Source organism: Myiozetetes cayanensis, unplaced genomic scaffold (assembly GCF_022539395.1).
Source record: "Myiozetetes cayanensis isolate MyiCay16 unplaced genomic scaffold, myiCay2020 scf38, whole genome shotgun sequence".
NCBI lineage: Eukaryota > Metazoa > Chordata > Aves > Passeriformes > Tyrannidae > Myiozetetes > Myiozetetes cayanensis.
The window spans coordinates 766,318-910,496 of NW_026087609.1; positions in this window are offsets into that span (position 1 = coordinate 766,318).

Below are 144,179 nucleotides of genomic sequence, written 5' to 3' on the forward strand. Positions count from 1 at the left end.
TCAATTAGCCAGACAGCTCTGACTCCCACAACAGCTCTGACACGTAGATGGCAAAGGTCTGTTTTCACACTGGAGAAGGAGAAGCTGCACTAACACCACCTGTGCAGTGCAGAACACAGTGACTTTCATTTCAAAACACATGTAAAGAAGCTTGAAACAATTAAAAAAAAAAAACATGTTTAAATTTTATATAAAAATAACATTTCTAAACACCTTTTCACTGCCTATAAGTAGAATATATGAAAAATACTCAGTAGTTAGGAAAAAAACTGCATTGAGCATCACATCCTGTACCCCCATTGTGGTAGTTCTGCTGCACTCCTAACAGTCCATTTCATAAAGGTATCCCTGGATTCAAGATCCACTGAGAAGCCAAATTAATGTCCCAGGATATTGGCAGTGGAGAGGTTATTTTTTTTAATAAAAGAGATAATTTAAGTAAGGATGCTTAAAGATTATAAAGTCCAGTTTCTCTAAACGTTGAAGTCTGGATATTCTGTGTTCTTTTCAAGTCACTGTAACATATCTGCATTGAGAAAAACCCCAGAAATCCCTTACTGTAGTTATCCCATGAATCAGAGCAGTGCCAGTACCCCTTTTCCCTCCCAGAGCACCTTCTCCACCCCTCCCCTCCCAGGTCCCTCCTAAGCCCCACAAGGTAAATGTCTTCTCTGCAGCAACTGAAAGCTACTGAATCCACATTGGTTTGGGAGGAGAACGTCATTATCCATGGTCCCAGGCTCTTCCATGAACAGGCTGCTACTGCCTTCTCTCTGTGCTGGGAATGTCACACTCGAGCCACCCTGCCCAGAATGACCCTGGGCATGGGCAGAGGTTGGAGAAACGTTTCCCAAGAACAAAAGAATCATCTTACTCGAAGCTCTTTCACTGAAAAGCCTATTTAGCAATTCCATGTGAAGCTGCTCTCCTCCTCCCAGTATTTGTTACCATTTTAGGACTAAAGGCATCAAGGGACTGCCTTAATTACCTGTCAGCTCTCAGGACTTGGATGTCCACCTGCACATGGCACTTCAAACCCCAAATGCGGTGCCACAGGACCTTTGGGTTTGATTTTTTAGGCTCACAAAGGAAAGCAGCATCAGTCTTTGTACCTTTCAAATATTATAACCTGATACACATTTGCTAGTTTTTCTGCCCCAAACATCTACCACAGTCCTAATTCTGAACCCATTTCAGAAAATGCTACATTTGTGTGGATCCTGTCTTTACATAATCCTCACCATGACTGTGCTTATACAAATAGAAGAAATTTGCCCCGTAGAGGTAAAATATGTCCCAAGTGTGGCAAGAGCAGTGACTATTTCTGTCTTTCACACAGGGCACAGCAATAACAAAGCCCACACTCCCTGTGCAGAACAATGGCTTCCTTTAATACAAGCCAGCTCTAGTTTTTAATAGGAAATTGTAATAGTTGTTAACCTCCAGGTCACCTTCCATACACAGAATCCATAAACTGCTTCTTAAAATAATAGAGTCATGCTTGAACAGGATGTGTGCTCAACACAGCAGTGCTAGGATATAAAATAACTGCTACTTACAACAGACTCTATTTCACCCCATTATTAATTGCAAATATTGAGTATTTCACTTTATGGCAACAAACCCCCAAACCTAAGTGATCATTTGAGAGCAGCATTACCTTGCAGATATTTGGAGGAAAATCTACTTACTGAATGAAAAAGATTTGCTTTTTCTTTTCTTTTTCTAACTGTTTCCCTCTCAGACATTATACGCAGGAAGCTGCAAAAAGGCACAGCGTGTGAATTATCTTGAAAAGAGGCTGTCGTCTTAGGTTTATGGAAATGGAATAAATCTCCAGCTTAAACAGGACTAGAATGATGACTTCCTTTATATTCTTTCAGCATAGCCTTAAGAGCAAACACAAATCATCTGGGTGATATTTCAAAATCAAACTGAAATACAGGGGTATATGTTGCAGTCATGATATAGTTGAGAGGCTTGTACTGTTCTCTGAAAATATCATTAACCAGGTTCAACAAGTGAGCAAAAAGCCAGTTAAATAAATTCAGGTTTCCCTCCCCGTAGTACCTGCTCAGCCAGACCATCACAGCAGGTATCAGAACTGCCATTTTCACACCCCAGGGCTTGAGGTGACCACAACTGAGCACTGTAGGCACAGCAAACAGGGTTCCAGATTCAGGAGTTGGCAGCTACTAAAGGGGCCCCTTTCTCACAGGGAACACTACATGAGGCACTTCTCAGAGCAGACACCAACACAAGCTGGGCCCAGTGAGGACTGCACCCAGGAAACCCCTGTGCATGGGTTTTTGTGACAGAACACATCAGTCCTACAAAGAACTGCCCCTTTAACAGGTCCCAGTCCCTAAAGGAACTAAAAATCTTCAAAAGAGGCTGAGTACTGAGCAAGTGGCAGCACTGAGGATCAGTGTGTTGTGCTGCTTTTCCAGAGAAAAAACAACTTACTGCAGTTTGGTGAGCACAAAGACTACAGAACAAATCTTTGGTTGGTCTATTGCTATTAGGAACACGTCTGGATCTTTAGGAAACTAAAAAGCTGTCAGTTGTAAAGACACACGGAATAAGATGTCTGCCAGCCAGTGATGCCTTCCTGTCCCCCAGGGACAGCACAGTCTCTGGACAGGCATCCTGTCACCAAACACTCCAGCAAGCAGGAGACAGCACAAATTTCCTCCCTGATGTCCCTTTTGTTGTCATACAAGCAAAACTTTTGGTCCCTGCAAAGTTGGAGTTGCTTCAAAATAAACACAAATAATATATCTGTGGTGAAAATAAAACAACTGACAAATATCTGCTCAATGAGCCCCATCCAGCAGTTCATAATTCCATATTAAGAGATGAAAACCACTCATCTCAAAGTACCGTTTCATAGTATGATCTCCTTCTGATAAAGATATAACCAAAAGTCCCCTGGTAAACTCAAAAGCTGCACCACCTCAAGGTATCCTACAGCAGTGGGATTGTACATACAGCACCAACTCTTAAAAATGCCATTTAGAGAATATTTTCAAGAGAACACTTCCTGCCACTTTAAAGATTACACATGGAAGCGTCTGCTCCAGTGATTTCCCATGCACAGAGAGTTTACATTGCTGGAGGTGATTTCCACTTTGAAGAACTTTTAAATCACAGAGGAGCTGTCCCTGACAAAGATTTTTACATCTTTGGGTAACTGCTTTCCCTTTGAGAGTTTTCTTGTTATTGTGTAATTCCCCTTTTGAAGATTTGCATATTGATGAAGAAGTGCCTTTGAAGATTTTCACATTGTTGGGATGGGAGCAGCCCTTTGACAAAGCTCCCATCGTGGTGGATCTACCTCCAGAACAGTGAATCAACAGGGTATTACCCTCCTCAAAAACAGCTTCATTTTGCCTTAATTCAGCGAGATAACCATTCTTTCTTAATGCACATAAACCTCTCACTTTGTAAAGCTTTGGGAAGGCAGATGGCAAAAAAACTCAGTTCTTTGTTTCTGGAAGTTCTAACAAGAATTACCAAATAGGAAACAGCTGAAAGAGTGTTAGAAATTTTTCTATGCCAAACAAGTAACCTGATGTCCTAATGGTGGGGGAGAGGAAATGTCTCATGTGAGAAGGACACCAGACCAGGGACCTGGTGGTGTTCTGTGGGCTGGGAATGGCAGAGTTTGAGCTCAGATCCTTCAGGACATCAGCACCAAACAGGTTTGTTTGCCTTACAGCAGCCAAGTGCTAGGTATAATTTGTGGTTTTGTTTTGGTTTTTTCCTTTAGACACCAGAATTTTACTCAGTCATAGCAACCCACTCTAACCCACCACATTTTAGCATAAATACGACAAAATAATTTAGCAAGCTTGACTTAGAAAACAAATTACACCCAAAATGCCATTCACAAGATTTTCCCATTTCCAATTAAGCCTGAGCATCCACTAGTACTTCCAACTAGAAGAACAGTCAGAAAAACCTTGTTTTTTCAATATTTCGTGATGCAGGTAACATTCTGCACAGGGCAGTTAAATCTTCTGGCTTGTTTTACATGCAAAAAAAATAGAACAGCTGCTTGTTGCTTTACACAGAACTTGTGTAAAGTTTTTTATATACCCTGGTGGAATTCTGGAGTCCTCATTTTAGAAAATGTTAACAGAATTCCCAAGAAAATGCGAAGTTCATTCTCCCTACAGTGTACATATTGCACCAGCCTGAAGTTGGTAATGCCTGAAATAAGTCAAAGTTGGCAACAGGAGAATCCTCTGAAGAACTCTCATGTATCTTGATGTCAGGACAAGCACAGTTGATGTCAGAGTCTCATTTTCAAAGCCTTCTGAAGAACAATCTGGATGTTTTCATTACCAGAAATTAGGCGCTTGCAGCCATTAGCTGTACTGGATAACGAGAGCCTGCAGAGTTTCTCTGTGCTTCCATATCTCCTAAAGTAGCAAAAAAAAAAAATATATCCACCACTGTCCTTTTGAGTGGGGAAAAAGGACAAAATCCCACTAATGCAGCAGTGCAGAGGAGAGGCAGTGTTGGAGGGGAAGTGGCTTCATTAAGAAAAGGAGGGATTGGAAGAGTTTGCTCTGTTGATTCAGTAGAAAATGAGGATTATGATTTCAGCTGCAGCAAATGTCCTGGGCAGGTTTTTTCATAGTGATTTTCCATAAATCACCACAGTTGTAAGTTAATTGCTATGAAAAATAACACTATTTTCCCCATGCATGGCTGTGAGATCACTTTGTTAGCACAGGCTTGGCTGTCAGGAATAATTTCTTGAAAGTCTCTGAAGGCTCCCCATTGCAAGACAAAAGAAGTCATTCTTATGGAGCAATGGAGGGCAAAAGAAGGTAGAGAAATGTGCATTAACAATCTCCATTCATTAACAGGAAGCTGTTAAAGGTTTGTTGCAGTGATTAATCATGTTAAGTAACTATTGACCAGCCACAATTAAATATTATTTAATGGCCTGTTCTAGAAAGCTCCAAGTAGATACTTCGTCTCTTCTCATAAGTAAGTTTCCTTGGGCTTATCCAATATATTTGACCTTTAAGCCTAAAACCTGAACTTTTTAGTACTGTCTCCCCAAGTGTATATCAATCAATGTAACTACCACTACCTGCAGACCCCACCCCATCACAACCTTGAAACTCTCTTTGAAGAGATGAACCCTTGTGAAGTTTCAGTCTTTGTCCCTCCAGCACCCTGAACTTCCAGCTTCCACCATTTCTCATCCAGATATTTCCAAATATTTCAAACTGAAACACCACATAACATTAGTTTTAATTGGTTTCCCACCACAGCTAAGATCCTTACTTAATTTCTAACAAAGGCAACTGAGTTAATAATAAAGCTTCAAAACAAGATAGAGCACAACAAGAACTGGAAATGTCCCACAGAGCTCCAGTTTCTCTTGCTTGGATCCCATCAAGTCAGTCAGAAGCAGATTTCTGGTTTCTAACCAAATGCCCCTTCTCCAAGTAAAAAATGAAAAAAAACCCCAACTTTAAAATAAATGTTATGTTTTATGCTTTAAATTCAGGCACATTTCCCCAGTGGAGGCTTTCCTGGGCAAGTTGAGGTTCTGTTGCAGCTCTATAGGCCATAGAACAAAACTTCCCAAAAAACAGGGAATCTGCCATCAACATGTCCTGACAATTCCTGTGCAGAGGGAGGTTAAAGCACCCAACCAGACCAATAAATAAATAAATAATCAAACAAAACCCCACACAAAACAAAGAGGTATCATTCAACCAATTTATATTCTACCTATTTCAGAGAAAGAAGAAAAGCACTCTACTACTTGTTCCCCTAAAAGCACCTAAACACTCCTTCTCACTCCTCAAATACAAAGTCATCCCTAGTGCAACATCTTACATAAATCATTGTTCACAGCAGTTATCCCTCACTTCAGACCCAACCAATCCTGCCAGAAATAGCTCTTCTCTCTAAACTTCCCTTGCATCACATGTAACATGCTGACCTCCAAGGACAGTAAGCACATCTCATCTCCCTAGAGATAAAGCACTACAGATACTTCCAGCATTAAATACTAGAGCCTTAAAAATGTACTAGTTTATGCTTTAAACATTAGTTCAGTGTTTCAATGGCAGTAATTGCAGCAGCTTCCCAAGTGATGCTCTCTCAGAGAGGAACAGAATGAGATCTTACAGCTCTTCATTGCTTTTAGTCCCCTTCAAGGCAGAAAGCACCACTCAGGTGAATGCCAGAGCCTGAAATATGGGAAACTGAGCTTCCCTCACTCAGCAAGGTTTGCAAATAGTACACATGGTTAAGATTCACCAGTTCCCTGGATCCAAAACAAACGTGGTGCTTTTAAAACGTGGGTTATGGTTTAAATAATGGCCAGTCTTCACGAGCGAAGATCCGGGGAAGGTCTTTCCACCTTCCAGCCTGCGCATTGGATTTTTTTAGGTGAGACACAGTGTGCGCGGAACTGAGCCCACCCTTTAATCCTGAGGTTCATCTGCCGGGGCCAACGAAGCTTGGACGGTGGCAGCAGGTCCTTAGGGCGTAGGTGGGTTGCCTTTAAGGGCTAACGAGCCCCACCTGCCCGGGAGTGGCCCTGACCGGGAATCGAACCCGGGTCTCCGCGGTGATAGCGCGGCGCCTTTACACCTAGACCGCGGAGACCCGGGTTCGATTCCCGGTCAGGGCCACTCCCGGGCAGGTGGGGCTCGTTAGCCCTTAAAGGCAACCCACCTACGTCCTAAGGACCTCGCTGCCACCGTCCAAGCTCGCTTGGCCCCGGCAGATGAACCTTAGGATTAAAGTAGGCTCAATTCACGCACTGTGTCTCACCTAAAAAAATCCAATGCGCAGGCTGGAAGGTGGAAAGACCTTCCCCGGATCTTCGCTCGTGAAGACTGGCCATTATTATGGTTTAAAGCTCCCAGGGGCTGTGACTGCTCTTTTAGGTGTTACCAGAACTTACAGGTTGCTTCACAATTAACAATAAATGTGCAAATACTGGGACAGATTTCAACTTTCCACAAAGGATGGACCTTCTTCAGGACAACAGGAAGGAATCTAATGCATCACTACAGCTGGGGGGGCTCAGCCTGGAGAAAAGGAGGCTCAGGGGGGACCTTCTGGCTCTGCAACTCCCTGACAGGAGGGGGGAGCTGGGGGAGGTCAGGCTCTGCTCCCAGGGAACAGGGACAGGAGGAGAGGAAATGGCCAGGGGAAGCTCAGGTTGGATATCAGGAGGAATTTCTTGCTGGAAAGGGTGGTCAGACAGTGGCAGGGGCTGCCCAGGCCAGGAGTGGAGTCCCCATCCCTGGAGCTATTTAAGATGTGTGGATGTGGCACTTGGGGACATAGTGGTGGCCTTGGCAGTTCTGGATTAATGAGTGGGTTAATTAAGACTCAGTGATCTAAAAGTCCTTTTCCAACCTAAACAATTCCATGATTCCCGAAGAAACGTCCTCACTGCCTCTGCATCCCTGCTATAGCCTACACAGAATATCCCTGCTAACAGCAGCATCCTCTGCACGAAGAGAAAGGAGGCAGCTGGATTGAGCTGTGCTATGGATGAGCAGCACAACAACCCCTCTCACTCCTCACTCACATCCCATCAGGTCATCTATACTGTAGATATCTATTTTCTTTCTAAGGTACAACTTGATGATGCCCCTGATACTTTCCAGCATGTTTGCACACACTTGTATGACAGCAGATGTAGTAGATGCATCAGTTCTGTGGTTTGGGTTAGGTATTGTCACAGACAATGTTTCAAATGAATGAAACCTGGAAACAGTTTTATGATTTGTTATCCTAGATATGCCTGGAAATGTTGTCACACCTCCCATAGCTTTCCTCCAATATTCAGCATTGTTTTGACAGAACCAAAACTTCATGTGCATTTTTCTTAGTTTTGAGTGAAACATTTGCCAGGAATGCTTTTTAGGGTCACAGTGGAACTTCCACAGGGATCCAAACTGAGCAACATTACAGGCAAAATACTCCACTGCAGGAAACAAAAAATTTCTCAGGTTTTTGTCTATTCTGGAAAAAACAACTGATCTGAGAGCACACAACATCCTATATTGTAAATGTAGATACTTGGCTACAAAATATTGACAAGTTTGTAGGTATGTTCAACACAAACACATTATTCATGAAATTAAAATATGTTTTGGCTCTTTTATTTCATTGAAGAAACCCAAACAAACTGTACAAAAGGCTTCAGTTCCAACAAATGTTCCAACCAGCAACTGAAATCATCATTGCAAGGCCTGGCCCTTAGCTCATGTTTTTTAAAAAAATTCTTTTGGTATAAATACATATTTCATTCTTTTCACCTTGCTTCCTTATCCTCTGGAAAATATAAGGAAGTATTTAAATACCCACCTCCTCTCCACACAATTACATATCAGGATAGTACAAACTTCCTCGAGTATTCACTATTTGCCTTTTACAGAGTTTACATACCAGTAAGAATTGAAAATATTTGAAGCTAAATTAGTTTTGTGCTGACAAGTCATATAAATTATGGGACTTCAATTTGAGTTTGTTTGGGTGATGGAGAATGGCATCTAACCTTTCAGCTCTGCTATTCCAAGACAGAATCATCCTGAAAGTACAGCCAGAGCAATGAATTGCCTCTCACACTGAGGAGCAGGTGACTTACATTGCTTGGGACTGAGGCACAGCCTAACAAACTATTACAGAATGGTATCTTTGATTTTAAATTAAATGTTAAGCATAGTTATACAGCGGTGAAGTACCTTCAGCTGCCTGGCAAAAGTGCAACATATTGCATGCAAAACGTAAGGAGATAAGATAGAAAAACCCAGCCAACCAGAAAGCCTGGGCTGCAGCAGGAATGAGCTCAGAACGGAGACAGACAAGCCTGGAGACTCCAATTTAATTCACTACCTGGCTGTCACACTCCAGGCTGATTCCAGGGAGCTGCACCAGCCCAGGACACAGAGAGGGCACCAGTTCAGGGGGGTTTGAATGGGAAAGGAAAGATTTATGAATGTAAGGAAGCGCCTTCAAATTTATGTTACTGAACAACTCATTGAAAACAAGCAAACAGGAAAGTTAATTTGCAGGCAACTCAGTTTTCCCCAGTCTGCTCCAACACCTAAAAGCTTTTAGGGGATGAGGTGCATTTAGCACAAAGCAAGAAAAGTCACAAGTGCCCTTGTCTACAGGTATGAACACCATCTTTAGAAGCCCAAAAAACATATTATGTGACTTCAGGAAGTCACTGGGAGACCATGCATGATGTCACCGAGGTGGCTCAATGCTGAAATCCCACCTGATATGAGACTGTACTGGGTGTCTGTTCCCAGGGGTCACTCGGGGGGCTGCAGGGCCCTCTGTGAGGAGGCAGTGGGGTTACCCTGTGTCAGACACTGCCAGTTCCATAACAGCCCCACCACAGGTCAGGAAAACCCCCCATAGCAGCAGGGAAGAAAACCAGGAAACTACCCTGAAAACAGGGAAAAAAGAGAAAACGTAGAAAGACATATCCAACAAAGAGAAGACACATTTTATAGAATGGCCTGGGTTGGAAGGATTTGAGAGATCATCTCATTCCAATCCCCTACCCTTCCACTATCCCAGGTTGCTCCAAGCCCATCCAACCTGGCCTTGGACACTCCCAGGGATGGGGCAGCCACAGCTTCTCTGGGCAACCTGTGCCAGGGCCTCCCCACTCTCACAGCCAGGAATTCCTTCCCAATATCCCATCTAACCCTGCCCTCTGTCAATGGGAAGCCATTCCCTGTGTCCTGTCACTCCATCCCTTGTCAATGGTCTCTCTCCATCTTTCTTGCAGGCCCCTTCAGGCTCTGCAAGGCCACAGTCAGGTCACCCCAAAGCTTCTCCTCTCCAGGCTGAACAATCCCAGCTCTCTCAGCCTTGCAGGCTTCAGGAGAGCCATGTTATCCACTGGATAGAAAACAGATTTTACAAGCTGGACCAAGCTGAGCTCCAGGTAGTGGTAATAAAGCACCTTATTAACAGTCCCTGTGTCTTGTCACCACTCCCCACCAAAACCGTGGTCTTTGTGTCCCGACTGAAAACTCTGCTTCAGATCCCACCAGTGCACAGGGGAACAGCTGTTTGGCTGCATTATGACATTTAGACTTTCCACCCTTTTTTTAATTCCTGTTGAAAGTATGTGCCAATAAGTGATCAGGAGCTTTAGATAATCAGTATTCCATTCCTGTGATGGTCTCGCTCTACAATTTGTGCTCTCTGAAGTTGTCACATGAAACATTTTATACATTTTATACAAAGATGAGTCATAATAGAAAGCAATACCACAAGAAATGTAAAAACCTGGGGTCATTCTCCAGTCCTGTGTCAGTGGGTGAAATGCAGGATTTAAAAAGCCCACAAATAAAAATGAGAATTTCATGCGGTTGTGACTGATCGACAGATTTCACAGTCTCGGGAGTCAGAGCAGTTTAAATTGTGAAGCATATGGCCTTTATAGCTTCCCTTAATTTGGGCCTTTTTACTATGAAAACATTTTAAACACCTGTCATTTTTAACTTATGAAGTTATTATCAGGCTCAGCTAACAACAGAATATTGCATATTACTGAAGTAATTAGTAACCAATTTTCTAAAAAGGCTGAATTTTTTAAGAACGTGACAATAAGTCCTTTCATCTTCAAAAGCTCTTTCAGGATCCAATATTGACAATTCCATTTCCAACAGTCACAGATGAAAACCTGCTGCAGTCTCACCTTTGCCTGACAAATCACTGCTAATGCCATGAGAATGCTCATCCAGATGCTGATCTGTTGCTTATTCAACCACTGTAGTTTCTGATTGGAGTCAAGTAGTTAAATATTTTTATCCTCAAGCTTGAGTTAGTTATCCATTTTCTGAAGGAAGGCTAATAACAAAGCTAATAACTCTGAGAACTCTCATTCCACTCACTCAACAGCAAACTGAGAAACACATTGCACTGCTCATCCTCCCTTCAGTGGGCAGAGTTTCCTGTTCACATCATATGATGACTTCATTACAATCACTCCTGATCTCTTCACCTTCAGTAAGACAGTTTGACTGGGTTACAGAAATTTGAGCAGTGGATTTGCCTCACTCTGTTTTATGGAATCAGGGCTTACATTTGTAGCCATAAATTATGGCCCATATAATTTTACTATATAACATACTGCTGTTGTGTAATTGAACTGCATGATTTACATCTATAAAAGTATATTTCTGACTCTTATAAAACATTTTAGAGCTACTATCACAAGTCTCAATGTTTCAGAAAATGCTCAAATTGGAAACTTTTCTGCAAACATCCCCTGAAATTGCCAAACCAGAAAGAACAATGTTGAGTTTCACTGAGGTTTGGATGCATCATGGTGCAGCCACCTGGACAGCATGGAGACACTCCAGGTAATCTCTGGAGACATGGATAAAAGTAATATGAGATTCAATGTAAATAACATGGAAGGAAGTTACTTTACCCAAGACTGAAAAGAGAGCTAAAGTCAACAGCATGTTGACTTCCTACTCACCAGAAGGTTTCTCTTCCCACTGTACACCAAGGAGAACAAGCTTGGAATAGATCCCAAACACTTTCTGAGAAACATTTAACTGAGGAACTACTTCTGACACAATGGGACCATATAATTGATGATTCAGAGATAAGAACAAGACTAATTATAGATATTTGTACCTGCTGTTTATATCTAAAAGCATTATTTTAATGTAATAAAAGTAGCAAAAGTATTAAAATCAAGCCAATACATATGAAAGTCAATCTGTGTTTATCCTTAAATACTGCAAGGTAACCCTTGTGAGGATCTTCTAATGACACACCATATTCTTCCTCTTGCCTATAGGAAAATTTTGGCCATCAAGTAACAGCAGGAGGTCAGTCTGAAGAGAACACAAAGCACTGTATAAATATTGCCGGATCAATACACTTTCAAATCATTATTGAAGCAATTGGGATATATTTAATGAAAGAAATTCATCCAGTCCCTTCAGGCAGGCTACTTGCTTCAAGAGGGAAGGAAATGATCAATTGTAAAAGAATATTAAATCAATTCTGCTCTGCTAAACAGGGAGAGCTGCACTGTTGGACTTGGGGTTTTTTTCAGGCTAATAATAAATTTGCTACTGGAAGATGCTAAAAAATAATTCTTCTAAAATGTTTGTCAGGGTTCCCAGTCATAGAAATCACAGAATGGCCTGGGTTGGAAGGACCTTAAAGCTCATCTCATCCCACCCTCTGCCATGGGCAGGGACACCTTCCACCAGCCCAGGCTGCTCCAAGCCCCGTCCAACCTGGCCTGGGACACTTCCAGAGAAGCCACAGCTTCTCTGGGCAACCTGTGCCAGGGCCTGCCCACCCTCCAGCCAAGAATTCCTTCCTAATATCCCATCTAACCCTGCCCTGTCAGTGGGAAGCCATTCCCCCTGTCCTGTCACTCCATCCCTTGTCAATGGTCTCTCTCCATCTTTCTTGCAGGCCCCCTCAGGCTCTGCAGTCAAGTTCAGGCTCAGTTGTCACACAGAGCTTTTTTTCACCCCTGTTATTATTCCTCAGTTTTTAATTCTCTGTAGTGTCATTCTTCAGCTGAGCCACTCCTGAACACACCAAGAGATTACAGAAAGTATCTCCATTTGCTCATTCTGTCCCCCAAAAGGGGGTGAAAATTTTAACAAACTGCTCTTAAAAACTGAAGTGCTGAGAAAGAAAATTTGGATTTATATAACAGCCTAACTACTTTTTTTTTCTTTTTTTTTAAAAAAAGTCAATATAATGATTTTCCTTGAAGCAAACAGAGCCCAGCCAGTTAGGGGATAAAGACTTTACCCTTTTTAAGTTAACACCATTCAACTGCTATCTCCCTAATAACTTCTGGCTATGGCACTGACTTCAAGATATATACACTTAATCCCACTTTATCCAGCAGGCTTGGCAGCTGGCATAATTTTGCAGGGAAATGCAGGAAGACACACTGTGGTAAACAAGATCAGTAACTTTTCCCTCCTTACAGGAGCCAATGACAGGGCACACTGCACTCAGACATTATTTACATGTCAAGCAAGGACTGAAGCTGTGATGACTCTGGATATGTTAATTGTCCTGTCAGTGAAGCACATCCCCACTGCACAGCCCCAGTGGAGTGAACACACATCCTGTCAGTCCAGCCTCTGATTATTTGATCTACTATGAACAAAAAAGTTTTAGAGGCTTGAAAATGAGAAATTTCAGAGAATGGCAAAAACATCAGCCATTGTTCAAGTCTAAAAATAGCCTAAATGTACAGTAAATTCATTATTTTTTCCTATAAATCTAGAGCGAGTTAAAGCTTTCAGTAAAGCTTTTCTGCACTCTCAAGATGAAATTTTACCCTGAGATGAGCTCAGTTAGTCAGAGCACAGTGCTGATAATGCCAAGGTTTGATCCCTGGATGGGCCAGCCACTTAAGTGCTGCACTCAATGATCCTTGTGGGTCCCTTCCAGCTCAGAATATCTTGTGATTCCACGTCCTGTCATTGAGATTGCAGTGACAGGTTCGTCCAAGGGGGCAAGAAAGTTGTTTTGTTGTAGGAACACGTTCACGAGGGTTCCCCCCACACTTTAATTGCAAAATCCCTTCCCACATGCAAACAAAGAAAGTCACAGCATTTATCCTGCTCCAGGGGTGCCATTTCCAGGCAGAAAGGAGAGAAAACCTCTTGCCCCAAGAATGGGAAAGTTTGGAAGCAAACACTCCAATTTGTTAAGGTCATGCTGGTGTATTGCCCATAGCAGAGGACACAACACAGAGGCACAAAAGAGGTTCCTAGAAAAAGGAGAGAGAGATGTGACAGTGAAATTAAGTGAGGATGTCATTATTCCACCATCTTCTGTTTAATATACTTCAAGATTAAGACCATAGTGGGAAGAAACTGGTGTTTGAAGGCCTTTTCCTAAAGAAAATCCCTTCTAGGAACTTGAGAGCAGCTTAAAACTGTGCTTACAGGTTTTAGAGCTCAATTGCTTGCATATAGGGACATCAAACATACAGAAGTCACTACTATTGACGAAGTAAATTTTTCAGTTATTTTATTATTGACCCATTGGTCAATTAAAACACCTTTATTCTGCATTTTCTGCGTGAAAATAAAAGCCACTTGAGAACCAGAAGTGTTTGGAAGCAAACAATTAGCAACAGCAAACTACTAAAATATCTGCAACCAAGTCTTGTTTCAAATCAAAAAGTTCTTTATGAGGCAGGTTTGAGGTTTTTGGGTTTGGTATTTGTTTCAGTTTGATTGCAAGAATACTTTTCCTCTTCCCAGTGCTGTCCTGCTCACCACCACAACACCAGGCCAGGCCACACTTCTGCTGAGCAGGTTAAGTTATTGTGAGGACTAATTACAATTTTCAGGCTGAAAATAGGTGTATTCTGCTTTCAGTAGGCAGTTGGCATTTCATTCTTTAGGGATGACATATCATTACAGTGTTACATCTAAAGGTTAAAATCCTTACACACTGCTGGAAATCTTAAGTAGTGTATTGAAAAGTCACTGTCATTATTTATAATGGCTTTCCCAGCTGCAGAGGGTGGTGGATGGCACAAATTAAATGTTTGCTTGAGAGAAAACCTTCTGTAATAATAACAAAGTAAACAACAAACTAGAGATGGTTAGCCAAGAATTAATTGAAGTGTGACCAGAAATGAGCCTGGAAGGCACAAACTCCTCTACTCAGAAGCCATTCTACGGAATATCTACAAGAGCAAGTTGGGAATTTCTCATTTCTGAGCAAAGTCCATGGAAAAAACATTTCATGCCATGCAAGCAGGCTGTATTCTATCAGCTCTACACCCTTCTTTTCTTAGGGGCCAAATTTAATTGCCTCATTTGCAGTCATTTGTAGCTTTGTCCTTCACAGGCTGCTGTGAAAGGAATGTGAGAACTGTTCTTCCATCTGACACGTAAACACAGACCCTGCTGCGGGATCGGGCCAAGAGAAAAGGGTACAGGAATGTGCAGCTTGTGGGTGACAACAGCAAGGAGCTGCTCTGGGCAAGGGAGGGCAGGACAGAGTCACTGTGGGCTGAACGGCCACAAATACACCTGACACGACAGAAAACAACACTCAGCGGCCAAGGAATGCCCTGCAACTGGGGCTGCTGCAGCACTGAAACAACGAAACCCTCACCATGGAAACCGTGGGCAAACAAGATCTCATCCTCACTCCCAAAATAGACTCAAATGGACCCCTCTTCAAACAGCTTCACACTGATGGACACAAGAAAAAAACTCCAAAACCCAAGGGTTGGTGTCTGTTATCCTCTAGTTCCTTATGTGCCACATGGCAAATGGAAGGTGATAATGATCTGGAGGGTCTTCAGACACTGAAAAGGAAATACAAGCCCAGTTGGACTGAACTTAGCATCTATTACTTCCACAGAGAGAACAACTGATTTAAATACCTCTCCATCTCTAAAAACATTCAAGGCATAATTTATTTGGTGATTGTTCCCCTCTCTGAGGGATGCAGTCTTAAAACTAGGATTTAAAGCAAACCAATCACCACCACCACCAATCTCCCCACATCAAATAAGACCAAAAACCAGTACTGTGGGGGGTATGGAAAAAGTTTTAATTATTTGCCTTAATATTGTGTTCTGATGTATCTTTTTTTTATTAACTGCTTAACATTTAAGTATCCTTTAAGTACTATAAAATGAGTGTTTCATTTTAGCAACAGGCTCTTTAGACCTTGGAAAAATCGCACATGTTCCAGGGAAACCTCCCGTGTGTTTTGACACACACTGAGCAGATCAAGTGATTCTGCCACTTGTTTACAGAACAAGTGACAATATTATTTCAAAGTTCTAGAGGAAGTGATAGACAACTGGTAGCCTCCAGGAAGCTCCCAGACTTGCAAGTGCTGCAGCATTTTGGCACCACACTCCAAGCTGTGGACAAGGCTGTCACCTCCCTGATGGCTCTGAGCCACTCCAGTCACAAATCAGACCTTCCATCACTGCTTTGAGATATAGAAATTCCATAATTTGAGATGTTTGACCTTTTTTTGTACCATCTTTACTCTTAAATCAGCTCTATTATGACTTTTCTGTGCTCTGTTCAGTGCAACACCACTGTGGCAGGAAGGTTGTGCTTGTTCATTCACCAGGCAGGGGGTTTGAAACTATGGTTAACACCACAAAGACCATGGAGCTCCTTGGAGAAACTTAACTCTTGGATTTCAGGCTCACTTTGGGGTTGGGGAGTGTGTGGGGCTTGAAAGGGAAAAAAAACAACCCAAAGTTTTTGAGCTTTTAAATTCCATTTCACAACCCAATAGCTCAGAATTTGAACCATGAAATAAAGTATTTTAAATATTTTGTTTTCAAAGTACAAAGGGAAAGAGAAAATAGCTGGAGCCCCACGAGAAGGCCTCCAAGTCAGATATAAGAAGCTGCCATTGAGAAAAAGATAGTACTGCTATACTGTTGTAAAGTATAATAATTGTTTACTTCTTGAAAGAGCAGGGGAGCATTTAGTAGAGCTGCAACAGCAATGCAATGGACTCGGGACATTTCAGACAATTCAGCTGCAATTGAGGCCCTCAATTCCACAAATATAAATACAACCCAAACCTCCACACAGCAGCCCTCTCTCACCTGGAGCACATGTGAAGCACGAGGACTTCTGAGCTCAATTGGAAAAATGTGAATTCGCAGAGTTTCTTTAAAGAGGGCAAAGATTTTTTTGTTTGTTTGTTTGTTTGATACGAGCCATTTTTGTCTCATTCTGTTCATTGAGAAAGGTGACAATTTAAAACAGACATTTGAGCCCATTTCCTTTGCCCCCCTGAAAGGTGAGAGAAGATGGTATTTGTTTTTCAGAAAGCTCACAGATACACTTGATTATATTTTTCATAATTTTAAATTTCTTTTTTTTAAACAAAGTAAAATTGAATTCTTCCTAGACTTCCTCATGTGCAAACCCACTGGCACATTAAGAACAGGAGCTGGGACAGCACACACTCCTCTCAGTGGGACATCTTTTCCCATTTTTGAGCCACATATATCTCTTTAGATCCCATGGATAAGAGTGCATTTTCCAAGGACTTTAGTGGAGCACTGGACAGATTTTGAAAATGCTCAGCAGTCAACAGCTCTTGTTTACAACCCTCAACAATGAATGAGCCCGCAGACATTACAAAAATACTTTGAAAAATTCTGGATCCTTATGCTGGGACCATTCTTTGTTCTTTCAGTTCTTTGGCATCTGAGCTGTCTCTTAGTACTGCTTTCTCCTTAGAAGCTTTTGTCGTGAAACTTCTGTCAGCTTGGAGTCATCTGTGAGCCAAGCAAGAGCAATTCAGGTTCACATATTGCAATTTTGTCACATCTTGATATTCTTTCACTGCTCAGTACATCCCTGACACTTCACAGATATTCACTGGCTTCTCCCCAGAATCGGCTCACGGACCCACCATGGAGCTGAAAAGCTGATGTATTTAGCAGATCATGACTGGTGTCACTGCCCCCAGGCAGGAAACATGGACAAAGAAATTCAGTCTGGTTGTGGTTGTGGTGTTGTTTTACAGGAAGCATGTTTCAGCTGAGCTCAGACATTAATTGGGGCAACACAACAGATGATGAGAAACAGGACGAGGCCAGGATAAAAGGCTTTGAGATATCAACAATCTCTCCCTTGGCCTTTAACAGACACCTGAGCCTCAAACTGCAACTGTATTTATGTCTTCCTTCTTTTGCTGCCCACATATTCCACATGCTCAGGAGTGGACCCAGATCCACACTGAGTTCTCCCAAAGCCTTTAAGGGTCACAGCATTGAAAAGAAAAGAACTTTCAAAAAAGTTCATAAATTGATAAACAAGGTAAATGTAAATGAAACCAATTAGGAAACACAACGAATAAAAAGAATTTCAGAGCTGAAAGGACATCTTTGCTCATACAAAGTTCCTAAGCTCTGGCAGGACATGGTGTGTCAAGTGACAAGGTGGGGAACAGGACAGGTTTTCTGTAGGTTGAAACAAACAGGTTTCAAAACATTACTAATGAGCTACACATACTCCTGAGACACGTTCATCAGGTTGAATTTAGACATGTCATGTAGATGGTATTCAAATGACCTTTCTCTTCAAAGCATCCTTTAAAGCAACAAGATAAAAATGTGTTGAGTTTTTTTAATCATTATTGGGTGCCACATGGAAAAGCAACAAAATCACAGCCAAATGATATTTAAAATATTCTGTTGTAACCACACAAATTAAGAAAACATTTGCAGCCATCAGTAGAGAATTTAATCTGAAAATACTTTAGATGTTTTTGTCTTCTACCTCCAGAGAAGCTATTGCATGCCAAGGAATTCTTTGCTTCAACGTTTCTTAACAGTTTAAAAGCAGTTGAGGAAATAAAAGTTTGTAAAAGCAATTTTAAAATTTTCAGAAAGTAATTTTCAAGCAGTGGCTAAAAGGGTATAGAAGAGTGTTTTTTAGAAATGTTCTTTTCTCTCAACTCGTCTGTCATTCTCTGAGGAACAGAGGGGAAAAGTGTAAAGCCAAAAATCAAAAGCATCAACCACCCAATGCAGAATTCAGCTGATTAAGAACATAAGAAGCCACAATCATTTTCTGAAACCTTTCCATTTCTTGGTTTTCTTTCATCCTTGGAAGCGAAATCCAGAACTTCTGAGGTTCAAATAATCCTGCCAAAACATCTCGAGCCAGCTCCGGGAGCTGCACATGTGCGTGGCAGAGCAGAAAGGGCACTGCAGCAGTTCTGGCAAACTGGGACTCAAAGTGTGTTTAGGCCACAAATCCCATTGCAATGTGTGCTTGAAGCCTCCAACAGCCAAGGAAGGCCTCCAGTCCCTCACAATTCCTTTCCTGCTGATCCTTTTGCAAGACTTTTCCATGTATAACACGTTCTCTCCCCTGCACTTGCAGGCATAACATCAGCAGCACAATATGCAGCTTAAATTAATTTCTATTATTACTGTTAAAAAGGAGATATCTCACCATGTTACCCAACTTCAGCTGTAAATTTTCCCTGTTTTGTGAAGATAGTAATATTGTTTGCTATCTTTTCTATTCTTTGCTCATCAAGAATGCATAGATCAAAGCTGGCTTATAATTATTTTTTGAAAATCACAGCACTCAAGGGAAGAGTTACTAAAGATCCCAGATCTCCCGCGTCAGCATTCAGTCTGCCACACTTGGACATCCCAGAGGAGGAATTACACATTTTAATATCCTTTTGGTTGTCGTGCAAAGAGCTCTTCCTCAGGACTTTATAACCTGAACACATAGCTTGCTGTACACTAGTCTGACCATGGATCTAGTGCCCTTCCCACATGGATCCCAGCTGTGGCCAGGATGGAGCTGCAGCTTGTGCACAGCCACTTCCCTCTCCCCTGCTGGTTCTGCAGCTCCCAGAAACATTACATGTGACAAACAGCTCACCACATGTTCCACAGTTCCTTTATCCATGAAAGGCACTGTTTTGGAGTAGATACAACAATTTACACTGGGAAGCACTTATGCAAACGTGTTCTCCTGTGGCTACATCAGTATTTAGGCTAGAAACAGGAAGAAAGACCCAGCAGGTGAAAATGGTTGGGCACCCAATAACAACACATCAGCTGCAGCTCAAATTCTCACCCCATTGTATCCCTACCTGTACTCAGAGATCCCTCTGCAATTTGCAACACCACAAGAAGGAAATTCATTTAGCAGGTGGAAGAGTTTAGCTCTAGAACTCATTAGCAGCAAAGCCAGGTCAGAGAGGGGCAGGGACACACAGGGAAGGTTCCTTCATCCCTCCCCTGTGGAACACATGTGCTTCCCAGAGACAGATACAGTGAAGTGCTGACAAGTCCTGGGGATGGACACCTCCAATCATGGAATGGTTTGGGTTGGAAGGACCTTAAAGCTCATCCAATCCCACCCCTGCCATGGGCAGGGACACCTTCCACCAGCCCAGGTCCCTCCAAGCCCCATCCAACCTGGCCTTGGACACTTCCAGGGATGGGGCAGCCACAGCTTCTCTGGGTAACCTGTGCCAGGGCCTGCCCACCCTCACAGGGAACAATTCCTTCCCACTATCCCACCTGACTCTGCCCTCTGGCAGCTGAAATCACTCCCCCTTGTCCTGCCCACTGATGTGACACCAGGAAAAAGCTGAATGCTTTTTACCTTAGCAGAGAGAAAATACGATCTTTTTCAGATAAAACACTGTAAGTTACATTTGCTGATGTGCAGACAAGCAAATGCTTTGAGAATCATTATATTTCACACTTCCAGAAAATCTCAGATCTCTTTAGGAATTGCAGTTTATTTTGGGGGAGACTGCAGTATGTGACATGCCATGTTCTGCTGAAGGTTTGTCTGTGTATGTGGAAAATCTGACCTTCTTCAGACTATCTAATCTCCATAAAGACTGCACAAGAGACTACTTCCCCTTTGTCAAGGGAACTCAACTCCCTGGTTTACCCCTACAGTGGAAAAATCCAGTTTAAAAACCAATCAAATATTTATTATATACACTGTGCAAAAAAATTTTATAATAGAAAATATTCAGCATTTATTAGTCTTCATTTTACATATTTACAAGCTATTTCATCAAAATGTTTGGTGAAAACTAAAGCCAAGTATTATAATAGATTGAAAATACATTTGTACTTATTTTCCCAGAAATTTTCCAAATAAAAGTCTTGATTTCAAGATAATTGTGTCCTTGCTGTGGTTTAGAAGTAAACGGAATATCAACAATAGTGGGTTAAGAGAGAGTTTAACAAAAAAAACTCATAAACTGAACACAGTGGGTATAATGGCAGAAGAGTAAACCCACAAAACTGGTTTTAATCCAGACTTAATTTGAAGATTGGCTTTGATCAAAGTTATTTTGGATTTCTTCTCACTAAATGCAAGGCAAGATTTCCAGTTTTTAATAAGTATGTATTTCAATTTAAAAATATTATAAAAATGGTAACAAAATTATACTAAAATATAATTAATTCTGATAAACCCACAAAATATAACATTTTCAAGCAAATTCTCACTTAAAAATTTGCATAAATTATGAAATATGTCTCTTTCGACATTTGTTTTGACCAGAATAAAAATTTAACCTTCATCCCTTTTTTGAAGGATTTTCCACATCTTTATGGGCCATAATCAAAGGTTCCACATTAACATTCATTAAAATGTGTATGTTTTGGTCAAATGGTTTTTCTTCCAAATAAAATTCAATATAATTTCTAAACAAGATCAGGTTCCAATGTTGGCACAACCAACCACTAATTCCCACCCACCCTGTGTTCCTACAACAAAGATTATGGAGAGCTGAAATAAGAAAAAAAGTAACCAGGAAGGAGGAGAATCTGGTTTTACCTGATAAAGAAAGACAACAATGAAAATTTATGGTAAGCTATTAAATAAAATGTTATGCAGGATCCTATAAAAAGCTCAGTAAGGGTCACTGCTTTTCATTCTCCTAACAACAACAATCTATTTTCTGCACCTGAATATATTTAAGATACTATTTTAAGCAGATTAGAGGAGGTGATGGGAGGAAGTAGCTCAAGAGTTTCTCAACAGTTGAAAAAGAGAAGTTGTATGACAAAGGTGTCACGAGGGAAATGGAAACAACCCTGTCCTGGGGCAGCAGGGAGGGGATTGTCCTGCTCTGCTCTGCCCTGGGGCGGCCTCACCTCAACATTGGGGCACTTTGGGGGGACACAATGGAAGGGAGAGATTGAGCCATTGGAGAGTGTCCAAAGGAGGGACACGGAGATGGGGAAGGGCCTGGATTTGGAGCCGTGTGAGGACACTGAGGGCACTTGGTGTGTTCAGCTGGAGCAGAGGAGACTGAGGGGAGACCTCCCTGCAGCTCCAACTGCCTGGGTAGGGGCAGAGGAGGGGCAGGACTGAGCTCTGCTCTGGGGGGACCAGGGACAGCCCCCAGGGAATGGCTGGAGCTGTGTCAGGGCAGGCTCAGGGTGGATCTCAGGGAAAGGTTCTTCCCCCAGAGGGTGGTTGGCACTGAACAGGCTCCCCAGGGCAGTGGGCACAGCCCCAAGGCTGCCAGAGCTGCAGGAGGGTTTGGATGATGCTCTGGGGCACAGGGGGTGACTCTTGGGGATGGGGCTGTGCAGGGTCAGGGGTTGGACTGATGATCCTTGTGGGTCCTTCCAGCTCAGCACATTCTGGGATTCTCAGTAAAACTGGATGTGTGCTTATGCAATGGCACCTCTGGACATCCTGAAGCTTCAAGGCAGGCATGGTTTTACACACCTTGCTGTGGGGTAAAATGACTCAGTGTCTGAGATCAGCCACTCCAAAGGCTTGGGTTTCTGCTCAAAGGGGCACAGCCAACAGGACATCCTGGAGTCCTGGCTCTCCCCTCTCACCCATCACAGTCAGCCCACAGCACTGTCCCAGGGTCAGGGCTTTATTCCAGCTTATCCACTGCTCACCTCCTCAAACACAGCCCTGGACAAGTTTCACAGCCCCAGTCTCACACGTTTCCAACCACACTACTGGTTTCTATCACCACTTTTTTTTCCAAGGGATGTAAAAATGGAAACTTGTTCTTTCATTAGCAATATCCAGCTCCCAAAAATTGCCTGTTTTCTTTTAAACTCGTAGTCCCACTTGTTCACCAACAGCTCCAAGTATATCTTCTGTGCAGAAAAACATTGCTAACAGTGTCTAGAAATAAATAAATCATAGCATGCTAAAGTTGAGAAATTCTCCCTAAAATGCATCAGAAATCCCTAGTGGAGGGAATCAAACAGTCTTCAGAGCGTCTGCTCATTTCCAACCTCTGCAAGTCATGCCAGCACCACTCCACAGCAGAGTTTTCTCCAGCTACTCAGTTTAACTTCTCTTAATAAATAAGATATCCTAGAGCACAGGATTCTGCAATTCCCAGGGGAAGAATAAAATGGGGGATGAGAAGAGAAAGAAAAGATCAGTTTCATGCAACACATTCTCTAAGTCTCATAACCTGGTTTTTATTTGCTAAAAATGGAAAGTTGAGGCTGCCTTTGAGACAGTTATAAAAATATAATGTATCAGTTTCCCTGGGCTCTCTTGTTCATTAAAGGTTGGGATTTTTTTCCCTTTCCTTTAAGACAACTGCCCTGCTGCAAAGGGCATTAGAAATCAGGATTGTATTTCAGCTGAAGACAGAGTGAGCAAAAAAGCTTTCCTAATTACATTGCTGATTACTTGAGCAGTTCTCCATTTGACAAAACAATTATACCAAAGAGAGGAGAATGTCTTCATTACACTGAAAAAAGGAGAAAGTGTGGGGTTTGTTCTGCTTTGAAATTTATGGACTATGAACTAGACATATAAACTTCTCCAACTCTAGAAGTCCAGAAAAGTTTTTTTCCTGTGCAAATATCTGTGCTACATAATTCATAACTTATGTTCTTTGCAGGATCTCCTTCACCTACCGGGGACAAACCTCAAACTGGAGCAGAAACACCATAGCCTCTGTTACTGGTTCCACTCCAGTGTATTTCTATTTATATTATGCAGAAGTCAGCAAAAAGTCAATGATCCTGCCACATCTGGCCATGCCAGAGGTGCAACACAGCTCAGTGTCACAGAAACACTTAAGCAGCGTAAAAGGAAAGGAAAAGAAAACCACCATAGCAAGTCCCAGCTGTAAAATCTAACTCCATAAAAAACTGCAGTGCTAACGCCAGGCTGGTGCTGATTGCCATCCAGGTAATAAGTCATCATCTTCCCAGCTTTAACCTTGAAAATAATCTCAATGTTCCTTCTCTGACCACCCTTTTAAACTCTGTTTTCCAGATGGGTGACTGGGGAAGGTTGGGAGTCAGCCCCTCCCTTTCCTGATGGCAGTGGGAAGCCTCAGCTGGTCTCAGTTCCAGAGCTAACTGGGTTCATCTGGTCAGCCAGGACCCCACTCTTGAACTGATCATCCCAGACACTTCCCCGTGTTTGGCTGCATTTGGGTTTGTTCCCAGGAACTGAGCATGAGACAAGAACCACCATCTTTTGAAAGAAAGAATATAAGAACTGGAAAATAGGGGAAATAGAGAATCCATCACGAGGTTAAAAGCAAGCAGCAGCTTCACAGAATGTGCTGAGCTGGAAGGGACCCACAGGGATCATCCAGTCCAACCCCTGACCCTGCACAAACCCATCCCCAAGAGTCACCCCCTGTGCCCCAGAGCATCATCCAAACCTTCCTGCAGCTCTGGCAGCCTTGGGGCTGTGCCCACTGCCCTGGGGAGCCTGTTCAGTGCCAACCACCCTCTGGGGGAAGAACCTTTCCCTGAGATCCACCCTGAGCCTGCCCTGACACAGCTCCAGCCATTCCCTGGGGGCTGTCCCTGGTGCCCCCAGAGCAGAGCTCAGTCCTGCTCTGCCCAGGAAGCTGTAGCTGCAGTGAGGTCTCCCTTCAGCCTCCCTGTAGCACTGGATGTGCTCCTCTGCTGCACAGGAACCACTGGCAGCCAGTTACCTTCAGGAGTAGGAGAGTTATCTGGTTTCATGGCACATAAGCTTCCCCTGCTTATTCCCAGCATAAGAAGTCCCTTTGCTCTGTGTCACATAGGCAGCTCCATAAGGACATGGACACATTTCCTTCTCCACATCTCCTACCACAGCCATGCTGGGAGACACCCACTTGCACTGCATGGGCACCCCAACCTCCAGCCCTGCAACCCTTCCTTGGGGAACTCCTTGCCTTTGGACACCTCACTGCAGCCAATTTACAATGCCAAGAAAACAGAAAAGAGAACTCAGATACTCTGAGTGACCCTCATCAATGAATTCTGACTCATAACCTTCTCCACGAACCAGTAGCGGCCACTACTTCAACTGATTACCCACCCAATCATACCACTCACATTTTTAACTACTATAATCTTTCCACACCAACTCATTTGATTATTTTAAGATTAAAAGCTCAACAATTGCTGCTATTTAGTGATTTCAATTATTAGTATTTTATGACCAATGATATATGAGTAGTGGGACTCAGGAACAATTAAACTTGCTCATTACAGAGCACCGTGAGCTTGTTTACTGTAACTGCTCTAAGTGATCTTTCCCTTCTGCTTTAAAGATAAAAAGACTCATTTACATCACCCCCAATGGTCCAATTTCAGCCCCAGTTTTTAAGGCTAACGTTTTGAGGAAGAAAGCACACACTGCACTAGTAGTCCTACAGCTCTGGTGATACGAATAACCTGCACATTTTTCTGTTCCAGGGGCATGTTTCTACCCTAATTGCTATCAACAGCACAAATAACAACCTTAACTTCAGTAAAGCACCATTTGGTCTATGTATATAAGAGAATAAAGAGCTCAAATTCTACTGTCCAACCCTCTTAAGTAGCTCAAAGCCCAAGTAGCTGAAAGTGCAAATATCTCAAGGTCTATAGCCAAGAAAATTCCTTGAGTTTCTCTCCATTCCCCAGCACTCATTATCTCTGGGACACCCTCTTAAAAACACAGATATAAGTGTGTGTATACTTAAATAAAATATACATATATTCTCACATCGTTATATCAAAGAGCAAAGACAGGCATGTTTATTTCTTGATATACAACAACTTATGACCAGCTCATCTGGAGGAATGCCTCCCTTCACAAACAGACCTCCCCATGAGCCCACACTACCTCCTCCCACAGTTTTTTAAAGGAATACCTGAGCCCTGTCCCACCCAGGTGAGGCTCCTGCTCCAGCAGCTGCTCCCACCCTGCCTTCCTTGGTGAGGTGCTGGGGGAAGGGATCACATCCATCTCGACTGATTTCACCAGATAAACTCAAAACCCAAGTTACACTCCTCGTGCCAAAACATTCCTACCTAGAAGTCTTCCAATATTCAGAAGATTCAAACTGAAGTTTCGGTGTTATCAGCCCAAATTGTGCAAGTAATTCCTTAGTTCTTGTGCAATACTCAAATTTCACAAACCAGCCAAGATCCACATATGTTCTCTCTACATGGAATTTTAACTGTTCCTTCTGCTTTGATCACCATCAATGCTCCACCTCTGTATGGACTGGGAGAAAGGGGCAGACTCTCCATTCCCTGAAATTAATCTAATTTTAATGAAGAGGAAGCTACACACATTTATGAGGATAAAAGAAGTATGGCTTGGTAGCCTTGTGGTTACTGTATCCTGTGCAATGTGAAACCTGAGCTTCCAGCTATATCATAAACAGCTTTTTTTGTACCCAGTGACATCCACCATAGGGCACACCACGGTTTTATAGCAATGAGGGTGTGGTGGAACCCTGCAAATTGCCTCCCAGCAAGCTGCCCTTCAGCTGCAGTCAGCACCATCCTCCTCCTTACATTAATTGCCTGAATTTCTGCACAGCAACAAAGCTTTGAGAGGTCTTCCCATGGAGACATCCTTCACTGCTGCACTAGGAGAGAGAATTGAATGCAAATACCCCATTCTCCAGAATGAAGATTGTAGCCTGTAGGATTTTACATAATATGGGGTAGCAGCACCATTTCTATGATACCATCACTTGATGGTTTGTTGGGGGATTTTTAAAAGACACATCCCTTCTAAAGAACTGCAGATACCTATTTTTATCCTGTCCTCTGGTGCCTAAATCTCCTTTAGATTCATCTTAAATCTTACCCAGTTCAGATCTCCATGTTCAGAGCATGGCAAGAATTCAGTGACTCCTCCTGGCCAAGTTCTAATCAGCTTGTTTGGGTTACACATTTGCAATATCTATCTCCACATATCCATGCATTTGGGAAGCAAAAAAACAGTCTTCTGCCTTGGAGAGCTTTCCACCAGCAAGGCCAAGAGTTCAGCCAAAACTGTAGGTGTCAACATCCATTATTCAGCTCAGTTCTTCCCTGTCAGAAATTGGTGTTAGAGGTCCACTTGCCACAAAGAGCTGAAACCAATAGGATGGAATCTGTTCCTTTTCAGAGGGCTGAACTCCAGTTTGTATGAAACTTCAGAACAGGCAAATTCTGAAAAAAATGGTAAAAATAAATGCTGACATTTCAGCATATTTAAAAGGACAGATTCTCCAGCCTCCTGTATTTGAGGAACTGTAGAGTTATAACACACTGTGCAATACTGAGGTAAACCCGGGGTAGTAAAATGAGTCTTTAAATCACATCTTGCTGTATGTCCATGTATAAAAATAGCCCTATCATCCCATGCTCATAAAGAAAACTTTACAAAAATGTAAGCAGCACTTCCTTTTCTCCTTTGCCTGTGTTAGGATGGCATATTATGATGGGCATACAAACTGAGAGTGAACATACAGTGGAGAGTAAGGACACAGGAACGTTCCTGTCTTTTTTCTTGTTTTTTATGTATTTTGCTGTACCGTTTTGTACCTTCCTGACTCCAAAACCTACCTACGTATTTTACAATGCTCCTTTTTACAATAAAATAAAACAGTTGAAATTTTGTGTTTACATGAACGAAAGGGATCTGGAGTTGGTTTAGAGAAATCTAAAATTTATAAATAAAAACTAAGATTTCTGCTTCTGAACTTGGCTCTTTAGAGCCAAGCAAATGGACTGCACAGATCTGCTCAGCTTTCAGCACTTACAACAATGATTTAAAATAAATGGCATTTCTTATGAGACAAAACATGAGCAAATGTTTCCAAAGTGAGTGTTTACAGTGGCCTGTTTTCAAATGAAAAGTTTTTTGCTTTACTTTTAACTCTCTCGAATATTTAGATAGTTTTCTAGTAAAGATATATAGCATATGAAATACAAGGCAATGCACCATGTAATTAAGATTGTAGTGGATTTCATTCAAATGAGCTACATAATTTAGGTATTCATATTCTAATAAGAGCCTAATTAGACATATTCTCACCCAAATGACAATAAATCTATTTTACTTTGTGGAAACTTGTTTGTGACTATTTTACAGTTGAACTGTATTGTTCATTTTCAGTTATTAATTTAATCTATTCTAAGCATATTTATTCCTATAAACCTTTTCTTTCCCCTGGTAAGTTTTTTTATTTATTACAGGGAAATATGATCTGAAGAAACATAGCTCACAGAGCCAAATCCTGATATGATAGTCATCATCATGAATTTCAAATTTACTTTCTGGGAGAGTTCGCTGCTGGATAATAGAGTCAGAAACTCCACAAAAATCTCCTGCCAATCCATCATGTAGGGAATGTATTCAGAAACTCCACATAGGAAGTAATAAAAAGCTGTAAGATAGGTGAAAAAATCTGTCTCCTAACAACATACCGATTTTAACATAACAAAAACTGCTTTTCCCAGAAAGATGATGTAAACAAGCACTAAACCCATGTATTTTTTTCAGGCACATGCCCCAGGGAGCTGTTCCCACTGCCACACCGTGCCAGGACCATCCCTGGCTGAGAGCTCCTCCGATAAATGAGAGGCCAGGCAGGAATTCCCACGCTGAATTATGGCTTTTCCTTTGTTCTACCCTTGCTTCATTGTCTTTCAGCACTGGGAAATGAAGTGCTGGGAATCTTTGGTGGCTTTCAGGACACAAGTGGGAGGCGAGAAGGTGGGATGATGAAGAATCAGTCACGGAATCAGAGAATCAGAGAATATGTTAAATTGGAAGGGACCCACAAGGACCATCAGTCCAACCCCTGGCCCTGCACAGGCCCAGCCCCAAGAGTCACCCCCTGTGCCCCAGAGCATCATCCCAACCCTCCTGCAGCTCTGGCAGCCTTGGGGCTGTGCCCACTGCCCTGGGGAGCCTGTTCAGTGCCAACCACCCTCTGGGGGAAGAACCTTTCCCTGAGATCCACCCTGAGCCTGCCCTGACACAGCTCCAGCCATTCCCTGGGGGCTGTCCCTGGTCCCCCCAGAGCAGAGCTCAGTCCTGCCCCTCCTCTGCCCCTGCCCAGGCAGTTGGAGCTGCAGGGAGGTCTCCCCTCAGTCTCCTCTGCTCCAGCTGAACACACCAAGTGCCCTCAGTGTCCTCACACGGCTCCAAATCCAGGCCCTTCCCCATCTCCGTGTCCCTCCTTTGGACACCCTCTAAGACCTTAATGCTGTTATGGTTGGTTTATGCACTCCCTGCTTGTCTCCGAACCGCTCAGGGCTCTGCCCAGCGGCTCCCTCGGCTCCCTGCACACCCGTTCTGGGACAGCACTGAAGGAGGTGTTTGGGCTCGGGATTTCTCAACTGCCCGCAGCGCTGCTGGACACTGCAGGGCCTGGTGAGTGGTAATACTGCAGTGCTCGTACATCCCATCCCCCTGTGATGAGCAATCTTGTTCCCATTAAAGAGTGCTCTAATCCCGGGCATTCCTGGCCCGCGGAGCCGCCTCCTCGCCGGCGCTCCCGTCTGGAGCCCCGAGCAGGAAACTCCTTACATGGCTCTGATCAGGGGCTCGGGTTTCAGCCTCCCCACTGGCGTGTGAATCACAGACAAACTTTTGAACTGCGTTTCTCGTCGCAGCTCACACCTGTTATTTATTGAGCCCTGGAAGACACCGCCTGGATTCACATGGAAGGAAAGCACTTCTGCTTTGAAGGCTCTGGTGTAATTTATATCGCTATTTCTGGCCGGTTCCTGAGGAACATGATACATGACTGAAGGATTTAAATAAGCTTGTTCCAATTTATATTATTTTCCATTATTAAGTGTGGCACAGAAGGAGTAGGATTTCCAACTCGATCTGCTGTGCCTCAGCCAGAAAAAGCCACGTCTCCTGTGCAAATGGATCCAGGCAGCACAGCAGCCCTGCCATGGTGAGGCACAGGCTGGGATGGGGCTGTAAGTGTTCCCAAAATACCTCATGGAAGCTATTAACATCTGTAAATTATGCTCCTGTTTCACTGACAGCAGCAGCTTTGGCTGAGGATCTCTCTGTGTCACTGTGAGCCCGAGAACTTTACATGCACATTGTATCTAGTATCTAATCCCTTCACAAAAACACATCAATCAGTAAAATGCGAGAGGGCTGAGTTCCCAGGGCAGAGTTTGTACAAAAATATACACAAAACAGCCTTCTGAACCTTTCAATTTTTTCAAGCTGCAGCTTTTTATTAAAAAAAAAAAAACCAAACCAAAACAAACAAACAAACAAAAAAAAAAACCTAGATGAGAACAAAGATGTTTCAAACATGAAAAATATACATTAGCTATGTTCTTGGAAACTGTTTCAAAAGGTGAATATTCAGGAGATAAAATTAACCAACACATGAAAACCCATATAGAACTTGGCACTGAAAATTTTGAAATACCTCTGAATATCTCCTTTGAGTACCTTTACACAAAACACTGGCCCTTCATTACCTCTGCGTGTGGAAATAGGTACTTTTTTTTCCCCTTTTTTTAAACAAAACCAAACCCAATGACTCAAACAACAGGCATTGTTGTTGATGAATATGCATCAGAAAATAGAGCAACAGGCATCATGAGAGATCTAATGAGCATTTTGGATCCAGGCTTCCAGTGTTTCCCCAGGGAGCAGCACAAAGGGAATCCCTGCAGTTGGACAAGACATCCCATTGACAAAGGCAGCCCTTCAGCAGGAGAATCTTGTGTTTACAGTGCACATAGGTCAGAGAGGCACATTTTTCTACTAGCTTTCTGCATTTTAAAGTGTCCTCCATTACCATTTAGGGAGGATTTCTCTACCTTGGAAATAATTAATTTTTATGCAATTTGACATGTGTGATCAGAGGAATCTCCATTATCGACTTTAGATACTGATATATTGTTACATTTCTGTAGAAGATAAACTGACAGAAACTAAGGCAATTACTTGTTAATTCTGCTTACACAAATCCCATGCCTGCTGAAACAATTAATCAGCAGTGAGGTTTCTCACATATGAATGAGGAAAGATGCAAAGTCTAGGGCATTCAATCTGGAGTCATATGCAGACTGCACATTTTAATTCTTTTAGTAATTGCTTTGTTGTGAAACTTTCCCTAGGAAAATACTTTATCAGTTACCTCTGCTATAATGTGGAATCAAATCCACTCAGCATTCTACTACTTTTTTTTGGTCTTTTGTCTGGACCAAGTTGTTTCCAATTTATTGCTGTATGTCATTTGCAACAGGATCCTTCAAGTTTCCTCTCTTAATTCATGACACCTGGATTTTGTTATTTTAAAGACAGCCAAGGACGCTGGGGCATTCACTCCACACATTGTAAAAACACTTTAAAAGGTGACACACAGATGCATATAAGCAGAGGCAAAAAGTCTAGTCTGTTCTTTGAAAATATGAGTTAAAAAGAGTTGTGAATATGATTCTGCTTCACATGGAAGGGGTTTGGCTTTTTAGTGTTTTTTCTTTGCTCTGTGGTGCCATGTCACAATTAACATGGCCAACATACATGTAGAGAAAACCATTTCAGCCAAATTCCTGGGGTCAGGGAGCGGTGAGGAGCCCACCAGGAAGGAGCTGGGAGCCATTCCTGGCCCTCATACTGTCAGAACCCACCTGAGAATGACACGTCTGGAATTTGAAAACCCATCGAATTCAGTGGGACTAAATTCTTCTAAATCCGTCAGTGATTTTAAGGTGAAGGTGTAAAAGGTTTAAAAGCATGTCAAGCAGATATTGGGATTGGTCATGTAACTGATTTTCCGTTTTTTACTTATTCATGTCAACGTCACAGAAGGAACACAAAGGATTTAGCTGAGCCTGTGCAAGGAAAGGCCAGTCCCTGGCCCAGAAAGAGCTGTTAGCTCAGGTATAAAAAACAGGCTTACTTTCCAATTTACACTGCATGTCATGTTTTCCTTTTAGGGCATTTTGAAGCTCATTTGAGCTCTTTTTAATTTGTTGGTATATAAAAATCAGTGGCAGGAAATCTATCTGTCTGGTAATGCCACCTGCTGTGCACCACTGTCACCCAGGCGAGATGCAACACCACTCCCTTGGAATTCAGAATATGACCCATGTCAAAGGACATGCAGTAACATCCTGGATGTGTGTCTGCTTTGTCTGACAACAATAAACCCAGAAGACTGTCATGGACAGACAGATTATTTTGAAAAATTGAAGGCATCTAATTACAGTGTCATAGACTTTGATGAATTATTACAACAAAATATTCGGTGGCAATAAATCACCCTTTGCTCACATACAACAAACTCTGCTGAACCTCAACAAGGAATTTGAAACACACCATTGTACAAAGCTCTGAGGTTACAGGGTGGACATTTTCAGGTATTCAGGTGGGGTTGGTCACACTCTCATTTTCTGTTACTCTACAAACCTTTTCCCCACCTTTGCAGTCCTTTGCCGACTTCACCCTCTTGCTGCAACCATCTTTTTGGCTGGGTCATATCAGCAGCAAACCCACAGCATTTAAAGGGCCTTTGTTTTCTTTTGTAATTTGTTTTCTTTTACCAGTAATTCCTAAAAAATTAGAACTAAATTCACTCGCTAATGGTAATGGATTTCCTAATGACAGAATTGTAGATTTCCTTGTGAAAGGAATGTGGATTTCTTTATGAAAATCCTCAGGAAAAACCTTGAAGAAGGAGAAGCGATGTAAATGATTCAAACATAAAGATTTGACAATTTGGCCTATTAATTTCTTTTTTTGCTTGGCCATGGTTTCACCCATTCCTGCTCCATTATTAAAACTCACTGCCAAGTTCTGAGAACCTTAATCTGATTTTATGAGCACTACAGCATCAATATAATATCCCTTGTGTTAATTCTCCCTTCAGTGGTCAGTCACCACCTAACACATATGGCCACTATTTTCACACTGGCAATATTTAAAATAGAGAGAATTTGAAGTCCTCCTTTAGGTATTTAAAGCTTGAAGGTGTATTGAACTTCCAACTTGATTAGTAGGGCCATGGACTGCAGTGAGTGACTGAAAATCAAACTGGCTGGTTTAGGGATCAAGTTTTACAAGTCAATTTTCAAAATACTGTTCTTCAGAGAGAGATACATTGGTATTAAAATGACAATTTGGGCAATAGCCAAAGCCTCAGCTATTCAAAGTTCCACAAAAATGTTAGTTTATGCAAATCTCCAATAGCTGCAGTGCAGGAATGCAAATTTATATTAGAGCCAAGAAATTAGAGAGATGACAAGGCTTGTGCAGTTGTTATGTTATTTAGGATGCTTCCTTTCAAATTCTGAGCAAGGTGTGAAACCACCTTCATCCTTAATATGGGCCCAGACTGGTGAAGGCTTTGAGGAGCAAAGATTAAAATTACTTTTAAAGGCATTTTACATACCCAAGTGATTTCCTATATGTCCCAATTGCTGCACAAAACCACTGTAAACACCCTTAAAAACTCCTTTAAAACATGTCCAGAGGAGGCACCAAGAGGATCAGAGGATGGAGCAGCTCTGCTGGGAGGAAAGGGGAGAGAGCTGGGATTGTTCAGCTGGAGAGGAGAAGCTTTGGGGTGACCTGACTGTGGCCTTGCAGAGCCTGAAGGGGCCTGCGAGAAAGATGGAGAGAGACCATTGACAAGGGATGGAGTGACAGGACAGGGGGAATGGCTTCCCACTGACAGAGGGCAGGGTGAGATGGGATATTGGGAAGGAATGCCTGGCTGTGAGGGAGGTGAGGCCCTGACACAGGTTTCCCAGAGAAGCTGTGGCTGCCCCTGGATCCCTGGAAGTGTCCAAGGCCAGGTTGGACGGGGTTTGGAGCAACCTGGGCTGGTGGAAGGTGTCCCTGCCCATGGCAGGGGGTGGAACGGGATGGGCTTTGAAGTCCCTTCCAAGCCAAACCATTCTGGAATGCTGTGATGATTCAAAATCAAATTCAGGTTTAAAAACTCATGCTCAAACCCACGGTGTATGAAAGAGGGAGGAGGCAGAGTGGACAGCAAGTTAAACACAGAGCCAAAGGGAAAAAAAAATCAACAACAATAAGACAATAGTTCTATGTTTAAAAATATTTGTTATTCAACAGATTGACACTTTCCAATGACAAAGAAATAAATATGGTCTCTGGAATGATGCTGAATCTGTGTGAGATGATGGCCCACATGGTATGTGACATATAAGCCTCATGATCTTGATTTAGCCAAGAATATGAAGAATATTTTTGAAGAATATTTATGCTTTTTTTTTTTTTTTTTTTTCGCAGAGCAGAAAGGTAAAACACACTGAGTTATTTTTCATTATGGGAATTGATAGTTCTGATGGGTGAGATAACACAAACAGCAGAGGTGCACATTGCAGACATTCTCTTCTGCAGACACAAAAATCTGTTTGTTTTGCCGTTTCATTTCCCAGAACCAAATATTTCAGAGATGTTTGTTTTGGTTTCTAAACAACTTACAAAACCCAGGCCATGAAGGTTTCCAAACAGAACCACAAAGTCTGTCAGTGATATTAATGTTTCATTTATTTTCCTAGTAAATAGTTATATTTTTGTCCTAGAACAACGTTTGGATACAATGGGTTTTTTGGTCCTTTTTTCTAATGTTTGTTTGATAACAGATACTTTCAGCATTAGAATAAGACACCATCCAAGAAAATACTCACCCTGCTCCAGAATCAGCCAAGATTATCAAAATACTTGCAGTCACTGGATGATAAATCTGCCTTTTGTCCAATACATTAAAAAAAATCAAATGTTTCCTATTCAGGGTCATTATGTAAACAAAGATCACGGAATCATGACATACAACACTAACCTGTCCAAACCTTTATCTCCTAAGGATTCTGAAGTGGGTTAGAGATCACACTGGACTCGGAGAGCAGACCTGTAAATGGTTGTTTGACTATCATTAGTTTGGTTGTCGTGATGTTAGACAACATCTTCCACTACCATTGCTAATTTTCATGGCTGTAACTCAGCAGAGAAAGTTGAAAGGATGTTAAACAGAGCAATGAGAAATCAAAATGAGTTGCTAAGTGTTGTGCAGTTTTGTGCACACTTTTTACAATAGAAAGCAGGAAAAACAGTTCTGAACTATACTTCCCACATAGGGCTGCTCATAGAAACAGTAGGAGAAAATTAACTTGTAAAAGCACAACCTTTGCATAGAAACTCACTGGTTATAATAAAACCTTCTCAAGAGAAGGATTTCCCAGTTTGTAACTCAGTGCCAAGTAAGAGAGTTCCTCCAGCTCTCAATAGTTCCAGGAAAATGTGGTGAGCAGCTCAAGGGAGGCACTGATGGATGGCTCCAGTCCTGGCTTGGGGCAGGGATCTGCACCCCAAGGATGTTCTCCTGGCAGCCTGGCCCTGTCTCCAGCTCTGCACCAACACTGCCAGCAGCACTCAGAGGTGCCAGGGGCACAACACTCCCAGCACCCAATCTCCTCCCACTACCATCAATCCTGGCTTGTTCTCCCTCTCAGGGCGGGTGTGAGACGTTTGCTTCATGCAGAAATACTTTCCACTGTGTTGCCTAAACCCAAGACACTGCACCAGGTCTTTAAAGTACATGTCATTAAAAGCTTTTAGTGCTATTCCCTTCTGGTTCTCAAGGATCCAAGACCAAGATAGGACTAATTTTGGGATACACAGGTACAGTTGTTTGAATGCAGCTCCACCTGAGTGCTGGAGTCAAACCAAAGAACACATATTATAGTAAAAAAAGAGAGTTCAATGTATTATTTTGTATGATTCTATAAAGAGATGTCCTGACTCCAATTTTTGCAATGTAGTCTGGATGGTCAGAAGAACCTCTCTGATGACATTGTGCTCCTACAGTGGTATTGAAAGGAGGGAAAATATATTTGTATTATATACATACTTACTAAATACATACTTACATGTTTAATATATACTTTTAAACCACAAAGAAAAGCAGCATCAATACACTGAGTAGATCTACAGAAACAACAGTGATGGATATTTACAGGGAAAAAAATGAGTTAAAGATTTTGGCACATAAATTCTCAGCAGAAAGGGTTTTAATACCTCAAATCCCTAAGTCACTCACAAGTGTAAGAGCTGAACCTTGAAGGGGACAAGTCATAAGAACATCCACACAGGCTGAAACCAAAGGATCATCTGCTCCATCATCCTGTCTGTAGCAAAAACAGGTACCTGGAGCTCTGTGCAGAAACAGAGGGGCACCCTGGGATATTTCCTCAGTATCCAACAATTTGTATTGTCACTTGAAAAAAGGTGTTTTCTCTGTCTTTAGTAAGTCTGAGTGGATTATCTCCCCTGAGCAACTCTTGAAGCAAAGGGAGCTTTCAGCATCCAGGACATCCTGTGGTTTGAAGCTCTTGCACAGCTTAATTACACATGGTGTGAACCGGTTGCTTGTTTGCTCTGATGTCTCTCCCAACCACTTTGTTCCTGTTTCCTGCCCACAACAAGCACTGCACAGTCAATCTGCTCAGTGTGCAATCCATGGGACACGTCCTTATCTGCCAGTTGTCTTTTCTCCAGGCTGAGGTGCCCCAGCCAACTTAACCATTCACAGTTTTTAAGCCACTCCTGCTTTTGAGCCTCTTTGTTGCCTTTTCCTGACCTTTTTCCACTGTGTGAGATCTTTTTTTGATGTGGTAGAGCCACACACAGCATTAAAGATGCTGATGCCTCACAGATTTATACAGTTGTATCCTGAGGATCCCCTGCTCTGTTTCCTATTCCTTTCTTAATACCAGATATGTGACCTCCTGTTTATCTATCGCTGTAAATTAACACTCTTTTAAGAACTGTATTTTTCTGTTCTGAATTTTCCTAAGTCTATCTTGGTACTGAGTGGTGTTGGGCAATGTTTTCACTTCATATGTGAAGTTTTACTCTGTTAATCATATTGTACTTATCTACATTTAATTTTGTGGGTTGTCTCAAAACCCAGTTACTGAGGAACTCACAAGATCTTTCTGCATCTCTTTCAAACCAACCCTTTTTAGGCAAGAAAGACCTACTCCTATAGAGTTAAAAGGGGTTTAGAAAAGGAGTTAAGATGGTAGTTTTTACAGTTATCCTAAAAATTGAAATTATAGAATGGTTGATAAAAATAGTTTTAAAATGTTCTTCAGGAAGACAGAGCCAGTTCAAAGCACATAGAAATAAAATAAGAAATATTTCTTCCTTTTGTTCTTCCATTTGTTAGGGAAAAAAAGACATTTTTCACAGTGGACAATGCACTGATACCTTTTTTTTGTTTTGGTTGGGGTTTTCCACCAGTTATTTTTCCAGTGACCACCCATTTTCAGTTCCCATCCTTGGCAGGAGTAGTGGTAAAGGTCTATAGCTCGTTTAAGCAGCTTACGACAAAAAAAAAACTCACCCAAAACATCCCCTCCCCCCATTTAGCTTAGGCAGCTTCCATAGTTTAAAAAATACCCCCCTTCACGAAGCAGCAGCAGCACTTCCCACTGCTGTCTCCACTGCAGCTTTGAGAACAGCCTGCCAAGAGCTGACAGAAAATACAGGGCCATTTCTGCAGGAAGCAAACCCCACTGTGATGGAAGATTACTGTGACTGTTCTTCTGCAAGGTGGTAAATTTGAACTGAGCAGACAGTGAATGTGTCCTGGCTCAATAACTGGGACAGAGCTGGTGCTCAGGAACTCACTCCGAGGATGCTTTAAAGATGTTTCCATTCACCTTCAGCTCACACACAGGTTTAACCTTCAGCAGCACCAAAAGGTCCTTCTGGGGACCACCCAGGAGGGTTTTCAGTGAACTGCTGAGAGTCCACCTCAAGCACAGCCCCACAATGTAACAAACAGGAAAATGCGGCTCTCACAAGAGGTGTGTTATGAACTACCACGTTCCACTCCATTTACAATCTCCCTTTGTACCTGCCTACTGCTGTTTCACAGGTCACAGTCCTTGAGCCAGCACAGTGCAATCAAAGGATATTAATGTTGTAACATGGCTAATTTAACAAGTCCTGCCTGCCCACAGCACTGCCAGGGAATGCTGACATCACGTGGCCTGAGCCAAGGGAAGCCTTGGAGGAAACTCCACTGAACTGTGTTCAAACGTATTCCAGGTGATTGTGTCTGACATTTTCCCAGACAGAGTTTATTTAGTGAAATACCTCCTATATGGTCAAGCAGGGAAAAATTATCAGTGCAGTTAAAGGAACAGAAAATGGGGCAACCTGTTTATGGCAGAATTTCTCTAGAAGCAAAGGTCATACTGAAATATGCTTTCTTCTGCCAGTGGGCACAATTCTGTTTTCATTAAACAGACAGAAATTAAACATCTTTGGCTAAAATGGAATCTATTGTCTCTCCCAGCAAACCTTTTCACTTCTGATTTCACCTGGGTGAAAATGTGACCAGCCAGCACGCACCAGAGTGTGCTTGTATGAAAGACATCACTGTATTATGCAGCTTTAAATAATTTTGCTAAATGGATGGAGACAGAAAATACAGAGTTAGAGCCACTTGTGAAGTTTGACAACATCATACCTGTTTAAGAGGATCCTAATGACAGACATGTTCATTAGCTAAATTAGATGAATGTACCAAGGACGTCTCATGCACGATTTTATTGCTTAGAACCAAATAACAGTTTAACTGACAACCTGTCACTACATGAAGCAGTTAGGGGAAAAAAAAAAGGAAAAAAAGCAGCATGTGATTGTTTGTGATTCTCTGGACTTGGAGTGTTTATATACACACCCCCCAAAAACTTTTTGAAGCACAGTACCCAAATCATCAGTCCAAAGGTCCCAAAATATATAAAGCAAAAAAATATGAATAAGAAAAGCTTACACATTGTTAAACAGGTTGTTTTCAGTACATTTCTCATACACATTTTTTTATCTTTTCCAAAGGAAAAAAACAGAAATAAAGCTACTGCAGTGCTGTGACTGCCCTACCAGGTGAGCTGGCTGTTACAGCACAGCTTTGGCACAGTAAGGAGAGTTTAAAAGCCCTTGCAAAGATTGCAGTATTAAGAGTATAGTGAGAATGGATTAATTTTGTACCTTTTTTATCCTCATTAAACTGTTTTAAATCAGTCACACTTTCTGTTCTTTTTATGATCTTTCACAAGGAAAAGTCATCACAATTCTACATAGCAATATTAGTGACATAACTTGTGATGGTGACAAGGTGTGTCTGGTAATTTGTTTCCACATTGGCATGACCAGGATGCCCCAGTGCTCTTGTTCTCCAAGGAATCACATCAATTCAATCATTCTGAAATTGCAGACCATCACTTCAGCCCACTGAAGAACATCTCCCTTGACTCTGGGAGCACAGTATGGATAAGAGATGAGAGATATCCCAACAGGACACTGGTGTGCCCAGTGGCTGGAACAAGGGCTGGCAGTAATTTTAGAATACCTCAGGAAAGTTTGAGATAGGAGTTAAGAGATCAGAATTTTCTTCAAATCCCTCAGGAGCATTCACAAATTATTCTTCTGCAGTACTGAGATGAATTACTTTGGCTATATGCCAAATATACACCAAATATCTACTTGTTCCAAGCAATAAAATACACCAAAAAAATTGATCCATTGTTAAAAAAGACTTTAAACCCAGGCACAGAGGCACAGACAATTGGCCCTTCAAGAAAATCAAAGGTGCTGAACTCCCAAGTAAAATTTTAAAACACAAACAGCAGGACTGTGTGTGCTGCTATATATTAATTTTATATTTGCTAAGAAAAAAACCTGTATCCTCCTGAAACATTTATGTACTTGAAGCATAGTAAAGAAAGATGATGGTCATTGTGTTAACTCGTTTTGGTATCAAATTCAGTTCAAGTCGAGCTTATTTTGGCAGTTTTTATTATTTTATAACATTCATGTTTCCCACCATCCAACTTCAGAGAAAGCAATCATGCCACTGGCAGATATATCACTGCAAGTATTCAAAGCAACTCATCTTCATTAGTATCTTCTGATGAATAAATTGATTCAAGTTTCTCTAGATCCAAGCTGGTTTTATCAGGTTCCCAACTAGTTTCAAAAGCTCACCTGAGTATTATTAGCAACGCACAAAGTTTTGGGGTAATTAGGCTGAGGATTGGCTGCTCCACATCATCAGTGGACACAGCTCTGCCTCTCAGACACAGCTGCTCCAGCAGCTGCTCCATGTGTGTTCCCACCAAAGGTGTCTGATAAGAGCTGCAATTAATGTGGCAGATCTGTATTGCAACACTCTGCTGGTGCTCCAGGATGTATCACCCAGATCAGCTCAATCCCACATGGATAAATGATATCTGTATGGATTTCGTGTGTGCAGCACTCCATGAGCAAATCTTATCTCTGTGTTCTTCCATCATAGGCACTGCTGATAAATCTGCCTAATAACCACACAATTCCACAGCTCTTTTTTTCTCATTAGTTACACCCAGTGATGTAGGTTTTGCATAATAAATTGCTGCCTACTGGTGCTTCAATCCCAGGCTAACACACAACTAAGGCAGATGGGCTTTCCTACCTGGAATTTTTGTCCTACCAGAATGTCAGAGTTTCTGTCATCTGCCCAGGACTTCCCAGTGAAAATCACCCCCATAGAAACTCTTCAGAAAAGTCAGAAGGACATACCCAGATTATCCAGATGAGGTATAGCCTGAAAATATGTCAGTCTTACAGCATACAGGTGGGTTTCCTGGTAGTCCTGGGCTGATAGTTGGGAGCCTCCCCTGGTGCCTAATGAGCAATGTAGTGAAGGTTGCATTTTAGTGCAGGTGGCACGTCCTGCCCATGTGATAGCTGCCACATCACCATGTCAATCCTGCCACCACACTAGCATTTTAACCTGAACTGAGTGCAGAGAAAGAGAATGTTGAAGATAATGCCTGTACCTCAACATCACTGCCACCAACTCCACTTAGTTTCCAAAAAAACATGTAGAGGGAAAGAGACTGAAAGAACATCCCTACCCTTTGTGTTACCAAATTACCAAAAGATGGAAGCTTTGTTCACTGCAAAGACACTAAAAATAATTATTCACACTGTGCACTTGTCTGGCTGTTTCTGCAGAGAGAGTTTTACTCCTGTGTTAAAACAAAGCAGTCCAGACTATTGACAAGGGCCTGGAGTGACAGGACAAGGGGAATGGCTTCACACTGACAGAGAGTGGGTTTAGACTGGATATTGGGAAGGAATTCTTGGCTGTGAGGGTGGGCAGGCCCTGGCATAGGTTGCCCAGAGAAGCTGTGGCTGCCCCATCCCTAGAAGGGTCCAAGGTCAGGTTGGACTGGGCTTGGAGCACCCTAGGCTGGTGGAAGGTGTCCCTGCCCATGGCAGGGGGTGGAACTGGATGGTCTTTAAGGTCCTTCCAACACAAACAATCTTCACAGAGCTAGCAAAGAAGGTCCAGGTCAAGCGTAACTAAGGAAAGGGTAAGAACACTGACTGCAGTAACTGCTGTGGATTCAGACAGGACAATTTTAGGACCTCAAAGGAACTATCTCTGCAGTGTTGCAGTATGCTTGCAGTATATAAAGTATGCTGAAGTTGTAATGATTGTTTAAAGGGAGCACGCTTCTAAAATGGTGATTGTAACTCTTTGTGTAACCCTTCTTCTTCCCAAGATCCCTCACTGTGTCTTTGGAATGTCTAAGAGATACCTGGAAGCTCACCTGTTGGTTGTTAACCCTTTCTTGTAATTGGTTGGTTTGTGAGACCTCTTGAACTCCCACTGGTCACATTGTGATTCCCCCAAGAGCTATTTAAGGAGTTACCCAGAACAATAAAGCTCTCTCTGCCTGCTCACCCTGCCTGCTGACAGCATCCTGGTCTCTCTGTGGGGCCGTGAGGTGCAGCAAGGGGAGGGGGAGGGCACGCTCTCCCTCACAGCAAGGGGTAAAAGGAAAGGCCTCTTGCTCTGGGGTTCCCTCTCCCCATCCACCCTCAGCGTTCGTCACTGCAGTGAGAGCCACGTGTGTGTTTGCGCATCTGTTCCCATCCTGAGACTTGGAATTCAACACACATGCAAAGACATTACAGGACAGGCTGGTTCACAACCAGAATTACTTGATTTTCTTTGCTTTACTGCGATCAAGCTGAAAGCATTTAAAAACATCAGGGAAAAAAATAGCAAAGCTTCTGCGCTGGACAGCAAAGCACATCCGTTCAACAGCTTCATCACCACTCAGGCTTTGCTGAAAAGTGATTAAGTTCTTGTTGCCATCATAAAGTCAGACTTACAGCTTTAAATAAAATGTTTGACTCCAGTAGCCTGCTAATGAAACTGGCAATTTCCTACAGAATGAAGCCATAAATGCGACAACTTTCTCTGCATTTTGAAACCTTATTGAAATAAAGCAGCAAAAATTAATTTTTCGATACAACACCACTTGCTAAATACAGGAGCTAAGTTTGCATAAAATATAGTGCCCTTTTCTCAGAAACAGTTCAATTTAAGGACTGAAATTCCATGCAGTGTCACTGTAAATAGCTTTAAGAAGCCAGATACTTGTTTAAATATTTTTAAGACATTTTCAAAACATTTAACTCATTATTCATAATAAAAACTACACGGAATCATAGAAATGAATTTGTGATGTTGCTGCCTTGCTTTCTGTTTCATATATAAAGTAATCATTCCATCTGAAGTTGTGTAAAATGGTAACTTCACATAAATATTAACTTCTGATACATATACAAGCTCCTCTATCCCAATATATGTACTCAGTGAGTTCATGGGATTGGCTGAAGTTCTTGCTGCTGTTACTGACAACTAAAGTGACCAGTATTCTGGAGCCTGAACACACAGTTTTGAGGAATGAAGAAAAGCTTTTTTGTGAGGCATATTTTAGTTCTCTGTGTTTTATCATTCTGCAAGAGGCATATTCCCAAATCAAAACCTCTTTAAAGTGTTTTGATTCAAACCACCTATATATGTATATAGATAAGTTAAATGCCTGCCATTTGAAAACAAAACAAAAAAAAAGGACAATCTGTAATTTTAGAAAAGATAAGTGATAGCACCAGGCACTAACAGACTGTGTTTAACAAATTAAAAATGTCATACTTTTAATCTGAGATTGGCACATGCACAGATGTGTGATCTCCCTTCCTTACCTGCTTTCATGACTTGGGTCACTGGAAGGTCTCAAAAACTCTTGGATTTTTGCATTGTTTCAGTGCAAAATTGTGCCCTGCTGTGACATTGCTGTTCACCCCCCAGAAATCACCCAAAGGCTTCGCCTGACAGATGCTCAGATCATCTTGTTTTCCACAGTCATTTTTGTTTGCACTACTTGTTCCTGTGGGCAAGTGAACAAATATGACCACACTCCCATGGCCTATTTATTGCTTCTTGTGGTTTACCCAGAGAACATGAACCTGCTGCACTTCTTGTTTCCTTTCCCTTAGTGGATAAAAGAATGAACTTTCTATATGTGACACTTGCCTGCTCTGCCAGAATAAAAAATCTGCAGTGGCAGGACAAATACCTTTGCCAAGGATAAATAAAGGGGTTGGTTGTGCTCCTGCCACTTCGGAGAGCTGCTGGAAAAGACAGCACTGCTACCCTTTTCACACCCTTCCTGAAATCTCTGCAGCTCCCCTCCCACAGCAAGTTAAATACTCATCCTGTGAGTTCTCCTTGATGCTTTTGACAGCTGTGGCATTGCACAGTCAGCAGAGCAGCTCTTTGGAAAGCTGCAGTACTGCCTCAGAAGAGACAGATGCAGATACTCAGCCTGGCTCTGCTTTACTTTGGTGCACAGGTTACAATGCCGGTTTAAGGCTGCAGAAATTTGAAGGAAAAAAAAATACAGCTCTTTGATGATCTTTCAAGCTGGCAGCATTTGTGTGAGAGCTGAGCTCACTGTTGGGGATAATCACTGCAGTCACTTGGGGCCAGACTGTTTGTCACCGTTCTACTTCAGGCAGTGCTCCTCAGACTGAGCAGCTCCATCCATACCCATCTGAGCAATGCTCCCTCGGTGTTTGGAGCACTGCACTTGTATTTCTTGAGGCATTTTTATAGCTTTGGAAGCATGTTGGGACTCAAGACACTTTGCAGCCCCATTACAGTTCCCATCCGACAGCTGCATAGGCAAAAGTAGCCCCTGACTTAAAGGGCTAAAGGATTTTCCTTTGCCAAACAGGGATCGACAAGTTGGATGGGGTTTCACTAAAAATATCTGTCTCGCTATAGAGCAGATATAAACATATGTTGTTTGTCTGCAGCTAATTTATACTCTCACTTCTGTAATGTTTTTAGTTCCCACTGGGGTAGGACCAGCCAGGGAAAAGTTAAATCATAATCACATGAGTAAATTATCAGTGACACCTAAAAGCAGTTGCAAACTGCCTTATCACTTGAGTTAAACGGAGACCTCAGCTGGGCTGTGTTTGCTTTAGTCAAGCAGCACCAATCAGTCAATTATTACAGAGGCAAACACCATAAATCTTCATTGACTAACAATGATGAGGAATTTCCTGCGACTTCCTCTAATTGATCCTTACCCTGGAATTTCATACCCTCTTGAAGGGAAGCACAGCACTGCAGTGGCTGGGAGCCACACTCTGTACTTGCCTATTCCCTGCTCCTTGGAAATCAATCACCCTGTTGCATCTTGTTAGTGTTTACATGCAGACAGCACCCAACCTGTGCACAGAGATTAATGGGCATTCTTTCCAAGAAATGCCAACACCTTTGCAGTGCTGATCAACACACAGGTTTAAAAAACTTACACTCCAAGATTGCACAGTTATGGCCCAACTTGGCACAGCAAGACAGGAAAATATCATTAATCCAGGTTTGGGGCCCTGCCATTTGAAAAACACCACGGGACACAATGAACAACTAACCACACTTAGCACAGCTTAGCACTAGTTCTTATCACATTCCTAACAGCATTTGGTGGCACAGTCTCTGCTGGGAATTTGTTCAAACTTCTCAGAATAATTTTGGGCAGCGTGAAATTACAGTTCATAATAGCATTTCCAGAGTGCTCCATCACATCTTCTTGTATCAGATTTGTCAGGAGCTGCAGTGCTGTGTCTGCCCTTACTCACAGAGCAGCTGATAATATAATATATAAAAAAGTACATGCTGCTGCTAGGGCTTGGATTGTTTACCAACTGTGCATTTCCTAAGGCCCTTACTGGGGACAAGTAATTCCCAGCACTCCTACTATGGCCTGATCCATAATGTATAAGGTTATAGAAAATGTGTATTCATGAGACTTGTTTGGCTTTTGTCAAAAAGAACTGTGAAAAATTATGATGGGACGATTTTCATTTCTGACACATTGTTTTTATAGCTCATTCCTGACTGGGAATTGAGGGCTTTAGAATTTTGTCTGCTGCAGATGTGGCAGAGAGGAGAGGAGCTACAGAGCTTCTCACTTGCTCCTTTGTTGCTGACAGTGACAGGAGACCTAAAGGAAATAAAGGAAATTCTTCTCTTGACGTTAAACATGATGAGTAAATCCCTGGGCTACTCTCCCACTTTACTGCATTAGAAAAGCCATGGCATGAGGCATTTGGGAGCACATAAAAAGAAATGTGTTTTGTAATCAGAACTGGCCTATGGCAAGAAAATTTGAGCTTCAAGACAGGAACCTGGAATTGTTTATAATAATAATGGGAAGAATGACAACAATAATAATAATAAATTTTAAATCTCGGTAAAAGCTCACAGAGCTTAGTAAGCATGGCAAACAAAAGGAATATTTTGTTTTTAAATAAAACTTTTCTTTAACTGCTCTCAATACACACACTGTTTTCACTACATTTTCTTGATCCAAACCATTTTTTTCTGAGATTGCAACTGGCAACATGACAAATTCAGTGACAATTAAGGAAGACAAAATCTTTTAAAAATACGAATTCCTCCACTATAAGAAAAGAAAAAAAACCTAAGACAACAAAAAGCAAAGAACCCATTTAATTCACAGCTGCAGTTAGTTGTCAGGTAGCTCAACTAATTTTGATCCTTCTGAGGGGATACAAGTTCTGGAGAAAGGACCAGCACTGGAAACCTTTCAGCTTTGTTCCCTGCCTGGGCCATAAATGACCATGGTGGAGTTTGTGAACTTCCCTCCCCATGAGATTTGCTGAGATTGTCTTAATTAGACACAATATATTTGCCCTTCCTTCCAGTGCATGGTGTGACTGGAATATTTAGTACTGTTTTATTTAGTCCACCTTTTCATTTTGATTTCAGCACATGTAAAACACTCCTGTAAAACAGGCCTGTGCTGCCAAGGGCAGAGCCCCAGCTGAACCATCCCAATCTCCTGTGCAGAGCACTCCCAGGAATCCATCCCCCCTGGAGCATCCTTGGCCCGACCCTTCCTCAAAGCTGCCTTGGCCTGAGCTCACAGCTGGCTCTGGGGGTGGTACAGAGGCCAAAGGGCAATTCTTTGTCTAAGTTAAAAACTTTGTAGAGGTCAAGTTTACTCTTTAAAATAGGCCTATTGTGGCAGTTTTGGGCAGCCCAACATAAGAGAGATCTGAAGCCACTGGAGAGTGTCCAAAGGAGGGACACGGAGATGGGGAAGGGCCTGGATTTGGAGCCGTGTGAGGACACTGAGGGCACTTGGTGTGTTCAGCTGGAGCAGAGGAGACTGAGGGGAGACCTCCCTGCAGCTCCAACTGCCTGGGCAGGGGCAGAGGAGGGGCAGGACTGAGCTCTGCTCTGGGGGGACCAGGGACAGCCCCCAGGGAATGGCTGGAGCTGTGTCAGGGCAGGCTCAGGGTGGATCTCAGGGAAAGGTTCTTCCCCCAGAGGGTGGTTGGCACTGAACAGGCTCCCCAGGGCAGTGGGCACAGCCCCAAGGCTGCCAGAGCTGCAGGAGGGTTGGGATGATGCTCTGGGGCACAGGGGGTGACTCTTGGGGATGGGGCTGTGCAGGGTTAAGGGTTGGACTGGATGATCCCTGTGGGTCCCTTCCAATCAGCACATCCTGGGATTCTGGGATTTCTTTTCTGAGGTTGCCACACTTTCTGCATATGAAACATGGTATTTTATACATCTTTCCAAATAGCAGCTCACCAATGCCTTTTACAACAGTATAAAATCTGTCTCCTGGAGACACCTACCCCAGTACAACAGAGGATTCAACATTCCTTTGCTACCACAGCTCAGTGGCCATCCTGGAACCACCAAACACACCCGACTGTTCCATCTCTGTCACTCCCACACAGGGCACAAATTCTTTTGTTATACCACAAAGCACAACCCTGCACTTTGTATCAGTAATTTGATCCTAGGAATTCTTTCAATCTCCAGACAACTTATTCCTCCTACACAATTCTCCAGTTCTCTCTGCTGATGATTTCAGCTTTATCACCAGCAAACTTCTCTGCCTCATTCCCACTGTAGAAAGTATTTGTGTGATCCCAAGCCCTTTATTTCAAGAACTCTGTGACTACTCTCCTTTTATCCAGAGAGTTGTCCCTGGCTCACACTCTCAGCTATCTCTGAATTCAGCATTTAGAATTGGTCAGCTTAACTAAGTTTTCCACAGTGCACAGCAAACAGCTCCTCAGACATAAGCAGATCAGAAGTTTACACCCAGAAAAATTCTGCCTTACCTCAGAGAGCAGATCTATCTATCCTGAACTAATTTTCATTGCTTTGTACACCTCTGTCCTTGACCTCTAGTTTCCTCAGTGTTTGCTCTGTAACAACACGGGGCCAGCCAGTCCCTACCACATAAAATATTAAATTCTCCACCTCCTGCTTTTCCATAATATACAGTGATATTCATATCTTCATACACATTACTACTAAACATTCTACTTTCCTAGTTTTGTATTATGTATTATCCTCCTTCCTCAACCCCCAGAAAAATACCAGTTTGGGGTTTTTTGCCTTTTTTCTGTCCCTCTCTCTTGCCAAAGCAAATCCCTGCCCAGTTACAGCCGGGAGAAAATGCATTTTGGGATTCAGCTTCTTACACTGATAAGGAGATATCTTATGAACACCAGTCTAGAATCAAAGGACTGTGCCAGCTCTTCTCTTCTCTGTTAGAACATGGAGCTGAGAGAGAGCTGCACATATTTGTTTCCTTGTGTTTCCTACAATGTTATCTTTTATTTAAACTCAAGAGGTTAATAAAGAAGGACAGGTTTATGTTCTCCTGGCTGAGGGGGGTCTTTTTATCTCTGAATTTTTAAAATGTGAAAAAGACTCATCAATGAGAGAATTTTGAGGGAGATTACTGGGCCACCTTCTCCTCGCCTGCTTCTTCAGGCACTCAGATATTTAGAAAGAAACAAAACTGAAAATATTAAGTTTCAGGAGAGCAGTGACAAAGCATAAGAACTATTTCTATAGCTGGCGTGGTTCACGAGGCACAAAGACACTGAATCTTGGTTAAACAGAAATCTGGGGAATCAAAGAAACCTTAATTAAAAGTTCAGTGTAAACACTGCAATTATTAACCTTCACAGGCAAGAGGCAAGAAGCAAACGAGGCTGTTTTGTACCTGCATGTTCAGTGACTGGGTTCATCCCACCAGGCCAAGCTGGGCTGTTACACGGAATTATGTGGAGACATTTTGCTCTGCATCACTGCAACTTTCTTTAATCTTTAAGGACTTAATTTTTAAATGACAAAATGCAGAAGTTTTTCTGAGCTTTGCTTTGTTAGAGACAGAAAATAAAAGCAATCACGAGTCTACTGCCATTTTCCATGTCCTCAGCTCATATTTTCAATTGATGGGGATAATTAATATATGATCATTTAATTCCTTTAAAATTTAATACAAGTACTTAAAATGAGCCTTACTCAATAACCATTTCACTTTATAGCCTGTCACCACTGATTCTTTCTCTATCCTTTTCATATTCAATGGCTTTTATTTTTACAGTCAGCTTTTATCAAAGGCTGTTCCTTTTTTTTAATTCTTTTTAAAGAGTACATAGGCATAAATCATTTTCTTAAAGCAGTACATCACTGAAAGCTATAAAGATGCAACCCCTTCTCTGTGGAAATCTAGTCTAGAAATAACTACTTAAAACAAACAAACAAACAAACAAACAAACAAAATTCTATTTTTTTCCCAGTTGTTTCAATTTCCAGTTAAAATCCAAGTAGTTTTTCAGGGAATTATCCTGACAAATTACAGTAAAGGGATTGCACTGATGATCACAAAGTTCAAGACCATAAAACTCAAATTACTGTTCTTTCATTTGCTATGATGGAACAAAAGGAATCAACATCAGGGCAACAATCTGACCAACGAGATTTACACTTTATTTCATTTAAAAATTAAAAATAGAGCTGAATTGCTCCTAAAGGTCTAATAATAGCACATAGATCTATTACAGTGATATATACATTTTTAAGACTTCAGATTGCTGCTTGCTGAACTAAGCCACATCATAAAGGACGAGTTTAAAGCATTGGCCAGTTGTGCTTTAGAAGAGAAAGTGCATTAGGGAACAGGGAGCTCCATAAAAGCTACATAAAGATATTACCACCCTCTGTCCCATCACTCTCAGCTGTCCCTGATAGCCTGGGACATCTGTGACATCTGTGATGCAGCCTGGAAAAATTCCCCATGTCCCTTTTTAACTTGATGCTTTTTTTTCAGTGAACATTATTAACTAGGAAAAAAAACCAAGCCAGAAACAAACCTGACACAACATTAATTGAAGCCTAGTGATTTATGTTTGTTTTCTTTTCATCCAGACCAATTCAATACCTTTCTGAATCTTTTATGATGCTTGTTATAGCCTTTACACCTGATTTATTTCACATGCTATCCTCTGAATCATCCCAAATGCAGATGTATTTGTTTTAAAAGATTTTGCTGAGACTTGGAAATATTTTTCCCTTTCTATAAAGGCTCCATAAGCAAGCTCTTAAATTATTCTTTGCACAAGCACACAATGACAGTTGCTGCTATTACACAGTTCAGACAGGTTAATTTTTATCTGCTCAGATGGTAGTAAAGGCAGAAAGTACAAGACAACACCTCCTCTTTCTCCTACAAAGGAAGGCTGTGGGGACATAGAAACAACTTCAGTCATGTCGAGCAAGGCTGGAAAATCATCCCTGGGGAGAACATCACGGTCTCTAATGTGATGTGGTAGCAGAGAGGTTCTTCATCTGAATTGGGAAAAGGTTACATATTTTTTCAAGATCTTTTAGTACTATAATTTCCAAATCACCTCTCCTAAAACTTAGTTAAATACATGATAAATAACTGATTCCAGTGGCAAATCTAAAAGGATAACAGGTTTTTTTCAATAGAAGAGAGGGAAGAAAAAGAAAGCACCATTATGTTCCATTAATTTCAAAGTTAAACTTTCATCTCCAATGAAGGTTTCATTATATTTGTCTGAGGTTGTTTATGTAAAGAAAATATAGGACAAATTTCAAGAAGAAAAAATTAAATAATGGCAAACATTAAAAATATACTTTACTCAGCACTGCCTTATGAGGTTTAAGATCTGTAAGCACTCCTTGTGTTTGTTTAATATTTCAAAGGGGGTAGGTTGTCTTCTTGAGAGCTCCTTGTTAAAGACATAATTTTTTCAAATTAGTTTTTAAATTTTATCAATTTTACTGGAAGAATATCATAATACATAGTTAAAGCATAGTTACTATACATATAGCAACTGGAGAAGAATCTATACAATATTCCATTATTCCACTGGAGCCTCTGCTATCAGACCCAGATACTCAATAAATACCCCTCAGGGACACAGAGGTGCCACCATCATCAACTTAGTGATGAAACACAACTTTTAACTGACCAGTGAAACTGTTTCTTTTGTTTCAGAAAAAATCTCAGAATATGTAAATCTCTTCAAGTTTGAGTTTTTGTAGGGCTGCTCTTCACAGGTGAACAAGTAGCCTCAGGACAGATGAGAACACTAATTCAGTTTACATTTGTACCCCTGGTCAGGAGAACAGGGCAGGCTGTCATGGTAATATCCTAAAAAAGGGAGGAACAGTAGGAAAGAGTATAATACAATTCAAAAGAGGTTCAAAAGATTACACTCTGTACCATTTAACTGCACAAATTCAGACTGAGGAACAAAGAGTTGCCAATAGTAGACCAAGAGACACTGGAGGTACAACAGTATATGAAGAATATGGAACACAGAGTATAGAATATAGAATATGGAACATAGAATATAGAACATAGAATATACAATATACAATATATAATATTAAATCAGCCGGGTTGGAAAAGACCTCTGAGATCATCGGTGCTGCTGGTTGATGGTGGGACTGGATGATCTTGAAGGTCTCTTCCAACCTTGGTGACTGTGATCAGATTTGGTCATCGCTAACCAAACAGAGAAAATACAATGAGGATGATCTAAGACTATATATTTATTTTTCACAATTCTAATCCCAAACTGGTGTTAAAGCTGTTTCCTACAGTAAACTGAGTTGTTACTGTGAAATGTAGAAAAGAATACCCAGTGCTGCTACACTTTAGAACACAACATTTTTATTAATGGTAGGCTTTTGACATGTTTGGCATTTCAAACACTTATCATAGTGGACAAGTAGAAAAGTCAAAGAGTGTGACAATATGCCAGCATTTTGGCAAAACAGCTGAAAATTTGAGTCAAAAAAAAAAGACATTGTTTCACAATATGATTAATGTGTGTGGGCACACAGGTGATATCAAGCTGGATTTGTGTAGCTCTGTGCTACACAAAAAACACATTTGCTTTCTCAAAATAAAAAAAAAAAAGAAAGAAAGGATTATAATCAGAAAAGAATCAGAGAATGAAATTATGTCAGTAAGATTTGCAAAGATGCTTCTCACATCTGTAATGAGGAAATGCAGCTGGAGAGACAAAACAGAGGAAGCAGAAAATTCTAAAACATCCAGAGCACCTTTTGTTCTTTTTTGCAAATTCTTTGGGTTCTTTCAAACCATCTACATTATTTGAAATAATTTAAGTGGATCTACATGAGTGTTTTGTCTTCCAGAATGGATGTTTTTGGCACAACATGTTCTACCCTTGTGAGTCATCACATGCAATCCACAAAGCCTGGTTTTGGTGCTTCAGATGTTGAACATTCCTCTGATTTATCTTTCAAGAACACAGGATTCAAACAATTTAAGTTTTTTGTGGGTTTATTTTCATTTTGTTCTTGCAATCCCTCCCAGACAGAAGAGAAGTCCAGTCCACACATCCTCTCTGAGCTCCCTTGCACCGGTTGGTGAGGGGAGCAGGTCCCTGTACAGCTTCCAGGGATGCACTTGGGATGAAGGTCCTGCACTCCCAGCTTCTCACTGGGGGTAGGCTCTTACAGAGGAGGGGATGAGTATAAAGTCTTTGAAATTATTGTTAAGGTTTTCAAAGCCGAACACAAACCAATCTAAATAACAGAAACAATCCACCTTTTGTTTCCACCATCAAAATAATATATTTTCACATTATTCCTCCAAATTGTACACAGTTGGTGTGTAAAATACACTGAATAGAACTGTGCAACATGCAGATTGCAATAAAACCCATCCTAGGTGTAAATTAACTCAATATTTATCTCATCTAATATGCAAATCAAGACAATGTATTCTCATTAGCATCGGCTCTGTTCCTTTTAAGCCAAACTGAATCTCCAACCAGAGCAGGGAGAAAAAAGTGATCTGTAGTTCTCTTTGAAGCTAATGAGAGTGTGATTAACCTCCTGCTTGGTTCTGGAGTGGCTCAGGAGAACTTACCCTGGGTAAAGCACAACATCAGTGCACAAGTGCACACAACCCAAAACTCAAGGACACATTCGTGTGTGGTACCACATCAGGCACTAATAAAATACAAACAAGGAAGGGAGGAATCCATATACTTTCTGAAATTTAAACATGCAATCAAATGGAAAAGCATTTTTTCCAAGTACATTTTTTACAGAAACAGGTCTGACATGGACCTTGCTGGCAAGCTAGGAGGCAGCAAAAAGATTTTCCAGGAGATGGTACATCTTACAAGCTCTGAAACGTATCACTTACTGCAAACCAGTGCATCTGCTGTGTGGAATCCCTGTTACTACTCACCTGCTTTAGAACACGTAGTTTTCTGCTCAGTTTTATAACAAACCAAACAAAACAAATCAAAAAAACCCCACCAAAATAAATAAAATAAAACCCCATAAGAACCCTCTCCAGAACTGCACTTCTAATGAATGGTGCTGCCCCCCCCCAGCATCCAAAGATTAATGTGATGACTTGGTTACTCTGCTAAAAAGAACAACACAATGTTATTTATTAAACTAGTTTTAATCCATCTTTGTCCTTACTGATTGTTTTTGATTAGCAATTTGAATTCTAACACTTGCACACAGCTGAAACAATGAGCAATGTGGCTTCCAGCAGCCTTAGGGGAGTGAAAGGTAGAAAATGCTGCAATTCAGGATTGTTCTTAATTTCCATATGTTGCTGAGCACTTCAGGTGTCACCAGCACTGTGAACTGAGAGCTCCTGGATAAAACTGCAGGGAAAGCAGAGGTCACATTACAGAATAAAGAGAAGAAAGTTGCTCACTGAAGTGAAGAGAAACAAAGGAGAAGTTCCACCTCTGAACCAGCTTCTCCAGAGAGCTCTGAGTGTGTCAGATCTGATAGTGGATGAGCTCCTGAGGACTTTAAGTGCTCTCTGCAAGGGCAAGAGCTGTATGAACCCCGAGGCTGAGGTGTCTGTGGCTGGGTTGGGAGGGAAGGACAATCTGCAGGGACATTCTGGCAGGGCTGAGTTAGTGCCCTCACCCTGCTGCCTCCTCTCCTGCCTGCACTGACAGCCTGGCCAGCCTGGGAGGGAGACAGAGGGCAGCTCTATTAGAGTAAATACATAAATCCATCTCTTTTACAAGCCTTCAAACAGCTTCATGAACTGTTCCTGTGGTGGATTAGCCAAGTAACACAGAATCCCAGAATGTGCTGAGTTGGAAGGGACCCACAGGGATCATCCAGTCCAACCCCTGGCCCTGCACAGCCCCATCCCCAAGAGTCACCCCCTGTGCCCCAGAGCATCATCCAAACCCTCCTGCAGCTCTGGCAGCCTTGGGGCTGTGCCCACTGCCCTGGGGAGCCTGTTCAGTGCCAACCACCCTCTGGGGGAAGAACCTTTCCCTGAGATCCACCCTGAGCCTGCCCTGACACAGCTCCAGCCATTCCCTGGGGGCTGTCCCTGGTCCCCCCAGAGCAGAGCTCAGTCCTGCCCCTCCTCTGCCCCTGCCCAGGCAGTTGGAGCTGCAGGGAGGTCTCCCCTCAGTCTCCTCTGCTCCAGCTGAACACACCAAGTGCCCTCAGTGTCCTCACACGGCTTCCCTTCAAACACAGCAGAGCGAGTTTGCAAAGGGCTGGTCCTGGGAGGTGTTTGAGTGTGGTGGCACATCAGGGTGACTGGAATACCTCCAGCAGTGCATCTCCCACCCTGTGAGAGCTGCTGACTATAACACTATAACGGGATGAATTCCCTTAAAGTTGCAATCCTAAAAAACAGGACTCTAAAAACCCTCAACCTTCCATGGCACTGACTGATCTGTCCTACTCCAGTTCCCCTCCCAGGGCACAGTGGGCAGCCTGGAGCTGCCAACACTGCAGGCTACAGCCAGCTGTGCTTCCTCTGCCATGGAGGGCACGGGGAAATGCGGGGGAGGCCACGCCATGGACCCTTCTGCTGACAAGGCAGCTGTTCCTGCTGAGCATGGCTCCTTCATCCTGCTCCACCTCAGACAGAACCATGGCAAAAGGGCAAAGCAACTCAGCAGACAGGTTTTATGTTCTTTGGGAGTTGTCTTCCCAACTTGACACCTGCTGTACTATCATTCTTATTAGTGACAGAAGTTCGTAGTTCAGCTCCTGGGTTTGCTCAGCCCTTGCCTTTTCCAGAGCTGGGAAGCTAAGAAAACCTGTCCACAGGAAATGGATTTAGCCAACTTGTTCCATATTCTCCATGGAATAATAAAACCTTCTATACCCTCAAGACAAGTCAAATTCCTCCTTGAACAAACCTGTTCAAGTCACTCCAATAAATCCCCAAGAGCAGCCCAACACCCTTGCAGGGGTCTGGGGCAGATTATCGTCACTCACTGTTCAAGGCACTGTTCGAGACACAGAGCACCAGAACCAAGAAGAACTAAGAAAAAGCCATATACAGCTTTGAAAGCAGCAGCAAGCACTAGCATTTTAAAAAGCTGACAGTGCTTTTATGGTTTATAAATCCATTTTGTTTTATTTTCCTTCATCCTATTTGTGGCGGGCTCATGTACTCCTACTAAAAATTCTTTTCAACTCCAATGTTTTCCCTGTGCAGTATAATCTTGAGAGAAAAGAAACCACTTTTCACATTACTGAAAAGACATCTAGTGTGTTTTATGGTCTCCAGCACCTGGGAAAAAAACATAACAATTGAGTGATATGACATTTTAGGAGAACATGAAGGCAATCTCTAAATGAGATTTGAGCTCTTAGCCAGCTTTAGCACACTCTGATACTAATCTGAATCAGATCTCACCTCCAGGAGTGATATGAATTCAAAGCTAGGGCCACTTTCCAATTAAAACAAGGTAACAGGCTGCTTTTTCCAGGTAACTGGAAGATATTCACAGGTCCTGACCCTCCAACATCAAGCTTTTCAACTACAAACCTCCATTTAGATCTGTTTTCTCAATGCATTTACTCCATGTTTCCATTTCTTCCCTTCAGCCCTGCAATCCCCAAGGTCCTGTCAGAAATGCTCTCCCAGCAGGAGCCCCCTTCCATCATACACTCACAGAGCTGGGGCTCCTTTCCTGAGGCTTTACAGCACCCTCTGTTAACAGCACGAGGCCTTTCCCAGGTTTTGGGACACTGACTGGTAACTCCTGCAGTTTTACCATCCTCAGGCAATGTGGACAAGACATTACTGTGCTGATTTCAGGGTTTCCCCACAAATTTCCCTTTCAGGAGTGCAGTGACGAAGTCCCCAGTGCCATCCAACTGCCCCCCTGGCAGCTCACACCCCATGGTCAGGAGCCCACCCGTGTCTTCCTCTGAGCAGGAGAACATTATCTTGCCATCTTTATTCTGGAGAAATAGAGCACTGTCTCCTGTGAAAACCTCACCTTTTTACACCTTGATTTTGCCTCTGGAAACTCATGAAATGTTAAAGGCAACATCTCTGGAGAGGCAGACTGTTATCTGTCCAGGGCACTAGTCTCACTTAACAACCAGGTGTTAAAGGACATCAAACAAGACACTTGAAAAACCAAATGAGCTGAATAGGAAAAGCAAGCCATGCTTCCCTCCTGGAGGATGAAATCCCACCACAGTAACAGCAGCATACAGAACTGGTATAATGCAATCAGTCACCTAAATAAAATGTCACAGAACTTTGGAAGCAATGCAGAAATACAGCTTGGTGTACCGTGGAATGAAGGCAGACTGGGAAAAAAACCAACTCATGAGGGTCCTCAGTTTATCTCAATTCAAAAGAAAAACTGGATTTCTTTAGGTATGTAAAATTTTAAAATCATAGAATAGAATCAACCTGGTTGGAAAGGACCTCTGAGATCATCAAGTGCAACCCTTGATCCAACCCTGCCGTGGTTCCCAGCCCATGGTGCTGATGCCACATCCAGTCTGTCCTCAAACACCTCCAGGGGCAGGGAACCCACCACTTCCCTGGGCAGCCCATTCCAATGGCTGAGCACTCTCTCTGGAAAGAATTTCTTCCTCATATCCAACCCAAACCTTCCCTGGCACAGCTTGAGACCAAGCCCTCTTGTCCTACTGCTGGTTCCTGGGAGCAGAGACCAACCCCCACCTGGCTCCCCGCTCCTGTCAGGAGTTGCAGAGAGTGCTGAGGTCTCCCCTGAGCCTCCTCCTCTCCAGGCTCAACAACCCCAGCTCCCTCAGCCTCTCCTCACAGCACTTGTGCTCCAGTCCCTTCCCCAGCCTCCTTGTGCTTCTCTGCCCCTGCCCCAGCCTCTCCATGTCCTCCCTAGAATTTTTGTTTTCTCATGTCAAAATAAAAAGTGAAAAATTGTGTTTTTCACAAAGCAACACATTTTCTCACATTACACATTCTCCCACTGAGTGTTTTCCCACGTTTTCATAGCATCCCATTGTACTTGGTCTCTTTGCAGGAAGCAGCACCCCAATACAAATGGCACTTAGATGTGCAGAAAAGGATCACAAAGTCAACATTTCCTCGAGGTGCAGGTACAAACAACCCAGTGCTGCTCACTGCTTACCTGGTGCACAGGGGGGAGACAGAGAAACCAAGAGAATCCCACAATCACTGAGGGATTGGAAAAGACCTCTGAAATCATCAAGTCCAACCTGTGACAGATCCCCACCTTGGCACTGAATGTCACATTCAGCCTGTTCTTAGAGCCCTCCAGGGGTGCTGAGTCCACCACCACCACTGGAATGAGCACAGAACAACATTTATTTCATCCCCTTCCCTTGTGCCATGTGAAACTCTGCATAAGGCAGCAAGCTGGAAATAGGTGTAAAATGTCTTGAATATCTGATTTCCAAACCTGCTTAGATATTCTCATGCAGGTTGAGACTCCTCCATCCTGAACTTGAGCCCTCCTGCCCAGTTCCTACCTTTTGGAATCCTGGTTGTGCAGGAGGTTTGGCACTGCTCTCTGGGACATTTAACTCAGGTGTTGTCACCTTCCCAAAATGTGTATTTTCAAATGCACAACCTCCAATTCACTTTGGAGGTGAGGGGGTTTTTTAAGTACTAAAATCAACACTGTGAGTAGCAACAGGCAAATAGGAAAGGTATCTTTATATAAAACCAGATTTTTTTTGACAGACATGATGGAAATTAGCAGTTGATATCCATGCAACATCATGTATTTTGGCATTAAGGAATCCCAAATCAATGTTTAAGTAGGGAACATTTGTATACAAACAATCAAATTTGTTGGCTTAAGAAATGACAGCAAATAACTGAGAGCTCTGTTTTCCTGACCTTATAAAAATCACAGAGATTTCAGAAGACAATTTCATTCCTGAATTCTTTTTATTTAGTGTATGACTAGAATAATAGCTTACAAGCAATAGACTGATCAAGCTACTTGCCTTTAAACAAGATTTCCTGTAGAATTAAAGGAAGTCCTCCTATCCTCAGACATCATCCTATTAAATGTGACAGGAAATGTAACCAATAAATAATTAAGTCTGTGTTTAGTTATAAATAAAAGATCAACAATATAATATTTTAAGAGCCACACTTAATCAATTATCAGTATTAACCAGTAATTACTTAAAGATTAGCACATTTAAAAATTAAAGTGTAAGTAGAAAAAAAAAATCTATTTGGATTGGGTATAATTAAGGAATTTCTTACATCTTGTGCAATCTGTATCTTGCACCCCATATATTTCATTCCTAGATTTGTTTGCTTGGCTAAAATATTTCCACTTTGTTGGGAATGACATGGTGTAAGTGTCAAACTATTCACATCCCTAAAACCCTTGCACAAGGAAGGCATTTAGAGTAGGCAACATTTAGGTACTTTGAAATATATTTAAATAATGTAAGTGGTTAATTTTGTAATAATTGTTCCTGTCACAACAATATCAAGAGCACTGGTGTCCTTCCTGAGTTCACTCTGCTTTACAGGGACAGATGTTTTAAATACTCCCTCACTCCTGGTCCCAAAGGCTCATAAATAGCTGGAAGTCAAAGCTCTGTGTGTGTGTGTATTCATTTGGTGTGTATTTGTTTTATGTGGTGTTTCTGGGTAACCCCAGCAAGATTCAGTGTCTGGTGTTTGTTTCCACCAGACAGAGCACAGGGAGAAATCTCCACTGCTGGGGCTTGGTTAATGTGTTTTATTCCACAGCAACTCGGGGTGGGTTGTTGTGGAAAATGGAGCTCCAGCACCTGTGAACTCTGACAGTACAAGGGGTTGGGTGGGAAAAACCCAACAAATTAAAATGTGCATTTTATTCTGGAAGAAAACAAACAAAAATACTAATTTAGTGCTTTAGTAATTTATTTGTTCAGTCTTCTGACAAGATACAACAAAACTGTACCTTTAACTTCTATGATTAGACATCCTATGTTAAGGAACCTTACCCTAAAAAAGCACCTATCTGTTTATGAAATATGAATTAACACAGAATTACACACACACACACACATACACACACACACACAGAGAATTATCACTCTCTATCCTTCCCTACTTCTTCAACCAAAGGAAAAAACCACCAGAACAACACAAAAGAGAGGCAAATAAACCAGTGCCTGGTGTCAAGTGTGCTGATAATTCAACAGTTGGCCTCCCAAGTTGCACAGCATCCAAAAAAGTAGAAAACAGGATTTCAAGTTGGATGATCCATGGGCACATGGCTGGAACACTACTCATTTCTATATAAACAAACAATGGATATTTTAGGGAAGAAAAGAGATTCTTCTCTCTCAGTAGCTGAAGCCAATGCAGGAATGAACATCTGGAATTCTATATGCACAGGAGTGGGTGCTATGGACTAAGTCTACAACAGAACTCACTGACCCTAATGCACAGTGATCAGCACACCAGTAATTACCTAAATCACAGTATCTAGGAGGCAGAAACAGTAACTCTTAGACAAAATAAATACACAAGCACAACATGCACAAAGTGGGACTCATCATTCTTCCATCTGAGGACATGACCTAATTAATTCCATCCTAATGATAGAAAATTATTCCTATAAGAAAAATCATCTGTGCATAATCAGATGTTGTTAGAATTTGTGTTCCTTCTGCTGTGTCCCACAAAGGCAGCTGGAGTTTCAGTGCTGAATTGCCATGAATTGTCACCATCCCCACTGTTACTGTACTCAGCTGTTTTGACTTCGTTCTACTTCTTGGTGGTGGCATTCAAAGGTGGGGATCTCTGTGTAGCACACGTGAAATATGGGCTCCCTCAGTGCTATTTCTGCACACAACTGTGCAGCAGAACTAATACATTTAACTGATAAATACATCAAAGAGACCACGTCTAAAGCAATAAACATCTCCTGTGGAGGGATGTTTATGCACTACAGGAGACGCTGTGCTGAGTCCATATGTCCCTTTGATGTAGTTATCATTATTATAATGAAAGCATTAGTTGATTTTATTGCTTTTTAAACACCACTGTTGCCCACCATCACTCCATTAAACATAGCTGTGTTGGTTAACACAGTGAAGGAAGGGGTTTCATTTAGGTCTGGAGGAGTTTGTTGGGAGAATGGCTGTCACTCCATAATTCCAGCTCTTTCTTTCGCTCCTGACCTCCTCCTTCTAAGGTTACTATTGGGGATTGACAGATTTGTGTTTCCACAACTTCCATCAGCAGACTGACCTTGAAAGCTCCTGCCATTCTGAAAGATTAATCAGTGCACACAGAGAAACTCATTCTGGATTCAAATTTTTATATCTCCCTGAAAGAAGTCTCTTAAAGTTTCCATTAATTTCTGTTTATTAAAGCCCACCATAAATACAAGCCTAGCAATACACTTCTGATTAAACACTAAATTTTGCAAAACAGCCTTACCACAACAATATATGCAGTGAGTGTGTCCCCAAAAACACGTGCTCCTGCATAACATTTTGTGATCAAATATTTGTGCTCAGACTTCTAAAATTCCAGTGCTGTGCTTGTAGTCAGGGCTTCAGGAATGACACCTTCAGCTTCAAAGGAAGGAATTTAGACCCAGCAAAGTACACTGCTCTCTGCAACTGGTCCTTGAGTTCTTAAAAGCCCTGAGTGTTGGTGGGAGCAACTCTCATTCTGGAAATCCGTTGCACAATGGACAGCAGATCCTGTGTCTGGGAGGATGCTGATGAAGATGGAACAGGTTGTGTGGAAGCTGAATATTCATGCCTGGCTGTTGCAGAGCTGAAGGCTGGATAAAGCTGTGCTTGACCCGTGGATGTTTCAGAGCTGAAGGCTGGATAAAGCTGTGCTTGACCTCATCTAGTGGCTGTGACAGGTCCCCTTCCTGCAGGAGGCTGGACCAGAGCACTGCAGAGTCCCTGCTAGGACTCAACACTAGAGATGTAGCAGTCGTCCAGTGCCACTTTCTTGAACTAAAAAAGAATTTTCAGACATGCAGTAATAGAAACCAGCTCAGAGGATGCTCTACCTTGATTATTCCAGATTATTTTTCTACAACAGACACATGTGAAACAGCACAGAAAGGCAAACTGCAGAGCCAGCACAACGCAGAATAGAGCACTGGGGAAGCACAGAATCCTAAGCACAGAACTGGGAAAATCCACCCGAGGGGATGCCCAGATTGTGTTCCAAAAAAGATCTTGCAAAACCATTCCTTGGGGTGGCCAACTTTGCAGGGATGACTGTGATTGCAATACATGTCCACAGCCACAAACACAGTGGAGATAACATATTTTTTGGCAAAGGCAATGCCCTCCATCGTTGAAGTCTGGAAATTACTTTTGCTGGGTTAGAAACAAGCTGAGTTATAATTAACACGTAATGTTGGACATTGGTAATTGACACCAGCATGAATGGAATTTCCTGTCACACAGTTCTAAATACTCAGAATGGAAATATTTAAAACTCTTTTCTTTTCTTTTATTTTTTTTCCTTTTTTTTTTTTTTAAAGGGAAACTAAAACATTTAACAGACAACACAACTAAACATCCTGATGTGCAGGTCAAAGTGAATTTAAAAGCGTGTTTTGCAAAACATCCTTTAAAACAGCAACACAAGTAACAGTTTGTTATTTATAATATTTATATTTATGGTATCTAAATATATTTCTTTATAACAACAAATTTACAGTTATTGAATTGGAAGAGGTACAAAGAATTCTAAAGATTTCCTGGTTAGACACTTTATTTTAGAGAACTGTGAGGAAGGGTTAATGTGCCCCAGGCAACAGATCTACACAGTTACTCCCTTTGCATGTCCATGAGAAGTTCCTGGGGGGTTATGATGGTCAATTAGGAAAGTGCTGCTCCACAAGGGTAGTTTTCAAGTAGAGTTTGCCAGAAATTCTCTAGACAGCCTCTAACTGCTCTGGAGACGTGCAGAGTGCTACAAATGCACCAAGTGCCAACATCACAGGCTTACTGCTCCGTGCTTGGAACAAATGTCACCACCTGAGACTTGCCAGAAAACCTCAGGTCAGCTGTGGTTGTGTCAATCCAGTGCCTAAAACTGCCTCTGTTTTACATTAAGCTGTTTCTTGGTGAACATGGAAAACGCCTCATGGAACATATGGGAACTTGAAAAGTCCGTTTTATTTAGAAAATTAGATGAATAGGAACTCAGTTACTGAGTTTTCCTTAAAGAAGGATCCAACTATTTGCAGTTGCCTGTGATTTGTGTCCTGTTCATGATGAAAACGTTGGAGGAAACAACACTAATTCAAGGATCCAGTGGAATGCTGCCAGAAGGTAGTGGCTATTCAGTGAAAGAATATATGTTGTTGAAAAAGGAAGATGTCAAAGGCAAATGAAGCTGTAAATTAGAACAAAAATAGGGCAAAGTCAGCAATGCAGCAGCGAGAGGTTGTTCAGCATGTGCGAATATATCACTTCAAAAAGTAAAGGTCTGCATTGTTTTGGTCAGGTTCCAGGTTTGCAGATGTGTCAGAGCCTGCCCTCAGGTCTCAGGAGAAGCAGGAGTTGGATGAGGAGGTGGAAGAGAAGTGCATGGTCCTAATGATCCCTGCAGGAAAACCCTGCAGGACTATCCATCACCTCAGACTGCTGAATCCACAGTGCAGGAATTCTCACTCCCCACGAGGGCAGGACCCCGGCTGTCACTCAGGAGCAGCCTCTGCCAGGGCCACAGGGCTCAGTGCCAGCACCAGTGTCGGGGCACAGGCCACAGATAAACATCAGCAAAGTCAGGGCTGCAACGGCACCTCCCGCACTTCCCTCTGGGACCTCGTCCAAGGTATTTACAAACTTGACAGAATCGTGGGACAGCTCAGCCTGGGTGTGATGGACTGTGGATCTCCCTGCACTGCTCAGCACCATGGATAAAAACCTCAAAAGCAACCCCCAACCTATCTATGAGAAGGAATGTGGAGGAGCAGCTGAGGGCACTTGGTGTGTTCAGCTGGAGCAGAGGAGACTGAGGGGAGACCTCCCTGCAGCTCCAACTGCCTGGGCAGGGGCAGAGGAGGGGCAGGACTGAGCTCTGCTCTGGGGGGACCAGGGACAGCCCCCAGGGAATGGCTGGAGCTGTGTCAGGGCAGGCTCAGGGTGGATCTCAGGGAAAGGTTCTTCCCCCAGAGGGTGGTTGGCACTGAACAGGCTCCCCAGGGCAGTGGGCACAGCCCCAAGGCTGCCAGAGCTGCAGGAGGGTTGGGATGATGCTCTGGGGCACAGGGGGTGACTCTTGGGGCTGGGCCTGTGCAGGGCCAAGGGTTGGACTGATGGTCCTTGTGGGTCCTTTCCAACTCAGCCCATTCTGGGATTCTGTGATTTAGTATTTCAGCTGCTTGGTGGGTATTACATTTGACCCAACAAAGAGTATCCAGAAGAATATCCAGGGTAAAGCTGGTTGAGAGTTCTCTAGAACAGGAATTCTCTTGGTGAGAAAAAGCCAAGTTTCTTCAGTCAAAATATTTCAGAAGAACACACTTTGATTACTTTTCCATCAAAAATGTTTTCCTGCTCCACACTGAATTTTCCAGGGGAAACATATGCCAGTGCTCCAGACATGAAGTTCAATCTGAGGAGCAGGACGAGTAGTCCAGTCCCTGTAACCACAGGCAGGACAGCTCTGAGCATTCCTGGTGCTTGCACACCAGTTCCTGATGGGAGCTGAGGCTTGTGCAGTGCCACATGTCAAACCCACGGCAGGATGTGGCTGCACAGCCAGGGGATCCTCGCTGGGCCCTTTGTTGTGGTGGTTGTTTCAATACATTAATCTCCTCCAGCCAACTGTGTCTTGCATTATCAATCTTTCATTAACATATCCCCTTCTTCCTGGATTCTTTTTTTCAATGCAAGGATTAGTGCAGCTGTGTCTCATCAGACCTCTGGTGTCTTTTTCTGGGACTTTGTAAGGGACCCTGATTAAAGACTGTCTCAGCTGCTGTTCCCTTCTGTGTTTTTCCTTCAGCGTTGCCACTGAATATTAAGAATCTTATTGTTTCCTTTTGTAATTATGTTGGTATTCGGGCACTTTAAAGGGAAAAAAAGTATTTTTTAGTGAATGCTTCCTCCCCTCCCCCCCGCCCTTTTTAACCAAAAGCCACTCGAAAATGCAACAGCACGTTTTTAGAAGTCTGGGCAGAGGAAGTGGCTCTGGTTTCTCCTCCACAAACATCTGCTGATCTCATTGTTTTCACAGATTAATCTTCCCTAATTAAGTTGTACCTTTTAACAGAACTTCTATTCAGAAAGAACAAACTGCCCACCTTTTGCTGTGGTGCCTTTTATGTGGGTAGGTGCAAGAGAAGAAGAGCTTTCAACTGCAAAACACATTGTAGGACTAAAACCATTGGACTTTTCACTGCTCAATAAACCCCCTGGCCAGGCAGATGAAATAAAATCTGAAGAAAGGTCATCTAAAAATTTTTCTATTCTATTGCAGTTTCATTATTAACCGAATTGTTGACTTAAAGCCTTCACCTGCTAAATACAATTATCTAATAAGCAGAAGGTGGTGGACATACAACACAGCCTTTAAAAACTAGAAACCTTTTGCATATGCACCTTTTTCTTAACCGGTACTTTCATAACAAAGCACCCTTCCAAGTCCAGCAATTTTGTGCAGCGAAGTCTTTTAAAGCCTCAGAAGCAGTTTAGGGAGCTTTGTCATTAATATCTCTAAAAACTCTGAGTTACTTTTGAGAACCACTGAACAAAACTTCTCTTTTTGTATGTAACTATTCATGGAATGCAGACATTTTAATTCAATGTCATCACAGAATGCTTTATAATTATAGGGAAGAAGATTAGAAGATATATTTGTAATACAAACTGCTAACTACTTTCAGTTGGCAACACTATGTCCTTGCATGAAAATGATCCTATTATATTCCATGACTGTGCATGAAATGTAAAGCTCATGGTGCCTATAAGAGACAAAAGGTGGGGAAAATATAAATACAAAGATTATTTGAGTTGCCACAGAAAATAAGGCTAACATTTGCTTTCCTTGATCTTCCTGTTCCCACCTCTACAATAAGGTAGAATGCAAAATTGAATTTAGTCTTTGCAGATATTTCTATTTGCCCAACCTCTCAGAAATAGCAGATGATTCCTAGAAGGGCATTTTAATTTGATAAACCTAAGAACAAGAGATTGAAAGAGATCATGCAAAGAGGGCTAAAAACAGGGTTCATTTTCATTTCAGGGATGAGAACATGTTAATGTCAATGAGCAGTTAACAGTGCATCTGGTCCTAGACAGAAATAACAGTTCCACAGAATCCTAGCCAGGAATTTTATCAATTATGGAGGATCAGAATGTGAATGGAAGGCAAGGAACAGATTTTCAATGCTCTAACATGCTGACAGTAGAACATCTCACTTACTACTTCCTTCCATCGTTGTGGCCAAATTACACCCTCAGGAGTATCAGAAGTATTTAATGTATTTGCACAAATCCTTAAGAGGAGCATTGAGCTTCTCCACACTGATATTATTTGCTCTTTTGATATATACCAAGAGTGTTCCTAGAAGAATTTGGCAGCTATTTTGAGCAAAATGATGATTTATGTACTTGTTCTTATCAGGTTAAAAAATCCTTTAACATATAAAATTTGCTTTGGAGATTTCTTCTTTGCATGTGCCAAACAAGAAATTCTACTTGTAAATGGACAGCAAGGCAACATTACTATGAAACATGTAAGACAAACCATCAACAAAATGAGAGATTAATTAGGAGAGACAATGGCAGCTGTAATTTTCTGTGCTGGTCCTGTAAACAACGGGTCAAGAGCAAAATGCCACTGGAAAATAATTTCATCCATGTCCATCCCTTCCAGTCAGACTCTCTTAGTACACCTTTCTCCATATTTTCCTTCATTTTCCACTAAATAATTACTCTCTGGGCCACCTATTGCCCTTGATGTCAGAGGAGCTGTGTGCCCAAACTGCAGACAATGGATTGCTCCTCAGATCTACAGTTATTTTTTCCAGCTGCATAAGGAGCTATTTTCTAGACTTGGCTATAAATTCATGGAAAAAACCCTTGAAATTTACTGTCTTGTCCTGGGATACCTATGAAATGTATGATAGTTTTTACAATTCATAAAGTAAAATCGGGGTGATTTACAGCATTCTGCAATGGCTGGTGACAACCAAGGACATCCACAGCACACTGTTCTTGTACAACAGGCCATAAAAAATGCTGCAAGTCATCATTTACTCACCTGCTTGCAGATCCTCCCAGGCAGGGAATCAAGTCACTCCAGTGCCCGTGGCTGTGGGAGCTGTCCCGGGAGGAGGGGATGGGTTTTAATCTCAGCAGCTCTTAGTTACCAGCACCTCCCAGCTCAAGAGCTGGCAGACTTTTCACAAGTCAAATATTTACCTCCTGTTCTCTCTCTGCTTCTCAGGACTAACACAATTGGGCTGAAGTTGCTCTTGGAGGGTTTTCCTGAAATCACCCAAGAAACAATCCAGAAACTTACGGTACTCATGCTGCTCCTGGCCAGTTCTAATTCACTGCTAGGTTCAGGAAAAGGGACCCTATTAGGAGAAGAAACAATCCAATATACTCCTGTACATGTCACAGGGCATTTTAAACTTACTACATCTACTGCCTTCTCAAAGCTGTATTTCTTTCTTGACATTAGAATGGAGTGTCCTCTCTGTTCCTGTAGAAATGGTTTGTGTGAGGTCACATCGACCAGTGGACAGGAATTACTTGAGTTTTATTAGATCTAAACTGTCATAATAGGGCATTGTCACATTATTTATATGATCAGGGGAATAAACTCTACAGCTGCTGCTTTCCAGGCATTTCTCCCAGCTACCAGAAAGGAGAGATGGATGGGACCAGAGACGGAGTTCTGGGCACGCCTCTCTTTCCATACAGTAGCTGGGAGGGACAAGCAGTGCCATGTTTTTGGTGCTTTTGAGATTCTGGCTGCCCATAATGGCAAAAGAAGGGATCTGTAAGGAGTTCCTCCTGCTTTCTGAGGGATACCACTGGAGCAGGGCTGCTTCACAGGTTCAATCTGCAGGAACAATCACTCCTGCCTTTTCAAACCATCTTCCACTACCTGTTCACTACACACACTACCTGCTTGTCACATACTGACACAATGTCTCCGTGATCCTACTCTTTCCTCTAGGTAGCTATTTACAGCCTTGTGAAGAAGAGTCTACATTTAAATCCCTTAAGCAGAACTTTTTAAAAAGGATTTAATCCCAGACACATCACAAAATCATTCCAGATAACTGATAGTAGTTTGTAAAGCCAATGACAAGCCTGTGCTTTGAGAACTGAATTCAACACATGCCCTCAATCTGGTTGAGTTTTCAGCAGACAAAAGAATTTGAGAGAAACACCCTGAGAGAAAATACAGACAAGTCCTCATTGTATGGGGACAGTGACAGGTGTGGCAGTGGAAGCCACAGCTACCCCCCAGAGCTAAAGGTCACTCCGTCAACCTCACCAAGTGAAGAAACAATTCTTCCTATTCATTGTTTTCCTTGGCTTAATGAAGAAAAGATCAAGGAGCTTGAATGATCATCTAAAATTCATTTTAACTGAGATTATCACAGTAGCCCATTACCCAGTCATAGAAAAGGAATTTTCACTGTTATAAGACCAAAACTGCCATATTCCCCTCAGCTTTACTCCAAAGTGTTACCCAAAAGTTCCTCTTTGTTTCTCCGTTTGTAAAAAAAAAAAAAATAAAACCAAACAATAAAACAAATAACCTTCACTTAAAGTTCTCTCTCAAATTGGGTAATGCAAGGGTTAAGCAGATAATATTTTACTGAGCTTGGAAAACAATGTCTGACGATCTAATGCTCTCTTTCCTCGACAGATGGCTTCAAAGAAATCTGGGAAGCCTTACCCATGCAAAACATTACTAGCCTTAAGAACAATTCATATAACATATCTGAACACATGGCTGCCTTTCAACACTTGTGCTTAAACTGGGAATAGGATTCAAAAGGCACCATCCTCCAGGAGCTTTTCTCTTTGCAAAGAGCCCACGTTACATCTCTCTTCTCCCTCTCCTCAAATGCAATCTTGCCACACTATTTACTGAGCTGAGGGACTAAAATAAATCCAGCATCTCTATTACTTTATAAAATGCTAAAATACTTTTAAAGATAAAAACTTACTGCTATGAATAAATAGCCTCTGAGTATCATGATTGTGAGTAGAGTTGATCAACTTTTTCCAACAAAAGCAACTCGGGCAAAAAACCACAAGAAAATGTATGAAAATATTCTGGAAAAAAAAAAGTTAAAGTTTTAGAGCTCTCTGAAATTAATATTTAATCAAAATTAAAATCAAGTATATATTTAAATAAAATTATTTAAGTATAAACAGAAGAAAAATGCCAAGGAATACTTTTATTTAATCTTTTTAGTTCAGTGTTAAACAAAATCCTTGTACAATTTCTCAGAGCTACAAAGCAACAATAAGAACAGCAGTCTGTCCAAGGGTGAAGCATTTGGGCAGGTATTCTCATTAATCCAAGCCTTGTCTATTTGCCCTCACCCTTAATTTTTTCCAGTGTGAACTGCCCTGTGCCCAGTCACCAGATATGGTGCAACCTTTCCCATTCCACCTCATGTCCAAAACCCCCTATGGATACTTCAATCCCATTAAAACCATAAAGCAACCCTATTTGCTATCCATTAAACTGATTGCTGTCTTTCCCCAACTGCTCTGCTGATCTTTGATGTCCATATCAGTGGAAATCACCTTCTCCAAGCAGTCACAGAACATCCAGCACGTGAGGCCATCACTGTAACCAACCATCAGTGTCTCAGTCCCCACCCCTGCTCTGGCTCATCATCCCCAGGCAGGGAACACTGAGGGGTCAGGGCTGTGCCCCGGGCACTTCAGCACAATCTGCTGTTAAAATCACAGCTCCCTCCAGCTCCTTCCCTTCCTCACTCACACTGAGAGGGCTCCTCATGCCACAGGAGCCTTGCCAGTTTTCCAGCCTTGGTGAGTTCCTGAGGCCCCAGGCTGGTCACACAATCCCAGGATGTGCTGAGTTGGAAGGACCCACAAGGATCATCAGTCCAACCCCTGGCCCTGCACAGCTCCAGCCCCAAGAGTCACCCCCTGTGCCCCAGAGCATCATCCCAACCCTCCTGCAGCTCTGGCAGCCTTGGGGCTGTGCCCACTGCCCTGGGGAGCCTGTTCAGTGCCAAGCACCCTCTGGGGGAAGAACCTTTCCCTGAGATCCACCCTGAGCCTGCCCTGACACAGCTCCAGCCATTCCCTGGGGGCTGTCCCTGGTCCCCCCAGAGCAGAGCTCAGTCCTGCCCCTCCTCTGGGAGAGGAGCTCCTGATTCCTGCCAGGTCTGGATGTGTCTGACACACGTTCCAAACCCAATATCACTGTAATCACAGTAGGGTGGATATTCACCTGAATCCCCCATGGGACCCCTGCTGGACCCAGCACACTGCCCAGGCCCCACCCCGTGTTCATCCCAGTGGTGCATCCCAGCCCCACAGTCTGTGGATACCCCCTGCTCTGACACGTGCTACAGCTCAACTCTTCCCAACACCTTCACCTACACATCCCAGCACAGTCCTTGCTCTCCTGCCAGATACACCATTCCCATCTGGCACAGCCCAGAGCCGTGGATTGGACATACTTGGAAACTCAGGCTCTGCTGCCCTCCCAGAGAAACACAGCTCCAATCCCACAGCACTGCTGGTCAGTCAGGAATGCTCCAGAGGGGAGGCTGAGCCAAGGGATGTTAAAGGGGCTCTGGCTGCTGTTCTGCTGCCCCATAGCACGTGCTTTAGTCAAATGGATGCACTGCCATCTGAAGGGACTTCCTTCCAGGCACAAGACAAGGCTGTTTCCAGGGATGCCATAGTCAGTAAAAAGGTAAATCTGGGAACAGGAAACTTGTAATCTTACCTGTGCTTTTAATAACACTTCTGTGGACATAAGGGCAAGTTCTGGACCCAAAGTCCATGGGCAGCTGCTATAACAGCAAATTTATCCCCTTAATTATTTACTAAAGCCTCGCTGTGTGACATCCATGTGTTCACCCTAATGGATAACTTCCCATTCCTTTTCTCAGTCTGGCCTTGGTTCAGCACTACTCCCCACATTTTCTGCTAGCCATTCCCAGCTGTGGCCTAATTAGGATGAACCCTGAATGCTTGATTTGGATTTATTTCCCTCTACTATCTCTTTCATTCATGTTTTTGCTTTAATCAACATGCTGCTATTATTTGGAGATTCACATAAAATCTTAACTTCTTAAAGAGCATCTAAAGTGGTCTGCAGCCCTGCTCATCACAATGACATGAAAGCAGAATCATTTGGGGGGGTATAATTTGCTCTGTCCATTGAGTCTTGTCAGCTAAAAGCTTACAGGAAAAAATCTTACAGTTAAAATCTTGTTTCCTTTAGGAAAAGGGATATTAAGACACAGGATATAAGACCTGCATACGTGCTGATGTGAGTGTCTGCCTGTAAATGAATGAAACAATGACAAAATACCTTCAGCAGCTGCTTTACTCCACCACTAGAGCCTTTTCCTATGTGTCAGAAAAATAGAAGGTTCCTCCCCAACAATTTGTTGATCCCTAGCATGGCTAATAATAAACCTTGTAGCAGGTGATGATTATAATAATAAAAAATGACATCTAATAAATGATGCCTATAATATAGAGGAGACCCATCAGTGTTACTGTTATTGGAAAGTGGTCCTTCTTTCCACGTCCTAAGCAAAAGCAATTCCCATTATCTGGGAGTGAAAACCATCTTACTGCATTAGCTTTCCTTTATCTATGCTTACTCTCTTCTTTTTCTTCCCTTCCTCCCTGCTCTCTGGCATATCAGTATGCACTGCCACCTTCTTCTTTTCCATATCCTAAGTTCCCAAAAGTTTGGTCTGAGCATAATTTATTTCAATTCCCAGGCACTCTCAGCAAGCAGATAATGAGCCAAGGGAGTTACTGCACAGAAGCTGAAGGACAGAAAACCCCTCCATCAAGCCCTGCTGTACACACAGAGCTGAATGACAGTGAAATATGCATTGTAAATACACTTGCTCCCTCCTGCTGCCCCTGCACAGCATGAACCCACCAAGGAATGGATTGGCTGGAAATGCAGTTACCTCTACTTTGGGACACCTCTAAAAGCTGTGCAGGCACCATTTTCCATGAATCAGCAGCACAAACACGGGTTTGGCCACTGCATCACCCTGTCTGTCTAATCCAAGTCCTCTGTTTCTTCCTTTGGGTCCTCCAGTATTTGACCTGTAGCATTTCTGAGTAGCTTGAGGACACAAAGCCCCTTCTGTAACAGCAATACTGCCATGGCTGTCAGGCTGAACTGGGTTGGCACCTGGTTTGTCAACTGGTGCCACCAAACAGTGACCTGCAAATGCCTCCCCTGTGACCCTCCTGCAGGTTCAGTCTGAGAGGGGCAGATACAAGAGGACCTGATCCCAGCACAAAGAGCAGGATCTCTGTGTGGGCAGGGGCAGTGGGTTGAGGGGGAGGTAGGGGTGGATAAGTCTTCTCTTTTCACAAATTTCCCAACAAAAACAGCCAATGTGAAGCATTTAATGCAACAACTCAACCTGCCCCATCACCGTAACAGTTGTTTGCTCTTCGTTCTTCCGTGATTATCGTATATCAGAAAATCATTCATTTTTATTCTGATGTTTCCAAGTGAGTGAGAATAAAAGGGCAACACCACAAAAGAACAATGACAACATGAAAGGACAAACCAGCATCAAAATCGAATCCTTGGTTTAATTAGGTGAGATTTATCAAAAGGAATCATCACTTGTTCCCACTACTGCTATTTTTGTAGACAGCCCTCATAAACCCAAGGAAAAGGCCTGGTGTGGGAGCCACGTGTGCAGAAGAAACAGAAAACAGACCCTGCTGTGGGGACTTCTAACAATAAATACCTGACACCACAGGGAAAAGTGAAGGTGTACAAATTCAGAGAATAAACAATCCACAGCCTTCAGTTATCCCCCCAACTCTTCCACATCCAGAAAAATACCTCTGCCCTCCAACATGTGGATTACAGCAGTAGGAATCCCTCAAGTGTAAACCAGGGTATTCACCACTAATCTCACTGAGATGGACATGCAACATGACATCACTAATCTGGGCAAACAAAGCAGCCACTGTATTATGCAGCTGAAGGAGTGCAGGATTCATTTATTCAGCAGACATGGCCTTCTAATAAACATAAAGCCAATCTGTAGTTAATGTGTTTAGTGGGATCCTTCAAATACAAAGTTGCCCAAGAGTGGTCTGTTGCAGATTTCAGGGCAACTAAAAATCTGTAAATCACTAGGAACACGGGAAAATACAATTGCTCTGCACAAGGTATCAAGTCAAGGCATCAAATTCTCCTGTACTGGAAACTGCACTGTATTTTACATTTATGTGACACATTTCATTCCTTAGCCATATCATGATCCTATAAAAACCTTTTCATTAAATGAATGCTGTATGTCTGCTTTACCATGATGTGCCTGATTAAAATGCCATTATATATTTTTTCCCTTTCCTTAAAGGCCTAATCCCATAATACTTTATAAAGATCTTAAGTAGAGATTGAGCTCTTTTCTCCCCAGACCCTTCATCTTATTCAGTTTGATTAGGGTCATGGGGCCAGGCTCATCCCAAGCATAATTCCACCAGAGTCAAAAGAGCTACTTCACTGATCATACCAGAGCCCAGAAGCAAACATTTGGTGCCCTACATTTGGCAACACAAAAGGATAATGTTGTATTTATTCCGTGTTCAGTCTGAACCGTACTTTGATATAGCATTTGAGATGCTAATGAGTCAAACAGCCATTTACAAGAGTAAATACTCCAAATATAACACACTACTCAAATTAACTCCCCATTCTTCATACTTAGTCCAAATCTTCCATTTCAGTAAACACTGGATATGATGTGTTGCTTAAGCTCTCAGGATGGAAATGATCCCATTCAAGTTATTTTAACCAATCCATCTGAGACTGAGACGCTGGAATCTCCCTCTGCTTAACAGGCAGAATTCACCAGGGTCATCTTAAAGATCTTTATCTCCCTACCAACCATGCAGTAACTTCATAGTAAATTACAACTAGTTAAAATTGTCTAGTTTACGTGTGCCAGCTCTATCACATGTAATTTGAAACACTGTCATCTGAGGACAAAAGCCACAGAACTATTAAAGATCAGTGATCATTTTTTGATCTTCCCACCCAATAAATTCCCAGAGTGCTGTAAATTCGACTGTGCTCAACAAGGAGGCTCCTACAGACAATCTGAACCATCCACAACCTGACTCATTCCAAATGAACAGGAATAAAATGGAAGCTTGAAGGAAGACAGGATAAGGAAACTGTGAAAGCCCTTGGAGCCACAGTTCTGAACTGCAAATATTTATGATTTTTATGTCATCTTATAAAACCTGGCCTTTGCAATCCATTCTGTTTAACATCCTCTTTTAAGAGGTCGATAGTCCCCTTTCACTTCACATACTCCAGGTTTACTGCTTTCTCATTCTGATAATAATAAAAAGGTGCCACAGGTAATTAAAAATAAATTCAGTCCCAGCATTCATTAAGGAAGAAAATATGATCTTCTGAAGAGCTGTCACATAAAATAAAGTAGTGTTGTCTGCCCAGAATTACAGAGATTTCAAATGGATAAGTCTAGAGAAAGAAATCCACCAAAATGCAGTTAAATTAATTGCTGTTTTACAAGGGGGAGCTTAAAAATGGAGTAATTAATTGACCTACTGTTTGCAACAATTTCCCTGTAGTTAACAATCACTCTTGCAAAAGATGAAACAGCCCTCTTTCATTTGAAAAGAGACAAATGAAAGTACAAACTAACATTGCCAGAGAAAAACAGAGAATATCCATGAAACAGAATAAATTCTAAACTCATTTTTATCTGTGCAACTTCACTGCACCCAACAGCATTATCTCGAATTAGGACTGGGGTTCTCCCAGTGCCCTGACATTCTGAATATTCAGCCCTAGGCTCACAGTTACCTGGGTGGAGAACAGTGCAATCTGAAATGAATTGAAAAAGTCATTTTAGTGGAGTGGATTCAGAAAAATATATGGGGTTATTCACTGTAAGGACATTTTATTTCCTTGTTCATAACTCTGAAACAGATTGTGCAAAATACCTTGAAACACGGTTTGTTAACGTATCAGCAGCTGCCTGATTAGTTATGCACAGAGCTCCTAATAATGCCAATTAATTCTCAAAAAAGCACAGAAAAAGCCCCAAAGATAAGAGAAATTGCACCCATACCCCAAAGATCTCTCAGGGCTGTAAATGCACCCAGGCACATTGAACCCACCCTGCCTGAGCAGTGGGGACTCAGCTCCATCAGGAGACCAGAGCACACCCCCCTGCATGGCTGGGCCCACTGAAGGAACCAAAGGGTGACAGTCCTGCAGACAGCACCTCTAGAAAGGACCCTGCACCCCTAAATGCCGGGATTTCCATGGCAAGGCAGGGTCAGGGAAAGAGGAAGCACACACAGTACTCAAGATGTGAGGCTCCCCAAAGCTTTGTGCAGTGGCAGAATGGTGCCCTCTGTCTTTTCTCTCCCCTTCCTGGTGGTGTCTAACACCTTATTGGCATTTTTGGCTCCCACTCAATATTGACTCAAAGATTTTGGAAAACTGGCGGTGACTCCAATGTAACCCTTTCTCAGCTGGAATTGTTCAGTACCAAGTAAACATAATCTAGGCTATTTTCCTCTGGATGTGTTTCCCAAACTCAATAGCACCGAAGTTCATCTGCTCCCTCGTTTCCACTCAGGTCTGTGAGGTCCTCGGGGGTTTCTTACCATTAACTGAGGATTTGGTGACTCAAAGGAGTTTCCTGTCACCTGTGAAGTAGGTCTTCAAATCATCATCAGAAAAAAGCCTATCTTTTCAGGCAGGTTTAGATCACATTGTGAAGGAATTCCCGGCTGTGAGGGTGGGCAGGCCCTGGCACAGGTTGCCCAGAGAAGCTGTGGCTGCCCCATCCCTGGAAGTGTCCAAGGCCAGGTTGGACGGGGCTTGGAGCAACCTGGGCTGGTGGAAGGTGTCCCTGCCCATGGCAGGGGGTGGGATTGATGGGCTTTACACAACCCAAACCATCCTATGATTCCATGATCATCATCTTACATTTTACAATCTCTGGCAGCAGGAGATTGACTCTTAAGGAGCCAAGCAGTGGCCAATATGATTGGTCTTTTGTTTAAGTGAAGTCAACGGAATTTTTTACTTTCTTTTAGCCTTTTGGTGCATAATTTTCTCATAAATTTAAAAAATTGCAAATATATTATAAGCCCACTGAATCCTTTTTATTCTCATACTTTGACATCTTCATGCAACTCCAGTAGGCAGGAGAAGAAGATTTCCTCCAAGTGAAGCAGACCTTGTCCTAACAGACCAAATTTATTCATCTGCTCAGTGATTTTATTCTTTAGAGGAACCCCTCTATCTCACCATGGACAGAAGTTTTGCTTATCAGTCCGTGGTCCCTCTCTAGGACTCCACTCAGAACCCACCTTGCAGACTCAATGTACACTCCAAAAATATTAAGACTGGAAGCAACAGGGATGGAAATTCTGATTTTGAGCCAGCTCTGATGGAAAGCATCAGAAATACAGGCTTTGCAAAATGCCTCCTGAGGTTGAAAATGAAAGCAGGAGAGGAGTAACATTTATTTAATGTAATTTTTCTTACAGTTTATGAGCACCTAAAGATCAAAAGTGGACCCTAATGAAGAATGCAAATCTTACAGTTCACAGCTGGGAGAAAATATGAAGTGTGAACAGCTTATAAGTTCGGGAGAACTCCTTAAAACTTGTGGGTTTATCCCTTAAAGATGACTCTACTTTCATGAACAACAACACTGAAAATTACCACAGTTTCTATGAGACTTTTCCGGGCTCTGCTGAGGATTTTGATGATAGTCTGAGTCAGTGGTCAAGATCAGTGTATGTTATTTTGCAATATAATTCAACAAATTTGAATATTAGTGACCTGTTAATATAAAATATCATAAAATACTCTTAAAACAAGTGTAATTGGGTTTTTTTGATAGGTGTTTGGGGGTTTATGGGTTTGTTTGGGGTTTTTTAATGTTTAAATCCACAAACATACCAAAAAACATACCAAAACCTACCAAAATACTTATGAAATGCTTAAATGTTTAGCATTTAAATATTGTAAATATATTTAAATATTAAGCAATTAAATATACAGTATAAATTTGAAAAAATATGTCAATGGCCTTTACTTGAACAGAGTTATTAAAAGGCATAGGTAACAGTTAATGTCTCTTTGGTGGGCAATAGCTGTGGTACAGGCACTACTGCATCTCATCACTTAATCAAACCCAAAACCATCAGGGATTGTTCCAGCTAAGGATTAATTGCACCAACTTGAGTCAGACAAAATCTATTTTGGCATCGCTTCTGACAGGTGAAAAAAACACAGATGAGGGATGAACTCGCAGCAAACAATATGCAAAATTAAAGAATATCAAAATTTTAAACTTTTATGGGAGCACTGATTAGCTGTTGTTCTAAACACTGCAAGGAGGAGACTTTGCTGTTAACCTTGTTACACATCCACTCAGCAAACAGCAGCAAGGCTCCTCAGACCTGCTATTCAAACAAGATAATGGGCACTGACTGAATCTGGGTGTGTGGCCTCTGCAAAAATGGGATTTTTTTTTAATTGGTCGGAAGTGGAACAGTGAGAAACTCAAATTATCTCTAAAGGCATCTATGGCTGGGTAAGCTGATTATAATAAAGTGTGTCCTATGCATTTTTCATTTGAAGGTTAAATTCTCAATTAATTTTTCAGCGTGTTGCCATCTCAGCTGAGTGTGGTTGTTAATTGCAGTGAAACAAAACCTTCCAGTCTGAACTCGTGGGCTGGATTCAAGGCACAATCAGAGATCCAGTAGAATCAAAAGGGCTGAATCCCAAACCAGAATTATTGACTAAACCCCAAGTCCAAACATCAATCTGAGGTTTCAGATTTTTTTTTTTTTTTTTTTTTTAATTCTGGAAAAAAAAAAAAGAGATTTGTTATTCTTGGTTATGTTTATTCCACATTTTTCAGGCTCATTTATTTCTTTTCATGAAAGTAAAAGACTTCAATAGCCAGCATGTTAAATACTCTTCAATAAAATGCATACAGAATAAAGAGAATGCACCTAAAAAGATTTTAAAGTACCTGAATGAATTTTATCTGCAAATAATAGGCTTAAAAATATAAACTGTAAACCCAGAATATTAACTGGCATCCTACTGATGGAGAATATTCCAGAACACACTTTTCTCTCTTAAAAGCCATTTTATAGCTACCTACTGCACCTTTCATAGTGTTGTGCCAGCAACCATCACAAATTACTTATCTTCTGTTGGTGTTAAAAAATTCCAAGTACCTATAGAAATATCTACATTCTCTCCTGCAGATCCAGCTCCTCCCCACTCTACATTTCACCCAGGGCAGAAGCAGCTCTGGACCATGAAAACTTCACTGTGTTGTTGCCCCTCTCTGGGTTTGCCAAGTTTGTCGAAACACAATTTTTATTTCATAAATGACTGAAAAGCTCTTGTGTGCAGGAACCTGCATGGAAACAGCTTTAGGATAAATGTAGATTGTATGAAGATTAAGTCTGAGAAAGCACAGATGCTGATGGAAGCTTCTTGCTCGAGGCTGGAGCCCAGCAGAAAGAAAAGTAATGTCAAATACTTAATACAAATAGAATTTCCGTGGCAGCATACATGGTAGCACAGCTAAATTCTTTCATGGAATACACTTAGGAGTGAGGCAGCTTGGAAGTTTATCAGGGAATCAAGAGAAAAATGACAAGGTTTAGGCCTTGTCACGATGTTGTCACGATGGTCAAGGTGACAACACCCCCTCACTCCAGGGAACAGTGACCACTGCAGAGAATGCTGGGGCTCAGTCCCTTAAATGGACTGTTTGTCCATTATTAAGTAAAATCATTAAGTAAGAATGTGTAACAGCCTTCCACTCACTAACATATTGTAAAGAACAAAACAGACCCCGTTTTAATATATTTAAGATATGTCAATTTATATCGGGTCACCAGAGCACATGTGATGATAACTGTAAGTTATCTCACAGGGAAATAGTAAGGAAAACTAGAGAAACCGAGGTGCAGAGTGTCTGCAGTGATTTGGGGCTGATTAAACGAAAGCCCTGCGGGGCACAGACCTGCACGAGGTTCCCTCAAGTCGCAGCTGATCATTCCAGCCCCCAAACTGCCCCTGTGTCCTGCTGTGAACCAGGTCAGCCAAATCTCCACACAGACTAATCCTGACTAAAGCCAGTGGACATAAAGAAATTACAGCAGGAAAAAAAAAGCAATAAATGAGTGTGTCCTGGGCTGTTAATTAACAAAGGGATCCTTCAGCTGCATTGGGGTTTTTGGGTTGTAAACCACATAATTTCCTTACATTTAGACAGTGTGAGCCAAACTCTATTGCTAATTCTCCAGTGTTAATGAGGGAAGACATTCACACTTTTTGGAAGCTGACATGCTTATTATCCCCTTATTTACTCAATACAGTGATGAGGCAAAAAAAATCACAGGAGTACCAAAGGAGAAAAATGTAGACAAAGAATATCAATGAGTGGCAAAAATTACTTATAAAGAGTATGATGTGAGAGAGGTGTTATATCCAAAGGTGCATTATAATTTTGGATTTTGCATCACTTAAAGATTGAGTTTGCTTTTACAACCCTGCCACTTCCCTGGATAGCTAGGGAAAACTCCTCAATGTCAGCCCATTAATCTTGAGACCCTTAAAACATTTCTTTGTTTATAACTATGAAGAAAGACCTTCACTCAAGCACAGTTGCAATCAATGGAGAAAACATTAATCACTTGAGAAGTGGTGTTTTGAGACTCATGAAATTGAAATGAATCACAATATGAAAAATGCAATTATTTTTAAGGGCTTTGTTTTGTTAACATTCAGTCACTCAATCTGCTCTCTTTGCTTATGTGTTTTTGAAGGGGGAGAAAAGGGTGGGGTTTGTTGTTCTCAAAGGCCCTGCTCCCCTCAAGGACCTGCTATGACACTATTCAACCTCCTAATAAGTGAGGAATTTACTTGCTGGCTATTTATGGACCCATTAGCTTTGAAAGGCTGGCTTATCTAAAAGGTCTGGATCCTGCAAAGAACTCAATCAACTGGTGTTCAGAGTAATGTGTCAGTGAGACAGTTCTCAAGTACGTTTGGGACAAGAATAAAAGCCAAGTGATGATTTCAATAACTCCCCTTGCCTGGCAAAGGTGGCTCAGGCCAGGCAGAAAATCAACATTCGCACACTGACTCCCAAACTGCCTGACCAGGGAAGGGATCCCATGGGGCATCAGACAAACACATTAAAGATACATTATACATGAATAAATATGGGCTATCAGAGCTACACAGACGTGATAGCCATGAGAGACATTTAAAAAAACATTTTAAGAAAATGATCACATTTTTACCAATTTTACTGAGAGTAGATAATTTAAAAAAAAAAATCTTTCCTGCAAAATGAGAATTCAACTGTTTTGAATAAATTATTGTTTTATGTCCTGGTCAGTCATGAACTAGTTGGCAAAGTGGTCCAAGAAAGGTGTTGGGTTGTGTCCAGAGCAGAACCAGCAGGCTGCAGTCAGAAGGAACTGCAGTTGTCTAGTGATGGTGATTCTGTTTGCAAACGATGATCTGACTCCTTGTCTCCCTTTCCTCACAGAGGTCAAGATCACCTGCATTCCTGACTGACCCAGGCTTTCCTTTCAGCCAACAGCAAGGCCCTGGGGTCTTTCCCGGCTGGGATTTGCCTGGGGTTCTTAACACCAGAGGGGATTTCAGTGCACAGAGCCTGTCCCTGCTGAATTGAAGGCAGTTTTGTCACACAAGAATGAGTTCTTTGCCCACAAGACTCTACCAACAGCTCCTACAACACCAGTGCATCTCAGTGGCTCTCCCAGGAACAGTCCTGTTCATGTTTGAGACACACTGTGTGAACAATAAACTCTGCCTGGTTAAAGGATTTTGAGCTATTTCCTAGCAAAATAAAATAGCCCCCTCTGCAGAAATGCAGAGCTTGCAAATACTGACTGAGGAGAGGATGCCCTCAGCTGGATGCACTCGGGGCTGTTTGCAGCACAGTCCTGCCAAATTTACATGGTGACTTCAGCTCCAGGCAGTGAGGAAAGGCACCTCTGACCAGAGACCTGAGCTCTCAGAGGATGCCAATGCAGCAGAGAGATGCAGGCATTGCTTATTAAACCCCAAACCAACCAGCCACACACGAACAAACTCTAAACTTCATGGTTTACACGAGCAAGAGAATGGGGAGTAATGAATGACCTCTGCAATCCCCCACTTGTTTGCCTTTCTGTGCTCAGACAACACCACTGAAGACATGGGGTTTGGCTTTCTAAGTCTAAGCAGTTCAACCGCTTTTGATTCCACTCCAGTGCCAAACTCCACCTGCCCTGTGATAAAAGAGATGGAGCTGGAACGCTTCAGCCATCAGGGAGTACCGATGGAAACCCAGGATTGGAGGCCACTGGCACTGCTGGGTGTTGCAGGGGCCTAGGAGGGGTCTGTGCTGGAGCTGTGAGTGGAGCACAGAGAAAATTCACAATTATTCTGAGTCAGCCTCTTCCCCATCACTCCATCCCCAAAGTGGAAAGGAAGTAAAATAACCAAACCAACCAACCAAGCAACCAAAAAAGGAATTAATTTATTCTTGTGACTATCACATTGGAATAATCCAAATTCTCCAGGAAGACAAAAGAGCTTTGGAATAAGATGAAAATTCAGACTCTGCCAGCACGAAAATTGTGGTGATATCACCAAGTGCAGAAACCACTTCACCACCTTCAGGCCACAGCACCTGTGAAGGAAGGTGGGTTGTTTCGTGGGTCTTTTCCCCCTCCTACTGTAAGACTTAAAGCTGATTGCTCAAAAAAACCCTGTAATAAGTGGCTTAACTTCTATAGCCAAAAATGGAGATTACCACAAATAATGCTCTTACCAAGGATAAATCAAGAGAGGGATTCTCTTTCCCATCTAGGAGAAAATTTCAGCTTTTGATGACAATATGAAAAGCACCTTGCACTGTAATTAAACACATTAACTTAGTGCTTTCTAAGTCTGTCTTTTTAAAATGGCTTTTAAAGCAGTTTATGCACATGTAAAGTTCATTTACCTGAAGATCTCATGTTCCATATAGAAGGACTATGAAAACATCACCTGTATTCTTAGTTCTGTCCCTGGCAAGGCCTCCTACCACAAAGTGCCTAAACTTACCCTCTGCCACAAAATTAACCAAAGAAACTCAAGCTGAATCTTTGAATTTGTAGAAGTTGCCTCATGACTCAAACTCCAGGGTGCTAATTCGAAACTTTCTTTACTAAACACCCATGATTTAACAGTACAGAAATCTGCCTGCAAACTCCAAATACAGAGCCCCTCTTCTGCTGCAGGTGTTTTCAACTGATGCTTTTGGAATCCATTAATTTCAAAATATTTAGATTCCATTTCTTCAGAAGAAGGAAACTCACACACGTGCAGCTATAGCAGTATTTTTGCTACTGAGATCAAAGCAATATTTGTAAAATAATGCACGTATTTGTCCTCATTTTTTGATAAACATCCCCTTTTTTTTTTTTTATATAGTGCTCAATAAATTCTTCGCCTCTTGTGGCTGTGCTGCAAATCCCTCCCTGATTCCAGGTCTGTGTTCTAACCTGTGTATTGCTGTCAGAGCTTACAAGGGATTTATAGGAGACCACTTTACATGGCTACAAAGCTGCAGTTTCTAATTTCCTTTCCACATCACAAAGTCCCCCGTGCTAAAGAGCATCACAGCTGACTAGAGGCCAAATATGGTCACTGAACTAAATGTTTATCTTTTGCTAATTATTTTCAAACGACATGTAATGGAAATAATTTATTTGTTGGCCTATTTTTGTCTCATTAGGAACACTTGTGATTTCAATTAGGTTAATTAACTAAGTTCCACCGAGCAGGCAACCTCAGCCTTTTATTCCTTGCAAATTTTCCTCCTTCTTTGACAAGTCAAACAGAGCTTTTCGTGAAGCACATTTGTAGGTGCTGGGGGAGGGGATGGTGACAATTGTTTTATTAAACACAGGGATTGGGCAAAGGCTGGTGGGGCCAGTTCAGTGTCCCAGTCATCAAATGCCAAATGCAACTCAGAGGAAGGCAAAGGAAAAAGTTGCCATGAGGTGTAAATAGAAAAAATCCCCAGGGGAAGGAACGATACAAGGGGATCACTGATGAGAGGAAATTTGCTCCTGGTGTGCTGGGCTGTGGGAAGGATGCTGGTTTTAGATGAGCCACAAACTAAAGCTTGGCAAGACATTTGGCTTTAGACCCAGGGCAGGGTGGGACTGGTAGCACAAACAATGTGAGCTCTTAAAAATTTGAGACAAAAAAATTTTAAAATCTTTCAGTGGATCCATTTTTTTTCTCTGCATAATTAATGGTTTCTGACATGTTCTGTCCTCTGGATTTGTTAATCAAAGGCACATTTTGTAGGAATTGCTACTGCCCAGGAATGCACCAAAGGTCAGGTCAGAGGAGAAGCCAGGGCCTTCTTTAGTCTGCAGGTTTTTAACCTCAACTATAAACCAGTAAAAATGATCTCAATTCTTTCTGTAGACTGTGGGAAGCTCAGTGTTACTTTGATAGGTGATGTTATTCTACGTACACATTACAAGTAACAAGCAGAAAAAAAAGCAATGGCTCTTAGATAGAGAGTAAATACTTTATTTAGAGACTTTTTCATACTAATACCTGGGATTTGATATACATTTCACCAAAGCCACATTCAAACAGGGATTAAGGCAGCAAAGTCTCTTTGTGTTCTGTTCTATAATGACAGCAGCAGTTTATGGATTTTAGAGTCACACTTTCATAGTGGAAACACTACAACAGATCTGACAGAATCATGTGATTAAAGCAGGATAATAATTTAAAGAATAACAGCCTATTCACTACTCTGGGTAGGTGCAAAAAACTGAGGCTGGGACATGGCCCTGCACTCTATACAGGAGCCCTGATTAAAGTTATAAAGATATTAAAGACCTAAGGTGCATTTCAACAACTGCCCATTGACTGGGTTCCACAATACACCCAGTTCTGTCCAACTCTGCACAAAACACCCAACCCAAAGTTTACTTTTGAAGGAAAATGTTAGAACAAAGAGATATTTATTTCTTTGGCTCTTTTCTTCCACTTTGGAACATGTAGCCATGCAAACATCCAACCACCTTTATTTTAGTAAGTGCTTATAAGGGGAAAACTTGGTACTGCCAAGAAACTTCAGAAAGCTCTTGGAGCAGATGGAAGCTTTATCCTTTAATATACATTAATATAGGTGTTACTAAATAGTGCTTTTAATGCTGATCTGAATTCTAGTTGCCATTTTCATACTAACCAGATAAATCTGGCTAAGATCTGAATTAATTATCTTCTACTCAGTGACAAACTCCCAGGCCAAAATTCTGCTTTGTGGATCTTGAGATTTTTAGTAATTTCTAACTTGAATAACCTCCACTGAAGACTATTTTTATGTAAGACCTGGATCATTTGATAAAATAGATAGTAAGTGATATTTTACCTTTAGCGGCACCTGAACATTTCATAAACATTATTAGGATGAGAGCTAAATGCCATTTTTATCACCTAATCTTGCACTATAACTCCATCAGAGGTGCAGTTCTTTGCTTTCTTTGGTTTCTTTTGTGCAACTTGCAGAAGAAAGGGGAACTGGATGCTTGTGGCTGTGTCTGAAAAGCATTAAAGTCAGCTTAGACACTCAGGAACATGGAACTTAAAATCCCAAGGAAAAGTCAGTGCTAAATTTCTGGTGAGGGGGTTGTTCTGGAAACATTCTGTCCTCATCACTCTGTGCATCTGAATAGGAAAAGATATTAGTGGATAATCCTTTGTTTGGGATCCAGTCCAAATTTACAATATCAAGTAACTCAGGTTGGTGCAGAACTGTAGCTTTGGGGATTATCTCAAGAGATTTGATTGAAATTCACTTTTCTAGGGAAAACTTCTTAGCACAACAGGGAATCAAACATAAGCCAGGCTTATTTTTAACACCTCTCGCCTCGTATTTCTCTGTGCTCCCAATAGTCTTACATTAAATGGTCTACAAAGTAGGAATAGCAACCTATACATGTGAGTTTTAATTTTGCTAATCCTCTGTTACAGCCCAAAAGACCAAAAATACCTTATTTGATGCCATTGTGCCGTTGTTGAGCTTTTTCAAGCACTGTGCCCCACAGAATATACTGGATTTCTTACACATTTGCTAGAGGTGCAGTAAATTCCAGATTTTTCCATTGTGTTCTGTGGAAAACAATATTCTAGGATGGGGGAAAACACTGGGGGGTGTTATCTTTCCTTCTCCTCCTTGTTTCACTGCACTAAAATGCAACATAGTTTGGTTTCATAGTGAATTAAGGCATTTTACTACACTTTCACAAGTGCAGACCAGCCAGCTAATAAACAAATGCTTATCAAAATATAACTACATCAAAATCAACAAAATAATTAAGCAGTTAAAAAAAGGGAAAACAAGGAAAGAAGTAATCTGGAATCACCTGGATCAAAAAGAGGGAGATCTCAACATATATGGTCAAGACAGGATAGTACCTTAAGGTACTACTGGCACAACTAATTCCTAACTCCTGTTGTCATGACTTGACCCCAATGATTCCAGACCTCTGAAGTGACTACAGGGGAAAGAAAGACTTGACTGACCTTTATCAAGTGGTCTGAAGTCTGCACATGAAAACAGAGCTTAAATAAATCTTTCCTTAAACCATGTCGTTAAAATATTGAGCCATTTCTTCCCCTTACTTACAGAAGGTTAATTATTGACACACAAATACTTCCAATCCGAGATGCTCTTCAAGATGCTTCAGGGTTGATTCATTCAGTAAGAAATCTTGAATTTTAATTATTTTAATAAGAATTTGATTTCAGTTAAATGGCAGCTGAACAAAGTCAGCTTGTGCTTATTACACATATGAGTTCTTGATAGTTTAATTCTTATGTCAATAAGGCTTAAAACTTTCCCATTATCTACTGTTCCAACACTAAACTTCTGAAAAACCTTAAATGATTAGAACAATGTCAAATAAATGCATCTTCACAAAAACATACCCAAAAGCAGCAATTTTCAATTGTATTATTATGTAAAAACATCACACTACTCATCAACAACATTTTAAGAGCTCATTGAAATAATGAAGTGGCTACAGTTATTTCCATTAAAAGGTTTATAAATAATATCTGCTGTTTGGTACCGTAGGAGAGCACAACTGTGTAATAATTGAAATGTCAATGCATCTTCCTTGTGAAGTTTTTACTTCTAAAAGCAGGCACCTGGAAGAATGTGTAATTCCCACCTCATCCTCCTGCCTCAGCCTTTGAACTGTGGAACAAACAGTGCTTGACATTCCCATGCTATTTTCCCTCCAATATTGAATAAAACCATATGTAAGAAAAAAAATATTATTACACACTCCTTCACATAAATAGAAGATCTTGAAAAACACAGGCACACACATTCATACAAACGTAGGGCCCTTTGGGCTCATTTTTCTTCATTTTTTCATTCTAAATCAATTCAACCTAAAGAAGGGGGGAGCAAACAAGGAAAAGTATGACTCTGATACCTGTCCAAGTCTGATTAAGCTGCTCCAACAGCATAATAAGAAATCATGAACTATCCAGTCCATCACCTCTATTGTTCTGAAGAGGCTCTTCATTATGCTGAAATCTTTACTTACAAAGAGTTCTCAGTTATATAACGGGATTTTTCATGAACAATTTGGAAGCTGAAACCCTGGAGGAAAAGAAGGGCTTTGAGGTGCTCATGTCTGTGGCTGTTTCACTGCTGCACTTTCTCGCTTCCATCGAGATGTTCTCCTTCAGAGCCCCTTGGACATCCTAGAGAATCTTCCTGTTTATGGAACTGGAGTGATTATTGTTCTCTGCCAAAGACCCAGAGATGAAGATGCTGGGATGGAATTTTCCACAGCAAATCTGAAATAGTAGGAAAGGGAAAAGTTTAATCCCATAAAACAAGGTGTATTTCTATCCCAGTGAGTGCCCACCCTTGAATATCCTTCTGCACCCAGATGAGAGGGGGGGGGGATTTTTATGGGAAAAACATAAGGAAAAACTGACCCAAGGCACTGTGTGCTACAGTTCATTACTGAGGAGTTATGAGCTCCTGTGATTTACCCCAAACCCCTCAGGTTCTGATGAGTCAGGAGTCATCCTGAAGGAAAGGAAGTGAGATTTTTTACTACGAGAACCAGGCCTGATTGAAGTCTTCTTCAGTCTCAGACATGCTGAGAAGATAAGGACATTTTGTTCACTGAAAACTGATGACGTTTTTCAAAATATGCCAAACTGAAGAACTCTGTATTTTTGTGATACCTAATCAAAGTCCCACATCAAAGTTTGTGAAGGAGAGAGATGTCTAAGGAGGGGAAAGAGGGTTTATTATTTAATAGAGTGCTTTGGCATGATATAAAAGTCTGGTAAGTAATTTTCTACATCAAAATCTGTCAGAGATGTTTAAGAATGAGATCTCGCAGAGCTGATTCCTGATCAAAATTTCAGAATAACATTTAAATGTGAATGTCTGCAACTGCATAACACAAAGATCCCACAGGTCTATATGTTTGCTATTATTACTGTACTTTGCAGACCTATTCTCTGAGGAGATTCATAACAGGAAAGGTCACAACAGAAAGCTCAAAACTGGTTGTGAGTCCAGTCTTCACTGCTGTTAGACAAAAATTTGATTTCAAGTATTCTTATGGAAATTTCCTCTGCATGAAAGAATTTTCAATGGATGTAAATTTGGCAGTGCAAGTGGTCTGACGTGGATCTTCCCCACCTAGAAAACAGATGGCACCACAATGGCACAAAGGGAAGTGGAGGAGAGAGAAAAACAAGAAGAAAAAAGACCAGATTTTGGTGGAAAATTGTTGATTCAATGACAGGCAGAAGCCTTAGGTAAACAGAGAGGTCCCTGAGGTGGCTGTTTGATGCCAAGCCATGGGAAAGCAGGGAATTGGTGCTGTATCACAACCCCAGAGCAGCTTACAGGTGCTCACAGGTACATCTGCCACACCTTCAGCTGCACCCAACACGTCCTCCATCCAGCCCTCAGTGACCCTGCATGGGCTCCCAGGGCTGATGTTCCCACAGGAATCACTTCAGGGACAACTCACCTTCCCAGGACACCAGGGCTCACACCTGCAAAAGCACCATCTCCTCAAAGCTGAATGTTCAGGAGCTGAGTTTTAGATCATCTGGCACATTGTTTGGATGTATCCTAAAAAGTGATACTGACCTGATTCCCACTGACCCTTTTGCACTCATGGAAAAGGAGAAGGGTTTTAACAGAGGGAGCTGGATGCAGATCTCAACCGAATTTTAGTTAGTTTAATGGCTTTATATAAATTACAACTGAAAAACGTGAGGACTGTAGATGAAACATATTCCAACTTTTTATTTTAAGAAATGTACACTTTCTTCCCTCCTCCAAACTAATTAGGCTGATGGTCCTCACTGCCAAATACAGCTGTTTCCTTGACACCTCCGAGTCCAGCTGACTCTGAACTCCATTTCATTGAACCCTGTCCACACTTGTTTCAATGGCAACAGACTGCAAACACGGAGAAATACCCACTTTAATTAACTTTTACTCCTTTCCAGGGGCTGTTAAAAGCAAAGCAAGAGCTATTTCAGACACTAAGTGAGCGAGCCTTGCAGGCAGTGAGGGCCATTCCATCCAATTGTTTGGGAACACTTCTATTCAGGACCAACAGTTTCAGAGACTTATGTTCTTAATAGAGCAGACTAAAACTCTTCTGATGAACAATTTGCCATCCGAAACTGCTGATTTTCTGGATCAGAAAGGTTCTGTGGGGATTTTTGTGGCACTGGAAGTTGTGAGGAGAGCAGGCAGGCTGGCTGCAGGGCTGGCAGCTTGGCTTGGAAGGCTGCCTGGAGCCAGGCTGGCAGGGAAGAGCCAGGCTGGCTGCCCAGCGTCCTCTGCCCGGTTTGCAGGTCCCCCCATCCCAGAGGCCAGGCACATTATGCATTATAATGACATTTATTATCAAATTTGTCAACATTTCTAAGAGTAAAACCCAATATTTCAATGCACTGTGTTTCAAAATATACTCCAATGAGTTTGGCATTGAAAAGATGCTCTTTTTTTTTTTCTTTTTTTTGAAAAGTAGGTTAAAAATTTTCTTTTGTGAGGAGTATTTATGATTTTGTTCTAATTCAAAGCAATAATAAAAAACCCCAAGTGAAACACTGAAGCTTCTGGAGAAGAGGAACTCCAGATTCCAACCAATGATGAGCTGTACACAAACAATTCCATGTTCCATGGCCTTTACACAGGCAGAATTTGAAGACAGTTGTTGCACAATGTTACCTTTATTTTCCAATAATGTAAGGGATTTATTAATTTGTCAAAGCTTGAGGATTTATGAGAAGGGTTACTCTTTTTTCTTAGTCATTCTGAACTGATATTTTTTAAATAAAGAAAATTGTGATCTTTAGAACTACCATGGGTTACATGGGCAGGACTTGAAACACCCCAATTCAGACTGGAGAGCATATATTTTATCATATATATATTTTATATAGCTATGTATTTGTCATTAGATATTTATGAATATTTTGGAATTTTATTACTTTAATATTCATAAATATTTAGTATAATATATATTTAATATTTATACATATATTATACAAATTAATATAAATATAACAACTATATAATATAATTATATAATAAATTTATTATATTTATTATATGTTTATAAATATATTTTAATTTAATTTATTTAAATATTGATAAATATTTAGTATAGTAAATATATTTTATGATAATTATAAATATATAAATAAATATACTTTATTTTAAATATTATATCTTTATTGTAATATATATTCTATAACATTCCTTATTTAATTATACTGTCAGGAGCAAACTTCTATCTGAAAAATCCTGGTCACACTTTAAACTACAATAGTTACAACTTAAATTCCTGAAGAACTTTTGGAAGTCGTCCCTGGAATAATTCCACTTAAAATTTCCAATGAATAAAAAGAAGTTACTCCATTATTTCTTTCTTCTGTACAAACTTTCAGGGAAATTCTGCAATTCCTTCACGTATTAATTTTGTTTCTGCCAGAAATGCAATGTCTTTTACCAGTTTCATACCACCATAGTGATCATCTCCACACACAGCAGCAGCAGTTGCATTTAAAGAACTAAAAGTTGACTTAGAACTGCCAAACATCTCTTTGTTTGGGGTTTTTTTCTCTCCTGAAGACCCCCTGTTTCCATAATCTCCACAAGTCAATGTTCTCCACGTTCAGAGCATTTAAAAATAACTTTGCACTTACCACACACAGCAGTTTTATCCCTGCACTGTATGTACACTAAATATAGAATAAACACTATATATAGCAGGCATGAAGGAAAGGTGACACAAGCACAATGATGCAAGCAGGACATATAGATTAGGGAGTATTTATAGACTAAAAAACCCCAAACCTTGCCAACATTGCTTGACCCACAAGGCAAGGACAAACCTGACATTCCTTTACCTGCTTGTTGCTTACCCACATAGACTGAAATATCTATAAGTGTCGTTACAGTCCCCTTGTTTCATAGGTAATTGTGCCTTTCTAAATTAAATAATGAGACATTTCTAACACTGTTGTGGTGGTTCTGCTGGATGAGATCAGGAATAACAGAGAGAAAACACCTACTTGAAAGAATTAACATTGCAAGGAGTAGTTGGTGATTCACACGGGGAGTATTCACACAATTCAACTGAGAGCCTGAAAAATTACAAGACAGAAAACTCCTAAATTAGGTATTTTAAGCCTGGAGGTAAAAAGGTAAATATTCTATTCCTTCTAAATGGCACCTTCCTTTGAGTCAATATTGATTCAGGCTTCCTATCCCAACTGCATTATTTCTATAAAATAAAGCCAGCTCTGGAGTTAATCACACTCAGGCTTCCGGAACCTTGAGAATAAATGTTGTGACCACTTCAGATATCAAAAGATTCCATAAAACTGAGTTTGTATTGGGTTGTCAACGCTTAGTTAAGCTCCATTTCCCATATGAACTAATGTATAACCTGACTGTGCATTATTCACCAGCTTCCTCTGGATGCCAACACTAAATCTCAGCTCAATGGGCAATGGGGCAGCAGATGTTCCAGTAATCCCAGCTTGGAACCAGTGCAGGAACCTTGCCCAGCAGATTAACATCAGCCTCACCCCAGCAGAGGAGCTCGTGAACCCCACACAGGCACACAAAGAACAAGTTCCTGCTCAGGAAACCAAAACCCAACCAAGTTCTTCTGAATTATCTCCAGTGAAACCATTGCAGGGCTAAATGTCTGCTTTGTAAGCAGAGTTCAACCAAGATTACAGGGTGAAATCTCCATCTGAGCTGTGAGGTTTTGCTTTGGGTTGAACCATCACAGTTAAGAAGGCACAATAAAGGTGATTTGCCTTGTCACTTGTGAAGTCTTTAGGTCAGGTGTTACACCATCTCTCCAAAGCAAGAGAAGGCCAAATCCTCCTTTCTTCACCTATGGGAGTGAAGTGATGACTTGGGATTTTTGGCCTGCAGAAAGCAGAATTTACCCAGAGATACCCACTTCAGAAGCTGTTTAGCTATTAAGCTTTTCCTCCTCCCCACTCCACCCCCCCCGAGGACCTCTCTTTACCCAGGGATCCTCAGCCACCTTCAGCTGAAGAAAAATCACCTCAGTCCACATAAACAAACAGGATTTTGACTCCTGATAACAAGTGCAGATCGTCCATAAAATTTACCTCAGCTTTAAACCTTACTCTGTCACCCCAGGAATCATTTGGAAAGCTTGTTAGGTCAAGGTGTGTAACAATGGTCCATAAGTTTAAAAGTCTGTGCTTTCCCAACAAATTTGCAAGCATAAGTAGGCTTTGACAATTAAATTGGGCAAAAAGAGATTGTGATAACTGCATTGGTTGAGCCACCTGAAGGATCATGAAGTGCTACAGGGAGTTATAGCTGGACATGACACGAGGGAAACAAAACCCAGGGCCAGTTATCCAAATTGAAAGGATGGAGTTGAGTGACTAGAACTTCACTGATTAAACTGCTTAGGGAGCTCTTGTGGGTTTCTGTCTTCTCTTTACTGGCTCATTACTGCCAATTAGGAAAAACTTGCCTTTAAAAATTTATTGAATGCTGATGGAGAACAACACAAACTCTCATGAAGCACAGCATTAATTAGATGTCAGGCTGAGTAAACTCAGATAATGCATAAACAAGAGTAAATATTCAAGATTTCCATCAACTGTATTAGAGCATCAGAGCCTCAACACTTTGCTTATCACCAAGGAAGCATCTTGGATAACCCACACTTTGAGGGTTCTTACCTGAACCCCTCTCAGTACAAAGCAAAGAGCACATTGGGGGTTCCCCTGAATTACTGGAACCATCCATTGATAAAAACAATCTCCAACCAAACCTCACCAAAAGTGACAAAAAGGACTTACTGGCTGTGGTTCTGTGGCCTAAATGGAGACAGGATTTTCAGGCAAAGGGCCTTGAAATCATTTACAGAACAACCAAGACACTCGGGGCAAACAAGAACCCTCCCAGGGCTGTAGCAACATAGAGGTCCATGAGTGACCAACCAGGGACAGCCTTCCTTGTCCCTCTGCCCCTTGTGAGCTCATCCTGCTTCCACCACACCTGATCTAGAGTTCAGATGACACCATCACTCCTTAGAGCTCTGAGAGAGAATCATAATTTGTTTTAAAGTTTTCCATCAGAGCTGAATTATCCTGTCTTTCCCCACACATGGATCATGAAATTGGGGGACCACAGAACTAGCATAGAACCACAGAATCCCAGAATGGTTTAGACTGGGAGGGAACTTATAGATCATCCAGTGCCACCCCCTGCCATGGGCAGGGACACCTTCCACCAGCCCAGGTTGCTCCAAGCCCCATCCAATCTAGCTTTGGACACTTCCAGGGATGGGGCAGCCACAGCTTCTGTGGGCAACCTGTGCCAGGGCCTGCCCACCCTCACAGGGAAGGATTCCTTTCCAGTGTCCCATCAAAACCTACTCTCTGTCAGTGTGAAGACATTCCCCTTGTCCTGTCCCTCTTGTAAATAGTCCCTCAGGTCTGTCTGGCACAGAGGGTTTTTCTGGTTACAGCCTCCCCTGTCATAATACAAAACATGTCCACTTGAAACAAAATTAAAATACTCATAACCTTAAAATGCCTTAAAGACACTTTTTCTTCTTTTATATTCCCCTGAAGAGGCTTCACCATCACAGCAGCATTGTCTCATTTTCTAATCATGTTGCTCCCATGGAGGTTTTTTTGTTGCTGTTGGGTTTGCTTTTGTTTAAAAACAAAGAAACAAAACCAAGCCCAAACTACATACAGATATGACAAAGTATCATTGAACTGGTCTTGTAAGTCTTGTATCTGGCATTCAAAGTGTGTGTGTTAACACAAAGTGTGACCTGTTCAAATGTAAAAGTATTACATTTGAAGGACCTTCAATACTCAAAACTCTGGCTTTTAACACACGAATTCCCATTGCCCACATGGAACTATTTTATTTACACATCACCTAAAATGCACCTTTGGCAATATTAGACTGGACTTTATTGCTCTCTAATACACAGTAATAGAGACAATTGGACAGTTAATTCCCAGATAACTGGAGAAAAAACTTTTCTATTTTATCCTCACCCAAACATCTGTTAATTCCCCATCCTTTCCCAACTCCATGACCTTCAAGAAGTCCCACTAAATGGAATTTCTCAGGAACATTTTGATAATCCATTTTCCACGGTGAGAAAAAAACAAACAAACAAAAAAAACCCCCACAACATTTTCAAAAACCAATTTTGAAAAAAAAAATCCTAGAAATGTAGTTATGGACTCCACTTGTGTCTGCAAAATTCCTTAGGCTCAAAGAGAATTTCTAGTCAAAAGTGAAGTTGACTGACCCAACAGTCAGGTTAGGATTTGGCCACGTTTCCTGGCAGGAATTAGAAGCAGCATGTCTAACATTTGAAGCCTCAATCAGTGGCCTTATTGACTTTCTGGGGCTTTTATTATCTGCCTTTTCACTGACAGATAAATGAAATTAAAAGCTTATTTTATCTTGATGTAGAGTAAAACCAATTTAGAAGTTATCAGAAATCTTGTTTTCCAGTCACCAAGTATTCTCTGAATTAGATGCTGACAGGATGGTGTATTACTTATTATCTTTATACTTTTAACATTAACTCTTTCTACAGGAATATTGAGCAGTAAGTAAATTCCTACTAATCTCTACTGAAGCATCAGTATTTTGAAAAATTATTCAGAAAATTGGCCAAAATATTTATTTTGGTTTTTTCTTAGTGAATGTGTCCAAGAAAAAAAACACAACCAAAACCAAACCAAATCAAAAAACCAAGACAAAAAACCCACCCAAAACAAACAAAACCCAAACAAACAAAACTACCACCAACAAAAAACCCTAAATAACCAAACTAAAATGGAAAAAAAAAAGAAAGTAAAAAAATCCCCATATATATATATGCTTAATCTGCACACATCTCCAAATCTTTAATGGGAAAAAAATAAAAATTTTGCTTACTTGGAAAGGTAGTGCCACTAAGGTTACAACAATAATTGTTATTTATGGACAAGAACATGTGTTTAAGGGCCATTTGCACAAGCAAATCCATGTACTGGGCTGCACTGAGAAGCTTCTTTCCTTGATACAATGCCATCCTCTGAATATTAGGGATAAGCCATGTAAAGTTTTCTGGCTCCATTAAAGGGCTTCTCAAGAGCAGCTCACAATTTATAAGAACATTAAGCAGAGCCTTAGAGTGTCTGCAGTGCAAATGCAAATGGGGCTGCTCCTGATGCCCCATATTTCAGTTTGCAGCCCCAGCTCCTGAGTTTGTGGAGTGACACAAACCCTGCATTAATGAAAACGAGGCAGAGGAAGCTCATAAGTCTCTTATTTGTGTTCTATCATGACAACAACCATCAGCATTTGTTAAAACCCCAGAAGCACAGCTCCTAAGTATTTGTTATCAAGTGGTTTTATCTGTTCCATAATTTAACACTGAAGCTTCATTTCTAACAGCAAACCCCATTTTTGCAGTGGTTGCCTCCTCTGCCACGGCTCCCTCTGAAGAGGAATCTGTTTCTCTGGAGTTTCCTGTCCCACAGCAAAATTGGGACAAAAAATTTCCTGGTATGTTAAGGGAAAACAGAAAAAGAAAGGAAAGGTGTAAAAATCCCCGCTCAAAAGTTTCTTATTTGCATAAAATTTAATATACATGTCCTGAAGAACCATATGTGTCTGTACAAATCCTTATATACAACCTGAGGCCTTCTGGTGCTTGAAGGAGAAGAATTTATAATATTGAAAGATTAATGTAGAGAAATATCAGAGACTGAACAAAATAGTCTGTAAAGAGCAGGGATTAAACTAACCCCAAATCCACGGCAGTGGGGGAAGGCTTGGCCATTTGAGGTTTTTACTATTTTCCAATTCTTTTCCAAGCAATGCCTTTTCCATTGTTCAGGCAGCTGGAAAATCCAAAAGTACCTCAGAATGGATCTCCTGTGTCTGTAGGAACACCCAACTCTGGCTGCAGAGACATTTGTGTGTCCCCCCCCTTCCTTGGAACTAATCTTCAGGAGGTTTGTACAGGCTTTAAACAGCAAAAGCAATATTTTCCTCCAAAGCACTTTTGCCTCCAGGTTTTCCCCAGCTCCCTCTGCCTGGTCTGCACCCTGTGTCAAACCGGGCATTCACCTCCTCCCTCCAAGGGTACAGGAGCAAAACTCCTGTCGAGAAATGGCTGATGGATGTGAATTTCCAAGGAGTTTATATTCAGAAGGAAAAAAATTGTCATCCTTTAAGCGACGCTTTGATCAATTTATTCTCCGAGCACTCTGAGTAAATTTATCTGACCTTCCTGTTAATTTTGTCAAACAAAATTTTTGTATGACAATGGCTTTGCTGCTCTGATTATTTCATCCTCTGGAGTCAAATCTTATGATCTTCCTGCAGGAAAGTCTCATATGGGATTCTGAGAGCGTTTGTCCCCACAAGCATTCCAGAATTTTACCTCAAACAAAAGAAAAAGCTGCATCACAAACATTACCATAGAAACAAACTGCCACAGACATAGTTATTAATGAGAAAGAAAAGGAAAAGCTAATTCATAAAGATAACTCACAGTGTTCAGTCTGTAACAGACACAGCTCTAATAAAATAGAAACAGATTTTATTAAGCACTGAACAAACTATCAGAATAATATTGCTATGCCCTTTATTTAAACAAGGCCAACTATAATTGATATGAAGATGAAATAAAGAGTGCAACTGCAACCTTGACAGACCTTCAGCATCATCCTCCTGCTTAAATTCATCACATCATTCCACATCAGCCTCTGATTTCCCTTTGCCCAACCACCCTACAATTGTCTCCATGGCATCCTCTCCATCCACTGTAAATGAAAACGTGATCCCAATAAGTCACCAGGCCTGGGAGTAGCAGACCTGATCTGGAAGCTATTTCTCAACCATGCAGCTCTGTGCTCTCTTTGCTATAATCTCCTTTTATATATTAAAAAATACACTACTTCAGGAAAGAGAAACAACTCCTTCACCATAATTGTCTCAGATCCAGACACATCTAAATGAAGGGCACAGTAGCTGTGATGAAGGCTTGTCCTTCCCTCTTGCAGATTGTTATTCCCATCTGCGGTTTCACAGAAAAAATAGCTCCAAGAAAGAACTGTAAGGAAGATCCAGACTACATTCCACTCTTTGTGGACTGCCTTCACTGCTTTCAACATCTCCAGGATTCCACAAATTTATTCTGATTATCAACTCGCCACTGGATCCTGGTGGAAATTCAAGAAAGCTCCACAGCACAGAGCTTTGCTTCATCTCCTCAGTGTCCTGCTATTGACTTTGATATGTACATGCTGAGGACTTATTTCCAAGCCCCTTAAATGATGATTTTTTTTCTTAGAACTCTCACACTAAACTACTATCTTGGTGAGATTAGGATAACGTATTTAAAAGAACAAAACAAATCCAGAACAGAGAATTGTTCGACATTTGTTCTTATTTGCACCAACAAAGTAGATTTTAACTTAGGAATGAACATTCAAAAGAGCCTTTAATGGGTTGGGAAGTTCAGTTGTGGATTGTATTTCTCTGATTGCATTAGATACAAAAAGATTTTATGTATATTATAGATGTATAATATAGATCTACCACATTTTAAGTATTAAATTACTTCAAATACTTGGCAAAAAAAGTACTTATCTTCAAATATTTGGCATTCAACTTCTCAATATCAGCAGAACTGAAAATACGAATCCCTCTGATTTAACAACTCTGGTGGACCAAATCATTCTGCTCTCCCTCCACTGTTGAACATCCATATTCATTCTCCAGTTTTATCACTGGATAAAGGAAAAATATGAAGATGCCTAGGAGAAAAAAACCCCAATATGCACTATTCTCTACTTTTGGGAGAAGTAATACTTAAATCTTCATACATAGCCCTGATTTCTCAAGAAAGCAGGGCTTGTACACACCAGGAGCTGTGCAGAACCATGGTAAGTAAATGACTGTTCTGAAACAAACACACTTTGTTCATATTTTTAAAAATTTTATGACTCTACATTTTTGTTTGAGATTTTGTACCCTTCGAATTTTGTACTCTTCAACTTTGCATTAAATCTTGCATTAAATCTTTCCTTATCAAAGGTTGTTTTCAAATAATGTTTGTTTGGTGCAAGTAACTTACGAAAGAAGGACAAGGTGAAGAATTGTTTATAATGGTTCCTATTGAATCCCACAACAAACCCCTTCAAGATGTGATTCCTCAAATGCTGTAATTTCAATATGCTCATAAATATCAACTGGGAGAGCTACTTTAGTCTGGTTTTTGAGGGGGAAAAAAAAAAAAACAACAAAAGGTAGAAATTCAAAATAAATACATAAATAAATAATGGGGTGTAGAAGATGGGTGCATTTTTGTCTCTGTCAGACCCTATCACATCCCTCCCCATGCTCCCTGCCTTTCATTCCCATCCCCAGTGTTCCCTTCTCAGGCAGGAGCAATATTGACCAGGTTGAGGCATTTTCCTCAGCACTGAGAGAAGATCATCCCTGTTCCATAACACAACACCCTGTAAAGCACAGTTTTCTTCTGACAGGCTGCAAGTTCAGGACTTTTTTGGAAAGAAAGAGGTAACTGAGGCCCTGATTCTTCAAAGCTTTCTTCACACTGTCTCTTTTAGTACCTCCTGCTACGTGCAGTTATAAAGAGAGAGGAGAGTTCCCCAAGCCCTTCATTGTAGCAACACTCCCATGATGATTTCAAAATAAAATATAAATAAAAATCACAAAAGTTACCCAATAAAAGACAGATGACAAATACCCAAATTCTTGTACGGTCTTAAAGTGCCTGGGAATGAAATTTTTATCACTCTCCATAAGATCATTTATAAAGTTGCTGCTCTCTGAAAGGACCCAATTAGATCTTTTATCCACTCCTGCTGAGAGCAGAGAAATCCAAATCACAAGGGCTGAGAGAGAGAGAACTGCTCTGCCCAAACCTGGTTTGCAAGTTCACAGAAATCTACCTTGTCATGAGGTCAAAAATACTGGAACAGCAGAGAGAAAAAATTCATGTATGAAAAATGAGAGCAGGATGCTTTTGTAGAGAAACACTTGTATCTATAGATGTTCCACATGAAACAGGACTGAAGAAGGAATTTTCTGCTTCATGGCCATTCATGTATTTAAAATACAAGCAAATTGATGAGCAGCTGGACAGTTCAAAGGATCCGTGTTCACTGGGCAGTAACAGCTGTCAGGTCTCTGGACGTGCTTGAATTGCAGCAAACAGACTCCTGGTCCTCTGACCCAGCAAACTGCTCACTGACTGGGTGATTTTCTGTGTCTTCATTGCAGGGGTTCCCAAAATCTCCCACGTGCTGTGTTAAACAGCCCAGCCTGGGCAGATGGGCCATGGACTGGCAGCTTTGGGAAGCTGCAGTGACCAGCTCTGCACCCTCACTGGGGACAGCTTTGTCCCCTCCCAGGGCTGGGATGTGGCACAAAGCATGGGAATGGCAGTGCAGGACCATGGCACCACCTCCCTTTGGGAAGGGAGGACAGACAAGATGGGGAGAGACCTGTTTGAGACTAAAAATCCCACAGCTACAAAGAACAGACAGAAATAAAACCACCAATTTCATAAACCAGTCCTGCCATCCACCCCTGCTGCTTGTGCCTCAGCTCCCACCCAAGTCAGCCCTTCAGACAGCCCTGCTTCCCTTGTTTCACAGGGTTTCTGTTAAAAAAAAGAAAGTGAGGAAAGTGAACATGAGAAAAAGCAGCTTTTTGATTCCTCAACACCCTGCCAATGAATGTTTCATGAATAAATTTTGAGTTTCTTCTCTGTGCTGCAGCACTCTCCTCACATTCACCTATTTATTTTTTTAAAAAAGCAGGAAAGCAGAATAATATTATTACTTCCTAAGACTTTAAATTATAGAAGAAACCTCTTTCACATCAAAGTTTCCCAAATCCATATTATATTTTGAACAAAACCCTCAGATTTTATACCATTCCTTCTCATTTTCTGTTGTCAGATGCACCGTGGCATTAAGCTTAAAAGCCAGACAGCAGCACTGCTGCAAAGGCAGCACAGCAAACAAGAAAAACAATTACATTTTGTGTGTTTACAAGGGCAAGTCTGCTGTAAATAACCATGTAAGTAGATCTTGCTGTGGGTAGGTGGGATCTGAGTATCAAGAAGAACCAACTGGAAGGAACAGCAACCAACAGGCTACACAAGGTAGAGCTGAAAGGAGAGAAAAGTGGATTTAGCCAAGCTATGGTATAGAGGAAGAGAAAGGAAAAAAGGACTAAAAAGTAAAGAAATCCTGCTAAGACAGATTGGAGGTGGTGGAACGTGATGGGACAAGGGAATAGGTCACAACTGTGCTTGTCCTGCTCCTCTGCATTCCCTCTACAGTTTTTGATCTTTCTTCAGACATTTGATTCCTCATTTATTAAATCATTTGCAGGAGTTGTTTCACAGTGCCAGCACCAACTCTGGAATACCCAGGCTGGAAGGACTTCCAGCTCCATCTCCAATGGAAAAAACCTGTACCTGCAAGACCTGAGAAACCAGAACAGACACCAAGGCACGACTGCTTTGCACCCTGCACAGCAGGATAATCCTCAGAGGGCTAAGAGGTCCTTCCTCCTTGGGTTCCTGATCCAAAGATATTCCTTTCTCTCTGACCATGCCCAATGCTGGATTGATTATCCTGCCAACCTCTCCAGCAGTGGGAATGTGCCAGAGAACCCTGAAGGCCTGGGGGAGAAGTCCCAGCTTAGTTAAGCCCAGTTTTTCTCACATCCTCATTCCTCTCTCAAGTGGAGAAGAGACCATCTGAGCAGAGATGAGAGTGGCCTTATCAAGGGCAAGGAAAATATGAAGTAATAGGAAATAAACCATGCAAAGAGGAGCCACACTGTAGGTTTCTCCTTTGTTAACCCAGCCTGGCATTTAGAGATAATACAATAACAAACAGCAGCATGCATTACTAAATGTTTTGTCAGTAGAGTCATTCAAAATAATCACATTTTGCTCTTTTTTTCTTTTTTTTTTAATACTCATAAAGGCTTAACAGCATAAAAAACCTCCAGTTCGTCTCCAATCTTACACTGTCTGATGAAAGCTCTCACCATGAGGAAGAGCTGGCTATAGCTCATTCCCTAATCATTGCCTGGCATTAAGGGTTTTGAGAAATCAATTATAATCACTATTAAATAAGGGTGTCATCATCAGTATTGTAGTGGCTTTGACAGAAAAGTGTGTTAAGAGCACAAATGCTAAATCTAATTTCATCCAGGCAACTCTCCTGTGATCTGTATAAATGTGGGAAGCTGGAAGGAAAACAATCACTATATGTAAGTCTACAATGATGAATAGAAATTAAGTTTATTCAACAATACCTGACATGGCATCATCACTGCAATGAGGGTCTTGTCCATAACTGAAGAGAAAGATCCCTGGAAGCCATGCAGTCATTCTGCAAATAAAGCAAATACAAATAACCCAACAATTTAATGTCCATCATCAAACATCAAATGGCAGTGTTTAAAGTTTCCATTTGGCCATTTAAACTCACACTTTTATTTTCTAAAGCTTCAATGAAAGAGAGACTTTTTTTGCACTCTATCTACAGTCACATACCAACTCCTAAATAAAAAGGGCAACAAAACTACAAACCAACTGCATCCTTTTCCCTCTCCCCACTCCCTCCTCACCCCCTGTCTTATGTTCTATTTGCTGTAAAGTTTCTTCACAGACACCACGCTGGAAGCTTCTGCCCTGGGACACTTACAATGAAATCCACACCATTTCACTGCTAAATTCTGGTTCACTTCACCCTACTGTTTACAAAACTCCTAAGAAATGTACACCTGACAATAATTCCCCAACACAAAGCCATGCCATGTGCCAACTGTAGGATCACTAGTAAGATAAATCACGTTATTTTAATATTCATCTTAGATTTTTGCTGTTATTCTAGGAAAAATTTGAAGTCTTGAACCCAAGAATGCACCTTCAGAAGAGCACAGTGACAACCAAGGAATTCTAAAAGAATAAAGGAATGGCTTTATTTCACTCCACATTTTATTTCCAACAGACTTTTCTGAAATGTTGGTGGATGTTTTACTGCCGTGGCTTTTTGGTTTTGGTTTTAGATTTCAAATTCCTTATACAGATTATGAACTGAGCAACTAGAGAAAAAACCAAAGACACGTATTTTAAGGAACACTCAGTTCTCCTGTAGGGACCAAGAGATTCTATAGAAAGCTTAGATAATAACTGTGATTCCTTTCTCTGCCATACTGTTTCCTCTTCTCTTGGTTGATGCAATAATTCACACACACAGAGTTGCTTCCCAGACTTTGGTCCCCACTTTTCAAAACTTCTTCTCTGAAATGAAATGAATTCATAACAACCTAAGGGTGCTTTCTCATGCTTTTAAATTACAGGAAAACTTCCCTCAGTTGTGCCCCTACACTCCTATGTACACTCCTGGTGTTGTAGTTTGAGATATAATTTCATGTGCAGAAAGACCATCCTCAAGAGAGGGCAATTTAACTGCAAACAGCAGCACTTGCAGTGCCAAACATCTCCTCAGGAAAGCAGGGATGATCCAACAGATCCTTCTGTTTGAATTCTGGCTCTTGAACAATCAGGATCTTGAAGGACTAATTCTTACAAGCCCTCACAAAGAAACGGCAAAAAACTCCTGTGCTCGTTTGAATCTCAAAAAGGAGAAGTGTTTGGTTTTATTCTACGAATGAAAACACCCCGTGTGTGTGAGAACCACTGGGGCAGGTTAAATGTCTGTGCAAGCAGGCATTTTCTTCTCAGTAATTACAAATTTTGATTTTTAATCAACCTTAAAAACAGAATTACTTTTAACACATCTACTAAAAGCAATGAATTAGCAGAATAAAAATGAAGTAATTGGGAATGTTATAATTTTTTGTTCACAAGCCCTAATGAAAACCAGTAAATCCTGACATGTTATTGTGTCTCAACATGCAGAGCTGGTGGCCTTGACCTTGCAATGTCTGTCGTGGCCCTGCTGTCAGAACCACCACCTCCAGGGCTATGTGACATCTTGTGTTTAACTCAATCCTCTGGGAAGTGCAGCATGGACAGTCATTTTGGGTTTAAAATTATGTAATGGTTCACTTTCCCAGGACACAATTAGCTTGATTAAGGTATTCATATTCATATTCATAATATTACTTTAAAAGGCAGGAATAAAACCAGCCATTTACATACTTTCAGACCAACCTCTATTTCACTGAAATTCTGATAATGGCTCTTGTGGGCTTGAATTAAACTTCTATTTCCCTATCAGCTCTGTTTAGGAAAGATTCTGTTTTCATATGTTGCAGAATTATGCATCTATAATTAGTTTAAAATCTTACATAAATGGGCTTAATTTCAGAGTCTCAAGAGAAAACAAGAGCACATTATTTACCTCATTCAGCAATAAGTGGAGGTAAGCATAGATTCTAGTTACTGATTCCGTAAAAAACAAGATACTCATTTAAAACAGGCAATTTCTCTTGGTTTTTATGCCAAGCATCAATGTGGAGAGGACCTGCTACAAAAACAGCAATGATGAGCAGAGATCCCCCACATTAAGATTTAATCCTACTTGATTGATTGAAAAACTAGCCATACTATTCCAATGAAATAAAAAGAGGGGGCCAAGGGGAAGAAGAAAATGAAAAAAATTGTTAAGACAGTATCCATTTGGGAACAGAAAATCGTATTTCTTTAGGAACAAAGTGATTTTGTGCTGCAGATTTAACCCAGGTCGGGGAGTTATGCAGGATTTAGAATTAACAGGAATCTTTGATTGGGAGGAAAAGATGTGGGGCCTCAACAGCTCAAGGGACTGTGACCCATCAACTCCTGCACTTCCAGAGCTGCTGCAGGGCCACACCCTGCTCTGCCCACATGGACCAGTGTGCAAGGCCAGCAGAATGCAGCAAACACAAATCAGGATTAATTCTAATCCACTGGAAAGTCCCTACCGAGCCCATGTTGCAATGAATAAGACCCCATGTCAGCAAGACAACTCTTTAATTTCATGCTCATACAATGTATAAACACATCTAATTCATTCATTCACAGTGGCACATCTGCTGCCCCAGCAACATGCACACCTTTGCAATACCAGAATTTGGAATATCAGATTCATCTTCAAACACTGGCTTTCAAAAATAGCCATACTGCAAATACCATCAACATCTGGAATATTTCATTACCACCACATTGATCCATAAAGTTCCTGGAACACCAAGGTTCAACTTCAACCACATCAGCACAAGAAGTGAAAAAGTTGATTCCAAATTTGACTCATGGACAGGGAGTGTTTTTGAGAACACTACAAATGGCAAATTAAAGATCTCAGAGATCCAGGTCTTCTCCAATTTCCATCCAGTTCTCCAGATGAGCACACACAGAACAAGCCCAGAACATGTGATGATTTTACCACACTTCATATGTGCCCACTCAGATGGACCAAACAACTTTTCAGTGATAATTATCTAAATCCAACACAGTTATTTCACAAAAAAATGAAGCAAAGCTCCACACAGAAAAAAAACTGGTCACTTTGCTGGGAACTTAAATGTCTGAACCTTTGCTTTCCTAATCTAATTCAACATTTTGCACTTGAACAATTCAGTTTTCATTTTTATCATTGTATTGCAGATGGACTGCAGGCTTGGATAACAACATAAACCTGGTTAATCAACTTTCATGTCATATTTATGCTGCAATGGGGAGGTTTTACTGTGGTCTGCACTTTACCAATGCAACTGTGGAATACAGCCAGAGGTTTATGTACCCTTAAAATTGCAAGCTGCAGCCCACTCTGCCACCAGTGACTCTAAGTCTGCTACTGACAACAATCTCTTGGCTTTGCCAAATACAGATTCAGTTAAATTTAATTAAAACAACAAAAAGCACCACCAGAAACAGCCCCACTCCTCCATGAGGAAATTTATGAATTCTCAGACCTACCAGTTTCCTTGTGACAGAGAAACCAGTTAAAAGTCAAGAAACTTGTATTTCCTAATTAATTTGTTTTGGCATCACTACCTCATTCTTCATGCAAGATTTGGGCAGAATAAAGAAATCCCTTTGAGAGAAACTCCATTGTAACTGTAACTGATATATTTTCATAGTGCTGCTTTGGTTTGACTGGAGTTATTTTCCCCAGAAAGCTGAAGGACTTGCATGGAAAAAAACCCAAAATCTGTCAAAAGCCGGTATGGGATTCTGTGTTCCCTAAATCACTTGTGGGCATTTATGGCAGCAGCAAGTTAGTAATTAAAAATCAAATTCTATGGCTGTTCAGAAAAGTCAGGACTCTGATAGCAGATGACAATTAACAGCAGATATTTGAACCACACCAATTACACAGAGCTTGCAATTAACATTATTACTCATAAATTATAATGTATAATGTGTTTTGCCTGACATGACCAAGAAGCAGAAGAATGGAAAATGACTCATGTTTCAGCAACTGGCTTTGCTGAAGCAAACTGGAACAGGGACTGGAACCAGTCCAGTTCACACAAGGGCAACACCAGTGGCCTTTGATCAGTGCAATCCCATACAGGGGTTTGGTTTTCTTTTGGTGTGTGTTTTTAGTTTTTTTGGTTTGGTTTTGTTTTTTGGTGTTTGTTTTTGGTTTTTTTGTAGTTTTGTGTGCTTTGGATGTTTGTGAGTGTGGGGGTTTTGTTACGATGCAGCTTAGCATAAATCAAGTTCCTATGGAGATTATATGTGGTATAATTTAGATTAATAACAGTAAATTATTTGAAGGTTTCATGCAATACAACATTATTTGTCATAACCTTGAAATCCAGAGGCAACTGACACCTGTCACAGCAGGCACAGCAGATTTTTCTCCCGGGAAGAAGCATTTTCCCTTTCCCAATGATAAAAATAAAACTACAATCTTATTTATAGTCTGAAAATAGTTGTAACATGGGAGGCTAGAAATTCATCAGCAAAGCAGGACTAAGTACTATCTGCAGTTTGGTTTGAAGGAGAATGGGGTAACCTTGGGGTGGGAGGATCATTTGAATTGGTTCAAAATTTGGACACATTTCAGTGGCTGCAGCAGCAGTGGCTTGCCAGAGTAAACTGAAGGGACCAGAAGAAAGATTTTCTCAGACAATTATAAAAAACCCTTTAATCACATGGCTCTGAATGGTGACAGGAGCTCATTGCTATCTACAAATCCCTTCCTACAAGAGCAGTCTCTGACATTTCTCTTTCCTGTTCTTTGTCTTCCTCCATCAATCTCTTAACGTTGTACTTTTTACAGCCAGCTGAGGCCAGGTCATAGTGTCTCAATAGCTCACCTGAAATTTGTAACACTTGATTGTCACAACAAATTTTGGCCTTTCAGCTTTCTAGGAAGATGCACCTGTTTATCCCAACACAGTTATTTTCGTAACTGAACTACTTTTATTATCCTGCAGTTAATGCTTTAAAGTGCAATTCAGTTGTAAATAAAGCCTTCAAAAATCTTCAGTTTTTTAAAAATTATTATTTTAGAATGAAATCCACTCTAAGTAATAAAACTGCTTTAAATTTAGTTCCAGCTCCTTACTGAGGTGCCCACCTTGTTCCAGGCACTCAGGTTGACATGATATTTATAACTGCTACACTGCAGTCAATTTTGGGACAGCAAGACAAGGTCTAAATCCTCTGATATAAGCAATAACTATAGAAAGCTTCACCAGGATGAAAGTAGAGTTCATTTAATCAAGGAGAAAGGTCTGCTTTGCAAAGCATTGTATTGAGCCAGAAGGTGATTTGTTGAAAAGCCCCAGGCCAGGACACTGTGGATGTTGGGCTGAAGGCATAAGCCCTGACCCCCTGTTTGAACAGAGATCTCAGAGGAAGGGACACAAATCCCCAGAACAATCAGTGAAAAACTCCACTTCAGCATGTTTTTGTGATTAGTTAATGACCAAACCAAGAACACTAATCATGCATTTGTTATTAAAACAAATGGTGTTTTTGTCACAGTCTGAGTGATGATGTGAGAACACCCACTGCACACCAAGCAGCACCTTGGTTTCCAAGTAGGAAGCCACACTAACCCAGCTCCAAACAGGAACAAGGCTAAGAAACATTTCCTCAAGTCTCTTCCCCTCCTCACCCATCACTTTGTCCTGCTTTGCTCTACCACTGTCTTGCTTTCTCCCCCCTCCTTCCACGTCTATCTCCCTAAAAACACAAGATCTTTATCTTTTATAATTGCAAGCATGTTATTCCCACATCATCACAGGAGCTGAGCAGTGCTCTCCTCCTTTCCCATCAGCTGAGACAGTCAGCTCCTTGCACCAAAGGACCTACATTTGTGCACACCCAGCACAAAACTCTCATCTCCGTGACAATCTAAAAGTTATTAGTGCACATTTACTAAATTTAGCAGCATGATTGTGGTTCAGTAAGGATTCACCTTCAACTCCAAAAATAAACTCATTTGATGCATCTTATCCTTGTCTTTAAAGTGAAAGAGATCCCCTGCATTCTCAACAACAGGGAGCTGGTGAGAGATTTCCAACTCCAGGTCAACAATATTTCCAGGACTGGGTCTGCAGAATTGCCAGCTTTTGATACAGAGACATTCTTGCTGTCTGCTTTCATTTTTTACAGACCCATTAAAGCCTAAGAAATCCCATTAGAAATAATAGGAGAGCCTGCCTTGCAAAGCCCTGCTCTCTTATGCTCCAACATCCTCATTTCCACAACGGCCTCATTGCATCATTTCATTCCAAATTCTTTACAACCTTCCTGCAGCACAAATTCTCTGTCCTCTGGAAATGAAACTCCTGGATTTAACCACTACTGAAGGGAGCAGGTTCCACCATGGCTTGATGAAGGCTGAGAAATATTGTTTTAAAGCTTCAGTGGAGTTTCAGCCGTGGAGTGTGGCTGCTGCTCAGCTTCCAACCAGGAGTAGGGAGAGTGTCACTACCCCTAATGCCACACAGGTGGGATTGTTACAACTGATAAATGGCTAAAAAAACCCACAACCAACAAACAGAAAACAAAAGCCCAGCCTATAAGGCTAAGTGGAATAAGCATTCTTCTGTTAAAAGTCTCTTTTCTAGAACTGGACCAATAAAAATAACATTTTCAGTATTGTGTATGTTTTAAACTCTCATTGCTTTTGTCTTTTCTATACTTTTTTTTTTTCTCTTTTTATTAGTTCTGGTGACATATTTCTTTAATCATAAAGAATATAATATACTTAGAGTACCTGAATGGTAAAGGAGAATTACAGAGCTTACTAAATCACACCTACATATGATTTTGTAATATGAAAAAAAAATTATACTGTAATTTTACAAGGGTTTTTCCTGTGATCCTTATTCAACCTTGCAGTACATAACTTGACTCACCAACAAATTAAAACCTTAACTCATACCCAGGCTCCATTACAATAACTATTTTTAATACCTGGATACACAGTATTAAGGGTTGTTTCTCCTCTTCCTGTCTGAGAAAAGGTTTAACCCTAAAAAACAGCCATAAAACCAGGAAACTTCAGGTTTTCAAAGTGTGTTCTTAGGGGAACATTATATTAAGCCAAACAAACACTACAGGTACAGTTTTTTAAAATGTCCCCTCAAGTCTCCATGCCCAAGTTTTCCACTGAAATCACAGAAATTCTGCTACAGCTTCAGACCAGACTGAGGATTGAACATTTCATGGCAGCAAACACAGTCCAGGAGCACAAATGTGGTGCTGATTTCATTCCTTTGGGCATCAAACCCACTCCACCTCCGTGTCTGGGGTGGGGCTTTGATGCACAGTCCCAGAGCCTGATGAATGTGGATATCTGGATAATCAGCTACAGCAGCTCTTGTTAGGAGGAAAAAAATGAGAACCAGAAAATAACACAATCCTCCCTGGTGCTGAGGACTAAGCACAGCATTTTGGGGGGTTTAGAACACGGGGGAATTCATAATTAAACATCTCCTAAGTAGGAGAATTAGTTGCTTTAGAGCAAAGGGGCTGCCATGGGAATAAACAAAGAACAGCAACTTGAAATACTGAGATGTCTCTTAAAATTCCCTGCCCCTCCAGAAGCTAAATAATTTATTGGGGAGGCAACAAAGGAATCATTTTCCAAAAAAAAGTTATAAGTTTGTCAAAATGTTTTTGCCAAACAACAGTGATAATAATGCAAGTATTGATTCCCTTTTATTAATAACTCAGGATAAGTGCAGAGTGCATAACATTCATATCAACTTCCAGCACCCCCCCAGCTGCAAGGCAGAGTTCACTGGACCATGTAGTTCCTTGAGTAGTTGGTTCTCAGGTTTGGATGTTGAATATTCTGCAATTTTTCTAATGAAAATGCCCTCCTTGTCGTCTCACTTTTCGAACTGATCCACAAGTCTTTGCATAACTCAAACCAGCTGCAAATGGGCCAGAGCAGAGCCAGAGCCACACTCTGACACTGCTACCCAAGGCAGCTCTTCCTGCTGTGATGTCAATATTAACAAACCAAAGGAATCCAACTATTTATAACCAATTATTATCTAAAACAGTTTCAATAAAAATGATGCTGCTTAAATCATTGATGTATTTAAAATACATTTCACTAACACTGTTAAATCTGTCTCTAAGTTATTTTACCATGTTTTATAGTCCTTCCCTTGACATCAGTGTCACTGACAGGCATTTACCACGTTAATGTTAATGTTAATGTGGTAAGTTTTCTGAGACCACAAACCTTTTAATTTTAGCTTTTTATTACCACCTCCTTCTCTTTAGCCTGGGTTCATCTTCACTGAGAACCTCACACAGCCCTTGAGAAATCCCATGTAAGCTCTTTGCAAGTACAGGCTCTGTGTTTTACAAGTTCAGAATATGGGTTTGGGGTGGGTTTTCCTGCTTTTTCCCTGCTTCTACCTCCAGCTCCTTTGGAGCAATCAGCCTGGGATAATCCATGCTATCCTTGCATTAACTGTCCCTGACATGGTTCAGAGGGAGCAAGCCAGGATTTCTTTCACCCTTTTAAGCAACCAACTCAACTAGAAAAGAAAATCACAGTACAAACCTCTGCTTCATTGCAAAGTGATGAAACTTTCCAGAGGATTACAACCACAGAGTCTCTAATAACCCTGCCATTATTGCTGCCAGTATTTCATTCCACTGTTTTCCTCCTGGTGTGATCTACAATCCACAGTAGTGGGACTACTTTGAATGAAACATCCATTCAGAGCTCAGAGTCTATACAAAGCCAATTGTCCCTTGTAGCACTCCTTGCCCATGTCCTGTGTTTTTATCATCCATCTGTCCAGCTAACAAGAAAAGTTGCACTGGGAAAGGAATAAAATCCAACCTTTTAGGATTTAAGCTGCCATTAAGTAATAGAAATGAGTCAATCTTCCATTTAAGTGGAAAGGCCCACGTTCCATATTCTTACAGAAACACTTCTGAACCTACTCCTAAAGCACAGCATCAGGCACATTGATTAGATATCAAAAGACACTTCCAGTGAGCCTTAAATTATCCCAGAATTCTCTACAAGCCATCTCTTCTCAACATCAAGCACATGAATGTTATGGAGAGAGACACATAGATTTAAGACACTTAGTTTAGGAAAAAAATATAAAAAATTACGATGGCCACACATAAATTGAGTCAGGATTCAGAAGGGAAAAGGATGAACTTCTAAGAACTTGCCTACAGCTATGGAGGGCATTGTCTACCTGTTTGCCAGACAATAGTGATATTGAGGATTTGGGGTTTTTTAGGGTTCTAATGTTGCTAGGGATTTAATAGAAGGACACAGTGCCTACTTCTGTTTGTGACTCACCAGAAAACGCTCACTGCTTTGTCAGAAAGAGCCTCTCCAGAAGCCGACGTGGATCATCCCTCACACTCACCCCTGGTGGGAGGGGAATTCTCTGCCCATGCCGTGGAATGAGGCTGCAGTTCAGCCAGGAACCCCCTGTCCATGGGCTGAGGACACAGAGTGTTTGCTGATGAGTCACACACGGGCTCTCCTAAGGCACAGTGTTTTCAGTGCAGACTCCTCTGGCTCAGCTCACACCTGACAGTGAGATCCACAGCCCTGCACAAACCTGAACTGCAGGGTCCTTCCAGAGAAACCAGGGAGCTTTGCATGACCCCCAGGTGTAGCCTCTTCTCAGGAAGGAACTGAAATTTAAGACATTTAAGTGCCCTGCAAAACGTAACCCATAAACCTTCTCCTAAATCCCCCCTGTGTGTCTTACAAGTGATGCCACAACAAAAGGCTGTGGTGACTCCGAGGATGCTTCACCTCCCCAGGGGGAGCAGGGCAGAGCAGACACAAGGTCTGGTTTTTGAGCAGCATTCCATCACAAACTCCTTCATTTCCAATCTGCCTTAAGCACAGGAGTGGAGTCTCTCTGCCTACTCTATGCTCAGGTTATGAATAATTGCTTAATATTTTCCTTTCACCTATCTCTTTAGGAGCTACAGCAGTGGGAGAAGGTAAGGGAATCCTATTTTCACCAGCAGAAAATTATTTAAAGCTGTATCACCAAGGTTCAACCACATAAATTTAACTTTATAAATATTTTGCATGCGAGACTGTATCCTGCTCATTCTTGTTCTCAAACACCAACAACAGGCAGAGGGTTGAAGGACTTCAAAACCCAAGTTTTGCTGTGGCATGGCATCAATTCTCTTACCCCTGTAAGAAGAAAAACCACAGTAGAACTTGGAGAATACAACTTTTTTTCTCTTTTTTTTTTTTTTTTTCCCCTTAGCTGAGGAGCTTCCATGGACAGGAAACCTTAAAATAGATGCTTTAAGAATGATGCATCTTGATGTGTGTTCGTAGCTCCATAACTGAGCACAGATTTTCTGTTACCCTGGTTGTTGATGATCATGGTAGGGCTGAGCACACTGAATACACTACTCAGGAAGCTCTGCTTGGTAGCCAACATCTGCTGGAAAGTACAGTAGGAATCTCTATAGGTGGAAAAAGAGTCATAAAAAGGGGTTCTAAGTCCCAATACCAGAACTATAAATAATGTGCCTAATTTGTTTCAAAGGGATTTGTCATCTGAATAAAGCCCAAACTATCTAACTCTACAGAACTTCTAAAATACTTGGAATCTGATCAGTAAGTAATGTGGGGAACCAAACCTCACTATTTTCTTATTTTTTCATACATAATGTGGGATTCATTAGGGAATTTCTTTATTCTGAAGACTGCTCAGCATCCTAAATTATTTAAAAAGTGTTCCCCCCTAAAAAAGCCCCAAACTTTACTGTGAAATTATCAGCATTTTCAGAATTATTCTAGTTATAGTATCTATATATTACAGAAGTGTTGGCTTTATGTTCTTATGAAATGCATGCAACTGGGCATGAATGAAAAAATCATGCCATAATTCCCCACACTGCCAAACACACCAGCACGAGCAAATACATTTGCAAATTTGGATATTTGCAAGCAGAAAGTGATCTTAAATTATATGCAAACTGCTTTTAGGAGTACCTATTTGCCCAGACCTTTGTGTTTGGTGACAGGAGTCTCATTCATTACAGAACCATACTGACACTGCCACGTAACTCACATGGCACTCAAGATAATTCTGTAACAGAAATCAGCTGCTCTGATTTTCTGTAGAGAACATGATTCATTCTGGGCCAAAAAAGTTAGAGATTTCTAGCAAAAGACGTTAAAACTGATTAGTTTTACTGCACTTCTAACCCTTCTTCTCCAATCAAAAAGCCCTGAAAATTCAAGATACCACCTACAGACTTGGTTAAATCTAATTAAAAAGTAAGACCATCATCAGTGGAGCTCTAACAGCAAAGTTTATGTTCCACTGAAGGTCCCAGTGATAAGAGTGGTGGACTCCTGTAGATGGCAAAATATGCACCAAAAAATTTAACAAGTGCTCAGCTACAGAGAGGTTACTGCGGCCAGCCAAAGGCACAAAGACAAAATGCAATCATTTGGCAGGGAACACATTTCATTTTTACCTTATGGTACAGAATGTTATTAAAAATGCTTGAAGAATCATGTTCACCAGATTGCTTTTGAAAGCAAACTAGGGAGAAGCATAAAAGCTTTACATTTCTACACTCAGTCAACATTTCGTGTAAACTCACATCCAAAACTCTTCCCTGGTCAAAATGCAGTTTAAAACTTGGGACCTCCTGCTCCAAACATGGAGAGGAAGGAGCCATGAACGCCTCAAAATCTGCCCCTGGCCACACAGGGTCAGGGAGAAGCTTTGCAAGGGGACCCTCCAGAACATTATTACCTTGTCACAGATAAGAAAACAAAGACAACAAATGGTCTTGCTGAAGGGGAAGGTTCACAGAAGAAAAAAAAATCAAGAGATAGAGACCTACCAGCAAAGCCCTCTCTCTCTTACACTGATTGCTGGCTTTGCTTTTATTCCTCATTGCTAAAACTGTTCCCACTACAAATAAACTCGTTCCTCTGCTCCAGGTTTCCACAGAAAGGTCCATGTGCAATCCAAACCTCCCGAGGTGTCATCAGATAAGGACTAACCCCAACAAACTGCAAGGAGCTGCTACACAGCGCAAGAATTAGTTGATTTTTTTTTATGTAAAAACTAAGAGTAGAAAGTTCAATGTCCCTTTTGATTAATTAAATAACATCATTTTATCTTTCTCAACATTTATGTTTCTTTTTTGCATCAAAGGGAGCCAAAATCCAGGGGTTTCTAGGAAAAGATTTCTGTTCTCACACAAGCATCAGTGCAGCCCCAGATTCCAGCTGAAGCCTGCTGCTTTTATTTTTCACATTTGATTAAGAAATAAATACCAGATTTTCGCTATTTGTAGTTGGCAAATCTCTTCTGAGACGTGGAGCCATCCTGATGCAAAAAGGAACAAAAAGCACTGCAAGTTTATTGTAAACAGACTCTGATTTGTGAGTTCTCTCAGGTTTTAGAACTGTGATTTAACCCTCTGGACTCCATAAAGTTTTAAGAAGATCACATTACAATGAATAAGAAAAATACGTATAATTTGACACAGATATCCATCAATCTTTAAAGTCTTCATTTCAACATGTTCATTGGACTGTTTAAATATACTCGTGGAAAAACTAAATAGTGGTTTTAGTAACAACAAAGTAATTTAGAAAACACTGTTTATAGACGTTTAAAACACTACTTATACTTGTTTCAGAAGTATTTGAAATCTTTTATATACAACTGACACAGATAAAATTGTATCTTCTTACATAAAGTAAGTTCAAAGGCAACTTCTTATGCATTTTTCTACTTTGGAAATGCTCCTGATGCTTCTGGGTTCCATCAGACAGCAAAAGTGTCCAAGGAAGCATTTGGATTTGCCCTCATTTTTGAGCTTCATGAAATTATAATTCCACCTTTAAAGGTGTCAATATCACCTAAAATGTTATTTATAACACCTTTCATGGCAAACTCACATGTTGCCTAAGTCCACTGTTCACAAATGAGGTTTGGGGGTGGCCTGCCCTGCCAAAATCTGGCTTTCCTAATTTCACATGGGAATCTGGATTCTACAGGAGCTTCTCAATAGAGCAAACTTTTGGTAGCCATTGAGGTCTTCCCATTTCAGCAACCAAACCCCCAATACATTTTAAAGAATTACAAAAACTGGTCTTGAAAGTAGGTATCAAAGCACTTAAGACAGAAACCTGATGGTATTCTGTGTTTGTGAAGGTGAATCAGAGCAGGACTTTGGTGAAAATTCCTACACTAAGAAGAGAGAGCCAACACCTGACCTGGATTCTCCAAAACCTCCCAGGAACAGTGCTTAGATGATGGCATTCCATTCTGATTCCTGTGCCACAGACTGAAGGCCACTGACAAGCTTCAAGTGCTTTAATTTCCAGCTTAATTTACACAACTGGGTTTGCAGCACAGGACAAACATCCCTCAGCTGGGTGCAATAATATCTTCTCACTGCATCTCCTCTGCCTAAACAAAACACAACTGTTTGGTGCCACAACTGCCCAGCACCTCAAGGGGACACTCATTTATTGTTGGTGACTGGCCAGGAGTGATCTGACAAGAAAATGCCTCAGTCTGGTGTCATAAAAAAGTCTAAGTGCAACTCTTCTATGGTTTAATTGGGTAAACTCTTTGCATTATATTATACATATCTGAATTTGGGCCAGTTTTGAAGTCTCATTTGAATGTTTCATCTATGTGAAAGAGGCAAACAAAACAGTCAAAAAAACCCCCAAAGCAGCACTGTCAAAACACTTTAAATATTGATTTTTAGACTGTTCTTCAAAAACTAAATTAAAAAGAAGGAAGTGTTCTTGGGTCCTAAGAGCTAATTCTGCTTTGTTAAGGACATTAATGTTTATTTAGGCTATGGAGACATGCTGACAGCTGACATCCATATCCCACTGACAGCCTATGTATGTCCTAATGACAGCCTGTGTACGTTTCCTAATGCTGACACAGTCTAGGACATTGTAGCAGCAGAAATAAAATACAATTTCTCCTCATGTATCTCATAAAAAGACCTTTTTTTATGGCACTACAATGGTAATTATTTGTAAGCCATACTACTTGCCATATTAGTGGCCCAGAAATAACTGCATGAGAAGGAAATGAGCCCACATTTACAGAGAAGAGCTTCCAGAAGCTTTATCTTAACATTTCCTCACATCATTTGATATGCTTGTCTGGACCTCTGAGTAAAAATAAATTATCACTTGAAGTTTGAAGGTGTACTTTCGTAGTGGATTAAAATTCATGCATCTTTTCATTTGATGACTGCTCCAGGCTTTCTTTTTAGGCAGCTTCAAAAGGGGGAATTTATATATAGGGTTTTTTTATGCTGAGCTGCCTTTTTAAGCTGGACAAATATGAGTTACAATGTGCTTCAAGGGAAACAAAAAAGGAGCACATTAAAAACTGTCAGTGGTATGAAGAAAATAACTCCTGAAATAGACATTTCCACTTTTTCAGGACAAATTCATCACTATCACAAGCAAACTTTTTAAATATTCTTAAGTCTGCTGGGAAAATAAGTCATCCATAGCAAAAAATCCCACCTGCTTTCAAGTTTGAATATCATTTTGCTAAACATCTAACTCATTATTAGGATCTAATGACTTATGAAGCCCACACAGGCATCAACTTTATCAACAGAAATTTATGCTTTCATTATGATTCAGCAGAATTACTGAGATACCCAACTGGAAAGTGCTTAAAACCTTCAGCTTTGCTCAGATTGTGATTCTGTGCATAATGTTTAGTCACCTGTGCCTACAGAATAAAATCTGATCAAGAGAATCAAGACATGGTTTATACAGCTCCTGGAATCCTAATGTAGTTATGGTGTTAGTGGTGGGAGTCAGTGGAGCTCCTGACCACAGGATGGGTCAGGCTGGAAGGGCTCACAGTGGGTCACTGGTGCCACCTCCCTGCTCCAGCAGGGCCAGCCCAGAGCACATGGCCCAGGATTGTGTCCAGAGGGCTCTGGAATATCCCCAGGGAGGAGACTCCAGCCCCTCCCTGGGCAGCCTGGGCAGTGCTGGGTCACTGCAGAGCAAAGAAGTTCCTCCTCCTGTCCAGTGGAACTTGCTGGGCATCAGTTCCTGCCCGTGGCTCTGGTGCCATTGCTGGGCCCCCCCGAGCAGAGCCTGGGCCATCCTCTGCCCCCTCCCTGCAGCCCCTGACACACCCTGGGGAGGGCCCCTCTCAGGGGGTGCTCTGCAGGCTCAACAGCCCCAGCTCCCTCAGCCTTTGCTGCTCCCAGAGATGCTCCAGCCCTTGGGCATCTCCGCAGCCGGCGCTGGAGCCGCTCCAGGAGCTCCCTGGCCCTGCTGTGCTGAGGAGCCAGAGCTGGGCCAGCCCTGCAGATGTGCCTGCCCAGGGCTGGCCAGAGGGGCAGGATCCCCTCCCTGCCCTGCTCCAATGCTCTCCCTGATCCCCCCCAGGATCCCATTGCCCTCCTTGTCCCCAGGACACACTGCTGGCTCAGGGACAGCTCGTTGTCACCAGGACCCCAGGGCAGTTTAGTCACCCCCAGCAGTTTAGTTCCCCTGAATTTACCAGAATATGTCACTCCAGCAAAGCCTTCCTGTGGCAATGTCTGCACCCATGAGTGCAAAAGGTGCTCCTCCATCTGGCTGTGACATGAAAGGAGCCCAGAATACGATATGTAGAAGGTTTGGAGAACCTGCTCTCTGACCTGCACACTTTCAACTCATCTCCCACAGGGGCACCAAGAATCATGCAAGGCAACTGAGAGTCAGAGTCAACAACCAAATTCCCTCATAACAAAATCCAATCCCAGTTTCACAATTAGTTTTTGGAAACATCTGGAAAGGCAGATGGGTCTGATCAGTAGGGATTCATGCACATTCAGCTGAGTATTGGGGTCTGTGAGAAGCAAAACAAGAGAAAAATCCTGAAGGACTGGGAAACTGGTAAATACATTAGGAAGGTAAATTGCCATAAGAATTTCTAGGTGAGTAGAACTTTTGAAATTCTTTTATACAATATTACTCTTACTGGCAGCTAATACAAATAGTCTGCTTTTCCAGCAGAACAGATGGGAATTTATCATTAAACAGTTTTACAACACTTTTCAGAAGCAGACTTTAAAATTTTACACCAAATGCAGTTTTATCTCACCAGGAAAAATGTGTTTTTTCTGTGTTCTACCAAAGAAAGGGCCAAAAAAATGAAAATAAATAAATAAAAATACTATTAACTTCCACCCCCACTCAAGAGTGGTGTGAGTATTCCAGCAGACAATGGGATTGTCCCTTATTTGAAGGACTCAGAATTTACAAGCTCTTCAGAGGAATCACTGAGGTGGCACAGGTACTTCACACCCACAGCAAGGACACAGAACTATAACAGAGTTTAAAAATAGTACATTTTGGAGCTCTTTGGTTAAATGGTAAACTTATTTTTTTTTGTTTACCGGTGGGATATTTCTAGGAAAATATTTAGTGAGACACTGGGGCAGAAGTTCCAAGAGTCTCTTCAGAGCAGTTTCCTTTCAACAGAGCTGAAGTGGAACAGCCCCACAGTGCAGACAGAACCCTGTGCAGAAATCCCACTGCTTCACTTCTAATTGCAATTATGAACCCTACAATTTAGGTGGGTAAAATCCTCAGGAGATTCCCAATAGCATAATTCAAAAATAAAATTACACACCCCCCCCACTTTGTAATTACCATGTTTTGAAAATAAGCTGCCTTTGAGAGAATCACCCGACCTACAACTCCAGTGAAAGGGGTTTGTTTTCCATGCACAAGATGCCTGACCTTGCTGCCAACAGCACACAAAAAGCCCATTTCATTTTGCTGAGACTGATTCTTTCGTGTAACAGGGAATCTGGGTATTATTTTTCCATCATCTTCAAAATTATGTGTGGCCTTTAGTTGTTTCACTAATAACTACTTCTAAAATGCAACAACATATAACTTCAGTGTGCAAACATTCACTACAACAGTGACAGGTCTGGCCAATTGAAACTCCTGATGTCATGAACAGGCATCATAAATCTAGAATCAATTCTGAAGGCTGGTTTGTGCAAATAAGCTCAGAACAAACACCAAATCCTCTGAAATTGAGAGATCCAAAGTAAATGAGGTTTTTGGATAACACTATAGTCGTTTAATGTTCTGATTTTATAAATGTTGAATAGCAGAACAGGGAGAGAACTTGCTCTTGACTAATACATTATCCCAGGAGTAATGAAACAGAACTGACAGATGTGAAAGAAAGCCGTGCTGATATTTTCTACAGACATATTGCCTTTTTTCCTGAGTAAAAGAAAAATAACAAGGCTTTCCAGGGAAAAGCCTTGTTGTGTGGACCCATTTTTTAGAAAGGTTCAACCAGGTCAAAATATCAACAGGACCTAAAATTCAACAATAAGGAAAAACTGCCAAGCCTGGCATCTGAAATGAAGAAATTAATTTTAGTGGGCACAATAAAATTCTCTGCTCTGCACATCAGTCATTTAGGGCCTACTCCCCTGGAGCTCATTAAAGATTTCTATTGACTTTTGTGATCTTTGATTTAGCATCTGAGATTTTTGTAACTATAAAAAGAAATCATTCCAGTTTCCACAGGTGCAAATTACAGTAAAAGGTAGGGGGAGAAAAGTAAAATTGAGACCCTAATGTGTTCTTTTAAATAATTTAACAATAAATAACAATTTAAAAGGTTAATCTAGTAACACCATGCAGACAGTTGTTAAATGGGGCCTTCTCTGGGTTGCTGGATGTGAAGAACTCTTTGGAAAAATCCAGGACCTGTCGCTCTGTGCTGGAGGAGGCTACAGGGTCAGATTATAGGACAAACTTCCTTTCACTGGCTCAAAAAGCACTGAGCTCCTCCCTTTTGGTGTGTGACCTTGACAGTGGTATGGCCACGACCTTGTTACATCACTTTTTTATACATACTGCACATATTTAGACCTCACTCAACCCAATTACTTTGCTTGTTCCAAGACCTGGCTTCAAATTTCTATCCAAAAGTGCCAACCAGGCAGTGCTGCCCCTCTTTCTCATACCCAGAGGCCTCCTTGTCCAGTCTCCTTCTGAAGGAACAGCAACAGATCCGCATTTTCCTCAGCCTTTTCTTTGCTGTCACTGCACTTAGAATCATAAAATCATAGAATCACTTCTGTGACACCTCATGGCTGCTGTTCACAGCCCTCTTTTTTCAGCTCCAGCTGAGCTCTGAATTCCCTAATTCTCTCGCTGCATGCAGAGACAAGGTCTCTGTGTCCCTCCAGGGGAGCCCATCGCTGCTTCCACTTTCCCTGCCCCTCCTCCCTGAGCCTGAGCTCCTCACTCATCCATGCTGGCCTCCTGCCACGCTTGCTCGACTTCCTAAACATTGCAGTTTGCTGCTTTTGTGCCCTGAGGAGGCTGTCTTTGAATACCAACCAGCTGTCCTGTGTCCCTTTGACCCTCCAGGGCAGCCTTCCATTAAGCCTACCAAGAAGATCCCTGAGTAAGCCAAAATTTGCTTTCCTAAAATCCAAGCTTGTGATCTTGTTCTGACTTTTTCTTACAGGATTTAAGAGTCCAGTCTCGTGGTTCCTGCAGGGAAGGATGCTTGTGCCTTTAGTATCTTTGGCCAGTTCTTTCTTGGTTTTGAGGAGGAGATTCAGCAGAACATCTCTTGTACTCAGCTCACCTCTCATCTGCCTTAAGAAATTGTCCTCTGGTTCCACATAAGCCTATTATGCTTCCAACAGATTTTGGGGCAGCTGAAGTGTCCCATGGACATGGCAGCCTGTGCCTTTCCTCACATGTGAACACAAAAATTCACCTCACTTTTACCGAGTCTATTGGCAACAACAGCACCAAATGCACTGCCAAAGGTGGCAGTGCCACCACCCTGTCCTGTCTGTCCCTGCTCAGTGGGGATGTGGAGCTACACCTGCTGCTCCTGAGAGTGACACAGGTAAGGTCCTGCCACGGGGGATGGCGTGGATGATCAGCATGGCAATTAATGGAGAGTTAATACAGTGCATTTTTATTTTCTATTAACTTGCACCGCTCACCTCCCTGCTCTGGTTGTTAGACCGTAACTCTGCTCTGAGCAAACACACTGTCACTAAAAGCCAAATTCCTCATTGCTTGACCCCTTAACTCCCACCCACACGTGGGAATGCAGGTTACAGCATCTCACTGCAGCTGCAAAGAGTGTGACAGCAACAAAGCAGGGAAACAAATGCAGCAGGGAATGGTTACCTGTGCTTTTAGGAGCAAGCAAAACAAACACCATTTGCTCACACTTTTGGAATGGTATAAACAAGAGACTTGCAAGTCACATGATCTTCCCCTTTCTTTTCATCTGAAATTAGGAATGTTTTTGTCTTCTCTTATCCCTTTGTGTTATAGTGACTTTTTCTTCCTTCCTTCTTGGACAGTGGAACTGATGCTGATGAGACAAAGGCTGGTGTAACACCAGACAGTGGCTTTTAGTCTGATTCCCTGAGCTACAACTCTCCCAATCCAGGTTGTTTTCAGCCAGATTTACCAAACTGCAAAGAATTTAAAACAGGAATGAATTCCATTCCTGCACCATCAGATCCTTTTGTTGTTTTTAACCAGTGATGGATAAACTGGTCTGAGGGGACTGGAAAAATAAAAAATTCTTAACAATTTTGACTAATACATTTTGTCTTTGTGAAAGATGGAACAACAGTCACACCCAAATCCTACTGAAATTCCCTGTTCATGGAAAGGCATCTCACCTCCCAAAATATCAAGGTACTTTCAACTACCTTTCCCTGAGAGCTCAACCAATATTTATGGTAAATGTTTTAAAGCTCCTTCTATGAAGGCAAAGGTGCTGTGCTGACAGGTTCCCAGCTGTCCACCAAATGATAATAATGACAGATCATTGTCGTGCTAATTGTCTTGATGTACTAAATTGTTGACCACACACATAAAAAAGTGGTAAAACCATCAGGGACTTGCAAAAGAACAGAAAGATCAGAGTAAAGAAACTGAAAATCTTTGGGGTTAGAATAAAATACAACATTTTGATTATCAAATGCAGCATCTTGATTATCCCATCAATAAAGGGCATCTCACTGTTTAATGTTAAATACAGAGCAGAAACTCCCTCCTCATTTTTCCAGTCATTTCCACTCATATCTGGATACTGTCACAAAGGTCCCATGATGAAGAACCAAAATGTAGGGATTATGTTTTCATCTGGAGCCATTTGAGTTGTGCTGGCAAACCAGGAAAAGCACAAACTCGTATGAGTAATAAAATGTCTTATTATCTTAAATTTTTAATTTTCACTGATGTATAAATACATTGGGAATATTGATTTTTTTTTTTTTATTACATAGAAGGCTATTCCAGAACTTTATTCTGCTAACACAACGGAAGCACATTCTAATCTCCAATCTAACTGTATTTATGCTTAAATTTTATCTGTTCGATCTCACAGAATTATTCTTTTGAATTTAAAATAATCCTTCTCTAACATTTAATGCCTACAGATTCTCAGAAACAACAGTCACTTCTCCTCTCAGCCTTTATTTTGCTACACTAAATGAGCCAAGGTCTTTTTATCTCCTCCAATAAAACCAGTTCTTCATTCTCCCCATAATACTAGAAGGTCTTTTCCACAACTGCTCCTGTTTCCCTGCACATTTTTAAATGGACACACAATCACTAGGGATAAATTATGTTCTTGCAGAATTGAATAAAATGTTCAAGTAATAAAAAAAAATTAAAAAAAAAATAATAAAAAAAAGACCATTAACCAACCAACTCTTCAGAGTTCATGTATTGTATTTGGAAACTACATTCACACAGAGGGATTTCATTATCATTGTCTAAGCAAACCTCGGAATACACTTAATTCTAGAATGACTGACACTGTTGGCAAAATTAAGCAAAAAAGAAGATTGTGGAAGGTGGAATTTGAAATTACGAGGGAAGAAATCCCCTATGACAAAAAAAAATCTATAAAGCAGCATTCCTCAGTTTTTTCTTTGTTTATTTTTGAGATGCACTAAGTAGAAATGGATCTGCATCTTTTCTAAGCTCTCTTATACAGTTTTATTTTCAAAGTCAGTTTGGGGCTTGATTTAAATAAAAGGGTTTAGTCTCTGCATCCACCTGGGCCATTAACTTGGAACAGTTTTGCTTTCTCGTATTCAGCCTTGGAAAGAACTCTCCAATTATGTCCATATCTTGAATTACTGCAACTCACTTCAGCAATCATGGCTGGGATAATTTCTTACTTCTCCTCCACCACAATCTGGAACTTTTATTTTGGAATTCGGGTTGTGACAATCTGGGAAGAACCCAAAGTGTTCCTAAGAAAGGGTGTTGCACAGTGAAGACCAATGATACAGAGTGAAAAAATAAAGGGTGGGGGGAACAGGAAAGCAAAAAAAAGCAAAGCAAATGGCCATGCTTTGCATATTTTTAGCACTCTTTAAGAAGGTGTTATTACCACCACTATATATAATATAAATATATATACATATATATGTATATGTTTTGATGCATACGGTTTAAAAATAAGAAAAACAACACTTGTAGCAACTATTTTAATTTAAAAGTTATCTAGATTGATTTATTAAAAATAAGGAATGGAATATAAGCAAACTGTGTCTTTTGGTTGGCAACACAACTGTCCTTCAATGTTCAGTATTAGAGTGAAAAAATGAGCATTTTACACAAGTGGAATGTACCCAGCATCAATCCCAGCAAGAACAAATCAATCACTGGAACCTCAATACTCTTAAATATCTATGTGTAAATATCTTTCTATGTAAAAATATATAAAGTTGCTTGAGAGTCCAATTTCTACTCACATCCTCTCTTGAATTCAGAGTTTTGCAAGGATCAGTCTCCTATTTATGTATTTGGTGCACATTTTTAAGTGCTTCTTGAAATATTAGTATTAACCAAAGAGCCATCAGAATTTGATTTAAAAAGAACAGTGTTACATTTTTTGCTGGTGTAAGGGAAAGCAGTGGGTATGATCAGGAGCACTTTCTTCTCAGGATGTAAAGCTTTAGTGTGTTCCCTCCAGCACAGCTCCAGGATGGAACTTCCAGCACAGCCCCAAGCAAGCCAAGACTTAGAAATGTAATACCTAACTCAGAAAGGGGGAAAAGGGAGTTAATAATAGATATTTGACATGGAAGAAGGGTTATGGGACAGTATTCTTAGTTTGCTGTGGGTGTTATAGGAACCACCCGAGAATAAAGATTATTTTTCTTCTGCTATTGGATGGTTCTGGAAAAATAATTCCTCATATAGTTCCTGGGATTTGCTCTATAGGTCAAGAATTAAAATGTAGGTTGAAATATGAGCACAGCTGCTACACATTCTACACAGTTCCCTCTTTAACTACAATGGAAAATTATTTTGAGAGAAGACTCCCCTTAAGATGGGGAGTTCTGTTGTTTCTGTTGTTTCACAGAAGAGGACTCCTAAATTTCATATGAGCCAAGATTCTTAAAATTCATTTAAGACAAGTGCACAATGGTCCCGGTAACAGCCTGGGAGGAACAACACTGGTCTTGATGAAAATTACTGAGGAACTGTGATCTGCCCTGGGTGAAGTTCTGTGCCAATGACAGTGCAAAAATTACACCTTAATGAAGCCACATTCCTTTCAACTGGCCTTCTTCCCACGAGCCTTGGACAGGAGGGTGTTGTTTGCCTGTAATGCCCAGCCCAGGCCTGGCCCAGCTGCAGCTTTCCCAGGTACCCTGAGCATCCCTTCCCGTGCTCCAGGTGTGCAACAGGAGACAAACCAGCACCTCCAACCCTCAGCACTCTTGTGTGGCTGCAAACCACATTTTTCATAGGGACTTGCTATTGTTTAGCAGCCTGTGCGAGTATTAGGAGGTGGAGATTAAGAAGAGGAGTAGGAAGAAAATATATTTTAATTAGCACTGATTAAAATGAAGACGCAGAGCAAGAGCATGAATATGAATTGCAATTCTTACACACAAGAACCCTCCTTCATGAAGTACAAGTAACATGCACAGCAAAACATTACAGGAGAAACACATATCCCACCTTAGCTATTATGCAAAGTTAAGGCCATGAAAGTAACCTTTTTGGTTTGTTATGCCTTCCTAATTCAATTAAATGAGAACAAAACTAAGATGGGGATTACATTTGCAAAGACATTTGGCATCATTAACAGTGTCTACCAGAGAGGTTTTTTTCCTTTTTTTTTTTTTTATTTCCTGAATGAGAAAAAAAAGAGCACAGCCTTTGAAACTTCCTAATTTTTAAAACAGAAAGAAAAGCTCTTAAAAGGGAAAGCCTGTAGAACAAAATTTTAAGCCATGAAGATTTTATGAATTCCATTGCTGAGGAACTCATCTGACAGGACTTGCTTTTTCCACAATGGCATTAACTCCTGTTGCTAAAAGAATAGATGAAAACAGTGTCAATATTTTCAGTACACCCTTCTAGCAGTGGCACAATTTCCCATTGCCTTTTTTTGTTGCCTAAAACAAAATAAAACTTGCTCTCCTCCAACAGTGGAGTACTACAGAATCCCAATTAACAGGAATTTAGGGAAATTTCAACCCTTCACAGGTACAACAGACAAGGCTCTTAAACAGATAGGTACACACAGCAAACAAGGACATGTCTGTGCAATACACTTTGTGTGATCAGAAACTTAAAAAAAGCAACAACAACAACCAACCAAACAAACAAAAAACTTGCAGCCAAAAAAATAAAAAAATATTCTTGATCTCTACCCTTAATAATTAAATTGGCTACAAGTCTGAAATGGAAGCAATATTATCATTATTTACACCATTTTTCCCTTATTGGCTTATCACAGATTCCATGGAAGAACATCTATCTGCATATCCTGTAGGCAGTAGGAGCACACTGCCTACAGACAGCTTCCCTGTCAGCTTCCACAGGAATCCAACACTACCTCTCACTTTCTCTCTATTAGACAGAGTAGCTTAATTTCTAGTGTGTTTTTCGCATTTGTTGAAGATTCCTGTAGAAAACATGTTTATAACCCAGATACTTCAAATTAAGTGACACTACATTTCTATTCCTAGAGAACAGACAAATAAGGAGCGTCAAAGAATTCCCTTTTACATGCCTTGGTGCTGTGTCTCTCCTCCCAAGCAGGGTGCACATTATATAAGAGCTGTGTGCATTTGGTAATGCTGCAAAGAGTCTGCAAATACCTTAGAAAACCTGCTCAGAGGAACCTGTTCCTCAGAAGGCTCAGAACCAGCCAGTGACATTGCCTTCCAGCCTGAAAAAAACCTTACCAATGGCTAATAGATACTTAACCTTCTCTTGCCACACTTAGATCACAACCTAAAAATGCAGCAAACACCAAAAAAAAACACCCTTCTGCTTTTTTATTGTCTTTGGATCTTTGAAGACTACAAAGCATCTTCACAGACTTCCCAGCAGTGTGTCCTGGGGACAAGGAGGGCAGTGGGATCCTGGGGGGATCAGGGAGAACATTGGAGCAGGGCAGGGAGGGGATCCTGCCCCTCTGGCCAGCCCTGGGCAGGCACATCTGCAGGGCTGGCCCAGCTCTGGCTCCTCAGCACAGCAGGGCCAGGGAGCTCCTGGAGCGGCTCCAGCGCCGGCTGCGGAGATGCCCAAGGGCTGGAGCATCTCTGGGAGCAGCAAAGGCTGAGGGAGCTGGGGCTGTTGAGCCTGCAGAGCACCCCCTGAGAGGGGCCCTCCCCAGGGTGTGTCAGGGGCTGCAGGGAGGGGGCAGAGGATGGCCCAGGCTCTGCTCGGGGGGGCCCAGCAATGGCACCAGAGCCACGGGCAGGAACTGATGCCCAGCAAGTTCCACTGGACAGGAGGAGGAACTTCTTTGCTCTGCAGTGACCCAGCACTGCCCAGGCTGCCCAGGGAGGGGCTGGAGTCTCCTCCCTGGGGATATTCCAGAGCCCTCTGGACACAATCCTGGGCCATGTGCTCTGGGCTGGCCCTGCTGGAGCAGGGAGGTGGCACCAGTGACCCACTGTGAGCCCTTCCAGCCTGGCCCATCCTGGGATTGTAGCAATCACTGATTAATGTCTTATTTCCACTGCTCATGGAAATCTGTTCCAAACTCCAGACTCCATTGAGCACTGCCTGCAACTCCCACAGAAGTGTCCAAGGCAAACACAGCACACGCAGCCTCAGCCCTGGGAAGAGGACGATGCTCTTGGCTGCTGAACAGCCCTGCTCTCCACATCCCACTGCCATCCCTGTCCTTTCCTCTTCATTCACTGGAGGCATTTGTCTGCTGAGAAAATAGAGGCTGACAGGGAAGGTCACTGTGACCAATTGTAAGTCTCAGCATACAAATGTGCCTTTTAGCTGCTGGCTCCACAAACAGTGACTGTGTCATATTATTGATAAATCCTTGAAAAGGCTCTGATGTATCTTCATTTCAGAAAACAACTGCCTTCAAGGTTGCTCCCAGAAAATAGGCAGCCAGAATGCTGAAGAATTCTCAAAGTTGGCATTCTCCTCAAGATTAAAAGATAATAACACTTCTATTAGAATCACTCTGCTACGCTGTATTGATCTCATCAGGGAGGCCACTGCAGGTCTAATATGAACAGAGCAGTTTTAGAATTAATCACAGGAGTTTTTATTATGGTTCATAGGGCTCCTCATTCAAATGGCATCGTTTGCAATATTTATGGCCTAGATTGGTTGCCATTATTAAGTGCAAGTGTGCCACATGGTGTCTGGCCTGCTGTGTTAAAACACAAAGTCATTCTTCAAAAGTAAATCTTATCTAAACTATGCACAAAAAGCCAATTACTTTTTGATTTACATTTTAATTTCACATTCAGCTTCCCCCTTATATACAAAACCCTTACTTAATCTTTGTTTTGGATTAACTAGCACAAGCATACAAGGTACACTCCATAGTTTTAAGCAGACTGTTACAGCATATTAATGCACTCTGCCCAAAAAGATATATATTTGGTCAATGACAAGGTGCAATCTCTCTGCAAATGAAAAGGTGGAAGAAATAGAGCACCTTGGAAAGTGGACTGGTCACTGATCTTCAAGATAAAACACACTCATTAAGACTCTCAACTTAGACTGTGCATTTGAAAATGAAAAAAGTGTTTGTCAGTGTCATAACAAGCCCTCACTGACCAGTTCCAGCAGTAAATTAAGGTACAGCTCTTTCATTTCCATGCTCCTTGCCTTTGCTTTTTTTTTTTTAAATCTTTGCCACTTTCCCCACGCTCAGTTAAATCATCCCTATTTAGCTGATCTCTGTTTACCTGATCTCAACAGGATTTTCCTGCTGTGACAGTGACAGAAGTTCAATCTGAACAAATGTGAATGAGCATATGCACTCCTGATGCTAAGTTATTAAATTACTAAAAGTCCCTGGAAAATATGGGGAGGTGGAAAGGGTTTGGTTTTGGTTTGGTTTGTTTTTTCAAATGAGCAAGGACTTTAGAGAGCACTCTGCTTTTCCTTATCAAATGCAAGATGGGCAAGGGAGCTATAGGAGCCTGTGAGGAGCTGAAGAAATGACTGATCCCTATCAAGCACACTGGATTTCTTTCAGGTTCAGACTCCTGTGACAGGGGTAACTCACTGTCACATTCCTGAAGTCATTCCATACAACACCAACAGAAAGGGTGCTCCCAACATCAGGATTGGGAGCCCATCTGGCCTTGTTGGTGGCGAGGGGGAAAGGTGCTGCTTTTGTCACTGACTCAACACCTTCTCCAGCACTTATCAGCCATCTCAGGTAAGCAACACCAGCAGAGCAGAGCTGCCTCTTCCTTTGTGGAAACCACACACATTAGTAACCCCCACATGGGCTCCCCTGATGGTGAAGCAGCTCTGCAGAGACTCGATTATAGTGAGAGATGAAACACTTCCAATCGCTCTCACAGCCCCTCTGGGACGAGCAGTCCTGACCTTTCAGCAGATGACTGGGCTGCTAATGAGGCAAAGAACAGCCCCACACACCCCGAACAGGCAGCACGTGGTGAGGGGCAGCTGCCAGAGGCTGCCCTGGCCCTGAGGGCAGGCTGAGCCCCCTGCCCATGGAGCCCCTGAGGGGGCAGTGCCGGTGCCCAGCCTGGCTCTGCTCTCTGAGGAAAGTCCAAAGGAGGGACACGGAGATGGGGAAGGGCCTGGATTTGGAGCCGTGTGAGGACACTGAGGGCACTTGGTGTGTTCAGCTGGAGCAGAGGAGACTGAGGGGAGACCTCCCTGCAGCTCCAACTGCCTGGGCAGGGGCAGAGGAGGGGCAGGACTGAGCTCTGCTCTGGGGGGACCAGGGACAGCCCCCAGGGAATGGCTGGAGCTGTGTCAGGGCAGGCTCAGGGTGGATCTCAGGGAAAGGTTCTTCCCCCAGAGGGTGGTTGGCACTGAACAGGCTCCCCAGGGCAGTGGGCACAGCCCCAAGGCTGCCAGAGCTGCAGGAGGGTTTGGATGATGCTCTGAGGGGCATGGTGGGATTGCTGGAGTGTCTGTGCAGGGCCAGGAGTTGAACTCAATGATCCTGATGGGTCCCTTCCAACTCAGCTTATTCTAGGATTCTATGAGTCTATGACTTATTTACAAATAAGGTGCTGATTTAGGCTAAATCAAATCAGAAATGGCATCATATATAAACAGGGTCTTTCTCAGTAACTGAATCCTTTTTGGATTTGGTAACAACCGTGCTACCAGATTTTTCTCTTTGGCAGTTTTTGCCTCTGTATTTACTAATCAGAAATCTGACTGAAAACATTCAGATTGTAGGTCAGTTTGATTGTGAAGATCAGGCTTATTGCATAACCCTCAAACCCAAAATTTACTGCAATGTTTCCACCACATCCTGGTCAATCCTCACATTGAAAACAGGTTTGGAGAACAGGGCACACCTCAGTGAAATGCTGTGCTGTGTGGGGAAAGATCTATCAACATCAGCACTAACTGCATTATCATATTCCACTATAAAAAATCCACTGTAAAAATTAATTTTATTTAAATAAATATTGTTGTTCAAAAGAGTTTCCAAAATCCCAGGTAAAGTCTGTCATGAATTTTTGTCTTAAAGCTCAGAGTCCATTGAATTTTTAATGATTTTTGGGCAAGAAAATTGCAGTGACCTTTGCAAGGCCATATAAGGAAACTACACACCAATTTCCCATTAAATTTAATCATTTAGATAAGAATTGCTTGTCTAAATATCTCTGTTGACTTTGAAATCCCTCATATTTTCTTAACTCTATCTGAAAGCAAGGGTTTATTAGGGCATTCATTTAATTTGAGGGACTACTTGGTAAGCACACACCTACATGCTCTGAAGGTTGGAAACACATTTAATGAACTTCAAGAATCATTGTATTTATCTGCTTAGTCAATGCAATAGAACAGGTCTGTTCCATGCTTGTGTCTCCTGACAGCACAGGGTGTGAGTCAGTAATGCAGAAAAAGCAAAATAAAAATGAATCAGCAAATGCCTCCCCATCCAATAAGACTGCAAGGGATAGAACTTACAGGGGACAGACATTAACTCTGGACTGGGCAGACAAAAGCAATGCCAGGTTGTGCTGAGATGCACCTGCTCTCCACTCCCCACCTGGGCACAGCATTCCCTGTCTCAGTTCAGTCCTTCCAAGATTCTGCTGGGAAGCATCTCCACATATTTTTGCATTTTTCTTCACTAAGTGGCCTGAGGACCAGGATGACTTTTACAGCAGTGTCATGCACTTGAATACACACACAAGCACACTCATGTTCATCTTTCACGTTCTCTGAACCGCTCTTAACTCCCACAAACAACTCTCCTAGTGACCATCCGTGAGTTCTTTGGCAACAGACACACCAACCCACCTAATTTCAGCCTGGTGACCAATGACAGCATATCACAGTGTGCTAACAGAGCTGCTTGCTTCTCTTTCTGTATTTTCTACTCTTAGTGGCTTATTCCTAACTTTTTGGATGACTTTAAAGCAAACAAAATTACACCTTGGAATACAGAGGTACGGACCTCTCTCCTCTCACCACACCTGAGGACATCCACTTATGCTCTCAGTTTGATAGCTACTGAAAAGAAAGTTGTTCTGTTTAGGGGGGTTGTTTCTTTTGTTTGTGTGTTTTCTAAAGCAAATACATATTTACTGTATAAGAGAACTCCTGAAAATAAACTCTTGGATCACAGCACCACCTTACCCACCCATCTTTACCTGAAATATACCATCTTTACCATCTTATCCTGAAATAACATATTGACTTTCCTTCTCACCTATGACAGATTCAAACCTAAGTCTCCTGGAGTGAAAGATTAGGAAGTTAATCCACTTTGAAACCTTGCTGCAAGATATTATTGCTTTAAAAAACAAAAGTGATGGATTAATATTATTCAGGTCAAATAAAATCAGAGTCCTAAGAAGAGCCAGCCAGTTTTCAGTTCCAACAAACAGTGTGTGAACAAAACCAAACCATGAAATAGGGGAGCAAATCTGAGTCATAATGAGAATACAAACACTCATGTTATGACTAGTTTAAGGAGATATTATAACTTCATAATTGCTTTACTACTAAAATACAGTTTTCAGTAAATTTATTCCTAATCTACTATAGGATGTTTTGGGAGAGACAGCTCTGATCAGATACCAGAATTGCTTTCAGTATCTTTCCTAATGTCTTTTCAGTAATTTGTAGTCTCTTCTACATGTGTGTATGTTCCTATATACATGTGTATGGATATACTGATACACACATAAATGCCTTTGCCATCATTAAATCCGGGTTTTATACATATATATATTCACACATATGAAAATACAGCTTTCTGAACACCTCCAAGTGCTGTATTCAACACCTTGAGCTCATATTTCAGGCTCTATTGAATTTATGCATTTTTTTAAGTGAAATTGCCTATGCAATACTGTTCAAGTGGTTGTCATTAATTATACACTTGTATTTATGTCATAATTTAGTGTGCACTTGAGAACAGTAATTCAGATTTACTTAGATTTAGTTGCACAGCTAAAGGGGATGAGACTAATTGGTATAATAAAAGGGTGACACTTTGACTGGGCAAGATGGGAACTCCTAAAACACATATAACCAGAAAAACATCTCCAGAGAATATCAGGAAAGGCTGAATACATGGAAACTGTCCAAAAACATAAAACAATTTGCCCCCTTATTGGGGCAAATTACCCAGTTCCACCTAAGATTTAGGCATTCTCTGTGCTTTTACACATATTTGAGATGTCACTGTATTTTATTTCATAGATAAAATGATAAGGAACTGAGAACTGTTAAAAGACCTCTTCCAAACATTTCCTTAATTTTCCTTGTTTCTATGATGCACACTGTCCTAGAAACTTCAGGTGACTTCCTCAGCTCAAGTAAATCCAGAGAGCTCTGTTCTCTTTGATTTTCAAATCACCAACCAAAAGTTCATTTCAGTCAGAAGATGACAGGCAAAATCAACCCCTCATGGACATGTTTTTATTTTAATGTTAAAGCAAAATAAAGTAAAATAATTTTTACTGAAAGAAGGAACTTTACAGTAATAACTGTTTAAATAAAGACAACTTGCACCAAGACAACATAAAACAGGACAAAATGCTGAACTTCAATCTGGTGTAGCAGTAACTTAAAATAAGTCCACAGGTAACAGCATCATCCTGTGAGGGATTACTAACAGCACAGCCATGTTCAAGATATATTTCTAAAACAAAATCAAAGCTTGTTGGCTCAGGCATTGTGACAGAATGACACAGAACTCCAACCCAAGCTGAGTCACAGAAATTCAGAACCAATATCTCTCCAGACATTGTGGTCTGGCAGCCACCTCAGGAACAAACTTGTTACCAGACACACTCCCATGGGTCTTCTGAGTTGTGAGACCCTGGCAAAAACACCCCTCCCCTGCACACAAAAATTCATGGAGTAAAAATTAAATCTCAAATATGGAGTCAATCCTCAATTTCTGCCCAGCAATCCAGTTTCAAAGAAAATATAAAATATAACACTGCGGAGCACCAGATGCATCCACCACATTCCTCCCTGAGATAGTTTGTTTTAATTTTGATGAAGACAAGACCAAACAATATAATTGTTGGCTTCAAAGTCAAAGACCACTTTTAGGCATACTTAGAAGAAATCCCTGGAATAAGTTGTCTCCAGTCAACTGACGATGCACCATTTCAGAGAAATCATTTTAGACTGTCAGTGATCTGCTTATTACATGCCTGACTAATTCCTTGAACAGAGGAGAGCCCCCATGACTACATAACACAAATATAAGGCAGGTGATATATGGACTTTCTTGTGATAGAATCCATTTGCTGGCTTCTATAAATATAAAAATGCAATTTTGTGATACCAGCAGTGGCAAAACACACCTTAACCTCCTCGTCTGTTTGAAAATGCAAAGGCTTTTCACAGTGAGAAAAAAACCTGGACTGTGCCTTGGATGCAATGATGAACTAATGCCTCAAATCCTTAGAGTGTAAGTCTGATTATATATTTCTAACTCCCATTTAGGCTTTTAATATGGCAGAGATTCACTGGGAATACATGGACTGAGATTCATTTTCATTCTCCTACTGGGAGGTGTTTACTGCAGAGAAGCTCAAGTTTTTGGATTGTACATTGATATTCCCCCTAATTATTTTTTATCCCCCATGCCCTCATGAATTCCCTGTGATCTTCATCTAGGGACCACATCTAAAACCCAGTCATCTTAATCTTGTAGATCAAAGTGTGGACTGAGTACACTCAAAGTCAAATTATGGGATAAACTATTTTCAAAGCTAAAGTCATAAATAATAGGCAGGGAATATGTAGCAAGGGGAGGTTACAGAGAACCTTTCAACAGAAGAACATGAGATTTTATGTACATTGCTCCTTGTTAACAAACCATCACTGAAGGTTAAGGACCACCTGGTCTAGTTCACAAACACCAAGGCATCTTTAGAGGGGGAGTGGAGATACTGGGGGATGGGGAGGTGGTGGTTAAACTTTACCAACTCACAGGAAGTTTCAAAACAAACCTCAACATCTTGGCTTGGAAAGTAGATGCACTTTGGGCAAATAGCCTACCTGTTCACCCTCCAGTGGAGAAACACACTGGCAAAACTATTTGAATGCTCAGGAAACCCCTCCCGCAGCTTCAAGGCCAGGAGCAGCCCAGAAAACCCAGGTTACTGCAGTTCAACGACCGTAGGACACCTCCCCTGTGGCTCTGAACCCACACGGCCAGAGCATCAGTGGGGCCCAGCCTTGACACCAGGAGTGCAGACACTGCTCAAGCTGCTCAGTGGCTCAGCAATCTCTGCCCAGCCCTACCAGACCACACTGGTGTGCCCAGCAGGACTCAGCTCTGATTTGTCTGAGCCACTAAACCCACAGAATTCACTGCCCTGAGCACTTCTCCAAGCTGAACATTAAGGGGTTTTTACATCAGATCAACTCTCAGTCTACATTCCTTGTGGTAGAGCTGCATCATTTCTGCCCGGTAAAGGTTTGGTGCTGCTGCTGTCACTATTAGATCTTTACATGCTTCCAAATTCACTCCCAAACTCACCCCATTTCAGAAGGCAATGACCATATACTAACACAGATTTCTAATCACTAGAGATGGGAAAATTGTTATATTCCACCTGTAGTTCCTGACAAGGAACCACATCTACTTAATTTCAGCTGCTCCCGTTCTCAGGTATAATGAGAGGAGCTCCCACCCCAGAAATGCTGTGCCTATTCAGTGCATGGTTGCACATGTCAAATTATCAACTGCCAATTCAGACTGCTTGAATTCCTTTCATCAGAGGTAATTAATCACTTCTGTTAGCATATGGTTACACATCATGTGTCTAACTGTACTTCTGCCCTCTGAGAAATTATCTGAAGAGGGATTCAGTGAAGTTTTAGACAGAGAGAAATCCAACACCGAACATTATTGATGCCCACCATTATCTGTTTGCATACACAGTTGGCAGCTGGGCAGGGGATGTTCACATAGCAGCAGTGGATTTGTATTTTTAAACTATTTCTATTATTGATTTAACCACTTGAAGCTGCTGGAAGCAGAGTTCCTGTCACGGCTGTTAATGCAAGAGACATTAGGGAAAATCCCTACTGTGGAGGTGTGCAAAAATGTTCACACATGAAATGGCCAGATTTCACTTTTCATCAGCATCATGTACAACTGAAAATCCCCATTTTTATTCTGCTTAGCTAGATAAGAAACATGAAAGGGGAAAAGTTGGGGGCTTTTTTTTCTCATTTACTTCAGTCCTTTCTGAAGACCAGGATCCTGCAGTCTCCCCAGACTGAGCAGCTTCTTTTTTTTCTCAAGTTGTTCCATTAAAGTTAATGCAGCCACTTGCAGAGCAGGGCTATTCAAAGAGAGGAAGGGGATCAGGAGCTCTGCATGATCACAAGTCCATTAACAAGATCCTTAGAATTGAAGAAAGTAGCTTTGTCAGAAGCTGGAATGGACCAGACTGTTTAAACAGCTCTTAGCCAAGGCAGAGGGCAAATTAGTTTCTCAAGTTAAATTAAAAATTACAAATAAGTGACTGACTTTCAGACAACATGAATCACAATGAAAAAAGAAATCCAGCTAGTTTTAAGTTTTGTCTTCTCTGCAGCTGAAAATTTATTCTGATTGAGGCTGGATGTGAAGTCATGGTCTAAAAGCTATTCTAGAAGTTCTACACTTGGCATGTCTCAGTTTGAATGCTTCCTCTCTTAATTATCCTAAAATAACTCCCTGTGTAGACAAGCTCTCACAAGGTTCACAAAGGAAACACTTCAATAAGTGTAATGATTTTCAAATTCATTGATGAGCATTACGTCCTTCACTTCTTTTTCATGTTAGTGCATCTCTATTCTACATGATTGTTTCATTGATTCAAACAAAAATTAGCACATTATTGCCATGAATCAACTTCATTCATTGCCTTCACAATGCTGCCCTTCCATTCTGCAAACACTTGAAAATGAAAATAATCCAAAATATAAGCAATAGACCTAAAAAAATACAAAAACAACCACACACCACTGTCACCACACAAATCAAAACATATTTCACTTGTGCAAAGTAAGGAAGCAAAGTAACTCTCATTGTACTCTCCAGTGCCTGGAGGGCCAAAATAAAAGACAGAGAGGGATTATTTCCAAGGGCCTGGAGTGACAGGACATGGGAATGGCCTCAAGCTGACAGAAGGCAGGGTTAGATGGGATGCTGGGAAGGAATTATTGGCTGTGAGGGTGGGCAGGCCCTGGCACAGGTTGCCCAGAGAAGCTGTGGCTGCCCCTGGATCCCTGGAAGTGTCCAAGGCCAGGTTGGACGGGGCTTGGAGCAACCTGGGCTGGTAGAAGGTGTCCCTGCCCATGGCAGGGGTGGGGTTGGATGATCTATAAATTCCCTTCCAACCCAATCTATTCCATGATTCCACACGTAAATGCAAACACCTGCCCTATAACTACTTCAAAAGATCCCTGTACACTGAATTTTTGGGTGTGTCGGTGCACTGGACACTGATTAATGTGCTAAACTATTCCATCCAGCTCACCAACATCTGAGCATCTGCAGCTCTGGTGGCTTCAAACACCATTCAAGGCATCAGTATCACAGGAGCGAGAGGCATTTCATTACCTACTGACTCCAACAAAGCAAAGCTGAAAAGCATAAAGGAAACAGTGGAACAAGTTGCTTTTTTAAAGCATTACTATTCTACTCTGGGTTTAATCACAAAAGTCCTGGGATCAGGTCAGTACTAAGGTGCTAACATGCATTTTTTAAACCCCTTGGCCTGTGGGTCCTACTAGTATGTAAAGGTGCCCATTGCTCCTTCCAAATACCTATCTGGCCAAACTGTGAATTTGAGAATAATTTTCTATTTGAATTGAAAATTGACAGATAACAAGAAAAAATAAAATTAACCAGAGCAGAAATTTCCCAAATTCAGCTACTTATCAGTGAATTAATTATACAGAACTTCGGCCTGCAGAGATCCAAAAGTGCAAATATAAAGCACAAGCTAAACACACAGACTGTGTGTCAGTGGTGCTGATCAGAAAGGACTGTTTGTGAGCAGCAGCATGGCTTAGATTTATAGTGCAGGAGAGAGACACCCAAGCCATGGCTCTATGGGAATGCTGCTGTTTGACAGTCCTATGGTTGATTATACTCATTTTCTACTTCAGCAAGCAGCACAATTTTATGAGATCCACCCCCATAGACGTTTGTTCCCTGACAATCTGGTGTACAGTTACACAAGTTGCTAAATATGATTATTGCCTGGGAAGCAAGGAGAAAACAGAGATATTCTAACCAAATATGCTAATATTGGTGATCCCCCTTCTGCCCCCACCCAGCACTCCTGTCAGTGTGAGGAACTGGCACTCCAACCCCACCAACTCCCCAGAGAGGGAGAAAGCAGGAAATTAAGTCAGTGGGTAGAAAACTATTTAGTTATAGTTGAAGATAGCACATGAATGATATTGCTTTCTATCTTTCTCAGACAGTAGGTGGGTTTTTGTCTCTTTTAAGCCGAGGTAAGAAGGTTTGTAGCTGTCACCCAGCTGCATGGCTGCAAATGGGACACAAGTATCCACTCCTGTTGAGACCCAAAGTTTAACACTTGCACTAACAAATGCCTCATAATGTACAGAATACAACATGATTTTTTGGTGCAATTCCTTCATTCATTATTTCTGTACATAAAATTTCTGAACAGTCTGGTCTCACCCCATAAACAAACTTATTCTTTTCTTTTGCTGTTTTGCCCTCAAAGTGATTTAACTGGAAGCAGAGCACTGTCCCCCCTGCCCTGCTCCCCTCAGTTTTGATGCACTGGAGGCATTTAAACCCTGCATCAGGCAGGCATATTTGTCAGTGATCATTGTCCCTGCTGCATTAAATTGCATCCTTTCATTAGCTCATGTTGCCAAACAAAGCAGTGCCTTGACAACTTCTCGTTCCCAAGCACATTAAAGGGTTACATCTTAGACCAGTTTTACTGTTTCAGATTGGAAGTGCCTCAGTAAGTTGTCCCATTCTGGGCTGATGACAAAACCTGAGCTCTCCATATGCCTAATTGCACTCATAAATGGAGCTCTGAACAGCCTGTGGTAGTGAGAGTGTTACAGTTGCTGTTTATGGAATTGTTCTCTAGTTCCCTTTTTTGTAAACTGAAATATTTTTCCCTGGGACTCGCACACATTCTGATGGAGAATGGTATTTTTCAGGAAATAGACTTGGCCTGCAAACAGCAACAGAAGGGACAGGGAAGGCAAGTGAGAACAATGGAAAGAGGTAAAGAAAAGGTAACTGTGTACCCAGCCAGAGAGGAAATCATCCTAAACATGACATCAGGCACTGGCAAGCTCCACAAAAGGGGCATCAAGTTATCTGAGCACCCACGGAGGCCATCTGGGCCCATTCATCTTGTGACAACCTCTTTCCAGACAAACATTATCTGCAGAATTCCCTGCTAGGGAATAACCCAGCCCTGGAGAGCACCCACAGGGAGGCAGGACCAAACCACCACAGACATCCACAGCTCACATGGCTCAGTATCCCACCAGCAAGGGAGGGATTCATCATCATGAGGAAACTCATGATATTCCATGATTCTAAAGACCTTTGCTCACAAACTGATTCCTTTAAGGCAAATTAGTCATGTCTGGGATAATTCAGTGGGGAAATACACAAATTTATATGGGTACCAAAACTTTCAGACCATATGATTTGTGCTTTCTTAATATTCATCAACATGCAAATCTCTCCAGACTTGTTACTTGCTTTTTCCATCTTTTCCCTGGTGTTACACGATCTGTAAAACCGCCTGGGAAATTCCTTCAAGCAGCACTTTGACTGACACTTTGAAATTACATTCCCATTTCAAACAGGACTCAAATAATTTGAAAATGGCAACAAAGGTTTAACAAACAAGGAAATCAATGAGTCACTTAAATCATTATGGATCAGGCTAACATAAAACAAAATTGCTAACTGGGAAAACTCCTGGTTTGGGTAGGGGAGGGTAATCTTGGAAGATATTATTTCCAACTAACTGCAGTGAACAAGACTGAGTGGCTTAAAATACTTTCTGAAATTTATTATATAAACACTCATGGGAAAGAATTCTAACTCTTGAAAAGTAGTCTTCAAATCAAAATCTTTACTGAATTGCTTCATCTGATTAGAATGATGCTTTCAAACTTGGAAAAAGTTTAAAATTTTTAACAATATAGACCTTTCTTTCTCTTGGCTGTTGTAGTGACTCCCTATTCACTATACTGATGTGGAATTTTATCAATTTGTATGTGAATAAAAATGCCTTACAGGTAATGATTCCTTACAGCACTAGTGATTTTTGGAAGCTCTCTGAATCTATGTCTGTGGCATCTCTCATAGATTTCCACTCTTCACCCCAAGCATCACTTGGCCAGAGGTGATCAGCCACTTCTGGGCTGCAAGGATAACCACTAATATTAGCCAAATTCTCTTTTTCACTGTATTGCAGCACAGCTGACAGGAGGGTATCTGATATTTGCAAGCTGGTTAAATAAAAGCCCTCACCCTGTCACTGCTGCTGTGAACTGCCAAAAAAAAAATGATGTAACGACAGAAAGACCTGGATGCCACAGGGAAAATATTTTAATCATTTATAAGCTGGTCAATGGGGTTTAAAGGCACTCAGACATGCATTAAAATCTGTCTGAGACAGGAGCTTGAAGTTAATTTTCAATTGATTCTGTCTAGCAAATGCCTCTTAAGTGAGAACCTCAGTCTTTTTCTTTTTTTTTTCTCCCTTTTTAATTCTTCCCTCCAGAAGGCAAAAGCGTAATTAGGAGGAGACCATTCTGGTTTGCCTCCCACAGAAGTATCACTGCAACATTTCCAGAAGCATCCTTCAGACTCATTTCTGGGGCCTTCCATGAGAGGACTGCACGTGATCCACAGTGTTCCAACAGACAGAACAAAACTCTCCACTCCAGGGGAGGTACCTGGGCGTTGTCACCTCAACCTGAGGGTAATTTACCCAAATTTACCCACTCAAAGTTGTGTTTTAGGGCTTCCCCCACCCCGACAAATCAAGGCTTTGACCATTACTTGAAGCAACAGACTAACTGCCTGCCTTCCTTCCTTCCTTCCTTCCTTCCTTCCTTCCTTTTTCTTTCTTCTTCCTTTCTTTCATTTTTCTTTCTTTCTTTCCTTCTTCCTTCCTTTCCTTCCTTCCTTTCTTTTCCTTCCTTTCCTTCCATATTTTCTTAAGTGATATCTTTATACTCTTATATTGTTGCATTTCTATAGAAAATAACCCAAATGGCTTCTTCCCATTGTGACCAAATTGTTCTAAAATAAACCATATATATACACACATATGTATATACACACACATATGCATATATGTACATATATTATATATATATTTATATATATATATTTATAACCACTGGTCATTCAGTGTCATTTCACTTTAATTCTCCCCAAGGGAGCTATTACTACGACCCTCAGTTACCCTTTCCCTCAGAGGGGGATGTAAGTACCAGACTTGAAGTAATTCAAAGGATTTGATTCCCTACAAAAGAATTCTGTAAAACAGTGCACAAGGTAGGACATAAAATCACAAAGTATCATTGCTTCACCTAAGTCTATTTTACTTTGCAGATTTAATGCTCTTCTACTGAGGAAGAACAGGTTAGGGGGAATCAATTTCTCAATTTTAATATATGAAGAAAAAAAGAAATCTGACTACAGCCAGAGAGGTGGAACCTTATTGATCTTGCTGTTTGTCACAGGAGTGTAATATCAATTCTGTTTGCAATTATTTTGCATTATTAATCAGCTCATTACCAATCAGGAAGACCATGTTATTTTATGGTACAATACACTTGTGGGTCATTTGCCAATACCAATAAAATCTCACAATGTATCAGGTAAAATCTGCCTGTCACTCACAATATCTGTAGAGGCTCATCTGCAGATCTGCTTTATTGATAATGAGAAAGCTTCCAGAGACAGCAAAACCAGGGTGCACATGAGGAAATGCTGCAGTCACAAAAGAGGAAATGCCTTCTCGAGTGTAAATTAAGCAGCTAAAAAAGGCAACAAGGAATATGCAGTCAAAGGTGGTTAAACTGGACAAGTATTCAATTAGCAGTCTGAGTTCAGTAGTAAGACAATAAATATCTTAATTCTGGGTCCATAACACGCAAAACTCAGGGACAGCCACTGGAATTTATATTTAAATATATTTATATATGAGTTATATCTAATTGAAATACCATGATTGTTACCAATAAAAATATGACCTATAACCCTACAGGAGTCACATGATAGGACCGGTCAAGACCCACAACCCTTCAGAGCATTCCATTGCAAAACTTTAGGCAGCATCCTAAGATGGCTGGAAAAATTTCAACTTTTTTCATAAACATATAATCTTTACAGCACAGCTGGGTTTTAAAGCTTCAGGCACACCTCAAATATGCTGGAATTTTTTATTTGCTGCAGTCCTATCTTCTCCATAATAAAGTATGGAGCTTTCAGTATAAAGCTGTCCTTTAGAATACAAAGATGAAATACAAAATTGATATATTGGCTCTTTGTTTATTTCTGTAAATCATACAACTTATGAAAAAACAGTCTCTTGAAATTTTCTTCAACTAATGACACAGAATATTAAACATAAGGACAAATAGTCCACTGCACAACACTTCTCAGAAAATTATACATATATATATATATATATCTACGTATTTACATGCTCCCCTAAATATCAAAATAACAGGATTACAGAGTCCCTTCAGCATGGGGTTTGTGTTTAGAATTTTCACAAAGAATTATTTTCAAAGTTGACAGTAAAACTTATCCTCTCTTCCATGTATGTTGAAGTTCTTAATTATTTTCTTCAGTATGTATTATTTTTACTTCCACTTTTCTAATTTGGTTCCCAGTATAATAACTCTTTTGATAAGAAATTATTCTATATTTCCTCTTATTACCTATTTTTATTTGTTCCTCTACATCGAACTTGCTTTGTAAACGAACCTCCTCATGTAACACTTTGCTGTTTTCCAAATAATTTATCTTTATAACAATACTCTGAGTGAGAAAGGTGATAACACAGAGATATGCAGAGATCAAAGTCAAAAGTGAGCACCAGGCTGTCCCATCCAAGACATTTGCAGTACAAGTGCTACGTGAGCTTCCCAGTGAGTGGAACTGCATGGACCCCAAGCTCAGGTGCTTTAAAGAATTTCAGTAATATTGGTAATACCCAAAAGAGTCTCAAGCCAGATACGAAACCCCAAAACTCCCCAAACACCCCCACAAATCTGGAATCCTGTGATTCATCAGACAAATTCCTCCTTTTTTCCCAGCAGTCTACCTTTGTGATGGCTGCTGTGCCCTTGAACTACTCTCTTCTATATTCTGAATTAAGGTCAAGTTTGAGTGGGCAGCACTAAGGATGGCCAAAGCTCCAAATCTCTGCTCAGAAAGAACAGGGACATCTTTCTAGAAAAGGCCAATAAGCACATACTTGGAAAAAAAAAAAAAATTAAATCATCTCTTTTTCCTGGCTCAGTCCTAAAAATATAAATATGTCCATTCAGCTCGAGTTTTCCAGAATGGTTCAATCCAAGCTCATTCCCAGGCAGGTGAAGGCAGATATTTATTTATCACAGGAATGATGTCCAGCCCCAGGAAAGGACCCTGAGCAGCACAGGTTGTGAGCTGGGCTTGTCTGAACCAGAGTAGCTGAATACTTTCTACTAATTGAAGGTATGGAAGACCTTCAGGTTTTATGCTGAAATGACATTACTGTTTTCAGTCCTTCCTCCAGATCTTACTTTTATCACTTTTACAGACCCTTCATCTCACCATCCTGCTTGAATGAGGTGGGCAGTGAGGAACTTCTTCAGTTTTCCATCAGAGCAATTTAGATGCCAAAACCATTCACCTGGGTTCAAACAAGCATCCCACTCTTAAAAGAGGATTCCAACCCCACCTTTTCGATCTGGCACATTGCTGTCATGGTTTTCAGATGGAGCCACTCCATAGAAAAGCTTAAGAGAAATGTTTCTCATCAGGCATTTCTTTGGAATTTCTGATCATGTACCTGCCACTATTAAGACATACTATTATTGTGCCATGTAGGACTCTAAATGCAGGCTTTACAATGGTGTTATATACCTTAATATTGTGATATTATTTGCTAGAGATGATCCTTATTAGATATCAGACAGTGCATTTATCATACTTAAATGCTTCACAGTTACCAGCCCTGAGTGTATTTTTATTAATATATACAAGTGATAAGAAATAGAGAGCACAGCAGAAATTCAACTGAGAAGCAACATTACCATCCATTTCAGACTTCTTAATATTTTTGTCCATTGTGGAAGGTGGTTTGCCCTGAAATGAAATGTTTATCTTGGATATATCCCTCACAGCAGTGGCCCTTCTGAACGCTCCTTGAAAATACTTACAGATATTATCTGGCTCTTATTCCTCCTGCCTTCTTCCCTTCCCCTGTGAGATTCTAGGCAGAAAGATTTGTCCTTTGTATTCTTGCTGCTGATATGAAGAATTCCTGTCCTGGATATTACACAACGCAAGAGGCACCCTGATGTTTTCCTAACCCTGAGCTGCCTTTGGCACAGCAGTACCCAGAGACTCACTAAAATACCTCTGCTTAGCCAAGGAAGGGAACAGGACCACAGGAACAGTTATGTTTAAACTTGTTTATGCACAATATTCGGAGTATGATTCAACAAACCATCTCAGGAAGCCTCATATAATATTATCCCACTGCCTTCCTTTCAGGCAAAAACCTGTACTGCCATTTTGCACAGAACTTAAACATTAAGAGATCCTGCTGCATAAAAAATGCCTTTCAAAGGCTATTTGCAGTGTTGTTGAATTATTACATTTATTGTGTAAATTTATTGTGTACATTTTTCCACAGTTTGCTAAGGCCAGTGGGCAAAAAACACCCACACTTACCAACTATGCCAATAAAACCCCAAAAGAAGACTTTTTCCACACCCCCCCCCTGTAAATGAGATGTTTGTAATTTTCACATTTGCTGTTTTGGGCCTGATTTCTCTCCCTGTCTCCTTGGCACTGTAAATCTCAGCAAACACAGGACTGTAATCCCCACTTGTCCCCCAAATGTCCTGTTTGTAGGACCAGCCTTGGTCTTTCTATAGCACCACAACAAGAAAAAAGTACAACAAAGAGAACAGAGGAACTGAGTTCTGCCAGATCTATGAAAAAGCTCATTTTAACTTGATTAAACTGTACTAACTGGAAACTCCAAGCTGGTCAGGTACAACACTAACCAGACTTCTCTGTGCAGCAATCACAGAACATCAACATTCTTTGGACTGATCTATGATTCATTACATGGTCAGAAAGAATATTTTTCCATAATCAAAATAAAGACTACAGTCTAAACTCAACAAGTAAAACTCTCAGGGCAGAGGCATTTCCCTCTGTTGTAAGCCTGCCTTAGAATATACAGGAGGAAAATCCATTTTGTATTGAGAGGTTCCCACATGGTGGTTCAATTTTAAATAGATTGTAATCTCACAGCAGCCTCGCCAGTGTAACCCATGAGTGAGGCCAGTCCAGCTGGAGTCACAAGAACAGACTGATCACACAGCAAGGTGTGAGCAAACACATCAAACCACACTGCTGGGGAAGGGGAAAAAGCCCTTCAGTACCCTGTGACTGTGTGATAAAAAGGCAGATGGAATATGAAGCAAATGAGGAAAAACTTTATAATTAAAATGCAAGTTAAAGTATGAATACTAAGAAATGAGCACTTGGCATTAAAACACATCCATTCAATGTCCCACAAAGGCAAAAAGATAAATCAAAATCTTAGAAACTGTAAGGAAAAATTTTCCTCATAATGGACATTCATGTGCAGTCACATCCTGACTGCTGTTTACTGGTTTGTTCCTTCATCTCCCAAAAGATTGCACTGACTCTATCTGTGATTCTGTAGATTCCTTAGGCACACACAGAGGTGCAGAGAAGGACAGGAAAACCAAGTAAAGGTGGGAAACAGCTTTAAGTTTCAGTGTGAGGAGCAGCTCCACGGACATGTGTGTGTTTGTGTGTCAGAGTTAACAAAAACATTTAACTTCCTCACACGGTGTTAAGTGGCACATTCTGCTGCTGGGTTCCAGGATTGTTACAAAAAATACATATTCAAAAATCCATTAAATTAACACACAAAAAATCTGTCAAAGGCCTTTGAACACACACACACACAGAGTAAATCCAGGGATGAAAGGACTCAGTCACAGCTCCCTGAATGCTGGGAGAATGTTCTGGGGAATTCTCACTCCACCTCTATCCTGCTCTTCCACAGGCATGCACTGCAGGAAGGTAGGAAGCCTTTGGTAGAACACACAGCTGCAAGGCTGGAGATGGGACCAGTGCCCCAAGCTCAAATCCAGACAATCATTATTGTTTCTCCTTAATACATGTTGTGATAATTCAAGAAAACCACTTGATACAATTAAAGAGGGTTTCACATTTCATATTCTGTTTTTATTTACAATTCATATGCTCACATATCTCTCTGCAGGCAAGACTGCCCACTCCTGCCCCAAATAAAGGAGAAAAATGGAAGGTCTAAAGCAATTAGTGGAGTTACACTGCCAGAACTTAAATGAACCATCTGCTCAAAGGTATATAAGAGCAGAGTGTTTGTGAGCCATAAGGCAGCTCTCTCAGCTCTGCAATATCTCTCCCTGCTCCAGCAATATCCACCCTTGCTTTGGAAAGGTTACGTGTGTTGATGTCTTGTAATTAAACACAAAAAGGGCACCAGCGACAGCCTTGTGTGTCACACACAGAGGTGCTTCTGTCACAGGCTCCCTTTGGTTGGGGGGATCTTGGTTTTGGCAGAGTGAGAATGCAAAAGAACACTCAAAACAGTGGGGGGAAACCCCTCCAAAAAGCTTCCAGAAATCATTGTGCAAAAAACATAGAAAT